Source organism: Erpetoichthys calabaricus, chromosome 13 (assembly GCF_900747795.2).
Source record: "Erpetoichthys calabaricus chromosome 13, fErpCal1.3, whole genome shotgun sequence".
Classification (NCBI taxonomy): domain Eukaryota; kingdom Metazoa; phylum Chordata; class Cladistia; order Polypteriformes; family Polypteridae; genus Erpetoichthys; species Erpetoichthys calabaricus.
Window position 1 is genome coordinate 41,933,260 of NC_041406.2, and position 144,179 is coordinate 42,077,438.

Here is a 144,179-nt window from a genome sequence, read left to right on the forward strand (position 1 = left end):
ATCATGAATGTAAGTGATTTGTAAGCACAAACAAAATGATTCAGTTGAGCTCAACGGGAGTGCTAAAGTGCATGTGAATTTCCCATTGGGATTAATAAAGTATCTATCTATCTATCTATGAACGTTCTGTGTGATGTCATCAACATCTTTAGTTTCACAGACACTCTAAGTGTTTAAAGCGCATTACAAAAACCACCTGAATCCGAAGTCCTGACTTATTTGATTCGTGAACAAGTTACTACCCGAGACTCAGTCTAATGATTCTCACTACTTTGATTTGCAAACTTATTACGAGTTGCACACGCTCATTAATTTCTGATTCTGTAACAAAACGTCTTATGTTAATTATACATCTTAAATGTGTTATGCTTTGTGCCTGAAAACAGGTCACTGGCCAATGACATGTTAAATATGTAATTATTACAAACGCCCCATATATGCCTGACTCAAAATGAATCAATCAAATGAATCCATTCACTTAAACGGGTAGCTGGAATTAATCCAATCTGCAAAGTGAATCAAAATGGTCATCACTACTATAAAATAATGCTAATGTGCGTTGGATGTTCACATAGTAACTAAGACAAAAAGTGCAACCATCGCAAACAAATGTTTTATTGGAAAGTGAAATATACAAGCAATACACTTAACGATAGCGGTGCAGCTGTAGGGTATTGCGTCTTCTCCAGGCTGCACGGCGGGATCCACCAATTGTAAGGTGGAACCTGTGACCCTTGCCAAGACCACGGCTCTTCCGGCCTGCAGAGGTAAGACCACGCATCTCTCTGTGCTTGTGAACAGGTTTTGTAATCCATTGGGTATCGGGATTGCGTCTGATTGCCTTGTGGAATGGGTCAACGAGAATCACTTCAAAAAATTTGTATGTAGAATCTTCACCCACCCAGTAGGAGTTCAGTACCCTCAGGGCTCCACAATGACGACCAGCACGCCCCTAAATAAACAAAAATAAAGTATAATATTTAACTATCTGCAGGAAGATATACAGGGGCATAAGTACATTTTCTAAAACATCAAGAGAATTATATAATCACAAAGGCACCTTTTAGATATTTTAAATGAAAGGCTATTCAAACACCCTAGTTAGTTGAATGTGAAATATTTGTAGGCACATCTATGAGCCTATTATAAAAGAGTACATTATACCAGAATAAACTGTTGAAGTATTTGGAGGAATCAGTTTTGCTGTTATGTTAAAATTATTGGAAAAATTGCAAGCTCATCGAAACATTGCACATCTAACAAATCTCTGCATGAAAGGGAAAGATGATTGCGACAGTCCTAAAGGTAATGTCATTGTGTATGGACACAGTGCACCCATTAATCATTATTACATTTATTTATTTATTAAAATACTAGGGGGCTTCACTTGCCCACGGCTGCGCTATGCACCGTTGTGAAGAGGGGTCTGAACGCACTGCAAGGAGACGCGGTTGCTCCTCTGAAACCCCTCTTAAACGGTGATACAATGGGAAACACACTTTTTTTTTTTTTTTTAAACCTCCTTTTTGCTTGTTCAGCTGCTGCCGCCATGCCGCGTGATCTGCATCTCGTGCGGCGCTTCAAACGTTTATTGTCTCACTGCCTTGTCTCTCTTCTCCCCCAGACATCCTCAAAACACTATTCAATCTCTTTTCACTATTCTGTTATTTCACCGAGTAATATTTTCCGTTTGTTTGCGCTGTGATCTTTATCACTTTTTTGAGACTTTCGAACTTTCCTACTTCCATTATCTCTAATCTGCTGTGCATGTGCATCGTGCCAATGTTTTTGAGTTCTTTACAACTTTCTTCTTTATCATCTACTGTACATCTATTTCCTTTGTCTTTTTCCGGTCCCGGGTGTGGTTAAATCTCTTGGCACCAAGTACAGTCTCATGGGACATAAAAGTGTCTTTCGTCTTTCTGAGAAGGTCACGTATCTCATCTTCCTGAACAGGTCTCAAGTGTTTTTTTTGTATAGTAGAGAGACATTTCAGCCTGAAACAGTATACATAAATGTATTATACAGATGATATTTATTGAATCTGGCAGAATTTTTAATTGAACTGTAATTAAAAGATTTTTGATCATATCACCAAGTCCTAAAACTTTATACTCCCAAAATGGGAGTGGAAATAGTTTACGTTTTGTCAATATCTGAATGTTTTGCATGTTGCCTAGAGCTGCAAAGGGGACGTGTTTCACCAGATGCAGTTCTCGATTTCAATTGGGATACTTTTCAGGCCTCAAATGGGCATCTTGTAGAGGTATTTATTTATTCAGTTTAATAAGCCATTTTTATTCACTTCAGAGTTGGGGGGAGCTGGTGCCCATTATAGTCATTATGTACACAAAGGAAGGAACCAACATTTTATACCACCAGTACATTACAAGACTGCCACACTCATACAGGGCAAAGAATCTCTCCAAACAAAATACACACATCTTTAGAATGCTGGAAGAAAACAAACTAGTCTGTAGACCAAAACCACAAACGCCTGACAGACAGGAGTTGAACCCAAGATTATGAAGCTGTGGGGAAGCAAAAATAAATTTTCAGCTATGTGATCCACTTTGCATTCTAGAATAGTTGCCTTGAAATCATTCTCTTTGGCAAAGTATGTCTTAAGAAATTCTTAAAAGATACTTTTGGTAAATGTTACTATCAGGAGCCTGAACTAAATCACTTTCCATTATCTTAAATGGTTAAAACTTAAGAATTGATACATTTTGCCTAAACTAACTTCATATTCAGGGGTGTTAAAATGTGTTGTATTGAACCAGTTACTGCACAACTCCCATTAAACAGAAAGCTGTATTACTTTAAATATAAAATGAAACATTTATCTTGCTTACCAATCCAGCTGCTTTACAAATCTTTAATAGTAGGAGTAAAAGAAAACCAACCATCCAATCCATTATGCACAGATTTATTTATATTTCATTTAAAAATACTTTGTTAAAACCTTTAGAATTCCAGTAAGTATTTATACCAAAATATTGCAAACAGTGACTTTGAAAATTTATTTTGTGCTGGTCACTGGAGCTGGTGTCCATTTTACTGTCTTAGTTACATGTTTTCAGTATTCAGATATAACGTGTGCTTTAAACATGCAAAATAATAAAAAGGTATCCAGGTGTGGTGATTGGACAATATCCTAACATATTAATGAGGACATTTAACCAGGACCAAGCAAAACTGTGGCAGACAAGCAACATTTAATATTTAGACTTTTGTGATCTGTCAAAATACAATAAATACTATAACTAGTTAAAACTTCAAAATGTAAATATCAGCATCTTCATTTTAAAGGGAGCCTATACCAGATGAATGGCACACACTGGAAAAATTAAACCAAAAAGGCTGATGTTTGTATTCTAAACTGTAAACAGGATCATGCTTCATGTAAAAGCATAACCTGGTTTAATTATAAAATGACACCCATATACACTTGTAATTCTACAGTCAAAATATTGATCTTCTACAGAGACATTTCAAGCTAAGGATCATATTAGTAAAGTAGAGCTGAATGATAGGATTATTACTTGTCTGACCAACATGCAACTTTTTATCACCCTCCAACACCATGATTAGTAAATATTAACAGTCAAATATGAACCAGTTAGAAACCCATAATATGGGTTTAGAGGAGAAAGTAAAACCAATGGCCTCAAAATTAGTATGAAAGTAAATATTACATAACAAAACACTGAACAACATTAAACAATCATTTAACCTAAATTCTAAGTATAACCTATCACATTTTAAATTTGGCAACTGAACCATCACTTTCATAAAAATTTATCAGGGTTTGCTTATGACTAAGATCTGCAGGATTTAGAAACAATAGGAACATAAAAAGCAAGAGAGTATAGAATTGGTTTGCAATGAAATAAATTCCAAATAATACTTGCCTCTGCCACAGACTGCAAACTGCGGGCAAATTTGATCTGATTTACACCATGATGCACAGGCTTGCCATAAGTAGCACCCTTGGGTACAGGACGCTTGCGGCCACCACGGCGAACACGAATACGGTAGATGACATAACCTGTGAAAACAAGCAGAGATGTCACAAAACATTGAAAACTGTGGGTGATGTTTACACTAATATAAATACAGTAAATCTAAAAGAGGTGTGACTATCCTTTGCCTTCAAACCGGCATCAATTCTTATAGGTACACTTGCACAAAGTCAGGGATTTTGAAGGATTATAGTCAGGTGCAAGATTCACCAATTATACCAAACAGGTTCTAATTATCATTTTCATTTGTAGGTTGAAACACATTAACCGAAACAGAAAGAGCTGTGTAGGTGGTTAAAACTAGGTGAGGAACAGACAAGCTCTGCTACCAAGGTGAGGTTATGGAAGAGTTTCATGTCACAGGTTATACACCATGGCGGGACTGAGCACAGCAACAAGACACAAGGTAGTTATACTAAATCAGCAAGGTCTCTAGCCAGAGCAATCAGCTCAGAACTGGCAGCAACCTGTGAGACCCAGGTACATAACATCTACCGTCCAGAAAAGTCTGGTCACAAGGTCTTCATGGAAGATGTGGAGCCAAACCATACCTCCGATGTGGAAACAAGGCCAAGCGACTCAACTATGCACATAAACACAAGAACGGCAGTGCAGAAAAATGGCAGCAGGTGCACTGGACTGACAAGTCTAAATTTAAAATATCTGGCTGTAGAAGGCGGCAGTTTGTTCACCAAAGGGTTAGAGAGCGGTACAATAATGAGTGTCTCCAGGCAGCAGTGAAACATGGTGGAGGTTACTTGCAAGTTTGGGGCTGCACTTCTGCAAATGGAGTTGGGGATTTCATCAGGATTAATGGGGTCCTCAATGCTAAGAAATACAAGCAGATACTTATCCATCATGCAATACCACCTGGTGTCTGATTGGCCCCAAATTTACTCTGCAGTAAGACACTGATCCCAAACGTATAGCCAATGTCTTTAAGAACTATATTCAGTGTAAAGAAGAACAAGACATCTTGGAAGTAATGGTATGGCTCGCACAGAGCCCTGACCTTATCGAGTGTGCCTGGGATTACAAGACGTGAAAGAAGCATTTGAGGCAGCCTACATCCAAAAGAAGATTCGCAGTTAGTTCTCCAAGATATATGGAACAACCTACCTGCAGAGTTCCTTCAAAAACTGTGTGCAAGTGTACCTAGAAGAACTGATGCTGTTTTGAAGGCAAAGGATCACCACACCAAATATTGATTTGACTTAGATTTCTCTTCTGCTCATTCACTTTGCATTGTTAATTGATAAAATAAACTTAACTCTTCCATTTGTGTAAGCACTGTAAGGGCTCGTTTATACTTCACACTCGGAACACACGCATCACGGCTGCTACGCGTTCCCAGTGTTCATGTTGATGACTCCTCTGAGCACGTCCTCTTAGTTTACAGCATTTTTTCACACCTGCCTATACCTTTTGCACAGGACTATAAATCCCAGGTTTCACTTGGAACTTTAAAGCAATGGGAAACAAGTCTAATTTTAAGTTTTCTTTTAGACCGAGAGTTTCACTGGAATCATTGCCATTGCACTTAACTTTCCTGAGAAAAACAAATACAGGGTTGTTGAAGAACTTTACTTTGCAGAGCATAACGTTTTGATTCAGTTCATATTTAAATTTACTTGTGCGCTTAAAGCCCTTGCCTGAAAAATTACATCTATTATGAGAACATACAAGATAAAATGCATTTAAATGTATAAGACCCTGCTGAATAACAATGTGCAATTTATTTTGGTATGTTTACCAACACTTTTTCAATAATGCAGCACTTTTCATCAACTAAGCAAGGTGACAGAACGCGCTTCCTTGTTCTACTGCCCAGTACATAAAGCTGTTGTAGAAGTCAGAAAGGGAGGTCACATAGATTTTCCTGTTCAGATGTCATGTCATCAAGCTAAACACACAGGTCTGATGATAAAAACTTTTTTAGGCCAGCCTACCATAAGCTATTATAATGCTCTACCTATTCATTAGCAGACACTGTTGGCATAGAACCACAGAGTTAAACCAATAATGGTCCAGAACCCAAACATTCGGAGAAACAAAAGATGTCAGAATCTGCAAAGGATCTCACTTCATTTAGAGATTCTCACATATTTTTTTAAATTTAAAAAGTGGTAAAGTAAAACAGATGTTACTATATGTATATAATTACATAACAAAAGCCTCATATTTCAGGCATTAACAACAGTCACCAATTTAAAAGCCAAACCCTCAATCATTCTTTTAAGTCTCGGTAGAAATCAAAAACTGAAATGTACACCATACAGCCAAATGTATGCAGATACCTAACCATACCATTTATATATGAGCTTGTTGGACATTATTTCCAAAGTATGGGAATTAATATGGATCTCCTCACCCACTTTTGCAGCTACAATAGCCTCCACTCTCCTGGAAAGACCTTCAAGATTTCAAAATACATGGGGGCATTTGTGAGGTCAGGTAATACTACTGGATAATCTGGCTCATAACTGGCATTCCAATTTATCCCAAATGTATTCAGTTGGGTTGAGGTTAGGGCTCTGTGCAGACCTCTCAAGTTCCTCCATACCAAACTCATGAAAACTGTTTTCATGGCCCTGGCTTTGTGTACAGGGGCACAAGTCATAAGGAACAGAGAAAAAAAAGCCTTTCCCAAACTTCTGCCACAGAACTGGAAGTGCACAACTGTCTTTTAATGGTGTTGAATTAATTGCATGTTTCATTTGTGCCAGGGAGACGAGCACAAACTCAGAAAAACAGTCACTGAACACAATCCCTCCTCCAAACTTTACAGTAGGCACTATGAAGTCTGTAAGGTAGGTCGAATGACAGCAGCTTTACACCACTCTAACCAACACTTTGCTCTTGGACATAGTTATCTTAGGCTTGTGGGCAGTGGCTTGGCCATAGAAACGTTACATTAAGCTCCTGATGCCCAGTTCTTGTGCAGATGTTGCTTCAATAGGCAGTCTGGAAATCTGTTGTGAGTGATAACCAGAGATAATAGGCAATTTTTACATACTATAAAATTCAGCAGTCGGAAGCCCCACTCAGAGTTTGCACAGTTTACCACTTTGTGGTTAGGCTGCTGTTCTGCACGGACGCTTTCACTTCACAGTAATAAAAACTCTGATTGGGACAGATCTAGCAGAGCAAAAATTTCACTACTGACTTCTGGCAAAGGTGGCATCCAATGGTTAGTACCAAGTTTGATGTCACTGAGCTCCTCAGCGCGATCCATTCTATTACAAATATTTGTCAAAGAAACTTGCGTGGCTATATGCTTGATTTAGTACGCCACTTTAACAATGGGCATGGAAGAAACACCTTAACTCAATTTTGGATGGGTGTCCACATACTTTTGCCAATATGGTGTACTTTAGTCAAAGTCCAGAGTAACAGAAGCACCTTTTAACAGTACATGTTCCATGTGGCTGGTTGCATTTCTTGCAGTTTTCTCAATGTGAAATTCCTAGAGATGACTTGCTATATACTGCACAGGTAAAATGCTAAACACTGATATAAACAAACCTAACCACCTATAAACAAGCTTCTAATACAGTAACTGTGGTGCAGGATATTAGTTATAGATAACCTTGGACCTAGGGTGTGATAATTTTGGATGTTTGCTTCTGATTAAGGAAGTGGTTGGAATGAAAACAACTGCCGTTAATGAAGCAAGTCACTGACTAATGCATTCAGCAGGGTTTTGTTCTTCTATCAGTATAAGATCAACTCAATGCTCAACTTTATATTAATACTTTATTACAATACTAGTCAACGCCTGCCATAGCATACGGCGGTGTAAGAATAGGAACGGAAACGGTGAGAAAGCAATTCAGAAATCAAGAAGAAATAAATACTTCTTGAAAGACGCAGTGTGCATATAGAATTTCCGGACAAGGATTACATGTGAAAGTGATAAGTAAATCAGGCTTTCCGAATTTACGTACTATGGCAATGGCATCCTGATAGTTTTGTTGCATGTATCTTGGACTTCCTGGAAATGTGGATGGTAATATGATCATTTTGCCTACACGAACATTGTTATTTTCAGCGTTTGCTTGCAGTGCATCTGATAGTTCGATTCGCACATCTTGTTGATGTAATCTGAGATAGTTGAGACGCGCGCCCTGTTTTAACAAACGCATCTACAACTTACTGTTGGAATAGTTTGCCACTGGAGTGCAAAATACTAAATGTACTCCTCATTGCTAACCTGTACGCGTAAAATTGGCATTGAGTAAGCCTTATTCGCTTAGCGGTTCTTTTATTGGGAAGATGTTGTAAATCTCTGTGCCAGCCAATGTCTCCGTAAGGGAATAAAAGTGGGTACACCATAGGATCGCAATTCATATTGAGCGTGGAAATCTGTTTACAAGAGTTGCCTATGGGATAGATGCAAATGTCCCTTTCGGCAGGTGTTTCACTATCTTCTCCGACGAAAATCGCTGCAACATCGGTGTGACATGTCGGGGCATTGTATCGTCGTAAATCCTGCCTAGGGGTTTCCTTGAAACCCATTCGTACAGATGCTGTTGGATTGGACTAAGTGATTTCATGCATGTGGTTGTATGATTTAGCGAAGGGGTGATGGTTCTGAGCATGGAATCTAGCTGGAGAAGTACATTTTTGCTGCATGCAGAATTTGCTTTATTTTGTAAGCGTACTTTAGTAGCTTGCGCTGTGTCAAAAACATAACTGTCCATATTTTGGAGAGGTAGAAGTGTTAACATATAGTGGAGAGATTTGGTGATAAATTTGCCCGTGTATTTTAAAACAGTATGGTCTGTGGCCAGGAGGTTGAGTTATCTGTGCACTCATGGAAGCAAACGCTAGAGAAGAGTTGTATTCTCGAATGTGTTCACGATAAGTTTTAGCTACTGATGTTTGCTGTGTAAGAAGCTGTTGAAAAGACACAGGTGGCTCCTGCAAGGGTGGTAAAACTACTTTACCGTTGTGGCAGCACCTTGAGTACTTGTTGGATGTATTACACTCAGCAGGCCAGTGTAGTGCATGACATGGAAGACGACGAATAGGAATCGAGAGATGCCGTGTCAGCTGCATGTGGGCGGGACCGGTTTTGAAGTGGAAGTAGGACGAATCAGAAGAGAAATATATACATAGGAGATATTCAAGATACAGTTGTGTAAAAGGAATTTCAACCTCCTCAAATGGTGGAACGTTAAGGAAATAAAATGAACAGACTCCTGTGCACTAAAAGACGTGGGGTAAGCAAGCTCCCTTCAGAACGGGATGAGAGTATTTAGATTGAGAGTTGGGTCAAGCTGTCAAACTCAATCATTTTAATTAACAGCAAGCACTGGTCTAAAATTACAAAAACTAATTTGAAATAATAATAATAAAACATGCTACTATGAAACTATGGAATTGGCACTTCCAATTTATCCTTTGTTTCTTACACTAGACAACGTCACTCTGTGTGTGGAGTTTCCACAGCCTGTGTTTGTTTAGGATCCCATTCCCCAGTACTCCTAGGTCTACCTCCTACATTCAAAGATACACACATTCCCACATACATGTGGGAGCATTTTGTATTGTGCCCTGTGATGATTTGGCAGCCCCCTACAGGATTAAGTTCTTGCATTTATTTTCCTGTAATCGTAACTCACCAAAAACATGAAAGGAAATTCAATTTTGGAGCATATTATAAACTGAAGGAAATTTTGCTATGGCACAAAATTAAAATTAATGCATCTTAAGCAAGCTGAATGTGTAAAGAATTCAGTTGGCACAGTGCCTATAGTAAAATCACCATACCCCTTCAGAATCCATGCGTTTTGTGATATTAAACAATGGAAATAAACAATGTAAATACATATAACTAGCTCCAACTATATTTACACATTATATAGCCCACAACATCCAAGTCAAAACATTTTAAAATTGAACAATTGTTAGAATTTTACTAAAATACCACGTTTGGACAAATAAGCCCTTTAATGTAAGCATTATCAAATTATTCAGGTACAACCAATCACCTTCATATCAGGCTAATTAGCCAACATCTCACAACAACTGCAGCAGTCCTGACTAATTCAGCAAGCTAGGGATCTGCACCCACAATCGGAAAGGTTGTCGGATCAAATCCTGTAAAAGTGACTAATCCGTTGGGCCCTTGAGCAAGGCCCTTAACCTGCAATTGCTTTGTGCTGGGTATGATGTTAATCCGCATCCGGCTCTGCAAGCAGGTCCTCTAACTTACAGGGAAGACTTGGGGGTTGGTGGCAGGATCAGCACTCCAGTCACCATAAAAAACCTCACCATTCCAGTGTGGTCCTGAGGTGTCACCTTCTGCACCCGGGTCCCAATCCAGGTGGTTCATTGTATGGTGGGTGCGGCAACACAATATCAGTGTATGCTCCTAACTTCCTGATTACTTCAGAATAAATCCGGCTGTTCCTAACGGATTCCACTGCAAATAGTGCATGGCAATACAAAGCTCCGTGATAAACTTGTGGAAAGGCAAAACTTTGGAGGATACAAAAAGATTTCAATAACTTTACTATTCGTCTGAGTATCATTCAGAAAATTAAGAAGTGGAAAGCAGGAGACACCAAGCACCAACACCTTGCCTACAATTGGGCCATTCCTCCAAAGTACATGACAGAGAGGAAGATATTGTTTGGGGAAACTGCCAAGAGGCGAATGGGAACTTTGAAGGACTTGCATGTGTTCATGCTGAAACTGGTCAATCTGTGAATAGACCACATTCTCACAAGCTTTACATAAAGTTGGCCTGTATGGCAGGGTGGCAAGAAGCAGGACAGGTTATTCAAATTTCATCAAAACAATGACCCTAAACTAACCAAAAAAAAAAAGAGGAAAGTACATATTCTTGAGGCCAAGTCAGCCCTGACTTAAATTGTAAAGAAAATTTGTGGATAAACATGTATAGGGCAGTTTATTGCCTCTCAACCTTCAAATGTGAAGGTGCAAGAAAAAATGGGCAAACATTCCTCACTCTACGTGCACAAACCTTGAAGACACTTGTACAAAAAGACTGACGACCATCATTAAAGCAAAATGTTACTCTACAAATTATTAAGTCACTTTATCTACCCTTTTATTCTACTTTTTCATTGATTTTCAGAACTGCTTTTTACATTACTTGAACGTTCTAAGTAAAAAATGTGTAAATAAAGCAGGAAAATGATTAATGAAATTTGATTTCAGGAAGCAAGGCAAAAAAGTTACTATTTCAAAAGGTGTATATTTTGTACAGGTGGCGCATATTCTCTGGTTACTAGTGACTTTCTGCATACATTACAAAGATTTTCATATACTGTCAAATGATGGCTCTTAACTGGTGTAGGATGTCTGCAAGGTTGACATGATGGGCTGGTCTTGTCTCCTTCAGGCAACCCTAAAGAATTACGTGGGTTCAATTCATAATTGACAGGGGAAATGCCTTTATCATACTTTTTAAGTATGCAGACATCCATTTATTGTTTGTAGTCACTTTATGTATTCCAACTGATCAAAGACAATTTTAAAAGATCGACTATGTGGCAAGAGATGCAAATTACATTTTAAAAAGTCACTTAGAACAGATTATGCTTAAGAGGGCATTTGTGAAAATGATACCAGACACTAAAGATAGGTATTTGTTAGTTGTGGCCTTCAGTTCACATCCGACTACTTTGACATTTGATTTAAACCCATCGCCTAACATTTTAACCGTTTACATAGTAATAAAACTGCAATACTGAGAATGGTTGATCACAACAGCTTAAAAAAAGTAAATGTTACTCCAAGAATAAATAACACGCACAGCTAACCTGTATGTTAAAATAAAAAATGCTCACCTTGCTTTGCCTTGTACCCCAGCCTGCGGGCCTTGTCGGGTCTGGTGGGCCTAGGAGCTCGGTGGAGTGCAGACAGCTGTCGGTACTGCCAACAGCGCACGCGAAGCAAAAATCGCATCACGTCCGACTGCTTCTTCCTCCATAACTCCTGCATGTACTTGTAGGCTCCCATCCTTGGTTATCTGAAGAAAATGTGTGACAAACCAAATTTTAACACTTTGTTGACAGACTCCATCACTGACCAAATAAAAATTAAGCACCAAAAACTACACGTTCACACAGCAAACTCAATGACAACTTATTCAAACTAAGTGGAGGAACGTACAATTTGAATAGACATACATGAGGCATTACGATATGTAATGCGAACAGACAAATTGGTAAATATGCTAGAACTGAATGCTGATACTACACGATTTGAGTAGACGAGTCAAAGGAAACTGGCGCCTGCATTGAAGCTTTGTATGCTGACAATCAACTCGGTAAAGCGCTCGTGCTTGCCTCTTAGGACTGACGTTCTTCTCGATTGCAGCAAACATGGCCTAAAGTAAAACACGCCGACACCAGGCGACCAAGTCGGAAGACTAAAAATGAACCAATACCAAGCCAAAATTATTTATTCAGTCAACAAGAAAATGTCAATCCTCTTGCAACTTCGACAATATTTACTGAAATATACTACCTTCTACTTTCTATCTTATCTTTACAGTGAGCCACTTGCCCACCACTCGTTACTACTACGGCAGCGATTTTTTTCACACGAATACACACAAAATTAAATATAAAGAGTCTATTTAAATCTTTAGCACTTCATCGTCCCGAATATGCGTGATAAATCAACAGATGGTCATTTTTTACGAAGATTTTATAACGATTATTATTGTGATACAAATCAAACAAATCCTTACATGATGGCGTACGAGCCGGAAAGGAAGAGAAACTTCTCCCAGAATGCTTTACTCAAATTGGCCGAGTTACTTCCGGGATTGGCGAACGGTCATATGGGAAATGTAGTCAAATAATGCATTGTATCTTTAAATTTGAAAGCCTGTGCAACATGGACACGGCAGGGTTTTTATTTTATTTTCAAATAAATTTAACATAAGTTTGTAATTTAAGAAATCCACTAAGACTTGCAAGGATAATATTTTTATGTATAGAAAACAATTGATTAGTTTGAAATTGATTCTCAGGCTGTTCGTGAATTGAATGAATATTAAGACAGTATGGTGAATTAAAATAAATGCTAAATAAAATACCTAGCTTTTCCTATAATATTTCAACACTCTACATTGCATATTTATAACCTGCTTTTTCTCAAGACCTTCTCAGAGAGTGGTCCCTTCTCCTCTCCTCGGGAAATGTACTTTCATAACTAACTTTAATCTGCACATGTACAGGAATGTGGCATTCCCAAATATGATGGGCGCCTAAAGTCTCAAAACAGAGTGGTGAAAATGGATAATAGTTTAATCCAAATAAATCTAACTCGTATGCCTGGCTCCCACAAGGTTTTTCCATGCATGTGCAGAAAGACCGACTGAATGACTACAGCCATTCAAGTAACAGCAAACTTCAACAGCCTGGGCACATCAAAGTACATATCTCATGGTACTTTGGTGCAGTTGTAGAGGAGCACTCAACCACTTTGATAAGATCTGGTTCTAGATGTATTTCATATTAAAGTAAGCTTTTTTTGCACTTCTGCAGAAACCAGTCTTCCACTACAATTGAAGCACCACTGTAATGGTGGCTGAGCGTTTTCCCCAACAGTTATTGCTCAGAAAATGGCAAATGGGGAGTAGAAGCTCCTAAAGGAGGCAACAGCACTTTAACTTGCAGTAATGTATTGAAGGTGAATACAAATGGTGACATATAATTATTGGATCTTAATACTGGTGCAGTAAGGAGAGTTCTGATTTAAGCTACAGCTTGAAAAAGTGCACACATTTGAATGCCAGTTAATAATGGCTTTTTTGTTGGCAACAAAGTGAAATACTTACATCATCGACATACAAAATAGCTAGTGGCCAGAATGTATTAGTTTGTTTTGCAAAAATTTTACCTATTAACACATTTATTGGTGACTGAACTTTGGGGTCATAGAATCCACCCTGGACACAATTCATACCCAATTAAACCAATAATAAAAGTTTATTTTGAAATCAGGATAATTTAAACAGTGTCACAGCACCTACAAAAAGCAGGGTGAGTCGTAAAGCTGCAGCACTGGGCACAACTCAACAAACAGACACACTGACGTACATCTAAACTCACTGGGCCAATTTATGGTTACCAATGACTGAAACTGAATCACAAGGGTCACTTCAATATCTGGAAACTGGTGATGCAAAAAATATTACACAACTGATAAGGCAGCAGCCCTAAGCCACTTCTAGCAGGGTCTTTATGATTGGGATAAAGAGTATGGCAACAGATTATGTTTATTTCAGAAACTCAGCATCAGTCCAGGTTATCTCTTCTGGAGGAGAAAGACAGATAGTTGATATAATGAAGTATTTTCCATATAGTGAGTGAAGAAAGCAATACATTTTATTGGACGGTGACCAAGACATACTGTAAATCCTGCCAGATCAGAATGTGATCACTGCAACAGAAACATTAGGAAACAGCGTGTTCCTTAGCTTGGGGGCATCCTAGAAAGGACAGAGTGACATAGAGAAAAATTTTAAGACACAGGTATTCACTCAGGTATGTGTGTGGAAAGTACAGACTACACTATTGAATCCAACGACTGATGGATCAATGTAACACTCTAACCACATAGTCCACATTCAGTTGGCTATCTTCATGTCCAGAGGCCAACACAATTAAGACAGTAAATGCCTGCTCCTGGTTCTGTGAGGGTACTGGACAACAGTACAGGAATCAATAAACTTCACACCTATTGTAATTCTTTTAGGCAAATAAATTATTGTCCCAGTGGCCTTGTTGTTAAAACATTCCCAGGTCCAAGAGTAAAAGTCTTCACAGGTCCTGACTACAGAATACAGTATGTGTGTGCTTAGGCAAGAACAGATTAGGCACATACCTTCACCACAAGTGTTAGGATAAACCAGGAAAGTCATTAAGCCATTGTCAGTAGCAGTCAGGTAAAAATCCAGGGGACTGTGTGTAAATGTAAACAGAAATGCGGCCCCTCAATTAGATTTCAAGCTGTAAGAGAACGAAGGACTACATGAGGTGACAGACACATGGTGGTGGTATACTATCTCATTTACCTCTACAAGATGAATGAATGAATGGTGCTGTCATACTCTATTGCTTTTAAAAAAGATTAATAGAAACACTCCAATCAGTAGACACTGTACATATTTTGGTAGAGGGAGTTATGCTCCAGTTCAGGAGGATGAGCAGGCCAGTTATTGACTAGACAGCAGATGATGATAAACCTCCAGGCAAGCAAGAGAATGGTGAAGGCATGGCCTGGTTATCTAAAAATCGCTGGACAACTAAGCATTGGATTGGAAGAACTATAGCTTAGAATAAATCCTGAGGCACTGTGGTTGGTTCTTCCCTGGAACCTATGCTAAACTGGGAATATCTTGCTAGGTCCATGGTAATGTCATGGTAACTGCCTGGTTTCAACAATGTTCACCATACTGATGACAGGTCTAGGGCAGCCAATCATCCTCATTTTCCCAGACATGTCCTCATTATTAACATGCCATGGACTGTCTAGGAGGAATTTATAAAATTTTGAAAATGTCCGGAATTTTGGCTCTTAAAACTTGAAAATGTCCATATCCTTATCATTGGTAAAAACTGAAAGACGTATATCAATCAGCATTTGCGGAAGTAGTGCGCACACTTTTTTCCCAGAAGCTTCACTTCCATTCCGGTAGTAAACAACACAGTTATTGACGAGAATAGTTGATATTTGTCCAACTTGGCTTTTTCACTTCATCTTTTGAATTCAGCTTTATCTTCCTGGCAAGTCGACAGTTCATTATAAATGTTGCTCCTTTCCTTAATTATTTGCAATCCTGCTTCACCATAACTAAGTGAATTTATTCAAAAATCAAAATTACAATATCACATTTTCTATGCGAGATATTATTTTCAATTCTTCTTTAGGCAGGTTGGTTAAACAAGGAATTTCATACATCCAGATACAGTCCGTCATATTTAAGTGCGAGTAAGTACTGCATTGTAATATTTTAAAGGAAAATATTATTACTACCCGTTGTCCCAAAATGAATTTATAATTGTAAATGAATGAGTCAACTATTAAAGTTTCAGTTAATTAAAAAAAATCACACATTTATTCTGTCATATAAATGCAATATCTTTTTAGTTATCAGTTGATCAAGTAATAAGTCACTTCTTAAAGTAATTTAATAATATTTTTATAATTCTTTCATTTACATAAATTCAGGAATACCCATTATGCTAAAAAGAAAGTGCAAGTTCACAGACTGCTTGAACAACAAATATCCTTGTTTTCGAAAGGACAGAACAGATTCAATTGAGGGGCTAATGCTCACAAGATTCAATTTCAGTAGCATGTTATGTAAAGATTTCTATTCATATTTATCCAAGAACACAGATTTACTGAGAAAAATAGCTTCAGTGGAAAAATATAAAAGAATGTAGATAAATGCAAATAAACTAAATTGAAAAGAGTAAAATTATTTTTATTTTACTAGAAATGAATTTACCATGTGTATAGTTTTTTATAGGTTTACAACCATTAAGTTATCCAAATAAGAATGAAAGGAATGAAGTCTGTTAATTTAAGAAACTTGACATATTCAAAATATTTAATGGGTTATTAGATTGCCAGTGATTGTGGCCATCATATCATAATTATAGTGATAAACTGCTACTAAAGGTTTATATCATTTTAAAAAAGCATAAGACAGTATAAAGGGCGTATTATGGCATCATATGGAAAGGTGTCCTCAAAAGTCCTAATTTTTCGACCCAAATGTCCTCATTTCCAGAAAAAGAGAGTTGGCAGCCCTAGACAGGTCTGTCTAAACCTGAAGCTTCATTGCTCCCTGCACCACTATTAAACACTCCTTTTGTTTTTAATTATTTATTTGTACAAGAGTCATGGTGGAGTGTTGCATTTTGATTAACACATATAAGTCAGAATTTCACTGTGCTCTGTACATGTGCCAATATTGACCCTGCTGTTTACAGAAATTTAGCAGCAGCATCTGGCGGTGCCTGGGTATGTCATTTAAGGCTGAACAAACTTAAATTTTGTAGCAGAAAACACTTTGCTAATTGCAGTCCTTTGAAAAAAATGGTTTGTTTCACAGACCGCAATTATGCGTGACAAATGAATTATTTCAGGGGTCAAAATCATGGAAAAAGCGCTTTCCTTAAAACTCACTTAAGTTAAAAGGCACACCCTAAACTCCCGTTCATATTTTAGGTTCCAAAGTGGTTCATTGTCTCGTCCTTACCAAATGGCATGTGTGTGCAAACAAACTCGCACACTCACATCAAGCTTTTCACATGAGATGGGAGTATCTGAGTATAATGAACCATCGGTAGGGGCCGGCCTCCACCGATTAACAAAAACTTATAAAAATGACCTTCTATAAACCACGGGTCGTCAGAACTGGTGTTACCTGCATTGGCCCGGTACAGTCACGGCGCCGAAACAAGCTCGCTTCTCAAACTCTTACAACTGCAACTTAACTACCGTATGTTTATGCTATCGGAGCAACTTCAGTTATTATAGATACACATACATAATTTCATATTTGGCAAAGATGTGTTGTATCATCATGATTATCACGACGCAAACATCAAGTTAGAACGTTTGCTAAGCTAACGCTTCTTCCTACTCCACGAGACGTGCCATCCACTCGACACCGCGACAAAAACGCGACTGCCTACGGTAAGTGAGCGCCAGCGTCCCCTCATATTTACGCATGCGCACAGAACGCTCGCGCTAGGTCCGTCTGCTTCACAGGTGATGCCGTGTTAACTTACGTTTAGTGTTTGCTTGGACAGCCTCCCGACAAGGCGTGAATACATGTTGGGGACCTTATTTTGTTTACGCTTCCTGAGTAGTGGTTCGGGATTATTCGGTTATATCCCAGCGTCTTTCCAACTAAACCAGGGAACTTCCTCCGATTAATTTATCTGTCTAAGTCCCGAGAGGAATCAAACGCACGCTCGATAAGAGAGAGAATGGGGAAGGGTTGGAAAGTTGTCATATGCGGCCTGGCGTCAGTTGGGAAGACAGCTATACTGGAACAGCTGCTCTACGCTAACCATCAAGTAGGTGGGTGTACTGTACCTGTCGTATTCTCGAGGACTTCTCAGTGTGGATTTAAAGATGCAAAAGAATCCAAATGGGAAATGCAGAGTCAAAAGTGGCTGGAAAATACTGCCCTTTGGAAATGCAACAGCAGAGCCAGCTTTAATTTTGTTTCGATGCTTATCTTAGAGACTCACTTTATCCCTCAAAGGACTACCTGGATCTTGCGTCCTTTTTTTTTTTGTAGCTCCTTGTCTTGTAGAACCTCACTGGAGTTTCAGCAAAACTCACATCAAAATTCAGATCGATTTCGTATGTCACGCACAAAGAAAGTTTTTTTTTTAAAAAAAAATGTCAATTACTAATAAGTAGACATAGGTGCGTATTTAATTAACTGCTATTTGCTGTCACATCATTGGAAATTGCAATATAACTGTTTAGAATGTAATACATTTACAGCTAATTTGGTCTAATTTTCTGGAACAGAGCAGTTATTTAAAAATAAATGGGTGAACAGCGAATGAAGGAAAAGTTAATTTACAACTGATAATTAGTTAACAATTAATAGAGTGTCGGCAAGAAACCTTGCAACCTGCCCTTTCTATTACGATTGAACAGACTTGCTTTGTTTTCATTGTTACATAGCATTTTGAGGGTGCCTGGAAGCACTGTTTGAAGACTTACATGTTTAAAAACGACTCTCTATCTTAAAGTTTTTCTATTTCTATCGCAAAGTGATAAATAATACAATAATAATATACTGTAGAACAAAGAAAGAAAAAATTACTTGACTCAGTCTTATCACCCCCCCCCCCATTTTTTTCCTGATATTGGCATTTGTCCCTTAATCCTCTTGATGTGTGGACAGTCACAAGAAATAGTTAACTCTCGTGGAGTTGTCACAGCAGCAAGCTCTGTTGGTTAATGGCACATCATATGACTGGATCTCTTCATTATGCTGCATCTGCCTGATCCATTTTACAAACACCTCTCATTAGAAATTGGGATTAATTGTACCACCCTGTGTTCAGTGATTCATTCTAACTGCATTACTTAAAAGAGTGACTGTGTAGGTGTTTAACAAAAGAAACTTGATTGGAATATTCAGTAACATAATTCAAAGTGACATTTGATCTAAACAATATTGAGTAATTTTTCAGTTCCTAGTCAAAAGGGAAATTCAATATTCTTTTTTTATACATTACATTCTTCCTTATGTTATGCTCTTTCATAGCAGTACTGGTTTACTAATTTCTGCTTTTGTAACTTCTGCTCGAATGAAGCAAGTGTAGCATTATATCAGCAAAGGGAAAATGTGTATTACTTGGTAATTGACGATTACTGTCTAAAAAGAGAAAGCATTAACTAAAATTGAAGGAAGTTGTTTTTAACATGTGGCTTAAGATATACTGTAAAAGGTAAATTTACACAGTACCTGGTAGGTAAAGTGAAATGTGCCTCAATTCCAGCTATTTTGCTATATAAGAATTATTTGATAAGAATTCAAAGCAAATCACCATATATTTTGGGTTTCCATGTAATTCCAGTGTTCATGTGGGTTTTCTTTGGGAGTTTTAGTTTCCATTAACATTCCAAAAGCATACTGTAGGGTTGACGGATGTCACTGAATTGGTCCAGTATTGGTGAGTGTGTTTGACTGTCAGTGCTGGTATCCTAAATTCTAGTTACCTGCCCACCCTGCACTGTGTAGAACAGTCTGAGAAAATGTTATTATGAATAAACTGTAAGCACAAATAAGGTGACAAAACACAAAAAAAATAAATGAGGAATCTGACTTCTTGTACTTAATAGCTAAAACTCTTATTAAGCTTTTGCACAAGAGATTTTACTTGACTAAATGTGATAAACTAAAGCATTTAACTGAGAATTTTTGATGTTCAAATGTAAACAAGTCACCACAATTAAAGTTTCATTTAAGTGTGACCTATTTGTCTTATGTTAAACAAATCTAGCTCAGAAGTTTTCAAGGTGTAAACACTGACATGAAACAGCTTAAATGGTGTTAATTTAAAATATATATAACTAGGGGGCTCTGCCCCCTGCTCGCTTCGCTCGCCAACCCCTGGCGTTGGGACATGAGAAAGAGTCAGATGTATGAATTAGATATAGAATAGTGTGCAGCTTTGGATGATGCCCATAGAAATAACAAATAGAGTGTTTGTCATATATTAATGTTTTATTGGAATATTTCTTTGTATACAACATTAGTAGTAAAGATGGTGTCTTGTCCTTGAATGAGTCTTCCTTGGCATGGATTATTTATAATTTTAACTTTAACGTCAGATGAACGGCGAACACGTGAGAAGGCAACATAAAGTTGTCCATGTCCAAAAACGGGTTCAGAGAGGTAGATGCCAACCTTGTCCATGGTTTGTCCTTGTGATTTGTTGATGGTCATGGCAAATGCAGGTTTAATGGGGAAATGTCGGAGTTTCAATGCAAAAGGTAATTCTAGCTCAGAACTTGTAAGGTCAATTCTAGGAATGAGAACAGTATTGTTAGCATGTGATCCTGTAAGAACTGTTACTTGAATAACATTGCGTGTCATGGTGTTGACGACTAACCGTGTGCCATTGCATAAACCCTGTTTTGTGTTAAGGTTTCTTAATAGCATGATTATTGTTCCGTTTCTAAGGGTAAGGTTGTGTTGTGGTAATCCGGCAGGGTTAATAGTGTTCAAATATTCTAAGGGGAAATTTATATGTTCATTGTCATCAGAGTCAACTTTGTCTGAGCTTAGAAAGATCTGTGTCTCTCCAGGAAGTAATGAAATGACTTGGTTATTAATGTGATTAACATTAATATTTTTTGGACATAATATAGTGCGTTGTGTTAACAGGGGTATTTGGTCTAATGTGATTGCTGTTCCAAATATCTCTTTTACTAAGTCGTCTGAGATAAAGGATTGTGGAATGGAAATAATATCTGGGTGAAGTCCATCTGTATTTGTGAGTGTACCATTTCCCAGTTGTATTAGCCAACTGTTATATTCTGGATCTGGACATCGCATGTTTTGTACCAACTGTATTGTTTTAAAGCAATGCCAATTGTCTGCGTGTTTTAAGGTGGACTGAACAATAGCTGAGCGCACGGCATGTGGAACAATAGCTAAGCATTGTCTAAAATCTCCTCCTAATAAAAGAACTTTTCCTCCAAAGGGAATATTATTATTCATCAACGTTTGTAGAAGTTTATCAATGGTGTTGAGTAAGTGACTGGATGCCATTGTACATTCATCAATAATTATCAGTTTTGCAAGACGGATGTCTCGGGCATTGCTACTGTGAATGTTCATAGTGGATACTGATGTCTCTGTGATTGGGACCGGTATTTTGAATATTGAGTGACATGTACGACCATTTATTAACAGATTTGCTGCCACTCCGGTTGTAGCAGATGCGATAATCATCTGTTGTCTTGCAGCAAAGAAATGTATAAGTGTTTCATAAAGGTATGTTTTTCCGCTTCCTCCAGGGCCGTCAAGAAAGAAGCATTTGGGTATAGGGCTGTTGTCCTCCGTGGCATGAATAATTTGTTGAAAAGCATCAGATTGTAATTCATTTAAAGAGGAAAGCATAGTTTGTGCAATTCGTTCTTCTTGTTGTAGATCAATAGGTGTGTAATTTATATCCGGTAAGGAATCTGGAACATTTGGTAAATGGAAGTTTTCCAATGTATACCCAAGGAGCATAAGAGCCAATCCTTCCTGTCCAGTTGGAAATAATATGGGGTATGTTAAAGTATCAAGAAGCGGAAAGCAAATGTCTATGCGTTTGAATGTAGGTGTGTTGTTTTTATCAGGACGTAAATGTAGAACAATATCTCTGTGAAATGGAGGCTCACCATCTTTACTTTGAAAGACAATTGCCACTTCATTAACGACGGGCAGATTGTATCGTCTTGGATCTTGTTCTTTGTCCTTTATCAAGACCAAAGCAATTGTAGTTGCTGCTATACCTTCTGCATTTGCTTTTGTATTTGCCTCCTTTTCAACTTCATGTAGCATTTTTATAGACTTAGCTAATGGGTGATTGTTTATGACATGAGTGACGTTTCTCATTATAAGCTCTGTGCATTGTTTGTTTTCAGGAAGGTTCATGCGTTGATAGATCGCCTCATCCGGATCTAGGATGTAGATTTGTGCATATTTGCGTTGTTGATTTGTTTCAGGGTGCACTGTTCCAATGCGATGCAATATTTGTCCACATATGCGAAAGCAGTATGGGCCATTGCCTTTTGGTGGCCTGATATTTACTCCGGTAGATGCAAAAGCAAATGAACTATTGTAGGATCTAATACAGTTCATAAAGTTTTTACTTTCAGGCACATCGTTAGTTAGAAGCTTCTTTAGATATTCAGGATATGAATGTAAAGGAGGCAGTCTAATGTGACCTTTTTGACAACAACGTGTAAATTCATTATTTGTATTGCCAGTTGTTTCTTCTGTGAAGTTAAGTGAATGACAATGATTGCAAATGACATTCATTAATCCCAATGAATTTTCCTCAATAGTGGATTCCTTATTGAAGGCGTTTTCAGCCAATTGTCGTAAGCGTTTAACAGGTGCGTGGCGTTGATGACCGCGACGGGCATGTTTTGCTTTTTGCGGTTGCTTGCCTTTTTGTTGCATGTCCATTATTTGTGACGCGCTATTTTTTTCTTTTTTTTTTATTCGCCTCGGCTTTGCGCAAAGTCCGTTTCAGTCTACGCCGTGCATTGTTTGTATCGAGCCTTGTCCGTTTTTGTATGTCGGTCATTTGAGCTTTGCGCTTTTCGCGTCTTGCTTTTTTTTTTTCTGTCAGTTCATTTGCGCGTTGTTCACGTCTCCGTTCCTTGTAGGGTCTGTGGGGTGGTTTTGTGTTCTTTTTTTTGGTCTTCCATGGGCTTGTTGAATCCCCCTCTTGGTGCGTGTCCCGTCCCGTCCCGTGCCTGTAGGGTGGGGGGGGGGGGGGGTATGGTCGTGCCTTGCTATTGTGCGCTCGTCTGTTCTTTTTTTTTGGTGTGTTTAGTTTTGTGTGCAATGTGTTTCGTGCTTTCCCCTCGTTTGAGTACTCTTTTATGTGCCTTTTCCTTATTTTGGTGCTTGTTGAGCCTCATTTTTGTGACTCCTTTCTGTATGTGCTCACTCCTGTTTTCTGTGCTCTTGTCGGACTCTTTTTGCGCCTGCGTCTCTCGCGGCCCCTCATCCGCCTCTCTCCCCCTCTTTGTGTGTGTCCCGTCCCTTGCTTGTAGGGTCTGTGGGGTGGTTTTGTGTTCTTTTTTTTGGTCTTCCATGGGCTTGTTGAATCCCCCTCTTGGTGTGTGTCCCGTCCCGTCCCGTGCCTGTAGGGTGGCGGGGGTATGGTCGTGCCTTGCTATTGTGCGCTCGTCTGTTCTTTTTTTTTGTGGTGTGTTTAGTTTCGTGTGCAATGTGTTTCGTGCTTTCCCCTCGTTTGAGTACTCTTTAATGTTTTTTTTCCTTATTTTGGTGCTTGTTGAGCCTCATTTTTGTGACTCCTTTCTGTATGTGCTCACTCCTGTTTTCTGTGCTCCTGTCGGACTCTTTTTGCGCCTGCGTCTCTCGCGGACCCTCATCCGCCTCTGTCGCCCTCTTTTGTCCGCCTTTCTCGGGTCCTCAGCCGACTCTCGCGGACTGTTTGTTGCGCCGGCGCAGTACGTCTTTTTGCAGCTACGGCCCATGGCCGGATGTGCCTGCGTCCATCATCCGGTTTAGCATTCTCGGTTAGTAATATGGGTTTATAAAGTCACTGCTTTGAAACCATTTGAAGTTCAACTTAAAATGAATTTCTTCAGTAGACTGAAATGCACTAATGTGTTGGTTTTCAGCTACAGCTACATGCCCAGTCATCTTACTGTGACAAACATTTCTCACATAGACTGATAAGGATAATCATGTTGTTCTACCTTCTGGTTATTGCAAAAGGGAAAAAATCTTAAAACCAATAACTTAAAAGATACAGTATCTGCTTGCTGAAAGGTTAAATCAGACATTATATACATATTCAAAGATCTGGATGTCGCATTGCAGTGATTTCAAAGTCATTTTCAATTTTCATTAACAAAGAAGGCTTACTCTCTAATGTATAAAACTCAAACTCTGTGTGTGTATATACTGCACACATACAGGGTGGTCCAGATCTAATTATGCAATTATTGCATGGTATTAAAAGTTGCATAGTTAGATCTGGACCACCCTATCTGTGTGTCTGGTATACAAATCCACACTGTTGGACCAATCTGCCAAAATGTGCACACCTCCCACATTTGATCAGAGGAAGACCGTACAATATGTCCAGGCCCAGAATATGAATACTGTAGAATATGTTCAGGGACCCTGTTTTTAATTCATTTAGTACAATTTGAATGACAGTGCCACTTGGTGGCTCCGAGCAAGTGAAACACCAGAACAGACTGAAGCCAGACTAACAGACAAAAGGACCAGAGCTTAAAATAGCTTACTTATGCAACGTCTGGTGCTGCTTCTAGTTTGAAGGGAAAAAAAAGTTTACAGTTATTTCTCGCTATTATAAAAAAAATCCTGGAGAGAAACAGAAGGGCGTCGAGACGTGATCTTCACGTTAAGATCATGGAAGACAGTTAAAAGACCCGCGAGGACCTTAAACACGAGACATTGTGCCAAGAGATTGACCCAGGACTGTCTTTGCGATGACGTAGAACATGAGATTCTTGCAAGACACGCCCTACTTACGATCAGTATCAAATAAAACAACGGGGCAGCAAAACATTCAGTCTTGTGAAGGATTTGAGCACACACAGATCCAGGGACTCAGTGCATATAAAGTGTATAAGGACAATATGTTATAAATGAAAGTCAACGACTAAGCGAAAGAAGAAAGCAACGCAGAGAAAAGAGACTCAAAAGCGTTAGAGAGAAAAAAGAGCAAAAAAGAAAAAATAATCTAGGTGCAAATTCAGAAAATAATGAAAGTAATTATCAGCCCGTAACAAGTGAAACTGAAACAAAGCACGTCCAGTCGGGCTCAGAATTAAAAAGAGTAAAAGACAAAGTAGAACTTCATAAACACGGTCATAAATGTTGGCGCTATACACATGCAGAGCAGGTTAGAGATTATGAAAGCAGTGGAATATGAAAGGCAGGCTCAAAAAAAAAAATGTATGCGCTAATACAAATGTGGAGAAAGGTAAAGAATATGAAAGTAGGAAAATTAGAAACTATAAAAAAAGAAAGTAAAGATCGCAGTAGCGCAAACAAACGGAAATTATTACTCGAAAAAGGGAAAATAATCACCATGGACCGGGTGTCATTGAAAAAAAGCAGGACAAAGCGAGGTCAGAAATAAAAGACAGAGTAGAAAACAAAGTAAAATGTCATAAAGAGGTTACAAAACAAAGGGGCCAAACACATGCAGAGCAGGTTAGAGATAATGAAAACTGGAATTCAAAAGACTCAAAAAAAATGTAGGCGCAAAACACATGCAGAGCTAGATACAGAATATGAAAGCAGAAAAAAACGACAGTGTCAAAAAAAGAAAGTAAACGTCGCATTAGCGCAAAAAAAGAGAAATTATTACTCGGAGAAATAACTAAAAGGTGAATAAAGATCGAATATATGGACACAGGTGATATGTCAGAAGTATGTAAATATTGTAAGGCTTTGAAGTTTAAATCAGAGAATTTCAAAAACGGGGTGTACCTCACATACATTTATTGGTTACTTTGCAAAAAAAATTATTAACTGCTGATGATGTAGATCGTTTTGTCTGTGCTGAAATTCCAAACAGAGAAAGCTATACTGAATTATGGTACAAAGTCATTAAACACATCTCACAGACCTCATTTAAAAGATTCAGCATATTGGGACTCGAAAGATTCCAAATATTGTTTTTACATAAGTTCTGAAATAAAAGTGAAACTAATTAAATAGCAACAATTCAAAGAACAAAAAAATCTTAAAAGTGTGTATCCAGAAAACCAAACATGGGGGTTGGCGAACGAAGCGAGCAGGGGGTGAAGCCCCCTAGTCCTTCTAAATAGAAAGAAGGCAAGAGATGCAACTTTTTTTTTTATATAAAAAAAAACAAAACTTTGTACTGTGGAAATTCTGAAGACCTTAAACCCTAAAGGTTTATCTTTTACATAATTTAACTTCCTGTATTTCTTTCTTGTCCTCTGTTGTCACTTGGCCATAGCCATTGTAAAAAAATGATAAAGTAATAACTTTCACATTATCACATAGAACAAATATGTAATGGTTTTAGCAACTTGTAATTTATGTGTAAAATTTTTTTTTTAAATTTTGTTCTTATTGTTATTAAAATTTTATTTCATTAGCTATTTTTGGTATCAATTTATATATAAAAAAATTGGTGCATATATTTTAAGGTAAACTATTGTATTTTTTTTGGTGAAACACTTTCTGCTGTGGTCAATAATACTTATAAAGAACATCTAATACATTTTACTTAAATTGCGCCACCACCATCTACTCAAAGCACCGTGCTGTTCCAACAGTGATGGATTAAAAGCCAGAAGTCTGCATGACCATCATCATCAAGTCCTTCCGTGAGAACCCTAAATACAAAGAGGACTATTTCATTTATGCTAGGTAGAATGCCCAGAGGGGACTGGGTGGTCTCATGGTCTGGAACCCCTGCAGATTTTATTTTTTTCTCCAGCTGTCTGGAGTTTTTTTTTGTTTTTTCTGTCCACCCTGCATTAATTAATGTAAATTTTCACACAAATACTGACTCATTAAAACAAATGAAGGAGTTATGCATAGTGAGTGTTATGGCTGTGTTTACACTGAAACCTTGTCATCTAGGAATACATTATTTATTATTCTTTGCAATATGCATACCAAGAGGTTTCTAATGACAGTAGAAACAGATTGCGCAAGGAGACGGATATTCCTTGTGTCATGTTTATGAAAGAGCCATGTCCGTTCCACATTAGTTGTACTTCCTTATTTGAATGTTATAATAATGTGTATGAAACTCATTTCATTCTACGGGTAGCTCACTGTAAATCAGAACAGTAGTGATATGGACAGCCACTATTACACCACAAACATGCAGCCAATATCAATATTATTTTCATTTAATTTACAGGAAGGGGAGTGCTTGCTTAGAACTACTTTCATGCAAATGGATTATTCTAACAGACAGGAATTGCTTCAATTTGGCCACCAAACCAACAAACTAGTCTGTAGCTTATTGGCACATGACACTGACAAAATGTTAAATTCATCATTAACGGTGTGAATCTATAGAAGTCCTAAACTGCCAAAAGAGGTGGTAAAGTGAAGACAAACAAGACATGGGACATATGGCTTTTCTGTGTGTGTGTGTGACAGATTTGAGTAATTCCAAAACTGAAAGGAAAAACCATCTCACAATTTTAGAGCCTATTTTTAATTATAGGATTGTAGGGAAACTGTAGCCTATTTTAGCAGAACTGAATCTAAGACTCAAACCAATTTTTGACAGGATTAAAGTCTATCATAGAAGGATATTGTGTCACGTTTTCTTCTATTTATTTCATAATCATCCATTTCAGTGTCACAAGGAGCCTGTGTATTTCCTTTGAGCAATAGGTGAAAGACTAGAACCAACCCTGTCCAGGACAGCAGACACTCATTCATATAGCGAAAATTAGCAATTACTAGTCAATCTGCCATAAACACCTTTGGGATGTGGAATTGAGAAAATCCATTTAAACATGAACATGGAACTTGAAAACTCGACAGTGCAGTAATCGGACCAGGATTTGAACAGAAGTCTCAGCTGTAGCAACAATACATACAAGTCAGTAAATAACATTAATAATTAAAGCAATACAAAGGAACACACAAAGCTTAATTCTTCAATTAACTCAAATAATATACATTCTTTATATACAGGAGAGTGTAGAAACAAGGATTTGTAGATTTTTTTTTTCTTTTTGTAAAGGAAAGCTATTACTTATCACTCCTGTGAAGATTGCAGGTTTTGCTTGTATAGTATTTTGTGTTTTTGTTACCCTCTTATATTTATGCTGTTTTGTGTTTTTCCCTCTTATATTTATACTTTGCAGGGTCAGAATCTAATGAAACACTTGAAGATGTGTATTTGGCATCAGTGGAAACTGACAAAGGAGTAAAGGAGCAGCTTCGACTTTATGACACTAAAGGACTTCAAGATGACTTAGAGCTACCAAAGCATTACTTCTCCCTTGCCGATGGCTTTGTGCTTGTCTACAGTGTGGATAGCATGGAATCGTTCAAGAAAGTCGATGCACTGAAAAAAGACATTGACAAGTTCAGAGATAAAAAAGAGGTAAATGTAAAAGAAAAATGTTTGTCTCTATATGTAGAAAAGTGTTAGACAAATCAGTGTAAATATAACTGAAAAATACAAAGTGGTAATGCTGGGGGTATCCAGATATGTCACATAGAAAGTGCCCTTTCAGGTCAGATTGAGCTTGGTTTTTCAGAGTACCTTGTCCAAAGGATTGTGTGTGTTTTGTCATGAGTTCTGATGATACACAGCTATAGCTGTGAAATATTCTGACACATCCCTTTTATGACATGGAGGTGGTGATACGTGTAGTAATATTTTCTTGTAAAATCAGGGTGGTGATATTTTTATTTCTCAAAGAAATTGATGGAATAATTCATAAAGATATCTACAATAACCTTCCACTACATGAAATGAGCACTTTTACTCTTTAATGTGTTAATTGCAAATATGATTCACTGTAATCATTTCAAACTATTGCTTTCAAAGTTTATCTTGAAGTGACTGAGGCACCCTCCAAAAAACCATAGCTTAGGGGAAATGCAAAAGTGGGCATTGATGGGCTGTCTAGGATACTGTGGAACATGGTGGCATTATCACTGGTAATCACGGCACTTATCTTTAAGGTGGTTCATAGAACCAGAAGTGCTTTTCCTTAGTTTAGCTATGGCCGTCTCAGTACCAGGAAGGAAGGTTGCCTATCACTAAATTACAAAAAACATCTTTTCCCCTTTGAAACTTGTTTTCTAGGTTACAATGATCGTTTTGGGAAACAAAAGTGATTTACAAGAACAAAGACAGGTAGACCTTGAACTGGCACAGCAGTGGGCTAAGGAAGAAAGGGTGAAGCTATGGGAAGTCACTGTATCAGAGCGCAAAACTCTAATCGAGCCTTTCACTGTGCTGACCAGTCGCATGACACAACATCAGAGCAAATCAGCCTTTCCGCTACCAGGCAGGAAGAACAAAGGGGCTCCGTCATCTGACTTGTGACTACAGACCGCATTAGTCAAAAAAACACTGCACTGCCTTTCAAGTCTGATTTTCAATTCCACTGGTAAAAATAACCTGGTACTCAATTCTGTAATTAAGATGTCTTACATGTACTTTTAACAATAAAAACAATGACTAGCAAGTCAGTCTAATTTTACTATTTAAGGTCAAGTTTTGCCTTCTGTCTAACCAGGGATGTGGAATTTTTATTGTTGTTTGTTCACTTAATAACTGTGAAAATAAGGGGGAGTAAATAAAAAGAGAGAGCAGTAGTACTACAAAACACAAATCTGTGGTGCACAATGAAAGAGATGTATTTGAAATTCCCAGAGTCAAAAGGATCCATGAGTTCTGGGTGTTTATGACTTGTAGCCCTTAACTGTAATATTGTTTTCAAAACCTGGAATATTGGGCTAAATTATTGGAATGAGGCCAGCTTGGTGTAAAAGTGGGTAACGTTGCTTCTGCTCAATTACTGTTGGTGCAGAGCTGCACGTTTTTGTGGTGCTGGTTATGCCGTTTTTTTGTTTTTTTTAAACCTGGGTTTTCGGTCTTCTTCTCAGATAATTGGTATCTTTAAATCAATCTAATTGTGACTGGGTGTTGATGTGTGCACGACTACTTTCACAGATGGACTGTTCCATTAAAGGGTGGTTCTTGTCTTGTGCCGAATGTCACAAATGGAAAATTAACTAGATCAGATACCCATTTAGAATTGAAAAGTTTGTATGTATAATGATGTATAGTCGAGTAAACACACAGCATAACAGCTACAGAACACAAAAATTGTAACGTTTCTTCATCAATCAAGAAAAAACAACCAAACAGATTTTCATAAAGTTTTGCATGTGCTTGTTATTGGTGAGAGGGGTTATAGTCAAGGGGGACATTTCAAAAACCAGCATTGACACAGGGATTACAATTTGCATTAGACAGCAGGAGATCACTGCTCAACAGGCACACCTTTCTCAATAGACTGTCTCATTCAGAGGTCTTTTGGTGGCCTCCCTCTCATCTTCTTCTTGCACAATCACTCAGTTTTTGCAGACTACCTTCACTAGGCAGATTTCTAGCTGTTCCATACTTTCCATTTCCTCAACCAATTTAACGGGGCTCCAAGGGATATTTGGTGACTTGGATATTTCCTTGTCTAAATCCCCTGACTTGTGACTTTTCAGTGACATATTCAGTGTTATTTTGTGTTCATTGTCCAAATGATGGACTTTCCAGTCATTTATATGACAAGTAATGGACTACAGCCAAGTTGTCTCCATTGAACTAACTATGGGATTTCTAAAACCAATTGGCTGTACCAGTGATTTAGGGGTGAACACTTGTGCTATCAATTATCCACTGGTTTTATATTTGTAAATAATTTAGACCACTTTGCAGAGATCTGTTTTCACTGACATTGAAGCCTTTTTCTTTTGATCAGCGTCAATAAACCAAATTACATCCACTGAGATTCAATGTTGCATAAAAATAAAATCTGAAAACTTTCAAGAGGGTGAATACCTTGCAGTCACAGTATGGAGATTTTAAACATTTGATAAACAAAAGAATGACATTTTTCCTACATTTCTGAACACTACAGTTGTGAATCCGTGTAGGCAATCACAAAATGGTCTATATGTTTCATTTTTCAAGTAAAAATGGCATTCACCCACTGAAGTGAAAGTTAGAAAGCAAACTTAAAAGAGATGATGTTGTGTGTGGCAAACTAATTCACACCTACTCAGTATCAAATTAGAATTCTGCTAATAAAGTGAACATCTGGGAATAATGCATGTAGATTTAAGGTGAAATCACACAAGAAATCATTCATTGTGGTCTTTTGCTTTCCTAATGTACAGTTCTAATGCAGTTAAAGAAAAATAACCATATACCAGAACATTTAGGGTATGCAAACTTAAGATTCCCCAATAAATTAAGCTATAACCATTGAAACTGCTTTTTTGTAACATAATGGGTATTTTTATTCATCACTGAGGCATTCTTAAGCATCACTTTACAATGACATACTCTACAGCATTTTTAATGTTGGAAATAGCTTAACTATCTTAAGCATTCCTTTCAATTTACAGTTTAAAGTAATGATTGTCCGAGAGATGCAGTGGCAGCAGGCCTTTCTACCAACTGATTTTTCAATTAAATGGAAATCTTGTTAACTGGCTTCCTCATTTAATCAGACCATTTGCTCTGCCTTTTAGCCTGTCGTCTCAGAAAATAATGTGACATTTACTCCTTTTGAAATAGGTGTACTGATGTCATGCTTTCTTTACTGGAGTCTTGGTTTTTCTTTTAATTTGTTTTTCAAGAATGTTAACGTCTTTGTTTTTGTTATCTGGAAAGCCATACTTTACAAACATGGGAGGCAGCAAATAATTGCCTATATTTTTGTCATTTTCATCTCTCTCTATGTATGTCCATCATTAACTGGGTGCTTTGGGGAGAAAAAAAATAAAATAAATGCATCATGAACCAAGGGAGGGTTTAAAGGGTCTTTACCCCAGGCTTTTTAAAATTTTGACAAAAAAAAAAAAAAAACATAATTTAGGCCAGAAGGAACTGCTGACAGCAGCGCAACACCAGATAGCGATAAAAATATCCAATTAAATGGTGTGTTTCATAAGCTACCCGAATTGGTCTTTGCTTTAATAAAAGCCTGCAGTCATTGCAGCTGTCCATTGACTGTCCAACACAGCTAAAGGTCCCCTTCTGCAACTTTCTCTAATCTAGCTTCCTTGGCCTTGAAATGCTCCTGCCTTGTCACATGCAAGTTTTTAATTCTGGAATTATTTTGTCATTCCTAGGCACTGCGTTCCTTAAACACCAATCAGACTATTGTTCAGGTCTTTGGTTTTTTTATTGAAAATATTTTTTAAACGGTACTGTATGCCACATATCATAAGTATGTATATATAGTCATAGCCACAAGTTTTGAGAATGACACAAATATTAATTTTCACAAAGTTTGCTGCCTTAGTTTTTATGATGGCAATTTGCATGTACTCCAGAATGTCATGAAGAGTGATCCGATGAATTGCAATTATTTGTAAAGTCCCTCTTCGCCACGAAAATGAACTTAATCCCAAAAACCCATTTCCACTGCATTTCAGCCCTGCCACAAAAGGCCCTGCCGCCATCATTTCAGTAATCCTTTCGTTAACATAGATGAGATTTTGGATGAGAACAAGGCTGGAGATCACTCTGTCATGCTGACTGAGTTAGAATAGAGAGGTTCAAGTGTTGTGAAAAAGGCTTCAGAGCGTCCAAGAAAGTCCAGCAAGTGCCAGGACCATCTCCTAAAGTAGATTCAGTTGCAGGATTGTGGCACCACCAGTGCACAGCTTGCACAGGAATAGCAGCAGGCAGGTGTGAATGCATCTACACACACAGTGATACAAGACATTTGGAGAATGGCCTGGTGTCAAGAGGGGCAGCAAAGAAGCCACTTCTCTCCAAGAAAAACATCAGGGACAGACTGATATTCTGCAAAAGGTACAGGGATTGAACTTTCTCTGAAGAATCCCCTTTCTGATTGTTTGGGGCATCCAGAAAAAAAATTGTCTGGAGAAGAAAAGGTGGGCGCTACCATCAGTCCTGTGTCATGCCAACAGTAAAGCATCCTGAGACCATTCATGTGTGGGGTTGCTTCTCAGCCAAGGCAGTGGGCTCACTCAATTTTGCCTAAGAACACAGCCATGAATAAATAATGGTACCAAAAAGTCCTCCGAGAGCAACTTCTCCCAACCATCCAAGAACAGTTTAGTGATGAACAATGTCTTTTCCAGCATGATGGAGCATCGTGCCAGAAGGCAAAATAACCAAGTGGTTCAGGAAACAAAGCGTCGAAATTTTGGGTCCATGGCAAGGAAACTCCCCAGACCTTAATCCCATTGAGTACTTGTACTCGATCCTCAAGAGACGGGTGGACAAACAGTCAGTCAGTCATCGTCCAACCCGGTATATTCTAACACCGGGTCATGGGGGTCTGCTGGAGTCAATCCCAGCCAGCACAGGGCACAAGGCAGGAACAAACCCCGGCAGGGCGCCAGCCCACTGCAGGGGTGGACAAACAAAAACCCACAAATTCTGATAAACTCCTAGCATTGATTTTGCTAGAATGGGCTGCCATCAGTCAGGATGTGGCCCAGAAGTTGATTGACAGCATGCCAGGGCAAATTGCAGAGGTCTTGAAAAAGAAAGGCCAACACTGCAAATATTGACTCTTTGCATAAACACCATTGAAACTTATGAAATGCTTGTAATTATACTTCAGTATACCTTAGAAACATCTGACAAAAAGATCTAAAAACACAGATTGTGAAAACCAATACTTATGTCACTCTCAAAACTTTTGGCCACGGCTGTATGATATTACCATTGTGATCCTTGAGCTTTCCTGAAACTGCAGAAATCTGGCACAATTAGCTACATACAGGGCAGAATGGTGGCCTAAAAATTTTTAGGCTCACACATTTAATATCTAGATACTGTATGCAAAATTACCATAAGTAGTACTACCAGGAAACTAACTATGTTGGTAATATTAAAAATACTGGTTAAAAAAGTTGGATGTGATCATTATCAGCTGAAGCAGACACAGTTAAGCAAGTGATGATGCTACCTCTACGATTCAAATACGGACAAATTTGATTAGGCCACTGTATGTCAAAACTCAAAAAAAGTTTACAGAGTTTACAAACCTCTATTCCAAGAAAATACACTTCGTTTGTCATACAAATAAAAAGCTAAAATAAAATTAATTTAAAACATTGCAAAGATATTTATTGTCAAGAGACTTTATTATATCACACTGAAAACTGTTCACTTAGTGAGGGTAAACATGCTGTTTTAGGTTTTACAAGCAGTCAAACTGTAAAATATTTTATTTACTTTATAGCACAAATTAGCTAATATTGCAAAACAAAAAAAACATTTTTCTAACAATTTTACTTAGAGATGTTTATTGCCATTTCATAGATCTAATTGTACCTTAACATACAACAGCCAAACAAAACCAAAAAAAAAAAAAAAAAACAAACAAAAAAAAAAAAACAAAACAAAAAAATCTCAGGAAATAAAGACTGAATAAAATCTGTAGCAGAATTGCTCACTCAGTCCATCAAACACCCACCCATTCCCTCCCTACCTCCCTCCCTCCCAGACCTAGACCCTCCCCAACCTATCCATAATCAGCTCTTTGCACCATTAACAAGTAGTACATGAAGAGATTTAAATTATGTGGCATATCTCTTGGTCCACTGTCTGGCTATTCTGTCATGCTCTGCTCTGTTGGTCATGTATTGTGTAGCAATGCTTCCGACAAGAGGATCAGCTGCAAAAGATGAAAAGGTCCTGGTCAAATCTTACAAAATGAACATTACAACAAATTTGACATGTAGTAAATATTAACATAAAAAATAACACAGAAATACAGCTCAATAGCCTTTTTAATCCAATGATTCCACATAGATTTTCTTATACAGTGCCTATAAAAAGTATTCAACCCAGCAAAGTTTTCACATTTTCTTGTTATACAACATAAAATCATAGTGCAGGGGATCTTAAAGTTTTTTTTAATTTGAGGACCCAAATAAGGAAATCACACCACACTGGAACCCAAGAGGAGAATTAGTACCATAATGACAGCAAAGTCATACAAGTAACAATGGCCATATATTAAAAATAGTTTTTATTTCTCACATGAGTATTACTAAAATAGAAAAATGGAAAGCAGGCATATTGTTAACAAACAATTATTTAATTAAACAGGTATAGATTCCTGAGGTGTATTACTGCCAGAGTAAATGTTTAGTGTAAGGTTTAGTTAAGATGAAAGAAATACATTTTGGTTTATAATGGGTGCAGCACCTGGCTGTGATGATTTCTGAAAGCACAGTATGACTGGTCACTTAACTTGCCCACGTGACTCATTGGGGGACTGTACTTTCTCCGGTCCTGTTCAGCCTATATACATCGGACTTCCAATACAACTCAGAGTCCTGCCACGTGCAAAAGTTTGCTGATGACACTGCTATCGTGGGCTGCATCAGGAGTGGGCAGGAGGAGGAGTATAGGGACCTAATCAAGGACTTTGTTAAATGGTGCAACTCAAACCACCTACACCTGAACACCAGCAAAACCAAGGAGCTGGTGGTGGATGTTAGGAGGCCCAGGCCCCTCATGGACCCCGTGATCATCAGAGGTGACTGTGTGCAGAGGGTGCAGACCTATAAATACTTGGGAGTGCAGCTGGATGATAAATTGGACTGGACTGCCAATACTGATGCTCTGTGTAAGAAAGGACAGAGCCAACTATACTTCCTTAGAAGGCTGGTGTCCTTCAACATCTGCAATAAGATGCTGCAGATGTTCTATCAGACGGTTGTGGCGAGCGCCCTCTTCTACGCGGTGGTGTGCTGGGGAGGCAGCATAAAGAAGAGGGACACCTCACGCCTGGACAAACTGGTGAGGAAGACAGGCTCTATTGTAGAGCTGGACAGTTTGACATCCGTGGCAGAGTGACGGGCGCTCAGAAGGCTCCTGTCAATCATGGAGAATCCACTGCATCCACTAAACAGTGTCATCTCCAGACAGAGGAGCAGCTTCAGCGACAGACTGCTGTCACTTTCTTGCTCCACTGACAGACTGAGGAGATCGCTCCTCCCCCACACTATGCGACTCTTCAGTTCCACCCGGGGGGGTAAACGTTAACATTATTCAAAGTTACTGTCTGTCTGTATACCTACATTGTTATCACTCTTTAATATTTTCTTTATCAGTATGCTGCTGCCGGAGTATGTGAATTTCCCCTTGGGATTAATAAAGTATCTATCTATCTATCTATCTCTATCTATCTAACAGCAATCACACACTGAGCAGTTGCACACAACCACTGCCACTGCATTTCACATACAACACTGCCATGGCACTATATAATATATAAAAATATTCCCACCATACTATCTTACCCTCCACTGCACCTCAAAATCACCACATCTATATGCCCAGTGTTGGGTGATTTGCGAGCGATTCATTCTTTTTGAACAACTCTTTTAGTGAATCATACCACCACAAACACATCAATTCAGTAGAGTTCACTGGGAGTAATTTGCACCTCACTAGTTCTTTTTGTTTTGACATTTCAAACTAGTGCAATGGTCCCTTCACCAGTCACCTCACAGGCTTTTGTGAGTCATTCTAGCCTCTCTACCCCCTTCTTATATGTGTCTTTGCTTGTCAGGTATCTCAGTTTGACCTTTTCACAGGTTAGTGTCATTAGAAATATATTTTTGTACTACTGAAATGAAAAACTCTTTGTGAGGCGTTAACAGTGTTGTTTACAAGGAATTTCTCAGATCACATACAGTATTGCTGCAATGAACAACAAGCTAAATTGAGGGTGGTATGTCAATCGCCAAAGAAATGGACGGACTTGGCTAATTTTGCTATATATGGCGACCTTTCTCAAACATGTCTGCTACCCAGTAGTTTATGAAACACTGTCATGGTGGATTTAATTTGGCTTTTTGACACAGATCAACAGGAAAAGACTAAGTGAAAAACACCCCTGCAAAGGGGTCTAAATTAATTACAATATAAAACACAAAATATTTGGATGCATTAAGTATTCATTCCTTCAAGTCAGTATTCAGAAGATGCACCTCAAATCTGTGTGCAGAGGTCTTTATAAGCTTTGAACATCTGGACACTGTAATGTCTAACCTATTTATCTTTGCAAAACTACTTGAGCTCCGTCGGGGTGTATGGAGATTGTGAATGAATAGCTTTTTTCATGTAGAACCACAAATTCTTAGTTGCAGTGAGATCTGAACTCTCACTTGGCCACTCCAGGACATTAACACTTGTTTTAAGCCATTCCCAAGTAGCTTTGGGCTTATGCATGGGGTTGTCATCATGCTACAAAACAAATCTCCCAAAGTGCATCTTTCTTGCAGACTGCATCAGGTTTTCCTCCAGGATTTTCCTGTATTTTGCTGCATTAATTTTATCCTCTACTCTCAAAAATCTTCTAGGGTTTGCTGCAGAAAAGCATCCTCACAGCTAGATGCTGCCACCACCACGCTTCTTGGTAGGGATGGTGTTTTTTCGATAATGAGCAGTTTGGCTTACACCAAACATGGTGTTTAGTCTGATGGCCAAAAACATCTATTTTGGTGTAGCCAGACCATAGAACTTTCTGAAGTTGACTTCAGTCTCCCACATACCTTCTGGCAAACTTTAGCTGGGATGTATCATGCATGTTTTTTGTACAGTGGCTTTTTCTTTGGCACTCTCCCATAAGGCTGTAACTGGTGAAGCACCGGGGCAATTAGCTGTTGTCTCCACAGATTCTACAAACTCAGACAATGTAGCTCGTTACTCCTTCAGAGTTCCCATAGGTCTCTTCATGGCCTCCCTTACTAGTCGTCAGATTTACAACGCGGCCATACAATTTCCTTTTCTTAATAACTGATCAAATTTGACTCCAAAGGATATTCAGTGACTTGGATATTTATTTTTTTTTTAACTCCATCACCTGACTTGTGCTTTTCAATCATCTCTTCACAGAGTTGCTTGGAGTGTTCTTTTGTCTTCATTGTGTTAGACCACCATAATGACTCACTTACAAGTTGGCCCTTGTAGATTCAGGTACATTTATACTACAGTCAGTTGAAACTCCGTACAGGTGACCTCCATTAAACTAACCATGCGACTTCTAAAATCAAATGGCGACACCAATGATGATTCAGGTCACTTCGCAGAGATCTGTTTTCACTTTGGCATTAAAGAGTCTTTCTGTTGATTAGTGTCAAAAATGCCAAAATTATTCCACTGTGATTAAACATTGTGTGAACACTTTTATAGGCATTGTACACTGCCTTGCTTTCTCTTAAAATTTGAAATACTTGATTACAAAATTTTAATGGCAAATTATCTGCTGAAAAATCATTTTGTCTTTAAATTTTTAACTGTATTGTTAAATAACAAAAAGGCAGACTGAGACAGGACAATGATTTATAATTTGTCAACAAAGCTTTTAAGCTGTTTGAACACTTATACAAAACATTATTATTGAATTAATTTATGTCCTGCATTTTGCACTTAAAATGCAATGTTGTAATTAAAAAACACCTTTGAAATAATTGCAGAAATATCTAAGCAGGACACTATCAGTTTCAGTGGAGTAAATGAGTCCAGGTTCTAATGTACCAGCTTGCCTTCACTCAAGATTCAGCACAGATTTCCAATTATTGAAAACAGAAAAACTTTTGGTTATATAATTAATTTATATTAATTTAAAACAACTTTACATGTTTATGTTGGTGATGTAAAAATACTTGGCAGAACAGCTTTGTAACGTATTTAGCATTCCTGTCTAGAATTAGTTTCAGTACAAGCAAATATCAATAAGCAAGCAAAGTAATGTGGCATCAGGGTAGGAGACACTATTGTAACTGAAAATCATTTACAGCTAACTGAATCCTTATGCAAACTACCCAAGAGATCCATGCACATCTCCTCATAAGCATTATGGTGTCATTAACGCAACTGATATTGCCTAATTACCACCAACAACTGACATGTAAATCCATTTGAAGATAATTAAAAAGCAATTTAGAACTTCACATTTCAATAAATCTATGGTTAAGGACCGATTTGAAACTGAAAACTATAAGGCACAGTTAGGACAAGGTCAAAAAATACATGCATGAATGTGGTAAGACCTTACAAGAGAGATAGTGTTGTGTGCAATGCTTACCAGGATTACAGTCTGTAAGGAGAGAGCAGATTGAAAGGAGGACCTTGGAGATGGTCAGTGCTGGACTCCAGTTGTCCTTTAGGATATCCAGGCAGATAACACCCTGACTGTTAATATTACAGTGATAGATGCGAGTCCGGAAAGTCACCTGCCAAGAATAAATCATAGTAAGTGCCTAGGAAAGTAAAGTGTTACACTACAGGTTATTAGAATCCTCTCTTCTGGAGTAGTTAAGGCTTGTCCTAGGGGAGAAATACCTGGATGGACCTACAGAAGAATAACAAAGTTCATAATTCTCAGACAATTTTGAAAGCTAGAAGTTCATGAAATGTTTAAGTGTGCTAAACACAATAATTAACAAATGCTAAAATAAAGTATTATTTAATGAAACCTAATCACATCGACAATATAAACATTATAAAAAGCAAACTATTGTCCTAGATAATTACTTTTACTTTGGCACCTGCTGTTAGGAACACATTGCAGCCATTTAAAAGTGGCAATGACAAAGCATTCAACAGCAAATAAAAATGGCCAATCCATCCATTTACCAAACCCACTCTACTTGAGTTGTGAGGAAACTGGAGTCTACCCCAGCAACCATTAGGTGCAATGACAGAAACAAGTCCTGGACAGGGAATCAAGCATTCACAGGGTGAACAAACTCCCATACAAACACACACTATGCCCAATTTAGCATCACCAGTTAACCTAACCTGCTTGTCTTTGGACTGAGAAAACTGGACCACCCAGGAAAAACCCACACAAATACTGGGACAACAAGCAAACTCTACAGCCAGCACCCGGGATGCAAAATCTGTTCTCTCCTTGTTGTGAGGCAGCATGCTACCAATGAGCCACCTGATAGTGATTTAGCCTATTGCTAAACTCTAACCAAAAAAGTAATGACTTCAATTTACAATAAACTTAAGAGATTCAAAGATCACCAGGACAAATTATTTATAAATGCTAATGTAAAATGAATGTGTTAATATGGAATATCCACAGCTATTGTAAATTATAAAGCCCAAATCACTTGCTAAACAAAAAATACAAATTCAAAATGAAAATAAAATGATCTGTAATGCAGTTTACCACATACATGATACAAACACTTAATTCACACACAATACCAAAAAAATGCAAGCATTCACCAATTTTGATGTGAATTACTGATTAGTATAGTTACCTGACCACTGGCATATACAAGTATTTTGAGGGCACAAAGTAAGTGGGCAAAATTGTATTTTGCATTAGGCAAGTCACTGCAGTGGTTATGTCCTTCCACTTGCCGCTTGTCTACTCATGTTATGCAACAGAGCAGCAGATGTTTCATGGAACTTTGCTTAGCAGAAACACAGTATAGAAGAAACCCATGCATAGACAGCCTTTTCATATGTAGCAACATCTTATCTTTACTTGCACTGTCATCCTGCATAAAACCAAAGTATTTCCAAATAGAATAGCTAACACTCCTCTGCCTGTTCTAAACTCTCCCTCTTCTGATCCATGTTCCATTGTTTTGTTTTTTTCACCCTCACACTCATCACCATCAGCAGGCAATATGAGCAAAATCCACAAAGACGTTGTGGTTTGTTTTTTTTTGTTTTTTTTTAAACTGTTAGAAGACATTGTAAAAAATCAAAAACACTCAATATCTTGATATTCTCTTTTGTATACAGATTTTTCTAAAATATCAAATAGAAAATTAAATATATTATCCAGCCTTAAATCAAGTTTTATTTATTTATTTTTTCTTACGACTTCAACGGAGTGTGTCACTTTTTTTACTCTAGACTGGAAGTTATAATAAATTTCAAAGTTAACCATGGTTAAGTGTAATAGGCTGAGGTGATTACAATTTGCTTTGATTTGTGGCTATACATTTGGTATAGGTTAAAGCACCCAGATCTGATCTCCAAGCATAAGCTGTCAATATATTACTTTAAATAAATGTTATATACAAAATGAAATGCAATTTTAAAAAGTATTAGGTTTATAATGGCTATATTTCTTCATCACCTGAAAATATGATATCACAAAAAATGCATAAACCATTTTGGGCCAAGGTAATAAATATTTGAAAAGGTTGAAACTTCATACACTATAATTTTGCAGTTAAACTTTTGGAGGGTGTAGGTAAAAGCAAATTTTGTTCGTAATCTCACTACAAATAGACAACTTCTACTATGTCAAGAACTGATAGCCCAATTATAAATTTTTATTTAATTTTACTCATTTTAATTTATTTTAAATTAAGTCTTTCAGATCATAAAATCAACTGCAACATTTCTGTAATCATTTTGTATGCCTTCCTTTGTACAGAAGTAAGCTACACACTACCCTGAGGATCCACCTATACACACACTGATAACTCCGCTGTACAGCCTCCAGTCAGCTGTAACTTTAGTCTACCAGATGAAACCGACATTGAAGACCAAACGAAAATATGCAAACACCATGCCGTACATACTCAAACTGGGAACTTAACTGGGATTCAAGTTCTATTAAGTAATAACAGTACTTCCTCCACCACAATATTCAGTCACTAAAATCATATAACATATCATAAAGAAAGTAGTTTTATGATGAAAATGACTCCAGTATGTAAACTTTATAAAAATCATCATTGCAATGAGAGTAGCCAAAAGTCAAGGTCTTTGACACTTTAATCTTCTCAGAATGATCTTTAAATCCAAAGTACTAGGATTGAGCTGATGGTCTATGATATCATCCATCGCTGTTTGGCTGGACACATTGTTGATATAAATAAACATTGTTGACTCATTCATTCATTCACTGAAACATTGGTGGAAATTTCCTCAAGGTGCCAAACTACAGTTTTTTTTGTTTTTTTTTTAATTTTGCACCCCTCTTAAGGAATCTGTTAGGCACTTGCATTCACACTCAGGAGACATTTGAGATTCCTGTGCATCATTCTTTTAGCAAAGTTTAAATAGGAGAGCTGCTGTGATGCTTGCAAACTCTGAGTGCTTGAAGTGGGCCAGTGCCAGTGTCTCCTGAAGCTTCAAGGGAACCCCCTCTACTCACTTCAACAATGTGAACTTTAAAAGACATTGCACAGCCCTACAAAAGTACTTTTTTTTTTTTTTATGTATATTTTTGGTAGGTCATTTTATGAAATTATCCGGCTGTCAAAATCTTCTTACCTTGGGTGGTTTGAAAGGGTAGTCTGGTGTAAACATAATGTCTAGAAAGAAGACACCTCCTTCATACACTGAGCCAGGGGGACCAAGGATTGTAGACCTCCATTCGTAAATGTTATCTCCTTTAGGGCCAGCACTAAAATGAAAGAAATTATTTGCAGAAAAATAAGTAGAAATAATATCAAACCAACCCAACAAGTTTCTAGACAGCTTTAGATTTCTCAAATTAAAAAAGTACTTAATGATTGCAGATACATAAAGAATTCATTTTAAATGAGAAGAATGAAAACTACTACTAGGACCAAGGTCAATTAACCACTTAATTTTAAAATGCAAAAGCTACTCAAAATATACTTACCTTTACAGTATACAATTTAAGATGTATACAACACTTCATTATTACTATAACAATAGGATATGGATTTTTACATATAAACAGGTAACACAGTATTCTTAAACCATATCAGGGTTGCAAACAGCCAGAGCCTACCCTGGCCACACTGGATGCAAGGCAATATAAATAGGTGGAGGCGTAACTGTCCATGTCAGTCAGTCATATTTATTTATAAAAGCACATTTAAAACAACAGGTGTACAAAGGGGCATTAAAATAAACACAGTACAATCATACAGAAACAGATCAATAAAAACAACCAATTTAAAGCCATCCCCCATGACCCATTATACACTGTAGAAGGAGGAAAAAAACAAGCAGGTCTTAAGCGGAGTTTTAAAAACCTTGATAGAAGATGAAGACTTGATGTGGAAAGGCAGGTCATTCCAAAGCCTAGGAGCAACAAGTGAAAAAGCTTCAGCCGAGATCATGGAACTACGAGGAGTAGTTGTCCAAGTGATCTCAATGCTCTCAGTGCCGAGTAGGGATGAAGGAGGTTGCACATGTATTTTGGAGTAAAACCATGCAATGCATGGAGTAAATCAAAGCCACTCTTGTAACACTGCTGCCAAACAGGGATTTTTGGGGTTTATATCTGAGAAAAACATTACTGATACTAGTGATTAAACAACCTGCAATTAAATCACTCCATTTTAAGATGGGCATATTATTAATAACATATACAAATCTTACATTTTTAATATTAATTGTACTCTTATTAAAAATTACTATTGTTGGGTTGTGAAATTACATTTATAGAAACATGTAAAAACTTAATTTCTCGAGTTACTATTTGCCTTCCTCAGTTATGGTTTGTCATCATTTCCATTATTTACTAATAATAGCAGAAAGTAATGGAAATGTGTTATTTAAACCTTTTTGTTGTACTAAAATACAATACAATTCTAATACAATTGTATAACATCTAGCCAGACAATAATTTGCTTGCAAAATCTTCAGTACATAAGTCATGGCTTGGTTTGCTGCTTTCAACTGCTCTTAGCTGCAAAGCTTGAAAATAAGGTGGACATCAGAAAGGAACAGGGCTGCCACTCAGTCTCAGGAAATGGAGTGCATTCTTAGCTTGTGGACAGCTTCCTGTCAAATTTGCTGAAATGTATACTTTTGAGAGAAAAATAAGAAAAAATAGTAGGTGGTTCAGAAAAATGGATGGATAAATTTCTGAATTGTGGAGCAATACTACAGCAATATACAGTTATTTTGCGTGCTGAAAAAAATTTAATGTGCTTTCAAATGAAATAAATTCAATACACAAATATACAGTGGGTGAGTGTACAGTATAAGCAGATTCAGAATATGCAGGGATTTTTCAGTCTTCAAATTGCTGTTTCCAAAAACTACTTTTGTAATACTGCAGCACCACCTAGAGGTTTTAAATAAAATGCTGGTTTAAATAACAGTCATTTCAGGCCTGAAGTCTTCATCTTAGAAATCATTCCAGTCAACTTAAAAAAATTAGAGGGTGGTGCGGGGGTGGGTGGTGTGGTTTGGAGAGAGAGATCGACAAAAGATAAACAGGTGTAATGTCCTGCACAGGCTCCTTTGCTCTCTGTGTTGTTGTTTTCATTTTTGAATGTGGCAGGTTTGAGTTGTGGTATGGGGCTGTAGTGTGGAGGGAGGGTGCAGAGTAATGGGTTATTTTAATTCTACTTATTCTTAAAAATGTTGGCTTTTGCATTTCAGTATTAATTTCATATTTTAATAATTATACAGGTTTTGTTTGTACCATACCTCAAAACAGTCTTTATTACCAATATGTGCAATAAAATTGTTTTTATTCAAACCCTTGCATTTTAAGTACTGAACAGAGATACACATTTTTTTCACTGTTAAAAATGAAAAATAGAGGAAATGCAAAATTCTGTCAATCAGCTTATAAATGAAGGTTTTGACGATAATTGAGAATGGCCTAAAAGCAAATGTTTTTGACGGACACCTCGGGAGAAGTTTTGTCATAGAGTAGTAGCATGTCAATGAGCAGAAAGTTAAACAAGAAGCTGCAAGTCTGCCCTAAGCCCCCACCCACTTGCAACACAAAGTATTAGCAGGTTTTTTTCCTTTTTTCTATGGAAGTTTTTCCAAATTGTTTGCCACAGTACAGAACTGGTGACCACACAGTTCAGTTATGTGATAAACATTTTTCTCTGCATTCTGCATGAAAACATGATTTTTTTTTTTCCCTGGCCACCACTACAAAATGCCTGGTAAACAAACATTTTCATCATCAAACATTTTTGAGTAGAATATTCCTTTAAGGAATGCACATTATACCAAATTATTACTTTTATTATTATTATAGTGACCTCTGGCATAAACTGAATGCAAGAAAACTGTTCTTCATTGGCACACTGGGCAACACTGGAAACCAAACATCTATGATTAAATTTAGTGTACGCACATTTTAAGTTATCTACAATGATCATGCCATTCTTTTTTTCAAAAAAACTTGCTCTAACTTTCACAAGGTTTAAAATTATCTCCTTTTTATTTACAGAACAAAAATAAATATTTTGTTTTTCAGCACACAAGAGAACATAAACATTGGGTCCAGAATTCCTCATATATCCATAATTTCTCTGCATCCTTGTTTTTTCTAAACCATCAAATTCATTGTTTTTTAAATATACTTTGCTAAGGAAAAATTCAGCAACAGTTAAGGTATAGAAACACCTTAGACCTTAGATATGCCAGTTAACAGCAGGGCACACTACTATGCACACAGCCAATTAAAACTTTCAAATTAACTTAATTGCATGCAGGTTAGTCTGTAGCAAACCAGAGTACTCTTGAGGGGGAGCAAAGAAAACATGGTAGATCACGCAACCTCTACAAAGAATCAACCCCAGAAATCATGATTCTAGCTTAGACAGGCAGCAACACTATCTGCTATACCTCAATGCCAATCTCGGCAAATCAATGTTGATGTAAATCTATTATTCCCAAGCACAAAGATAACACTACCTTTTAAACACTGTGGCTAGGCTACCAAAACAGAATAACTGGTCAAGCTTGTTATTAACTTGCTAAAAGGCCAAGTTTTAATAAACAGATCTTATTGCCAGTAAGTGTGTCACTCTATTTTATTTTTAACAGTGGTAGAAAAACAAAGCTAAAATAAAAGTAGACTGATTAAGTAAAGTGACGTATTAGCACATTTCTTTCACTGAATATAGTTATGAAACCCACTGATGTCATATTTTCACCTCTGTCATTGTGAATGGAGTACTACAACGCAGACAAATGCTGACACTGCATAGAGTGGAAAAATGAGCACATCAGCTATAGTCACTGTAAACAATGAAAAAGGCAACACTGTGAGTAAGTAGACTAAAAACTGATTACAGTTCACCTGTCTTTTGTGGGAACACAACTAAAAACGTACAAAATGTTGCATTTACATTTAAACATGTGTACAACTCTTCAGATATTATCAAAACTCATTCATGAATATTTAAAAGGATATGAAAAAGTCTTGGCCATTAATCACCTTCATGCAAATGACACATTTCCACTGTAAAGGGCAAATGTATTTTACAGAGTCTAGTATGGCGATTTGTCTGCATGCAACAAAAACTACACATCTGAAATTGAAACATATAGGCAAATCATAACTAGACCTTGAATTTTATTCAGTTAGGGAGTTACAGGTAGTCTCATTGGTAAAAGTGGTAGGGATGGATTAAAATTATAAATTATGTGAGAAATGCTGATTGTGTCCACCAAAAATTCTAAATGCAAAAAACGTTTGTTAAATAAATACAGTAGTATGCCCATAGTGATTTCTATTGACACTTGTGCAGTTGTGCACGTCACAGCCAGTCTCTCTTTACTATAACAATATTGAGAGTTTTTACAAATCATATACACCATAAAACTGAATAAAATTAAGCATTGTGTTGTGAAGATCTGTGTGTATGATGTTTAGCACTACCTACATATATGCAGAACCAGAGATGTGATTGCACAATAATTTCTATGTGGACTGTCCCAAGGGACTCTGGTATCTTCCCAAACCCTCAAGATTTAGATCTTACTTTTGAACGAAAAAAATCAAAAAAAGTGTCCTTGATCAGGAGAGTAGATATAAGCACAACAGGGTCCTGCATTGGACTAGCCAATGCAGAGGTGATGTCTGCCTTGCAAGCAAGCCTTCCATGATAGGCTATGGACACACAATGACCTAATGTTGGAATAAGCAGGTTTAGAAATTGAAGAATAACGTATTATCATAATCACCATCTTCCTCATTTTAGAACTTCCTGGTGTTTCCTTCCAAGTTGAAAAACACTGCTTTGTTACAATGTCAGAGGAAGAATTTCCAGTCAATGCCTCACAAACATAAGCTCTTTTACAAGTTCAAGCTTTGCCTTCAGCACCACAAATGCACGCCATCATTCGAAGTACATACACAACACACGTTTTTACTCAACATAAACATACAATCTAGTGCAGCTGCTAACACTTACCAGTGTACACACGACCAAATTCATCTCATATTTCTGACTCACCTATTGAACTCCAGTTGGACTACATATGCAACAGTGATCATTAGGCTTAAATCAATTTGGTTCCAAATTCCTAAAAGCTAACCCTTTCCCTTGGATGGTTGGTATTCCTAAGGCCAAAATTTTACTTAAAGTGCAGCAGTTTTAAACACAATGTGAAATGAGAAACTTGCATACCTATTTTGCCTGCAAAAATTTAAAGGTTTAAAGGGAAATATTCTCTGTGAAATAGCCCCATAGGCCACAATATCAATTAATGAGTCTCTGCAAATTTAGCAGAGAAAAGAAAATTACATGAATTGTTCATTTATTTTAATTAAAATGAAAAGAATATATTATTTTACAGATGGTGTGTGTCTGTACCGATGTTAATCAAATTATTAAACCTTTGGTAGCAGGATAGACAATCAATATCTAACTCATTAATCAATACCTATTTCTACATATGCCATCTTTTCTAGAGCATATCGTCACAGGGATAAAGCAATAACAGATAGCTGAAAGCAACAAGTTATCAAGGGAAACCAAACATGATTAAAAAAATTGCAATAATGAACACAGAGAAGCACAGATGGGACCTGGTTATTTGGTTTACTTGTTGTGTGCATCAGTTTAGTCAGCAGCTGATCATGTTTTTGCATTCATTCTTTAAGTGTAAAAGAAGTACTCAAAGTTCTTAATGAGTAAAAGCAACCAAATAATTGATAAATATAGGTGCCCTATTGCTGGCCTTCACAAAATGAACTGTAACTACTCCACTATTGATCTGGGTTTAATTTTTTTCCAGATTTTTTTAACCTGTCATCAAATTCTAAAGCACTATTTAAGAAAACAACAACTTCACCTTGGACAAAATTACCTTGATTATCTTTTACATTCCTGGCACTGTTCCATTTTTTTTGTTTGATGCAACAGAATGTAATGCTCAGCTGTGCAGCTCTGAGTAAAGCCACAATCTTCCACAGTCTAATTTGATAGTTTATCAAAATGCAGTGTATGCCTTTCATCTAGACTTCAGCAAGTGAGCTGTACCTTTAAATTTTTGCATCCTGTTCTCAGTATGACATATTACTTGTCATATTAGCACTAATTATCATCAAGGTGAAATTCTGATTACACTAAAACTCTGAAAAAGAATCAGACTCTGATGATGCAACTGCATTACTATCATTACTTCAGTTGGTAACACTTTAATATAAGAAAACAAACTGATAATCATTACAAACTGTGCATTAAATTAAACCTCAATTAAGAATTTGAAAGCAAGGCATTGTATCATTTTATGCAGTTTTAATGCATCTTGAGCAGTAATCTCTTTAGCACCTTAGATGACTACTTATTTGCTTTATTGCAATTTACACTGCTCCTGCCGTAGGGTTAAACTCTCAAAGGAGAAATAAAAATACAGCGCATTAGCCCTTTAAATAGGTTCACTCCACAAGGTGCAAATGCCGTGAGACATACCAACACCAGCATTATTCATAACACACACACACAGCTTTACTACGCAATTCCCAATATTACAAGTGTAGTAATGTGGGTACATATATAAGTGGGCTTTGCAATAGACTGGTGCCACATACTGCCTTGTACCTGATGCTACTGGGATAGGCTCCACCTAAAGCTGTGTTAGGCAGAATTTGAGCATTTTGTATTAAGTAGTGTTAAGACAAGAGTAATTTAAAACAAGTTTATCCTGACTACAGACAGCCAGAAATACTGTGTAGCAGCTTTGTATAATCTGTAGCTGCTTGAGCGCCCCCCATTCCCAAGAAACCAGAGGCAAAAGTTACATTATGGATCTTGGCTAGTGTGGAGGATTCCATTCCAAGTCAAACAGCATGTGAACCAACTGACCTGTGGCCAAGCTTTTATTTATTTATTTTTTTACGATAGATTATGCTAAAATGACACAGGAATCGGCCTTCTCTGATGTGAATTTTGATTTCTTATTCACAATACAGAAAGAGGGAACAAAAACAACTTTCAAACTAGAAACTTTTACACCATGCTCAAGAAATAAACCAATAAAAAATTGTTTTATATATACAGTGGATTCAGGCAGTATTTGTATGCCTCCACTTTCTGCATACTTTATTGTCTTGTAGATTTAATTTTGAAGCATTTCTTGCCCTATTAGTCAGTCCTGGTGTGTCCAAACCTCTTTTATTTCACAATTTTTGCAGGCACTGTCCTCCTGGGAACACTCAAAGCTTTAGATATGTTTTTATACCCTTACCCTGATCTGTGCCTTACCACAATTTGATCTCCGAGGTTTACAGACACTTTGTTGGACATCACAGCTTATTTTTTGTCCTGACACGCAGTGTAGTGTGAATTGTGACACCTTGCATACACAGGTGTGTGCCTTCCTAAATAATGTCCAATCAATTCAATGTGAAACAAGTGGCCTCCAATCAAATTCTAGACATATCTCAGGGATAATTAAAGCAATCAGGATGCACCTGACCACAGTCTGGAGTGACACAGCCAAGGGTCTGAATTCTTATATGAATGAGAGATTTCAGTTTTTCATTATTAATAAATTTGCAAACGTTTCTGAAACATGTTTTCATTTTGTCATAATGGATTATTGTGTGTAGATTAATGTGCAAAAATGGCAAATTTATCTGTTTATAGCCAAAAGTGTAAGAGTCTGAATATTTTCTGAATCCACTGCATATGCATATATTTAAAAAAAAACAAAAACAAAAAAACAAACATGAATCAGACAAGCATAACTTAGAAGCCACCAAATGAAAACCTATATATCTGGAAAAGGTGAAGAAGTTATTGAAAAAACACCAAGTTTAAATGCTAAAAAAAAGAAAGCAAAAAAAAAAAAAAACCTTGTTTAAAGATATACTTGTCAAATGAAAACATCCATCCATCCATTTTCCAACCCGCTGAATCCGAACACAGGGTCACGGGGGTCTGCTGGAGCCAATCCCAGCCAACACAGGGCACAAGGCAGGGAACCAATCACGGGCAGGGTGCCAACCCACCGCAGCAAATGAAAACAAGATCACTAATATTTGTGTATAATATATATATTATATATTTTTTTTTTTTTTAAGCAGCAGTGCCTTGGCTGTCTTCACATGTCAACAATTGACTTCCCAATGTATTAGCTCCAAACTAAAAATAGCCTGGAAACACCACAGGGAAAATTTATATCCAAACAGTGCTTAGTGACTCAGTATATACCCCTTGGACTTTGTTCAAAAATCTGGTTAATATAACAACAATTGAAACAATTCTAAGTATGTATTTTGTTTGATTACAATTAAATAAAACAAGATTTAACATGTGTAAACAAAACAATGGCAAATTCTCAAATGTGCTGTACTTTTGAGCTAAATTTGGCAGTTATGTCTTCTGTTTTAATGGTAGCAGCATGTTATTGCCATGTATAAGCCATAATCCCTTTGGATTTTTTCTTACCCAGCAGCCAAATGATGTGTCATATAATCAGGAATTCACAGCATTCTGAATCAAGGAGACTCTGTAGTCCAAAGTGTAGACATTTGCATTCAAAGGAAAGAACACACACCCCAATAAATAATCTGGACAATAAAAACCAGTAGGGGTATTAGCACGCTGTATGCCATGGACACCCTTGAAATGGATCTCCCGAGTATCCCTTCAAAAGGCTTAATCTTTCTGGAAGTTTCCCCATACCTACAAGTGGAGGAAAACCTTGAATATTTTCCCCAGAAAATACAATATATGGGGTATTACTGGCATACTAGTAAGATAATTAAGCGAAATGTGCTGGGTTCATAATTGAATATATGAGCCTGGGGATACATTCTAGAACAAAACCACTATGATAACCAAACATCTTGGAGCAGCTTCCGTAGCATTATAAAAATTTTAAGTTCTATAACCTCTGAGGGACAGGTAAGCCAAAGGCAACATAACTGTAAAGGCTCTTGAGGCTACGGGGAAAGAAAGGGGAGAGAGGCACTTCAAATCACACGTCTACTATTTAGGACGTCATTCAAGTCTCTGCATTTATGTTCCATTTCCAAAATGCTGGCCATCCATGTGCAAAAACAAATCCCTAGTTTTATATTTCTCTGAATGTCGCACACATAAAATATATGTAGCAATGTTAAAATTAGACAAAATTTGAATATTCAAATTTAAATTTAACAGTACTGTATATATTCATATCTTAAAAATTCTGGGTGCCACATGTACATACTATATGTACTGCCTTCGCTTTTTGCATATTTTTTTTTTTTGTTTTACTTTTTGTTTGCAGTGCATCTGTAAAGCATGTACTGTTTATGACTCTTGCACTGTGGCTTTAAAATTTGTGAGTTTTGTGTTATGTACTTTAACAAAGTACAAATGTACTTTAAACGGTGCGTATGCACAGAAATGTTGCGTAAGAACGTTTCCACGTTCAAATCGCGATGTGTAAAACCTAAACTTGGCATAAAGCCATGCACATTTCCACGGTACCTCATACCCTGTCATATGCAAGTTTTCCGCTCGGTTTTGACAGACTGGCGGCACCCAGCGTCAAAGCAGTGCTACTGTTCCTGTGTGGTTTATCATTCTTTTTCAGATCCACATCCCTGACGTGGCTTTACAAATACACTAAAATTAACCGCATATTGTTGATTAGTTTAATGCATCCGATTGTAATTAACCAGTAACAATATAATGGTCCACGGAATGGTCAAACTATTCCAAATACCATAACTGCTTTAACGTTGTTACTCTCACTGCATCATCTTCTTCTTTCAGCTGCTCCCGTTAGGGGTTGCCACAGCAGATCATCTTTTTCCATATTACAGTAATCCCTCCTCCATCGCGGGGGTTGCGTTCCAGAGCCACCCGCGAAATAAGAAAATCCGCGAAGTAGAAACCATATGTTTATATGGTTATTTTTATATTGTCATGCTTGGGTCACAGATTTGCGCAGAAACACAGGAGGTTGTAGAGAGACAGGAACGTTATTCAAACACTGCAAACAAACATTTGTCTCTTTTTCAAAAGTTTAAACTGTGCTCCATGACAAGACAGAGATGACAGTTCTGTCTCACAATTAAAAGAATGCAAACATATCTGACAGACTGTCAGAAAGACAGAGGAAAGCAAACAAATCAATAGGGCTGTTTGGCTTTTAAGTATGCGAAGCACTGCCGGTACAAAGCTGTTGAAGGCGGCAGCTCACACCCCCTCCGTCAGGAGCAGGGAGGGAGAGAGAGAGAGAGAGAGAGAAAAACAATCAACCAAAAAGCAATACGTGCCCTTCGAGCTTTTAAGTATGCGAAGCACCGTGCAGCATGTCGCTTCAGGAAGCAGCTGCACAGAAGATAGCAACGTGAAGATAATCTTTCAGCATTTTTAGACGAGCGTCCGTATCGTCTAGGTGTGCGAACAGCCCCCCTGCTCACACCCCCTACGTCAGGATCAGAGAAAGTCAGCACAGGAGAGAGACAGAGAAAAGTAAGTTGGGTAGCTTCTCAGCTATCTGCTAATAGCGTCCCTTGTATGAAATCAACTGGGCAAACCAACTGAGGAAGCATGTACCAGAAATTAAAAGACCCATTGTCCTCAGAAATCCGCGAACCAGCAAAAAATCCGCGATATATATTTAAACTAGCAAAATACCCGCGCTTCGCAGCGGAGAAGTAGTGTGTTAAAGAGGTTATGAAAAAGTAAAGGAAACATTTTAAAAATAACGTAACATGATTGTCAATGTAATTGTGTTGTCATTGTTATGAGTGTTGCTGTCATATATATATATATACATATACACATATACACACACATATACACACATATACAGATATATTATATATACATATACACATATATTTTTTATATATATATTTTGTATATATATATATATATATATATATATATATATATATATATATATATATATATATATATATATATATTTGCAGTTGGAGATCCACAAAGGGAGAAAAAACGAATCACGTATCATAAAATAGTTTTATTCCTGAGCTTTCAACCCCTATCAGGGGTCTTCATCAGAGGATAATGCTTAGACTTACAAGAATCAAAGGCAATATATAGCAGCACATTCGGGGGGTGGAGGTGCATTGGTGGCTTGAATCGTAGGCATCTCGGAGTTACATTGTGCCTGATGCAACTGTGGAGGAAAAAGAGTTTTTCATAGCTGTGCCCTTCACGGATTGCCGAAGTTTCCCATCGTCTAATGCATTGGAGGGCTTCGTGCCCGAAGGTTGTACTAATGGAAGAGAAGATCTGTGATACGGTTTGCATATTTTGCAGTTGGAGATCCACAAAGGGGAGAAAAAAAAAACGAATCACGTATCATAAAATAGTTTTATTCCTGAGCTTTCAACCCCTATCAGGGGTCTTCATCAGAGGATAATGCTTAGACTTACAAGAATCAAAGGCAATATATAGCAGCACATTCGGGGGGGGGGGGGGGCGGGGGTTTGGGTGGAGGTGCGTTGGTGGCTTGAATCGTAGGCATCTCGGAGTTACATCGTGCCTGATGCAACTGTGGAGGAAAAAGAGTTTTTCATAGCTGTGCCCTTCACGGATTAATCCGTGAAGGGCACAGCTATGAAAAACTCTTTTTCCTCCACAGTTGCATCAGGCACGATGTAACTCCGAGATGCCTACGATTCAAGCCACCAACGCACCTCCACCCCACCCCCCTGAATGTGCTGCTATATATTGCCTTTGATTCTTGTAAGTCTAAGCATTATCCTCTGATGAAGACCCCTGATAGGGGTTGAAAGCTCAGGAATAAAACTATTTTATGATACGTGATTCGTTTTTTCTCCCTTTGTGGATCTCCAACTGCAAATATGCAAACCGTATCACAGACCTTCTCTTCCATTCGTACAACCTTCGGGCACGAAGCCCTCCAATGCATTAGACGATGGGAAACTTCGGCAATCCGTGAAGGGCACAGCTATGAAAAACTCTTTTTCCTCCACAGTTGCATCAGGCACGATGTAACTCCGAGATGCCTACGATTCAAGCCACCAACGCACCTCCACCCACCCCCTGAATGTGCTGCTATATATTGCCTTTGATTCTTGTAAGTCTAAGCATTATCCTCTGATGAAGACCCCTGATAGGGGTTGAAAGCTCAGGAATAAAACTATTTTATGATACGTGATTCGTTTTTTCTCCCTTTGTGGATCTCCAACTGCAAATATGCAAACCGTATCACAGACCTTCTCTTCCATATATATATATATATACACATGCATACATACATACATATACACACATAGATGCACTTACAATAACATAGAAATCAATATAAACAACATTAACATCATTATCATATGAGAATATGAAGTAATATATAAGAAGCACATTTCATATAAATATAAATTATTAAACAGTAAAATCTTCTTCTATAATTTGCTACCGTGGCTTTTCGTTGGTCTGTCCAGGATTTTAAATCACCTGTAGCTTGGAAACCATTTCACCTATTGACTTGAAATCTGGTACACATATAATACGTCACGTCTGCTATCCGCTTTATGGGTGATGATTGTATTACTCTTTTTATGTTTATTTTATTTTAGAATCAACTCCTATCTGCGCACACCAGGGCGGCCGTGGGCAGATGCGTATGGTGTATTCACTCCATGTTATCGTGCATTGCGCTGTCACTGGTATTTTGATAAAAGAATTTGAACAATATATAAGAAGCGTATAAATTATTAAACAGTAAAACATTAACATTTAAGAAGTAAAGTTACATTGAGTACTACTGCAGTGCCTTCGGGTATACCTCATTTTTTGTTTGCCCATTACATGCTTAAATGTATAAATTTTTTGGTGTACCTACCCGAGAACACGCGACATATAACCGACCGTGGGAGAAGCATGGATTTTAAACACGCGTTGAGTTCATCTGCTGGTCTACCTCATGGAATAACTGGTAATGTTTGACTAAAATCTACAGCGAGTAAAACGACATTACCTCGTTTTTTTTTTTTACGATCTCTGAGATCTTGCTTTTTTCGGTTCAAGGCTTCATAAGCTCTTTTATGTTCCATGGTGTACTTAATAAGTAGTAATTATCCCAAACCATCATCTTTGAATGTTGCAAGACTTTCGCCTTGTATGTAGATCGGGGTAATTACATTCATTGCATTCCTAGTCTGAATCACAATCTGATTGTATGGGTGGTTACCTGGCACTGTAGGGTTGCCACCCGTCCTTTAAAATACGGAATCGTGCCGCGTTTGAGAATGAAATTGCGCGTCCCGTTTTGAATCAATACTGGACGGGATTTATCCCGTATTTTTTTTATCATTTTTTTTTTAAAGCAGCGTCTCATGCAAATCATCCCACACGCATTTTATGAAGATGCCTCCTTTCCTACTTTTGATTGGGTAATACTTGATGTCATCGTTAGTTTGATTGGTGTTTTTAACTGTCCAGTGAGGAGGGCGTGTCTTTTAAGTACAGTCTGCAAAGTGTTGGCACTGAGATGTGGCGTCAGCGCCATAGTTGAAGCCCCTAACGTTGCGGTCAGCAAGTCAGCTAACATCCGCCATGTGCCGTCTTTCAGTTGCGAGAAGCAGATCATAGAATGGTTGAAACTGTTGCCCCTAACGTTGCGCCACGGCGTGTGGTTCGTTTATACCTCGTGTGTTCTCATTAAACTTTTATCTCGCGAATATGTTATTGCAATCCACAGCGGGAGCGTTTCTATAAACTTAATTTAAACTTACGTTTTACACCGTGCTTTCTTTCCCTTATGAACATGCTTGTATGCTTCACTCGCTCCGTTCTCAATTGTTTAATTAATTTTTTGCTCTTAGCTGTTCGCGGCTCTTCCTCCATTTCCCCCTACTTCGTTCTTTTATCTCGCGAATATGTTATTGCAATCCTTAACAGGAGCGTTTCAATAAACTGATTGAAAATAGTTTTGCATTTACCTTTTTAGTAAAAGGCGAGCTTTTAAGCCTGAGAAATCACCCCGTAAATGCACACGTTTAATTGCACATGTGTTAATATGTATGCTTACACAGTATTAAAAGACAGTCAAAAATTAACGTCATTTACCTTCGTTCCCGCGTGTGACTCATGCTGTAAATCTCTTCCTTGTTTTTAGTTCACGTGATTAGGTAGGAGGCGTGATGACACGATACGTGACTCCGCCTCCTCCATTACAGTGTATGGACAAAAAATATGTTCCAGTCATGACCATTACGCTTTGAATTTCGAAATGAAACCTGCCTAACTTTTGTAAGTAAGCTGTAAGGAATGAGCCTGCCAAATTTCAGCCTTCCACCTACACGGGAAGTTGGAGAATTAGTGATGAGTGAGTCAGTCAGTCAGTGAGTCAGTCAGTCAGTCAGTGAGGGCTTTGCCTTTTATTATTATAGATATGCTTACATATAAAATCCGCAATAGAGTGAAGCCGCGAAAGGCGAAGCGCGATATAGCGAGGGATCACTGTACTCTCACTGCACCACTCGGAGCAGCTGATCAGAAAGAGAATTATCGGTATACAGCATCAAGCACACGCTGCCTCAGCCATGCTTCCTATTTGAACTGCTTCTCACACGGCAAACGCTTCAAACCTTTCCTGTACGGACCTCGCGGTTCAGAAAGAGTTTCATCCCAAGAGCTCTAAACGAACTCAATCAGTCCATCAACTGCTCCTTGTAGAACTGTTTGGACTTATAAGTACAATCACCTCACTGTAAACTTGCACTACAGTTATAATATTCCACAACCTGAGCCACTTTATAAAGCGCGTATTTACATATGATGATGATGATGATATCATTTTTAAGATGAAATGCAGCAAAATATGTTTATTATATTATACAGATAAAAGCACTGTATGCTTCACTGGGACAGGCGTGAACGATAGAATAATTAAACATGTACTACGAAGATATTTCAAATTTTCCTTAAAAGTTTTGAAGAATCGGCATTATAAGCTTACAGATGGCTTAACGTCTATTACAGAGCTGATTGTGTGGCGATCGGTTACTTGGAGAAAGAAAAGTAAGGACAGGAATTGGAGGTTAGTATGTTTGAAAGAGACAGTACTGCAGGAGCGGCTTTAGGCATGTGCAAACTGTGCACCTGCACAGGGCCGCCAAGCCAATATATACTGAATATAAAACAGAGAAAATAACGACACAGCTAAAAACGCAGCAGCAAATTTCGGCAAAAGTTAAACGCTTGTGTCATGAGCAAGAGGCGGCTATGCAGTGTCCGCAACGGACGTGGCCGTCCACCATGCATAAGATACCATATTGACATTGGCGGGCGAAGGGGCCACCGGACAGAATGTAAACAAACATTACACACATTGCATTTACACTAGAAATCTGAATTGTATCTATAGCGGACAGATACAAATTGGATTACATTTTTCCTTGCAAAATGCAAATTAGAAATCTGACAACTCCCTCTGTTGTGGGGCTCAACAAAGAGGGTGTACCTGAGTTTTGTATGCTGTATGCACTCTTGCTGATAATTAAGGCTCATGGATGCCATCTGCAGCAAATTACTAAGAGTGAATGAGAGGCATAGGATGTTCCATTACGCTGCAAAATGAAAGCTCTAGCCAAAGCCACAAGTGTACTGCAGTCAGTCTGGACACATGAACTGAGTCAAGACTGGTGGGATAAAATCCTGTTTATATCATTCATTGGCGGTCAAGTCTTTGTATGCGTTGCCTCAGATTTTTGCATATTTGTGAAAGGCTACAGCCTCTATTGAGAAGAAAAGACACTCAATTTCGAAAGTATGTATCTGTCAAAAGGCATATCACAGTGGCGTTATCTTGCCAGTGGTGCTGGCTTTAACACCTTAACCAACCTTTGCTCAGAATACCAAAAAAAAAAAAAAAATATCAATAAGCCAGTGTGTTTAAGTGTTCTGTGATCACCTGATGTACATGAGTCTCCCACATGGAAAACAACTCCGTAAAATTGTGAGTGGCTTTATAAGGAGCTGGGGGTATCCTAAGCGCAAATCGATAGGTTACACATTCACATCAATGTCCAAAAAGAACTTGACATGGACTAATGCTACTGAAAGGGAAATCACATAATTTTACTTCAGGTAATAATCACATACAACAAACAGTAAATGCGCCATATGGGATGAGTTAAAAGCAGTCTTTTTGCTAGGCTTCAGGCTCGTTCCATTTTAATTCAACAGATCTTCAATTTTGAACAAACTTGTGAATTACACTTACTGTACCTTTCAAAGCTCAACAATATTTTTTGTTCCCCTTGAAAAATTGGTACGTTTCTTCATGGCAGGCAAGGAGTTTTTTTTTTTTAAAATAAAACAAAACATGCTTCTAAGCCTTGGAGGGCAAGTGTAATTAATAGAAGCAAGTAAGCGGGAGACAATGGATGGATGGATGAAGTTTAAAGAACATCTTAAAAATGATGATGCAAAGGCCATTTGTTAAATTAAAATGGAATGACCCCATAAACAACATAAATGTGAGTAACATGGCTGTGATGTGTGTGCTCATGTTGCATGCTTCTAAACCTAGAAACACCAACAATTAATAGCTGGCGAGACAAGCCTCCCTGCACCACTGGTAAACTTGTATTCCACTGGATGGTGTAACCACAAATGACAATGCAAGTTCATTGTGAATCTTTTGTCAACTACCACCTTCTGCTTAATTAACAAATAACTTTGGACAATCTTTTGGTTCATAACGTTCAAATGCTTGCAAGTTTGAAAGGTTTATGTCTGCATCCATCTGTGCTTTTGTATATTAAACTTCAGTTAGGTCCATTAAATATTTGGACAGGACCATTTTTATAATTTTGTCTCTTTACGCCACAATAATGAATTTGAAATGAAGACACAATTATATGATTTAAGTGTAGGCTTTTAGCATTAATTAAAAAGGTTTATCAGAAATAAAATGTGTGAGCCATTTAGGAATAATAGCCATTTTTATATATGGTCATTCATTCCCTTTTCAGGGGCTCAGAAGTATTAGAACAATTGACTGACAAGCTGTTCCGCAGCCAGGTGTTAGCAAGTCCGTCATTATGTTATTAAGTATTAAGCCGTCATTATGTCATTAAGTATTAAGCCGGTATAAGGTGTAGAGTTGATTTCAAGGGTGGAATTTGCATTTGGAGGCTATCACTGTGAACTCTCAATATGAGGTCTAAAAAGCTGTCCATACCCAAGTAAAAACAGGCTATCATTAGACAGAGAAAAAAAATTATCTATCTGAGAGATAGCTGGAACACCAGGAATAGTCAAATCAACCATTTGATACATTCTTAAAGAGAAGGAACTCACTAATGAGCTCAACAATACCAGAAGGCCAGGACAACCATGGAAGACAATCGTGCTGTTAGATGATCACAGAATTCTTTCTTTGGTGAAGAAAAAATGATACACAAAATTTAACCAAACCAAGAACACTCTCTGGGAAAGAGGCCAAAGTCTACAATCAAGAGAAAACTTCATGTAAATACAGAGGGTTTACCTCAAGGTGCAATCCAATGGTAATCTGCAAGCATAGGTAGGACACATTAGACTTTGCCCAACCTCTGCCAATAATTGGTGTTGTTCAAGGGGACGAATGATCGACCCAAGAATTTTACGCATCACCCAGCTCTGTTTTACAATAAAAATAAATCACTATTTTTTTTGTTAAAAAATAAATTTAAAATTAACCACAACATTACCTTACCTCACAACTGCAGATAAAGTAGTTATCAGCAGTATTTTTTTCATTTAATTGAACTAAATAAATGGCTTACTGCCACACCTCTACTTACTACTACTGTTATTATTACTACAGTGTGCATAAATGCTGATTAGGCTGGTTCAAGTGCTTACAGAAAATATTAACTCCACAGAACATATCACAGCATTTCAATGGGTTGTTCTAACATCTAAAAGCATTCATGAAGATTGCTCAGTTTGGTAAATTTGGTAGAATACAAGCATTTAAAAAAACACTCTCCAATTCATATATAATGAAGATGCTCAATTAGTGCGTATTAAAAAGTGTAAATAAAATAAATTTCAACCTGCATATTTAGATTTGCTTAAAAAGTAACATTAAAAGGCCAGTAGAGAAAGATAAAATATCTCAACTGGAAGAATTGATTTTAAAGTGTAGGCTATTACCATTAATTGCTTAAGTCCCCTAAGGCTCCAGTCTTTGATATACTGAATAACTGAAGCCATCAATTAGATTACACAATGGGTACCATATCAGTGGGAGTCTGAAATCAAAACAAGGGCCATGTCATTTTTCTGCACTATCACTGACATAAGATACTAATAATCTTTGTGCACTTATACATTATGTTATATCTGTTTATTGAGTAAGAACATATTTGTATCCTAACAAGCAAAAACAGTGTGGTATTCCTGAGTAAACCTTAAACACTCTTAGAGCTCTCTTTGAAACTGAAATAAGTTAGATTTACCTCTTTTTATTGGGCAAACACAGCAATGGACTATGGTGCATGGCAACTTAGGACTAGGCAGACATACCACATGTAATTTTCCTACTCTTTTTTTATGTCCAAGCAACCTAGCATAACTTACAGTGGGGCAAAAAAGTATTTAGTCAGCCACCAATTGTGCAAGTTCTCCCACTTAAAAAGATGAGAGAGGCCTGTAATTTTCATCATAGGTATACCTCAACTATGAGAGACAAAATGAGAAAAAAAAATCCAGAAAATCACATTGTCTGATTTTTGAAGAATTTATTTGCAAATTATGGTGGAAAAAAAAGTATTTGGTCAATAACAAAAGTTCATCTCAATACTTTGTTATATACCCTTTGTTGGCAATGACAGAGGTCAAACGTTTTCTGTAAGTCTTCACAAGGTTTTCACACACTGTTGCTGGTATTTTGGCCCATTCCTCCATGCAGATCTCCTCTAGAGCAGTGATGTTTTTGGGCAGTCGCTGGGCAACACGGACTTTCAACTCCCTCCAAAGATTTTCTATGGGGTTGAGATCTGGAGACTGGCTAGGCAACTCCAGGACCTTGAAATGCTTCTTACGAAGCCACTCCTTTGTTACCCGGGCGGTGTGTTTGGGATCATTGTCATGCTGAAAGACCCAGCCACGTTTCATCTTTAATGCCCTTGCTGATGGAAGGAGGTTTTCACTCAAAATCTGACGATACATGGCCCCATTCATTCTTTCCTTTACACGGATCAGTCGTCCTGGTCCCTTTGCAGAAAAACAGCCCCAAAGCATGATGTTTCCACCCCCATGCTTTACAGTAGGTATGGTGTTCTTTGGATGCAACTTAACATTCTTTCTCCTCCAAACACAACAAGTAGAGTTTTTACCAAAAAATTCTATTTTGGTTTCATCTGACCATATGACATTCTCCCAATCCTCTTCTGGATCATCCAAACGCTCTCTAGCAAACTTCAGACGGGCCTGCATATGTACTGGCTTAAGCAGGGGGACACGTCTGGCACTGCAGGATTTGAGTCCCTGGCGGCGTAGTGTGTTACTGATGGTAGCCTTTGTTACTTTGGTCCCAGCTCTCTGCAGGTCATTCACTAGGTCCCCCACCCCCCCGTGTGGTTCTGGGATTTTTGCTCACCATTCTTGTGATCATTTTGACCCCACAGGGTGAGATCTTGCGTGGAGCCCCAGATCGAGGGAGATTTATCAGTGGTCTTGTATGTCTTCCATTTTCTAATAATTGCTCCCACAGTTGATTTCTTCACACCAAGCTGCTTACCTATTGCAGATTCAGTCTTCCCAGCCTGGTGCAGGTCTACAATTTTGTTTCTGGTGTCCTTTGACAGCTCTTTGGACTTGGCCATAGTGGAGTTTGGAGTGTGACTGTTTGAGGTTGTGGACAGGTGTCTTTTATATTGATAACGAGTTCAAACAGGTGCCATTAATACAGGTAACGAGTGGAGGACAGAGGAGCCTCTTACAGAAGAAGTTACAGGTCTGTGAGAGCCAGAAATCTTGCTTGTTTGTAGGTGACCAAATACTTATTTTCCATCATAATTTGTAAATAAATTCTTTAAAAATCAGACAATGTGATTTTCTGGATTTTTTTTTTCTCATTTTGTCTCTCATAGTTGAGGTATACCTGTGATGAAAATGACAGGCCTCTCTCATCTTTTTAAGTGGGAGAACTTGCACAATTGGTGGCTGACTAAATACTTTTTTGCCCCACTGTATGTGTGAAACTGCTGTTTATTCACTGAACCATTAAATAACATCAGACTGTTTATCTGAACATTACAGACTATAATTTAAGATTTCTGAAATATTTATCAACACATTTAACACACAAAAAATGAAATCTTACTTTGTTCCTACTATTCTCTGCCAAAAAATAGGAAAGCTGGAAATTGCTAACTGGAAAAAAACAGCATCCAGAGATGCTGATATATGTTGTACGCAATGAAGAGAGCGAAGATATAGTCCGTCAGTAAAATAACAACTGCCTTCATGTATATGCCTGCAAAATAAAGACTTGTTCACCTTAATTAAAGTATAACTGTCTGTGTGCCCATCAGGTTCCTATTTCTCTGTCACACAAACAGATGGAGTATCACAAACATTAACACTGCTTTTAAGAATCCCAAACTAAATGGAATACACAAGACATTATCATTGCATTTTACATTCCAACAGTTGGCACATCACAAACATGTATTAATGTGTTTTAACAATCACAGGTGGTTTTATACTGCATGCACTTGCAGTGAAGGGCTGCATTATCAAGTGTTGCACTAGCGTTTCTTTCTACCCATGTATCTTTAAAGAATACTGAATAAGTCATAAGCAGTGTAGTAACAAAAAACTATATATCACCTAGAATATTTTTACTACGATATAAAGACATGTTGCCTTCCATAATGTAATTTTTATTCAAAAGCTTTGTTGCAATAAGGTTTTGTAAATGGAGTTTTCCAAACTTATGTGGGAAAAAAACATAACGTTTTCATATTTTTCTGTCAAATCCTGACTTGTCTGCAAGAAACAATTCAGCTCCCACTGGATCTCTTTTCTGAGTTATGAGATGTAGTTTGCTCTTTTTACAGTTAGGTCCATACACTTTTGGACAGTGATACAATTTTCATAATTATGGATCTGTGTGTGATTACACTGGATTTGAAATGAAGCAGTTAAGCTGCGACTGAAGTGTAGACTTAGTTTTAATTCAAAGGGTTTTAACAAAAACTATGAGCCATTTAGAAAAGAGAGCCGTTTTTATACATGGCCCCCCAATTTTCAGGGGCTCAAAAGTATTTGGATAAACTAACAATCATGAATATAAAGATTGTGGCTGGGGGTGGTACCTAGCCAGGACGACCGGAAGTGGGAATACGCCTCATCCGGACCATGAGAGGGCAGCTGCCCTGGATGGTATGGGGACCATGGGAACAGAGCTTAGAAGCTCAACCCTATAGGGGCGTACCAATGCCTGTGGAGCCCTGGCTCTCAGCACTTCCACCACACCTGGAAGTGCTGGGGGGAAGAAGACACCTGGAGTGCTTCTGGGTGCGCAGCCAGTACTTCCGCCACACCAGGAAGGGCTGGCAGAGGCTAATCAGCACCTGGAGCACATCCGGGTGAGCTTAAAAGGGGCCGCCTCCCTCCATTCGATGGCTGGAGTCGGGAGTAGGACAGAGCTCAGAGGAGAGGAGTGGAGGGGGACCGGAGGAAAAGGCATTGTGAAAGAAGGCCTGGACTTTGGGGTGAAGTGGGGAATGTGTGTGTCATCGTTGTATATAGTATTGTAAAATAAATGTGTTGTGGTGCTTTAAAACAATGTCTACCTGTCTGTGTCTGGGCTGTTCCCCACAAGATCTTTTTCAATATTTGGTTGAATGTCCTTTCAAGTCATCGTCTGCCTGAAGGAGATGACCAATAGTTCTAGAAAAGTGCTGGATTTCTACTCTACTGTTGCTTTGTCAGGGCTTTACTGCAGCTGTCTTCACATGCAGCTTGTTCATTGGACTTTCTGACATACATTTTGTCTTCAGCAAGTGAAATGCATGTCCAGATGGTTCATGGTCAGCTGACTGATTTGTCCATTGAAGAATATTTCACTTCTTTGCCTTGAAAAGCACTTGGTTTCTTGTCACAGTATGTTTTGGCACATTGTCCACGTGTACCATGGAGCGTCGTCTCTCAGTTTTGCAGCATTTGTGTGAATCTGACCAGATAGCATAGCCCTATACACTTCAGAAATCACCCTGCTATTTTTGTCAGCATTATCAATAAACACTAGTGACCCACTTCCATTGGTAGTCACACATGCCTTTACCATAACACTGCCTCTACCATGTCTCACAGATCATATAGTATGCTTAATGATCATGCTCGACTCTTCAACAATGAGGATCCTATGAGCCACATCAGCCTCGGGGAATTGTCACACCACACGGCCATAGTGCTGACACTGATGCTCCTTCGAAAGGCACGTAATGTATAAAATGGCATGTATTATAAATGTACAATACTGTACAACTTCAAATAAAAGAACATTTCAAAAAGAAGAGGGAAAGAAAGAAACATAAATGAGGTTTATGACGGCCGACTTAGGCACCAAGCTCTGTTCTGTTGGCATATACAAGTGCTTGTGTGTATACTGCCAATCGCTTGTTGCTGTAGTATAAAAGTACAACTGTCCACTTACAGTACATAGTTGTGAATGTGCAAGTTTCATGTCCACCAGGCTGTGTGGTAGCTATGGCCTAATAATTAGCAGCTTTGACTACTCAATCTCAGAGTGTATATTATACTATATATACTGTATCAAAATTCATTTTTTGAGAAGTGTTAACTATAAACAGAATAACCTTTTTAATCTCTGTATTACTTCCATTACATCAAACAGTATTTTTTAAACTTTTGCACTATAGGTAAGCATGTTATATATGCAGTACACAGGTAACATGGTTAGTTGCTTTTTACTGTCAAAAGGAGAAAAGAAATGATTTGTAGTAAGGCAGTGTGGCGCAGTGGTTAAAGATTTGGACTTCAAAACCTGACGTTGTGGGTTCAAATCCCACCACTGACACTGTGTGACCCTGTGCAAGTCGCTTCACCACCTGTGCTCCAATTGGGAAAACAAAAGAAATGTAAACCTCTGTATCTCAAATGTTGTAAGTCTCTTTGGATAAAGGCAGAGACCAAATAAATGTAAATGTAACTGCTTTTTGTGCCAAATGAGCAGGAAATCAACATGGACTTCACTTTTCTCCTGAAACACTGGCCAAGGTTTTGGGTTTTTATTTTGGTAAACTGAACCATACTACCACTTTCAAGCATGGTTACGAATACAAAAAGAAATGTTCATAATTAAATTATACATATAATTTTAAGCATACATAGTTTAATTGTTATCATCTGGAGTTTTACGGTATTTAGTCTTACTATAAGAAAAGCATTTTGTTATATAAATATATAACGCACAAAATACAGTAAAGCTGCAGGTAAGAAACAGTGGTTAATACTGGCCAGATGACAACTCCAACTAAGATGCCATATCTACATGGATTTTTGTACTTTTATCCTATATATCTGCATGAGCTCTCTCTGGATATGCATTGCCTTAAACTTCATCCTGTCTAGTTCTGGTTTCTATACCCAATGCTAACTGTGGCTGGAGCATTAAAAAAAACAAAAAAAAAACAAACAAAAAAAAAAAACTATACTACGTGGGTTTGAAAATTGCATCGTATGCCTCAGACAATGACAGTACCACTTCAATTTGTGAATATATTAAAACACACAACATTCATTTCTTTACACTTTTCTTTTGGTCAACATGGACACTGATTTGCCAAGGCCTATCTAGATTATGCAATACCAATCAGTCATTCTGATCAAACAAACCGAGTTCAGTTTATATTTAAAAAAACAAAAAACAAAAAACAGTGATTCTTAAACTCGGTCCTAGGGATGCACTGTGGTGGCAGGTTTTTGTTCCAACCAGATTCACAAGCAGGGATAATAATTGATAATGTTTGATGGTATTTAATTAGCAGATCTTTTTTCTGTTCTTTAATGCTACATTCAGAAAAGCACAGCAGTACAATTTTTACATTTGTAAGACATTCAGAAGTATTTCTATTTTTGCTATAGCTCCAAGTCCTTAACTCTTTTTTGTTCTTTTCCTATTATTTTTCTGTGTTCATTATATTATCCGTTATATAAAAAAAATCCTGCGACGAGACAAGACTTTTTTGAAAGATTTTTTCAAGTCCCGCGAGACGAGACTTTTGACACGAGATTGTTTCAAGTCACGCCCTCCTCTCAACCACATTCAAACACACACACGGTCCACTCACATCTCATTCGTGTGAATGCTTTTGACAGACACATTTCCTGCTTTCTCAGCTCCTATAAATTTTTACGTTTTCCTCACTTTAAGTTCCCAATTAAAGACGACGTATTATGTCTAAATCATATTGCTGAATGAGTACACGGGCAATCCTAGCACTGAGAAATGATGAAGTCAAACAAATTAACGCGAAAATTGTTGATCGGTTACACCGTAAATTGGTTAAATGCGTATCAATAGTCTATGCTGAAACAGTTGGTGGTGATCATGCGGAAGATGAAAACATCAATTTACAATATCCCAAAGAATAACTACAACCTTTAACACCATCCGGTTTTCCACTGCCCGAATTACTGTTGAAAGAAGGATATATCCAAGAAAGGTAATGTAGTACATCTTCCCCCTGATAACATTAGACAACAAAGGAGATCTTGATATGCCATTTGTATTAAAACGTTATCCGTTTCCCATTAGAAGAGATTTTGCAAAGACAATTAACAAATCACAGAGACAAACATTCTAAAAAGTTGGTTTATTTATTAAAGAGAAAGAAACGAAATTCTCTCGTGTTGCAGTTATACATTGCATTGTCACAATGCAAGTCCAGAATCAAAATTCAATGTGATATTGATGAAAAATTTTAAAAATTGTTTTTACTGAAGTTTTACAGTAAAAGTGTAAGTTTAAAAAATAATTGCATGTTAATTTAAAGCCAAACAGAACAAAATCATATAACGCAATGAAAAACTCTAACGCCACATGAAACATAATTTACTTTCAAAATATTACATTTTACTATTTTTTAATATGGTTAATTACTGTAAAATAGTTATGCATATATAACAATTCCCATGAAAATAACAACCTGTTTAAATTGTACATCCGCATCCCCATACGCGAGCAGCACAACTGCAAAGTGGCTAGTGCATAGCGACGGCCCGGGGGTTGATGAGCAAAGCGAGCAAATCCCCCTAGTAACAATTATGATTAAAAACAAGCTAAACAGACACCAGAGCAAATAGCACTGAACGATGAAAGGTTGCAGCTACTTCAGTGTTAGACCCACTAAATAGAAGATAAAGGATTAAATAATTAGAAGATCTGGAAAAGCAGAATGAAAATATTGTTAAAAAGACAAAAAAAGTACAATTTCCCTATAAAAGTGATTACCACATTTTAAAATGACCAAACTCTTTTATAATTTCTACATTGATCCCAAAACATACAAACTGGGAAATAACAGCTCACTTAATTAGGCCAAATTAGGAACAGTTTGGAACAAAAACCTGCAGCCACATTTGGTTCCCAGAGGAGAGTTTGGGAACCACTGCAATATGATTCTTAATAATCATGCAATTCACATCAATATAAATATTACATTGTGAACAAATTTAACCATCAATACATTTAATAAAAACGCCAAAAAAAAAATGGAAACATCTCCAAACAAAACACACCTGAAAATGAAACATATCGATTTTTACTAGCTTTTCAAAACTACCACTGAAAGCACAGTGTCAGAAACAATCTAGAAAATACAATTCTTTTTTTTTTTTTAATATTTATTTTATTAATTTTCATTTTAATCATTCCATACAAACAGATCAATTTATAACCCAACAAATTTGAAAACAAATCAAACCCCACCCCTGAGAAGGAGAGCTTAGCTAAAGGAAAATTTCTTTAAGCTTTTTAATAAGGCAACATTAGACAAAAGAAGGGGAGAAGTAAATATCTATATAAATAAGAGATGGAGAAGGGAGTTAAATGCAATAATAGTTATTTCTCTTATTCTAAAATAATATTAATTAAATCCTGCCATGTTTTGAAAAAATTTTGTACAGATCCTCTAACTGAAAATTTGATTTTTTCCAATTTCAAATAATATAAAACAACGGTTTCCCACTGACTTATAAGAGGAGAATTAGGATTCTTCCAATTTAACAAAATAAGTCTACGTGCCAAGAGTGTAGTGAATGCAATCACCGTTTGCTTGTCCTTCTCCAATTCCAGTCCATCTGGAAGAACACCGAACACAGCTGTTAGTGGGTTAGGAGGGATTGTGATACCAAGGCTGTCTGAGAGGCACTTAAAAATTTTTGTCCAAAATGATGTTAGTTTGGTGCAGGCCCAGAACATGTGACCCAGTGAGGCAGGAGCTTGGTTGCAGCGCTCGCAGGTTGGATCCTGGCCTGGAAACATTTTGGACAGTTTTAAGCGAGACAGATGAGCTCGATATATAATTTTTAGTTGAATAATTCTATGCTTTGCGCATATAGAACTCGAGTGAATTCTCTGCTTTGCTACCTTCCACTCCTTTTCTGATATATTGATTAAGAGATCTTCTTCCCAATATACAATTCTTAAGTAATTTAATTGTACCCATGCAATAAGTAACTAAAAATTCTACTATATCCACAGTAGATGATTCGCAAGGTGAAGCATGTAGCCGGTCTCCTTTTAAAATGTTTGAATCTCAATAAAAAATGTTCTACGTGACATGTACGTGCTGTTTTGTAATATGTGTGCAAACTCAAGATGCAGATTAATACACAATACCATACTCAACTTGAAAAATGGACATATTCAATAAGTTTTAAAGCTTTTATTTTCAGTGTGGACTCTAGCACCTTCACCTCCATTTTAAAATGTAAGAACAGGTTAGGTATCGCTTGAAACCTATAATTGTTGAACAAATATCTCTGAATTGAAAGATACCAAACTTATCCTTTAAGAAAATACAACTATGGACATTAAGAACCAAATAAGAAAAATATTTTTTTTTCTCCATAGTATTTATTTCAAAGTAAATGGTTGTATCTATTAAATAATTATTTGTTTTTGAGTACCATGTCATTGTAATGTTCAAATTTTTGAAGAAGAAGAAAAAAAAACATTTCAGTGCCATCTAAAGATCAAATAATGTGCTTTAATGTAAGACAAGGGGCCTCACGTATAACGCCGTGCGTAGAACTCACACTCTAACATGGCGTAAGCACAAAAGAGGGATTGTGCGTACACACAGAAAAATCCAGATGCAGGAATCTGTGCGCACGCAAACTTTCACGTTCTTCCACTAAATAAATCCCGATCAGCGTGAAAAGTAACACACGTGCACGCGCCTTCTGTCCCGCCCCAACTCCTCCCAGAATTAGGCCTCTTTGAATATGCAAATCAATATAAATAGCCTTCTGTGAAAAGACAATGGGAAAAGCACAGGGGAAAATATAAGAATTTCAGCAAATACCAAGTGGTGGCAAAGGAAAAACGTACTATTTGTTGGTTTAAACAATGGTATAATCAACAAAAGAAAGTTGATCGAGTGTCGGAGAAACTCGAAAGATCAAGTTCACAAAGTCACACAGTGCCCGAAATAAAAAAAGAAATCACATATCAAAGTCGCCTTAATAAGGCAAGTCGTAGCCCACCGTCTGAGTGTCATATGAAAGCTTATTAGGGGTACAGACAAAAAAAATAGGCACACAGTGGGAAAAAAGCACGAAATGTCAACTTTAATCTCGAAATTTCCACTTTAATCACGTAGTTTATTTTGCCATTAAAGTAGAACATCATAAACTTCATCTTAAAATCGTTTATTTTACTAGTTTCTCAAGTAGCACGTTAAATGCTTTGTTCTGTATTTGATCTTCTACGTGCTCTGTGTGTGAATCACTACGTGCTTACGTTCTTTCTCTTTCTCTGACAGGACACAGAATCCATTACATTCGTGATATTACAGCTCTCTGAATAATTAAAATACTGAGATGTATACGTGATATCATTTTCATGATGATAGGAATGAAAGCATGTTATTAAACATGGGAACACGGTGGCGCAGTGATTGTTCATATCTCACGCAAGAGGCTTGCTGCGCCATGTGCAACCTTCGATGAAATAATTTATTACAGAAGTACTGTGTCTTTCAAACGTACTAACCTCCAATTCCTGTCCTTACTTTTCTTTCTCCAAAAACCCAATCGCCACACAATCAGCTCTGTAATAGACGTTAAGCCATCTGTAAGCTTAGAACGCTGATTGTTCAAAACTTTTAAGGAACATTGAAATATCTTCGTAGTACATGTTTAATTATTCTATCCGTTTATCCTTCCAGTGTCGCGTCAGCACCAGCAATAACACAGCGCAAGGCAGGAGCTATCCGTGAACTAGCTAGTGCTGCGGCACCGTGTCCTCACATGTTTAATTATTAACAATACAGATTATTTAAATGAAGTTAAAGTTTTATCTGTATACTATAAGCAACATATTTTGCTGCATTTCATCTTAAAAATGATATTGTCATCATACGTGCTTTATAAAGTGGCGCAGGTTGTGCAATATTATAACTGTAGTGTAAGTTTACAGTGAGGTAATTGTACTTATAAGTACAAACAGTTCTACAAGGAGCACTTGATGGACTGATTGAGTGTGTTTCTAGTTCTTGGGATGAAACTGTTACTGAAACGCGAGGTCCGTACAGGAAAGGTTTTGACGCTTTTTGCCGTGGTTGAGGTAGTGTGTACTTGAAACTGTATACCGATAATTCTCTTTCCGATCAGCTGCTGCTGTGATTCACACTCAGATACAGTGATATAAATACTCTGAGTGGTGCAGTGAGAGTAATATGGAAAAAGATGACCCGCAGTGGCAACCCTTAATGGGAGCAGCTGAAAGAAGAAGAAGATGCAGTGAGCGTAACAACGCTAAAGCAGTTATGGTATTTGGAATACTATGGCTATTCCCTGGACCATTATATTGCTACAGGTTAATTACAATCAGATGCATTACACTAATAAACAATATGCAGTTAATTTCAGTGTATTTATAAAGCTGCGTCAGGAACGTGGGTCTAAGAAAGAAAGGGTGATCACACAGGAACAGTAGCACTGCTTTGACTCTGGGTGCCGCCAGTCTGCAAAACCGAGCGGAGAAATTGCGTACGCCAAGGTATGAGTTACCGTGGAAATGTGCATGGCTTTATGCCAAGTTTAGGTTTTATACATTGCGATTTGAGCGTGGAAATGTTCGTACGCAACATTTCTGTGCGTACGCACCGTTTATACATGAGGCCCAAGGTCTTTATGACTGGTTGAAAATGTATAGGAGGGTTAATCGATAAAGAACAATATAACTACAGCAACCCAGAGACCAACTAGAATGTTTCTCACCACCTTCTCCAATAAAAGAAGACAGCTCTGACAGCATTAGAGACTCAAAAACAGTGCTGGGAAATGCTACAAAGAATCACAAACTAAAATACATTGAGAAGGACAGAAACTTATTTTGCAAACCAGTGTTCCTGGCGAAGATTCTCAGATTCTTTTAATGGAAAGGCAGCAAGATGTCTAACAAAGGAAAAATAATGGCAATCATAAAATTTCAATATTTTTATTCTATGGACACTGCTGGGCTATTTTTTTTTCTTTTTATTGAAAATTTACTATCTATCTCTCTCTCTCTCTCTCTTATATATACATATATATATATATATCACACTTACTGACGGGGTATTTGGCTTACTGGTAAGTAGCAGTAGACATTTCATCTGTGTTAATCAATTACACTTGTCTGCATTTGTTCTGGAGACCATGAAGGTGTATTACTTGCATAAATATTTTTGACTGGGTCCAGATCTACTGAATAAAAAGTCTGACTACTTGCTATCTGCACTGGCAATCGGAAGGTTGCTGGTTCAAATCCCGTAAATGCCAAAAAGGGACTCTGCTCTGTTGGGCCCTTAAGTAAGGCCCTTAACCTGCAATTGCTGAGCGCTTTGAGTAGTAAGTAAAGCGCTATATAAATGCAAAGAATTATTATTATTATTCATACAACTTTAAAACAATAGCCAATAACATGATACAGCTCCCTGCAGTGCACAGAACATACAGTATGTTAACTTGCTACTTGAAAAAAAAAAAAAAAAATACATCAAGCACATGGAAGTATTTTGGGGATGAAAGACTTACTAGCTGCTGGACTTACAGGTGTTACTAGAAACTAAAAATATTATCAAATCAAACATTTTAGTGTTAATTATCACACATTGATTGAAGTCTAAATCTGTGTATCCTTAGACAGGCAACATGAGAGAAATAAACCATCACAAATGTACAGCCTACTCTGAACAATTATACAGTCTTGAGAAGTCAGATCTGTTAACATTACAAATGGCAATTGTCATATTACAAAGATAAGAGCAAAGAACAAAGGAGATGAGCTTTACCAGTTCCTACACATTTCAAATAAACATTTATCACCAGAAATGTGGCTTCATACATATTTCACAAGAATGTAATCTACTTTATAGATACTCTTAAAAATTACACATGTATTGCAAAAACTGAAAATGCTGCCACCATCACAGATACAGTTGCTTAAACAAATATACTAAGCAATGATTTCTTGCTCATTTCTTTGTAATTAAAAAAAATATACAATTTTAACATTGTAACAGCAGCAATCTTATTCATTGAACAGACGGCAAGTGCCTTTAATGAGATGGCTATTACTCTGAACAGCAAATGCTGCTTTGTTTATTGTGGCAATCCTGCAAGCCTTACATTCCAAGTGGGCATTATCACATTTAAACTGAAAAATCTAAGAAAAAAGTAGTGACATGCCATTATAGACATACAAATAATAGAAGTGACACTTTTAAACATCTGATATGTTGAGCAATTTTAAGCCATTAGAAATGTGACACCTTGTTCTTTTAAAATTCTTGCACCTAGAACATTTAAATGTTTAACAGTAAACTGCTATTTTCACAACACATTTAGCAACACTTATTTTAATTGAGAGGTTCAACAAAACAAGTACACAATGCAAGAAAACAGTAAGCAATGGCACTCAGAGTAAACATGGTCCCTTTATTTATAAGGCATATATTAAAGCATGACACAGACTGGCTTATTTCAATAAGGACCTGTAACAGTGCGGACCAGCTCCACGCTTCTGGTTCCTTCTTGGAGCCTTTTGAACACGCCACCACTGAAAACTTTTCCGAGGAATGAGTCGAGCAAAACAGGACACCACAAAAAGCAAGGGCAAGGTGCAAAAAAGGTGCCAAGTGCTTTTAGTACAATAAAATCAAACAAAAAAAAAGGTTTTCAAGAAAAGTATAGTGCTCAAAAATCTTCATCAAATAAATAATCCATAAAAAAAATCTGTGACGGTGGAGGTTAAATTTAATCCAAATAAATATACATAAAAACAAAGTTAAAAACAACAGGAAGCAGTCTTCTAAAACACCCAAGCCCAGGTGCATCGTTTTATAGCAGACGTCTCTCTGGCTTATCTAATTCGGACCTAACAGTACGAAGAGAACTCAACCAACAGGCACAGACATCCCTGCCCATTCCATGGTGATCCACGGGGCACCGCCAAGCCTCCACTCCCCTCAGTCTCTCTCTGCCATCCATGGCCTTGTGGGGGAGTCCATCTGGAAGACTCATGTTGCTCCTGCTGTCAAGCTCAGCGGGAGCAACCTTAACCCCCTCGAGCACCAGCCCATGCTCCACCCCTGGGGCTCACATGCCCATCCACCGGCTTCTTCCCTTTTTGCACCTGCGCACACTCTCGCTCCTGCCCTTCTCTCCAGCTTTTAACCTCTACTCCTGTTCTCTTTCCTCTGTCCTCTCCCATCTCCCCCTTTGTTCCAGAGCCGGCAACTTTTAACTTTACTACCTAATTGGGTGCAGGTGCGAGGAACTGTCCTAACTGATCAGCCTTACGCCCCACTTAACCGCAGAGCAAAGCACACTCTCATACACCTGCACCCGATTAGAGACCTGCACCTTCTGGAGTGTGATTTATTTAAAATCAGCACAGTGCCACAGTGCCATTATAGTTTAAGCCTTAAAATACCCCTCCCACACGATTTAAACAAACACACTTTGTAAACACATATGATATGTGGATGTCGGGCTAAGGATATGAGTAATATCTCTCTATTATATATATATATATATATATATATATATATATATATATATATAAAAAAAAAAAAAAAATCTTGGCAGGGAGACGAGGCATCATCTTCTCAGAAGATGATTTGACATCCCGCAAGACAAGGCAGTGTGACAGAAGGGCAGCTGCTGTACATGCTTTTAAATGATCGACGCGCAGAGCGACAAGCAGAACAGGCATCTTGGCAGAAGCAGCACAAAGCCAGTAGCTGATCCGTCCACTTCTGCTTCACGTCTCTCCCACTCGCTTTGTGAAACACTACGTGGCAGGAGTGTAGCGCGCCTCTGGGGGGGTTGAGTGAAGCGATCGAGACCAGATCATCTCACAGAGACACTTTGACGACATGCAAGACTAGACATTACAACATTAGGAAGCAAAACCCATGAGACGGTGACCTTTGCATGTCATGCCCTACTTACAAACAATTTAAAACAAGTTCACTGACATCTAACCTAGCATTTGTTGGAATGCTTTTGGCAGACACATTTCAGGTGCTCCCAGCTCTTAAAACAATGACAAGCAGAACATGCAGCTTGCCAGCAGCAGCAAGCCAGCAGATGATTTGAGCACTTCTCCTTAGCGTGCGTTCAGCCCTCACACACACAGCCCCAACCCCAAACCCCCTCCCACCGCTTCTGAACGCTAGCGGCAGAAAGACAAAGTGGCAAAAGGACAGCTGCTGTACAGGCTTTTAAGTGATTGACGCAAAGCGCGACAAGCACAACACACAGCTGGCCAGCAACAAGACACCCCCCTTCACAACATGAGCAGCGTTATACGTCCTGTGAGAAAGAGATTTAACCATGCCCGGGGCAGGAAATAAAGGACAAATACTGTTTTTACAAAAGTTTTAAAGTAAAAATGAAAATAATGCATATGTAACAATTCCCATGAACATAACAATATCTTTAAATAGTTTATCTCAGTAAACCAAACCCGGGAGTAGGTGAGCGAAGCGAGCAGGGGGCAGAGCCCCCTAGTAATAATAATAGTATTAATAAATCCACAATGTAGCGGGGGCGCGATAGCTGAACCGCAATATAGCAGGGAACACTGTATAAAGTTTTAAACTCCCTCTTCTAATCTGTAAAAGTAAAAAAAGGCCAGTAACTTCCCCTGGGAAAGGAACTGACATTTCAAACGTAGTATCACCCACTCAGCTGTGGTTTTACCTCTACAAGAAGAATCATCATCACAGGCAAAAAATAGTACAAGACTCCCAATGCTGCACCTGCGCAGAAATGTTTAATCAGCTTCAAACACCATGATTATCACTACCTTAACCTAGGTAGTAATTTCTATTTATTCAGCCAGGAACTGTGTTTTGTTTCACTAATTTTGTTAATAAACTAAAAGCATGAGCACAGGAATAACAACAAATGAACATCAGATTTTCCAAGCAAGTACAAGTCATTAAGAAGGGCAGTTATTCTTATGCCTTTTTTGTCATGTCATATGAACTCCAACACAATTCTCCTCTTTCCTACCCACATTGCAAAAATGAGTCAATTTCACAGTACCCACAATGGAAAAAGATGGGTTACAACCTAAACTGGTACACTAATGAAAAAAAAAAACAGTTAAAAGACATCAGAAGGAAGAGACATCAAGAGAAAGCTATTTCTGTAATGTTTCCCTGACCTATTCCTATTGAATATGCTGACATTTATCCAACCTGTTGGATTCACTGGCTAGAGCCACACTGATAGGAGGTATTTAACTTTCCACAACACAATTTACAAGCAATTAATATTCAAAAAGAGTGAATATTCTCATTGTCATATGAGGAGACCATTCTAATTACTTTGTAATATTATTTGAAGCTTATGCTTTAATACTTAAAAGCAGTAAAGTTTTAATCTGTTGTCAAAAAGTGAATCAATTTTAAACAATTTAACAAATTTAATCAGCTAAGACAAGATTTAAAAAAAAAAAAAAAAAAAAAGGGAAAAAAACTCACAAACTGGAAAATATATTTTTTGAGTTACAGTAAGTGGAATGGAATCACTAACATGGCCTGCTTGTCCAGATTAATATGAATGACAAATCTTTGATATGAGCCATTTAGTCTTGGAAGGCTAAGAAATGGCACATACAACTAAATGAAGCTGCAGAAGTCCTATTTCGTTACAGAAAAAACAAAATTTATTGAAACATGCACATGTCTCCTCACAAGCTTTTAAGTTTGTGGTATACTGTAACTATAATGCTGGTTTTGTAAAAAGGCAAACATTAGCTCCTATGTACTAAAATGTTTCAATTAAAAGTTTTTAAAATTTATGGTTTAGTCATGTTTGTTGTTTCATAACCAAGTCAACATGGATGCCAAAAAACCCAGATGACTGACTGAAATGAAGCACTGCCACATCCATGTTCCAAGGAGAATCTTGAGCTAGTGAATTTGGAGAGAAATGTAAGATGCATTTCATAAATTGAGATAAAAACTTAAGTTATCACTCTATAAGGGTCTAAACAACTTATGAAACAAACAAAAGCATGTTGATTCTGTGAAATCAAAGTTCACATGCTAGTTTAAATTGTCCACACAATTTTTTATATTGTAGCAAATTACCGGAGAGAGGATTGTTTAAAAGGTTCTTGTTTTGAATAAATATCCTTTATTTTACCACATCAACGTGTGCCGTATTGCTGTGTCTTGTGGTCACAATAGAAATAAAAATACAATATCAGTTACTCATGGTAAACAATGAAAAGACTATAATCCTGGAGGAAAAAAAATTAATAGTGAAAAAGATATACATTCTGCAGAAAAACCTATTTTAACACAATTGTAAGAAAACCATTTTTTACCTATGAATTAAACAAAGGAGTTTTTTTTATATCAAGAGGTTAAAATAAATTACAATAATTGTTTTATTTGAAACCTTGCACTTAGAAATACTTTGAGTCCACAGCCACATCTCTCTGACTCAGGGTTATTCACAATGTAAGGCATATTCATGGCTATTGCCCATTATAATTCTAAATCTAAAAAAACAGACTATCAAGACAATGTAGTGCAAAGCAAGCTTTGCATAAACTACTATAATTCATAATATTTAGAATATTAGGCTCATTCTGGAAGGCAGGATTTAGTAACTTAAATATAGACAGAACTATAAATATTTGCTTCAAAAATCTATTTTTATCACTATAGTTCCTTTAACAGGAAGTTACAGTTAATAACTGAGTAATTTAAAAAGAATGACATTTGTTCAGCTTTCCAAAATTACAATGCAATTGTATTAAGGTCTAACATTTCCACATGAACACTAAAAAAAAAAAAATCAAATTAGGTTTGGGGTTATATATATATATAAAAAAAAAAAAAAAAAAAAAAAAGCCACACACATCCCAAATCATATATTTAACTTATAGTGGGTTATATGAGGTAGCAGGGTGTACTTGTCTTAGACTATGCACCAAGTCTCAAAGTGGTATCCACATACATACTGTCAATTATTTTGTGAATTTTATTTAAGGAGACATCTTCCAAACGTTATTTTAATCCAGATGAAATTAAAGATTACCATGAAATTTTAAGATGGATGTAATTAAAAAATAAAAATAAAATAAAACTGGCAGAACTAGCCAAAACTGGATTAGAAAATGTCACAGGGAGAAAAAAAAAAAATCTATACCATCTGCTTTTCCAGGAAAGCAATAAATGTGGCTGAGAGGTCAACACTGAAGTACCTTAAGTGGATCAATGAAACTTGCTTTTAACTAACAGAATTGGGATTTAATGTAAATGAGGCTACGGCACCTATTTTGGAAAAGTATTTCATAGCACTCAGTGCTAAAATAAGAAATATACACATACATAAACACCCATCAGGATTCAAGACTGGCCAAAAATAAATGAGCTGCTGTTTAGGAGAATCCACAATCAGGAAAAAGGCTGTCCACGGATCACCCAATACTGAAACTTTTCCTATTGACCAATGCTGAAATATACTACAGTACTACTTTTTAAATAAGCTTTTCAGCAACAACTAACATTTCCTAATGCAGTACTGTTTCATACTACCACTGAAGATGTAGATATTCAAATTTACAGTAACTAACCCCTGGTAATAACACCTATGTATCCTACCATTTTATAACCACTTGTGGTTTGCCTAGTGTGACTTACTCATCAGGATCTGGACACCGGTATTTCCTTCCTTATGGAACATGACAAGCGCACATTAAATCACACTTGGGGACTGGGGGGAGACTCCCTTACAATGGGGTTGGGAAAGTTTGTTATGGATGACTGACCATAGACAGGCTACCCAACTCAACTATCAGATGTTTAATCCAAGTCCGAGAGAACCCTAACAAGAATGCTGGTGCCAAGAAGTCTATGGATAGGACTGGTCATCAGGCACAACTACATTCCACACAATCTCCACTGTATGCACACAAACCAATTTGTACATTAACTTGGATCAACCCACACTGCTTAGTTAGTTAAATTAAATTAGGGTTAGCTCTCTTCTAACACATGTTTACACTTTCATACTCATCCAGATTGTAACACTGTATATAAAAAAGTAATTGTACTAAAACCTTGAGTTAGAAATCTAGAGTGAATGAGGCTTGAATTAGTCAAAAATGCAACATGGCACTCAATACTTAATCTTGGTAGATTTCTATTTAATCTACAGAAGGTCATGAGCCTTCTGATGTACCAATCTTGTACTTTTACTGCATGAACCAGAAAATGGCTTTCAAAGTTACTGCTGCCTAAAACTAGAAAAAAAAAACCACATGTATGTGTATTATATATATATATATATATATATATATATATATATATATATATGATATTTACATAGAGTATATAAGTAAGGCAAGAATACACAATATTTGCTACCTATGCCTCAAAGAAAGTTATCATAGAAGCTTAGGAAAGCTCTAAGACAGATAAGAATTATATCAAAAGGGAGGAATGTAATCTACTGAAACTAATGATTAGCAAACAGTAGCTCATGTTGACTTTAGTGGATTTATTCAACATTCTAAAAGTTCAAACACTATTCATCTTCAAACACAACTATGAAAATAATTAAAACATGGATGATGGTACTTTACATTACTTAACAGCTTAATGAACACAGTAGCTCAAAAAAATTAAAATCTTTTATATATATATATATATATATATATATATATATATATATATATATATATATATATATATATATAAACAGATACCTTATTCCAATAGGTAAAGAAATTTAGCTGTATGCTCAGTTGAAATATCAAAATTTGAACTATACTTGGACCATGATCGTTTTCATGATGAAAGTGACTAATTAACACAAGTAACACTTAGAGCACACTGGTGTGCCTATCCCTTTTACTTAGCCAGGGGTGTCCAAACTTTTTGCAAAGACGGCCAGATTTGGCGAGGTGAAAATGTGTGGGGGCTGACCATTCAGCCTGACATTCTTTGAACCATTAACATTAAATGCAAATGAACTACTGTATTTTATGAAATTTTTATTGCAAATGGCATACTTTTCTTCACACAACACAAATCTAAACAAGTTTTTACCAAAATCACTCTGCCTTTCATATTTGAAGACCATATAAAATGAAGAAAAAGTCTGTCTGGGAAAAATCTGGAAGATTAAACATATCTAGGTTCATTTGAAACATTACATATTATTCACTATTAAATGCTCACTGTAAACTTCTACATTCAAACCATGTGAACAGGAAAATAACACTAACAGTTATCTTATTTAGAAGTACAAAACATTGAGGGCCATATGAATCCGTGTATCACTCGTTCTTTCGTTTTTCAATTGACCGTCAAAAATCAAAAATGTTATTTGATTTTGAATCGGATATCAAAAATGAAAAAGGCCATGTTTTTCATTATTTCAATTTTAGACCCGAATCAAAAATATGAAATGGGAAAATGGGCTGCCAGACTGAATTTGACTTTAATATTTAATTTGTCGGGTTTATGAGACCCGGTTTGATTTGTCAATTGAAAAACAAAAGAACAAATGATACACAGATTCATATGGCATTGTAGGCCCTTACTTTTTTGAGAAGGGGGAAGCAACGGTCACCATCATTTCAGAATGTTACATTGAAATGATAAAGAACTTTTTGAGGCTCCCAACTGGAAGAGATGGATGCGGTGGATGCCTGGTTTTAACAGGATGGAGCAACAGCTTATACACCGTGGAGATCCATGCAAGTTTTGTGGGAGAGGTTTCCAGGGAAGCTGAACTCCCTGCACAATGGTGTCGGGTGGACTTCACGTTCGCCTAATCTAGCTCTGTGCGATTTCTTCTTGTGGGGCTATCAAAGGTATACACACACCGACCTCAAAACCTTGAAGCCCTCTCAAGGACGCTATTGGTTACACAGTGCCAGTAGTGTAATCTGAACCAACAGCCTCAGGATTTGAAGCTCTAAGTCTTAAGCCTATATATATTAAAACTATATAAACTTTATACAGCACCACTATATTGCTCAAATCATTTTCATATAATCTCTTAAAAGTTCAGAGAACTAAAACTGACTTTTGTGCTTAACAGACCTACTTTTTTCAAAAATGTATATTGCCCAGATTATTATGAATTAAGCACATAAAAAGAAGACATCTAAACAACTTAGTTAAAACAAATTACATACTTAACTTACTCATTAACTAACAGTATTATCTTCATCACTGTCTTCAACTGTTTTCTTCAACTTTCCTAATTATTAGTGAATTTATTGAATAAGTAATAAGTATTAATCAAAGGACGCCAAATAAATGAAAATTAAAAACAAATGTGATTGGAAATAATCTGCCATGTAACAGTTAGCTTGCCTACTTAACAAGACTGGGAATTACACATGCCTCTAGACAAAACTGTTCCTTTTGTGCAATTTACACATTGTCCCTTTCTTTCCCCAAGAGCTTTCTCCCAAAGTTTGAAAGACTGGCTCACGGTTGGACTGGATACATTAAATAGCCCAAATAAGAATATTTTCCCCAAAATTAAACCATTATGACATCCAACCTGATGTTAACACTAAGAGTTACCCTTGAATATATTCCCTGATTTCATTTCATGAACAGGATGGCTAAACAAACTAAACATACATAAAGGAAAAATCACAAATATAAATAATGTACCAAAGTCTTACTGGCAACAAGAGATATCTACCTTCTTTTCTCCCTAATGAAAATTATGCCATGTTGATGCAAAAATAAAAGATCCAACAATCCACACTCTACAAATTAAAACAATACACAGAAAAAACACCACTTCAGCACATCCTTAATGCAACATAACATTCTTACTCCAAATTCCAAAAAAATTATGAAAAAATAAAAAAACTCTTATTCTGCAGTTCGTAACTATCAAAATTGCAGTCCAACAGGAAAGTCCACCAAGAAAACACAAAATTTCAAAAAAAAATTTTTTTTTTTTTTTTGCTGTCCAAGACTAACAAAATTTAAGACAGCAGTATTAAAAATAAATATGACTAATACTCAGATATGCTTTTTCACAAATAAAAGTAAACCGACTTTCAGGATAACTTTCAAAATGTTTCAGCTTTAACATGAAATGCTGCATTTTACATCTTTTTTAATTTTAAAAAAGTTTTTTTGAGTTCTAATATGATAGCAAAGACGGTGTTAAAACTGAACCGTACAGATTCTGAGACACAAGTGCTTCAAAAGATTGTGTCAAGGAATATTTCAACACTGTTGTAGGACTATCATATTCTTTGACAAGCTGTACAACCTATCAGAAACACATGACAGGTGTTTGCTCAGGTAATCTACTCCAAAGAAAGGCTAAAGCTGCACTCCATTGACTGACACAGGCAACATGTACAACATGAGAGTAATGAGGAGCTGAACATTTTATTTTGCCAAGATATTCACTTCGCTATAAGAAAAACACAAGCTGAACTTGCTAACCAAGCAAATAAGTTACATGTAAATTGGAGAAAAAAAAATAAACAGTTTGAATGCTAAGAACAAGAATTATACACATTTTTTCCTGGACAAACCTATTGTATGCAAACATTTAATTACACGAGCATTCATAATACCTGATCAAAATATCTTTAATTGCTGGGAAGTTTTTTTCTCCTTTTAATATTCATAATCAACAAATCTGAAAAAAATACAAAACCCCAGTTTCATTAATCGCACATAACATCATGTGATTACAGGCCCATCAAGATAATGTCTTACTGCAACCAGATTGCCTTTTTTCCTGCTTTTCATTTTAAACATTACACACATTAGTAACAAAACACACCACAGGGTTTCACCACATGCACAATCACGTCACATTAACTTTTCAGCTATAAACTGCTTCACTGATGTTTTGCAAACATTTCTATAGTGGGCTCCCAAATGTTACAGGTTTCAGAAACGGTATAAATAAAAAGATTATGCATGTACACCAAAGAGTTTTGCCTGGTGGCCCACACAATAAGAGGCAATGAGAATGTCATACATTAAATTCAAAAGCTTTCCATTTAACAGAATCAGACAGTCATAGCCCATTATAATTAGTGGCATAACTGACATAATATGGACTGATTAATTGGAAAAAACACAACCACTGCTATTGGCCTATATACATTGTACTGAAGTAATCTCTGGTCATATATTACCCTGCATTACATGGTAGCCCAAAAACACTAAGGTCAACCTACAAATTGAGTATTTATCCAATATATAAAGAGAAAAGATATGCTATAAAATTCCACTTTCCTAAACAACAATTGCAACATGTCAATCAAACCAGTAAATAAAAGTATTTTTAAAAATATATAGCCATTTTTTTCACCAATATAAGAAATGTAAAAAAATAGTAATACTAATATTAATACTAACAACAACATTTGGCCATTAACCCCCAATTTACAGTAAATACCTCCTAGTCAAAAAGCAGGTACCAATTTACAATACCAAAACCCTGCTGTGCAGTATTACCTTATCCTATGAAATGGCTTAAAAACTTCTCGTAGAATTGTGATTGTGTAAATGTTCAAGAGAAACTCTAGGCAGTTCATTTAAACACAAATCCACAGTAGCTTTGCCAAAATCTTAATCACATACACAAATGGATGCATAACCGCAAAGCAATATTGGTCTGTACAATTCAACTGTTGTAGCAGCTTGAAATAAATTACCTTTTAATATCCCATTAAGGGTAGACAGCAGCAGAGAGGCGGATGTGATGGCAGACTCTAAGCAATTAAGTGCAGAATTGCTAGTCTTAAGCCATTAAAAAAAACTTAAAGCACTATATAACTAGATGCTAGAATAGGAGTACTTAAATTTGTCCTGGAGGTCTGCATTCTCTGTATATTTTCACTAGGACTAATACTGTAATCATACACTAATTTATGTTTTGCACTGACCACCTTGCTTAATTATATTTTAGTCATGTCTTAGTTTTGGATGGATTTGGTACAAGCTACAGACATTATGCAACTTTTACACTTGACATCCATTTGTGTTACATTTTAAAAATAAAAGTCACAACATAATTCATAGTAATATTTCCAATGTTAGCTAGGGAGTATTCTATAGCATGGCATGTACATTTACATTCAGATGAAATTAAGGTAAATCAAAAGTACACTAAAAGCAGGGGAAAAAATAGTTCTCAAAATTCATTTTATGAATATGGAGTCACAAGCTAGAGCAATTTTAAAACTCACCAAATTATTAAAGATAATACTAGTCTGCCTAAAAGAAGAAAATTAGCTCCCCCACACTTTTTTTAAAAAATAGATTTTGGGGTATCGAATCCAAAACTGACAAAGGAATTGCTCTCACAAATCCGATTTTTGAGAGATGAAGATTTAAAATGCTAATGTAGTTTTGAAAAGTAATTATTTAGACCTGAAAAACATTATAAAATTACACACAATTGTTTTAAATATATATTTATTACTTGCAAAAATAGTCACTTGGTAAAGGTGTTTCACAGTGGAATGACCAACATAGTCTCACCTCACTTCCCACTATAAAGGTCTCTTCCATTTGAGCAATGCTTTGGTGGAACCTCTCCCCTAGGTAATCAGTGACCACTCCCTTGTTCTTAGAGGAAAAAATCTAAATGAGTGTAGGAAATGGATTTTTAAAGATATGTTGCCCCCAAGTGTTACAAGTAGGTAGGAAAAGAGAATCTCCTCAAGTAGATCCTAATAGTTTTCTGCCTTTTTATTTCCAAACAAATTGTGGCACACACTTTTTTTTTTCTCTCTCCAATAAAGGACAGGTGTGTATTCTTTTATTGTTTGCTTACCTTGCACATCCCTGTAAAAAAAATTAATTTAAAAAACAACTTTCTCTCTTCTGCAGAAATTAAAAGGGCACCTTTCTAACATTCTAAATATACATTTCTGGCTATTCTGAAGAAATAAGAGGGGCGGAGGAATACAGTTCCAGAGCAAATGTGTAGCAAATACCTGAATTTGGTTTATTTACCTGCTAAAATTAAGACTACTACTATTCAGCTCAAAACATATTTCAGATAATATTCACAGCATGTAAAATACTTATGCCATAACACAAACTTTTCTTTCTTTAAATACTGTATAACTTTTTTCAAAACTGCAATTTTCACTGAATCCAATATCTTGGTTTTTGGTAGAGAAATTCCAATTTCACAAATAGATTCAACACACCTATATCTGTAAAGAATTCCAGTGTTTTTGCGCAGGAGTATTTTGGTGCAGGCCAGTGTAATTACTACCTCACAAGAGCAGCTTGTACTGTGATCTTTGCTTATATTTTTTTAACAATTACTACAGCAGATAATAATGTATAGTTAAAAATGCTGCCAATCAACAAAAATGTATAAGTGTCAGGAACAATTTATTTTTGTTTAACATTTGACAATGTGAGCAGTTCAGGAGTATCCATCTTTCAATGGTAATTTTAGAAACAGATGTAAGCTAAATACAGATAACAAATCTGTGTGTTATCCTGGGGTTATGATTGTCAAGTATTTCTCATTATTTATCGACTACGATTTGAAATTTTTGACTATACACTTGCAGGCTGCAACCCTCAGACACATACAGTCTATTTAATACTAAAGTGCACAATGCTCTAGTTTCTTAACTGCCATTATTACAGTACCAATGGCAAATGTAATTCTGCCCACAAAGTACTTTATCTTTACGCAAGCATTGGGTATTTAAATGCTCCTCCTCACACCAGGTATTGGCTCAAATGTAATAGATACATTGCCAGTTAAAATTGCATAACAGTTCTGGCATGTTAATTAAAACAATTTGAAAGCAACCTATGTAAAACAAAGTTATGCTGAAGAACTTCAGTAGACAGGATGGTATATTGTGTATTTAGTGCACTTGCTAACAGCTCTAACACAAAATACTTTAAAGGAAATCAAAATTACAGCTGGAGGAAAAAAAAATACTCCACACCCCAACACACATTTTTTTTTTAATCACATTAACTTATTTTTTTATTGCAGATTCCCTGTTATAACCTACCTAGAACAAGAGAGCAAATTAGACTAGTTCAATAGATAATGCCACCTTATGAAACAAATGCCATTGTTTATTCCCACCTTGTATCCAATTCTGCCATGTTACACATCAGCTATACATGCGAGAATCGGATTTAATCGGAATGGATGCATGACATAAATTCTATACTAACAGAATTAATCAAAAGATAAAAAGAAATACATGCAGTTTAATTTTCTCATGGGTTCAACAACAAAGCTTAAATTTCTCCTTTGTTAGATTAAAGGACTGCTTTCAATGAAAATTTCAATAACCAGAGTAAGTAACCGGAGTAAGAAAAAAGGAATTATATATAAATTTTCAATAATGAGTTTTAAAAACACATTTACTTTAAGTGAAACATATCTCTTCATTAAAAAAGTATCTTAAAACATGCATGTATGTAGTATTAAAGTTTTTCAAATGATAAACGCATAATACAGATTTACACATATTGTCATGGATCCACATAAAAACTAGAGATGAGAATTGATAAAAAATAATCGCATCATATTATGTAATTAATCATGGTTAATCGCATCTAACATTAAAATATGTAATCATAAAATAAGTACTTAAATCATAAAGTAAATACACACTAAATCACAAAAATAATATAGAATCAACACAAAGGGATTTAAAGAAATGTAATGGCATAGCTTAAACTTAAACAATGACCTTAAACCTGAACTTTTACAAAAATACTACTTGACAAAGTACAACCTGAATTTGAATGTCTTCCTAAAAAGCAAGATGAAAAGAAAAATAAGAAAACAAGGCCAATGTAAGCACCAACAAAAATAACAAATAAATTGTGTTAATTCTCAAACCGGCATAGTATATAAAACACAGAAGTGTCAAAGTAAAACTATCAAACAACTGTAGATTGAGTGCACTGCTAAAGACGGATTTAACTTCAAGTATAAGCATCTCCTAAATGGGCACACATTCAAATTGTGTTAAAACTGTGCAAATATCATCATCAATAGTGCTGTGTCTCCAAACTGATTTTTAGATGCATTACCGGTAGTTAAGACCCTTTGGACAGTTTAGCACATTATGACATTTAATGTTTTTGTAGTTGGTACAATTGTGGTGTGCCTTGGGATTTTTTGGGTTACAAAGTGTGCCACCACAGAAAAAAGGTTGTAAAACATTGCTGTACACATTTGCTTCTGGCATGCAAAAAGTTCTCTGTAGCAGCTATCTTACCTAAAAACTGACAATGTGCATTATTTGGGTGGTTATGCTGCGTTCTTAGCATACATTAGCGAAGATATTACAAACTGTAATAATGGGTAGGAATAATCATTACACTCCTGTTTCATCATTATATTAGGGCAGTTGGCACTGTAAGCTACATGACAAATTAGCGAGTTAAATACAAAGGCACTAGAAACTTATTTTGCACTTAGGTTTTATGACATTGATTCAACCTTCTTATACAAATGTTAAATGGAGGGAGGGAAAAAAAAAAAAAAAACACAAATCTGGAACTTTTCTCTAGTTATTGCACCAGGACTGCTATAAACACCCCCCCCTGCCTCCCCCCTTTCTTCCCACTTCCCTGCATCTATGTCGGTATATATATATCAAGAAAATGGACCCCAGTATGAGACGATCGCCTTGTTGCCTTCCCTGGATGCGAAAATATTTTTAATGTGTTAAACTGGCCACATTAAATCGTGTTAAGAGTGAACTTTCTCAGGCCTAGTATAAATATAAACTAGTGAATTCCAATATTACAACCCACAGCCAAGATACACTGTTAATTATGTTCTTAACAAAAGCTTTATGATGAAAAAGGTGTCAGATCAGAGCAAGAAAAGAGAACAACCTTACAGTTACTCAAATACATATTTAAAGGAATCATCCTTAACTGCAGGAAAAGATGTCTCTTCAGAATGTCTCCCGACATCTTTTGATGTCATTATTATTGTTATTAAAGATAAACACAAAGTTTTGTTGGTTCAAACTCTTATATGTGAGGTTTGGCTGAATAATAATCTAAACATAACATGAGTGATGCCGAACCCACTATGGAATATCCCTTGACAGAATGTAGAAAAACAAAATGGCATAAATGACTAAAACAAAACGAACAAAACAATACGGGGTCAATAGTAAGGAAAAAATACTTCAGCTTGGAAATATGTTTGTCTTTTATTCTCACTTGTTGATCCAAACAAAGAATGAGATTTGTTGTTTTATTTTTTCTCTTTTTCTTTTTGATTCAATACTAAAAATAAGGAGCCTAAATTATTGATCCAAATAAAGCTGTTTAATCTGGAGCATAGCAAAACATTACACATGCTAGATACACAATTTTCCCTGGGTGAATTTTTATGATAGAGACTTCAGTTCTATTGTACACATTATGAACACCACTGCAAAGCACTTTACAAACACAGCGCAATATAGTTCTTTACATATATTTTTAGCCCAGTGTCACTCAGTAGAGGGAATGGTACAAATAAATAACTCTAAGGTCTCCAGTCCAGCACCTTTCAAACACTAAGCAGTGCTACCACTGCTAACTAATTCAGTCTTTCACTTTTTCCAGTAGCTTATCCTGGTATTATTCATAATATCCGATGGATGGGCTACTAAAATTTTGCATTGCCCAATCATGAACACACCAACCCTCACTAATAAAATGATAAAGTTGCCAATTAACCTAATTCACAACCCTTTGGAATATAGAGGAATCAGATTACCCTGAGAAGCCCTATTTGAGAAACTCCAATAAGGTAGTGAATGGGCCAGAACTTATACCCAGCACTTTGGAACTAGGTTGCAGTAATAATGCTTCATTCATCGTACAGCAGAGCTGGGAAGTCACAATTTCATCATTTGAATGTTTGCAATACTGAGTGGGAAGTAAACACAGATGACCCCATAAAAGCAGATGTTTGGCTGGTGTTCCAGCAAAAAACACTAATAATTCTATAGTCCTGATCAAAGAAGAAACAGAAGAGCAGGACAGGTGCAAAATGGAAGTTGTCATGTCTAGAAAAGAGTTTTATTCTCTTGGTAGCAGTAAACAATACTATTTCGGCTTAGAAGCTGAAATTTCAAAAACTGCACAAAGCAACCATTCAGTAGCGTGTATCAGGTGAACTTCCGTTAGTCCATTACTGTTCCTTTTAGTAATATTAATGTTTACCTTCTCAATGTTCAGTATTATGGACTGAGGCAATTCATTTAAAGTAAATTCTTTTAATAAGCAAGTTAAGCCTATAAAGCATTACTGTACTTACTGCTAATGGTGTACATCATCGTTCTGTTGGACAAACGCAGACTTGAGTGACAAGGCTTGAGTTTGCAAGTAGGAATTCTGAGTTTGTGGCAAGTCAGAAATTACAAATTGCGAGTTTTCGTTGAATGCAGCATAACCACTGTGCCACCTTGGCCATTATCAATAAAATAAAATAAAAAAAATCACTACAACAGTGTATATCATTGGCTATCTTTGAAGTGCCACAAATATATCAAGGTATTCTCCCATTATTACTGTCCCTTTCATGTAATTTAGGCATCATGATATTGTTCTGAAAGAGCTGGGCTTTAAACCATAACTCTACAGGTTCAAATCATATTCCAAATCATTCTGTTAACAACTTTGCTATGTCTTCAAAGCATCAGAACACAAGAAACATTTTGTCAAGAACAAACCATATAACCCAACAATGCTTACCATTTCTGTTAACTTATCTCCTCCAAAATAACATCCAGTAGAGGTTTTGAATATACTTCTGCCACTGTCTATTTATTCCTAGGATTCTAGTTTTATTTATTTACTTATTTATATTCATTTATTTATTGCGTGTTTCTTGTCTGTGTTTACTGTCTGCAGGGGCACATGCAAGCAAGCATTTCACTGTACATGGTACTTGTACTTGTACTTGTACACATAACAAAGAATTGAATTGAATGACCTCAAGTCCTACCACACTACATGGCAACTTATTCCATGAGTCTGTGGATCTCTGAAATAAAAATTTCCTAGCAATTGTGCGAAATTTACCTTAACATGTTTCTAACGGTGCATCTGTGTTTATGTTTAACTCATTTTAAACTACAGCCTGGAGTTGGAGTTATCTGTGATTTGCTTCTGAATTGTTTTGGTATCAGTACAAAAGTCCACATGTTGGTATCAATATCAATGTCAACATTTTATTACCAATCTAACACTGCTAACACTCTTGAACTCCCACTTATTTTAGTTATATGTCAACACTTTCTTGTGGGACCTTATCAAATACTTGGAGATCAAGTGTGATCTTCAGAGCAGGAGTTGGGACTTATAGAATCAAGCATGATCATCGCATTGGGGGGTTTCAAGCACAATTATCGGAGCGGCAACCCACAACCTAAATAGTAGCAACTTGTGACCCGACCCAGTGGTTTAGAAACACTGCTATACAGCATTTTAATCCTTTATAGATAGATAGATAGATAGATAGATAGATAGATAGATAGATAGATAGATAGATAGATAGATAGATAGATAGATACTTTATTACAGCTGCTCTTGTAGACAGATAACTCCTCAATCAGCTACTTAAATGACCGCAAAGCCTGTAAAAACACCAGTGCAGCCATCTGGGCAAACCTCTAACATACACTGCACACACCATCATAACAAAATATTTAAAAAACAATGTCTCTTTGATGAAATAAACAAAAAAATTAAAAATGCCCAAACTTTCCATCAATCCTTCCATTTTCTAAACCCACTCCTCTATAGAGCAGGCACTCAGGAAAGCTGGAGTCTAACCTAAAAAGCTTTGGTCACAAGAGCAGGAAAAATCCCTCGACAGAATGCCAGCCCATCATAGGGCAAACATACACACACACCCCAGAGGCCAGGTTAGCATCGCCAACACACCTAAGCTGCATGTCTTTCAAAACAGTTAACCCAATCCCAGAACACCGGAATATTATACCAGACATACATTTTCTTACTTGTGTAAAAATAAAAAGCTGTTTTCCCAGAAGTATAATTTGCTGACCCAAAAAAAAAAAAAAGTTTTCTGTCACTTCAGTATCATTAACAGAATTTGTATGTTTTCATAATGTTCAAGTTTTAAACATGTTATTTAAAGTGAGATGTTATATTGTAACATTATATTATGAATAATATATGATATATGGATTGGGATACAATGTAAATATATACCAGTAAGTTCGTGCCCCTGTAAAAATGAAATTTATGTTTTATGGACCATCTACCCAATCCTGGATGTCAAAGTCTGCAGTCAGGAAAAAAGCATGATCAGGATTGGCTCTAATAAACTATGCCCCAATATGAGACAATTGGGCTCTAAAAAAGGATGGCTGGATGAATACATCTGAAGGAAGCCAAAATAAATAGGCGATTGACAAATCTGTCTAAAGTGTTAGACTTTCAAACAAATATTTAAAGTGGGGATTAACTGTATTGATTTAGTACCAGCTACATGGTGCACATAAAAAGGTAGGATGTAGAAGAACGAAAATAAAAAAGGGCACACATCCTGTACACGTCTTTACTGCTGCCATCCAAGACATGGCACTATAAGAGGCACTCCATGCCAGCCGAGGCCAGCGATACTCCTCTAACGGCACTCAATGGGTTAATTTCCCTCCGACAGTTTAGAGGCGGCGTTTCTTTTTTTAAATACCTGCAGTTGGGTGGCGGGTCCAGTGTAATATCTGCCAACTCCTTTTGAATTCTGGAAAAAGAAATACATCAACAAATAAATAAACATGCTGACATCTTTTGGGAGGTTCGATCTCACCCACTTCATCCTCCCAAATCACGTCCGATATCGGCAAACTACGTGCACACAGCTGCTGACCTCTGTTTCAAACAAACATGGCCGCTTCCAGCAGCACCTATTCACTCATTTTTTCAGACGCTCGTTTCCTTCGTCTGGAGCTACACTGCTCAACCTGCGGCATACCGTGACAAACCAAGGATCGTTAGGAAGAAGGGCGATGCAGAGTGGCGTCTGTGTGCCGCTCTGTATTTTGGTAATACACCGGTAAAGCTAATATGCAAATGAGCCCGCCCCATTGAAACAAAATATCATGGCTTGTTACGAGATTTCTTAAAGGAAACGGCCACCTATTTGGGGGGGGGGGGGGGGGGGGGGGGGGGGGGGGGGTATGGTTGTCACAGACTGTCTGAGGGGAACGCAACTGATCGGCGACGATCCAAACACAACATCGGCACACAAGCTTCAGGACACGCTCCCTACGAAAAGGTGGGCAACACACCGAACTTTAACAGTATGTGATCGCCCCTCCCCCTCGAAAAATTGTCTGGAAACATTTGCGGCCTTAATGATCTCTGACAGGCGTCAGACAAACGCAGTTAAACTCTCCGAAAAAAATAAATCTTTTAAAACCCAAACAGATCGACGCAGGCCTCGCCCCCCATTTCACAATTTACTGACCTTTTAGCGCTGGTGGACAGCAGCTTGGATGTTTTGCTCATACTGGCTTTACTTTCTTTCTTCTTGGTGGCAGTTTCTTTCTCCTTCTGTGGCTGATTGGATGATGAAGATGAGGAGCTGCTGGTGCTGGCCCTCGAATCGTCATCCGACATACCGACCACCAAAAAAAAAAAAAGAAAAAATAAATAGACCTGAAATCAAAAGAGGAGGGGGGAGATGGGTTGGGGAAGAAAACAATATAAGAAAATATTCGCCAAAAACTCGGGGAAACTGCTTTAACAACAAAAAGTAGCAGCGTCAGCGACCAGCGTCTATAGTATAAAAAAAAATAACGACGACTTTCCGAGTGTGTAGTGTGGCTTTAATGTGAACTTGTTTCATGAGATACTGAGGGTCACAAGCACGGACACCCGTGACCAGTTCTTTAAGCAATAACAATCAGCATCTGGAAATGACTTGCCAACGTTCACACTCCACAAGCACACAAAAGGCGACGATCGGAACAGGTCACCACCACATTTTTGAGCTTCTTGACCCAGTCTTGCTCGCGTGTCTTGTGTCGTGTTGCTTGTGTTTTGATCGGCACTTTAAACAGCTTCCAGTGTCTCCGATCCCTCGACCCCCCCTCCTTAAGTTTGAACGCCGTGAAGCCCGTCCACGCTTCCCCCACAATTTTCCCCACTTCTGGCCGCTTGGCTCACATCATTCCCGGTAACCCCCACCCCCTCCTCGACATTTTTTCATTTTGTCGCGTTCTAATTTGATAACTGCATTAACCCGCACTAGGAGTGCGCGTGTCTCGATGTCTGTGTTTCTATCCCTGCTCTGCCGAATCGCCTTTAACAACCAACCCTTTTTCGCCGGTTCCTGACAGTCCAAATACCCTCCTTAACCTTCCGAACCCCCCTTCCCCGACTCCTACGGCCACCGGAGATGTAGGAGATGTAATTTTAAGGCATTAAATGTCCATTTTGTCCTTTAAATAGTACCTCTCTTTGTGTGCGCGGCTCCGCCGTGTGGACTCGTGTCTCTCCCCTCTCGCGGAGCGGAAGTGCTGCTGCTGCTGCAGCAACTTATTAATCGCAATGGCTTCTATTCTCCGGCCAGAAAAGCACCCTCGCGAAGACAAGCACGGGAGAAATGGGAAAAGGGGGGGGGCTGGACTGGACCGCGGGGGGAAAAACGCATCTTAAAAAGAGAATCGCAAATAATAACACTTTAACCTACATGTTCTTTGTTTTTCTGTATATATGTCATTTGAAGTAAGCGTAAGCACACGTACGCCTGTCGGAACTACCGTATTACTTTATTGGATTTTTAAATGGAAATAGCCACAATATTGGCATTTAAAACACTTTTCAGTGTTAATAATGTAGAATACGACAGTGCCAGCACAGCCTCGTTCTGCTCCCAGCTCCGTTATTTAATGTTTTCATGTTTGTAGTTAATCTTGTTTTCTTTCTTAAGAGCCTTCATTTCTTCACCCTATCATTCTCAGATTCTCTACATTTCAATTCAGGAAGCCTATCCACACAGCTTTAGTTACAGTGCAGGAACCAAACCTGGATGGGTGCCAGGGCGCACACACACACACACATAAAACACAGTGATCAAAAGAGGACTAGCTGAAGAATTTTGATGTCATCATTTATTTATTTGGCTGATGCTTTTATCCAAGGTGACTTAAACATTGGAGATCCAACTGGTTACTTTTCTTTTTTTTCAGTTGGAGCACAGGCTGATGAAGTGACTTGCTCATGGTCACACAGTGTCAATTGCAGGATTCAATTCTAAAATGTCAAGGAATGACGTCCAAAGCCTTAGCTGCTACACTACACTTCCTGTAACAGGTAATTAAGGCCAGCAGAGCGCATCATTTTCAAAGAACAGTGAAGACCCCCTGTTCTTCTTCTAAAGCTTTTCCCACTTTCACGTGAGGTTGCTATATTGAATCAGCCTCCTCCCTTTTATCTGTTGTATACTTCCTCACCTGATGCCCCTTTCTCCCTTAGATCCCTGTTGCCACCTTCCATTCACTTTCTTTGGTTGTCCTCTTTTCCCCCACCCAGAAACGTCCATATCCATGCTTCTTCTCACCACATAGTTTACCACTCTTCACATTACATGCCCATACCACTTTAACATTCTTTCCTGTGTTTTCTTTGTGATTTCCCCAGCTTTAATTGTATTTCTGATTCTCTCATTCCTGACCCTATCAAACTTTGTAACTCCACCTGTCTATCTCAATATCTTTATTTCTGTAGCATCCAGTTTTCTTTCATACACCGTTTTAACTGACCTGGTTTTCAGTCCATATAACAGTGCTTACCTGACCACTGTTTTACACACTTTTGTCTTCACTCTTGCACCGATTCTTGATCCACATAACACTCCTGGTACCTTTGTCCAATGTATCCAACGTGATTGCATTCTTTGTTATTTTTTTCTAGATTTAGCTATTTTCTGTTATGGTTTATCCAAGATATTTGAATTTTTCCACCCTTTTCAGCCTTTCTTACTGAAGGTTTACTTCTCCATCTTGATCTTGTTCCTTAAATCTTAGATATTGTCTTTTTCCCAATATTAAAGTCTCTGTTCTCCATAGGACTTCTTCACTGCTCCAGTATCCTTTCCACAATAGTCTTAGTGGTGCCACATTGCACAATATCATCTGCAAATAGTATGCACCATGGGGCCTGATCTACTATTCCCCTAGCAATAACTACAGTAAAAAGGAGCTTAATGATAATATCCTTGGTGTAACCCAACCTTAACTGCAAATCCCTCTATTTGGATCCCCTACTATCTTCATGACTCATTTTAATAGCTGCTCTGCACCCAGTAGTGTTACTGTCAATGTAAATTCATCCTTATCCTCTTCTTTTCTGCTTATATAGTGTTCTCTCTAATGACCCCTGCTCCTTTAGTCACCCCCCCCCCCCTAGTTATTCAGTTAATTAGCTGTTATTTTCACTCACCTTCCAAACGCAATTTTCAAGTACACATTTAAAATAAAGGTGCCAGAGTGTTTCTTTGGAACAATGCCACAGGGGAACTATTTTTATTCCCATAACAGCCATCCACTTGAAGTTTCCAGAAAGAACCCTGTATCTTAGAACATAAGAAATCTTACAAACAAGAGACCATTCACTAAGCCGTTCTAGTACCTTATCCAGATGCTTCTTATAGGTTGTCACATCGTCTACTTCAATTGTACAGTATGTCTTGGTGGTATGCTCCAGATTCCCACAACTCTTTGCTCTTGGCTTTAGTCCTAAAAGCACTTCCCCTTAATTTCCATTGGTGTCCTCAAGTACATAAGTCACCGTTAAGATGAAGGAATTCTACTGGATCTACTTTATTAATTCCTCTGAGAAATTTCCTGACCTGGATTAGGTCCCCCTCAATAAGAAGCAATTTTAATTCTCTGTGTCTGTCAGAGTACAACATGTCCTTAAATCTGCAATAGGTTCCATAAATAAATAACCATGGATATATGATAACAGGATTGTGAAATACCAATGGGTTCATGATTTTAAAAGTACTCTTACTTCATAAAATAAAAGAGACTAAGTTCAGGTTTCTTGATTCATCGTTATTCTGCTAGGCTACTTAAAGAATTTATAATTGTACAGTATTTCACAAGCCATACCTGGCTATAATACACTGTCAGACTTGCATCTGTGAACACAATTCCATTTATGTTGGGTCTGTAGTAGTCAGTCAAACGCTCAATCAATCAATCCTTGTTTTATATTCATTTCTGTTTATTTTTGAGTGCAGGCTCAGAGTACTGTAACAATTTCACAAGTAAAATGCAATTATCACTTGGCAAATTACTAATGATATAATGCACACATATAAATATACAAGTTTCTTTAAACACCCTGTAATACAAAACAGTTCTAAACTGATTAACATAACAGGAACCTAACAATATCTAATAATTGAATTATTTAGTGCCATTAAAAGAATATACACATGACTTCATTAAACAAAAAGCCAGGTTAGAAAACACCACTGGGGCTTCTTTATACCAACAGCAAAACGCCTTTATAATGCCTCACTGTGACAGTGACTGCTCTTTTTATCTTTAGTCAAATCAGAAGTTTTCTTTCTTTTCAGTTTTCTTTCCTTGTAGTCATTAGTGTATTTCAAGAGTGTGGTTTGCTATAACATTTATCTATTTATGTATTCACCTTCATTAAAAAGCCAAATTTCCTCCTGGGGACAAACAAATTTCTATCTATCTATCTATCTATCTATCTATCTATCTATCTATCTATCTATCTATCTATCTATCTATCTATCTATCTATCTATCTATCTATCTATCTATCTATCTATCTATCTATAATAAATCCAGATTGAGGCCCATAAGTATTACTCCATTCATCTATTTCCAGAATCTGTTTATTATCTGGCAAGCTCATAGAAAGCTCAAGCATACCCTCGTAGCAAAGGATACAAATCAGATGTCACTTCTTGGGCAGGATACCAGTCCGCTGCAAAGTGCACTAACCCCTACACCCCTGCTCATTCAAACCAGGCCACCAGTCACTAATCATTCTGCTTTTCAAACATGTTATATCATCTTAAGGTTCTTTACAAACCAAACAAGACTTTGATACAACATCAGACTGAAGCTCTTGAACAGAAATCAATTCACTTTCATAATATGTGTAGTACACCCCTTTGGGAGCATTATTTTTATTGGTTTTCATCTAATTAGCTTGTGATCTACTGATTTCTTTTATTTAGTCATTTATGTAAGCCTTCCCTTTGAATAAAATCAGGCACAATGTTGGGTTGCATGACAAATTCCTAAGTTTCAACCCACTGCTGCCAAAAATAAGTAGTGAACAAATGAACCAGGGGCTTACCTTTGATTTTAACTCCTAATAAGCAATTGTGGTGAGTGTCATTAAGATTTTAGAGGAAAAGGATTGTCATTTTACGCAATATAGCACTTTCTATTCAGAGTGATGATTTATAAAAAGTGCAGAGGACAATATTTCTGCCAAACATGCCCATAGTATCCCAGATGTAAATTACAGCTATGGAATTAATAAATTCACAATGGCGCAGCATTTAGCACTGTTGCCTCACAGCCCCTGGAGATTAGGTTTAAATCTTAACCTGCTTCATGACTTTGTTGAGTAAGCATGTTTTCCCTGTGTCTGCAGGGACCTTTCTCCAGGTACTCTGATTTTCTTTCTACAACCATGAAAATGTGCATATTGGGTTGACCAGTGACTCTATTTTGGCCCAGTATGAGTGGCATCACATTCAAGGCTGGTTCTTGTCTTGCACCGAGGTGTTGTTAGAACAGCTCTGACTCCCTGTAACTTTATATTGGATTTAGTGGGTTAACTGAAATAATGAGCCTTCCCCATCCTCAGTCACCCTCATTCACATGTGGAAGTGTAGTATTGTGAGCAAACATTTCCTCTGTATATGTGCAAACACCCACTAATCATTTTAATACTTGATTTGCCCAGTAGAAGTTTGTGGACTGCCTATCATAGTGGTATGTGATACAAGGCAATAACCTACCAGACAGGTTACCATTCCATCATAGGGCACACTCTGTCATGCCCCTGTACTTCAGAGACTCAGGGTTGCCAAAGCCTATCCTGACAGCAACAGATGCAGAGCAGGAATTAAGTTTGAATGGGATGAGCTAACTTTCTTGATTTATTCCTCATGCAGACTCTTCCCACCCAACTAATACAACCAATGCACACTTCAAGTGATTGACCCCATTATTTATATAGCACGTTAATGTCTAGCTTCTAAACCAGTTTAAACCAACACATTTCCAGCTTCACAATATATAGAAAATAATGTGACATTCACTCTGTAATGTTCACGCTGGGGGCTTTATTATTGAAGCTTCATCAGAACTGGTGGGGAGATTAAACTTTTTACAGTGCCCTATGCCTGTTCTCAGTGAAGTGTGCTATACAATAATTCACTGAATTGAATTGAATTAAATGAAACAACAGAGAAGGTCATATGTGGCCAAATCTGTCCCATAATATTCTACAAACCAACTTTTGATCTTTCAAAAATAAATAATCTTAAAGAAACCAAATGTCACTCCTAGGCGTGGAAAACCAAGAGAAAACAGTTAGAGGGGTTTGTGCTCTAATGTCCATCTATGAATCCATTATGAAACTCATTCATTCCAGTCCAGGGTCACAAGCACAAGACAGACGGCTACACAGGATGTGTGTTTTTACAAAAAAAAATATGTATATTACATATAAACTCAATAAATAAATATATGTATGATTCAGAAGAAGAACTTTCTAACCCCTGTTCTAAGACATTCTCTGGAGTTTTCTACAGATTCTTTTGCATTTAACACCATTAATCAAATCTGTTGTGGCAGTTAGTCCAGCTGGTGAGTCCTTGTCAGTGAAAGAGCATCTGTAAGGTAAAGAAAGAAGAAACAAGATCATCAGGGCAGGGATAAAAGGTAAAGATTAAACCCTGGAATGATTGCATGATAACAGTCCCATTCCTTCTAAACTCTTGATGTCTAAGGCCCTGGAAAGCAGTCAATGATCAGTTCTGAGTAAATGTAGGACAAGGAACAATGGAGACGTTATTGATGTTGCATGTTATAAGACAGCTCATGGTTGCCCAGTTCCATTATTCAGGGAGACTAAATTTGCAAGATGGCCTGCAGCCAAAGTTTACCGAGAAGGAAGTGAGAAGCTGTTGTTTCTTGGGTATTTTAAAGCAGGCCAGCCATCCTACTCATATACACTAGGTAATCAATATATCTGAACCTGACCTATTAATAGTAAAAACAAACATCTTATTTTTCAACATAATCCCAGTGGGCATTAATATAACAACATTCATACAGGGTTATGTGTCACTCAATTAACATATCTTGTCTTCTTTTTGCAACCACTATTCTCTAGCTGATTGATGTCTCCAGCATTGGTGTAGCCTGTCCTACAGAGATAGTCTTTAGATTGGGGTGGTCAGTTGGGGTCAGGTCTCAAGAATAGGGTGGACCTTACAGTTCCACAGAGCAGCCTTTGCAACCCGTGCAGAGAAAGTGGTATTGTTCTGACACAGAAGAGGGATGGTTGATAGTCAGTCAGTCAGATTTATATATAAAAGCACATTTAAAACAATAGATGTTGTGCCAAAGTGCTGTACAAAGAAGCATTAAAATAGACACAGTACAAACAATCGTTCAGAAACAGATTAATAAAAAACAACTTATTAAGACCATTCCCCACGACCCATTATACACAGTGAAATTTGGAAGAAAATAGTGGGTCTTAAGATGAGTTTTAAAAACCTCGATAGAGGGTGAAAACCAGTTGTGGAAAGGCAGTTCATTCCAAATCCTATGAGCAACAACTGAGAAAGATCTGTCTCCCCTAGGTTTCAGCTGAGATCTTGGAACTATGAGGAGTAGTTGCCTAGATGACCTGAATGCTCTCGGTGCCGAGTAGGGGCAAAGGAGGTCGCAGATGTTTTTTGGAGCAAGACCATACAAGGCGTTAAAAACAAACAACAAAATTTTAAAATCAATGCAACATCTCACTGCTAGCAAGTGGAGAGAGGCTAATACAGGGTAGATATGATCATTTTTTCTAGGCCTAATTAAAAGTCTAGGTGCTGCATTTTGAACCAGCTGAAGGAGCGACAGAGCAGATTTTGGCAGTCCCACATACTGTATAAGAAATTACAATAATTTAGCCAAGATGCGATAAAGGCTTGGGGAACTGTTTCTGTGAGAGAAAAGACTTTAGTTTTGAAATTTGCCTCAGTTGGTGAAAACTGGACTTTACTACCAAAGAAATTTGTTTGTCAAAACTTGATGAGTGATGAGTCAAAGGTGATACCTAGGTTCCTGACATCATTATGAATAGTTGCTGACAAGGTGCCTAATTGAGTGCCAATTTCAATCGTGGATGTGGAAGAACCAAAAATAATGACCTTTGTTTTATTTTCATTTAATTGTAAGAAATACAAACCAATATTTCAAATTCTCAAAGCATTCCATCAGCTTTTTTTTATTGATGAAATGATATCAAGTCTAACTTTGAGGTACAGCTGCATATCATCAGATAACATTGGTAAGCAGCATCATGTTTTTGAAAGATGGTCTTCAAGTTGAGCAGTTATAGGGAAAATAAGAGAGAAGCCAAAATAGAACCTTATAGAACCTTGAGAGAAATTCCATTCTAAATTAACAGACAAAGATCTTCCTTTATGGAAGGACTCAAACCGTTTCAATGCACAGCCTTGAATGCCGACTGCATCCTCAAGCTGGTTTAACAGAACCCCATGGTCCACCGTGATAGATTTCTTCAATGATTTTCCCTGACTACCACAAATACTAAAGAAAATCAGTTTAATATTTACCGGTTTTGTGGGCTCATCTAAAATTGTTTACATCATCTTTCATTCACATGCTTGTAACCTGAATTTCTTTAGTGTTGGAGGATGGCTGTGCTTTGATTGTGTCAAGTGAACTGTGAATCATGTTTGTGTATACAAATTTCATACCTGGTTATAAATTAGTCTCCCAGTCCGAATTCATTGCAGGAAGTGACCCTTATGAGGTGCCACATCACTTTACTGCCTCAACAGCATGTCACGCTTCCGTAGCATTCAACAAGAAGTACACGGCTAAAATCTACAATAGCTAGGATGGCAACATTAGATACTCTGGATATGTGTTCATGCATTCAGGAGGATGGCAACTTGATAAGATAGAATAATGCACTTTGCAATTTAATAGAGCATAGCATCAGGCAGAATTGGAATGAATGAGGTGCACATAGTCACGGGACTTCATCAATCTTTTCATCCATGCACATCCAAGCCCCAGTAATTTAACTGAGGGTCCATCTGGTCAGCAAAAGATGGAAACATGGGACAACAGTTCATCCAGAAGCATAAACACTTTCACTGAAAATTTAAACTTGCCAATAAACCTAATGAGAACATTTTTGGGAGGTGGCTGGAAACTTGAGTATCATGTAGAAAAAAGCCCATGTAGACAGTAACTATTTCAAGAATTGAACCCAGATCCTGTGAGCTGTGAGACCACATTCCTGGACACCGCACTGATGAGTAACCATATTTCCATTATGTCACTGTTGTAATAATCTAAAGGGATTAATTTCCCTCCATTTTCTATACTACTCTTTACTCCCTCATTCTTGTAATAGATGTAATACATTTCCCACAAAGAAACTTCAGTAAAATAGCTTTAGATTGTATAGTACCTTGAACAATAAGATCTGACTACTGTACTTTGTTATCATAGGTTATGACAAACCAATATAAAGTCCTGTTTTTTTTTTTGCAGTGGTAGAGAGAGGTGGGAAAACCAAAGAAAGTCAGTTTTATAATGTAGTAGCAAAGGGGTGGATTTGAAGACCAGGACTGAAAAAGATTCATTATCGATAAAGAGACTGACAGGAGATAGCCTGTGGCCAAGTGTTATGTAGCTGAGCGAGTGATGCTAAAAGCAGCACAGCAAACCTTAATAAAAATAAAGGCTCTTTGAAGATGCCAAGATTGTCAGTAATCTGTAAGAATAAGTAGATGAACCCAGGGTGCAGTTCCTTCATGACAAATTAAGTGGTGGTTCATTAGGTCCAGTCAGAAAGATATACCAGAAATTGAAAAATGGGGATTATGGCTAGGCCCCTGGAAACTAAAGGCCTAAAGTCGCCATTTATATTCCCTTTATTATGTTAAACTTTGTAAATGTATTGCAATATGTAGTATTGTATTGCAATAGTTATGGGTGCAGCTGTGTTACATAAAAAAAGAAAAATGTAACAGTGCAATGCAGTCCAGAATGAAAAGACAAGGTGGAAATTAGCTTATGTTCAAAGCCATAAGGCAGCAGGCATCACCTGGGCACCCTGGCAGCACTGCATGAGCCGTCTTGCAGCAGGATTAGTGTTTACAAAGCAGATCTCCCACATTTAGCTGAGGGGGTCAGCATTATCTGTAACTAAACACCCAAACAGGACACTCTGCTGAATCCAGTCACATGAGGCCATGCCGGTGATGTAACCTGAGAAAGAAAGGAGTAGAAGCCAAAGGCCTGGGTGTGAGTTTCTGGAGGTGGGTGAGCTCTCTGTGTGCAAGCAGACCAAAACCTTCAATAATCTGGATAAATGGAGACATATATAGACTACAGAAATCCAGAAAAATCACATGGAGTGACTTTTTATGTTTGGTCTAAGTGCCCACTCCATGTTAATTTCTACACTGTTCTTCTTCCTTTAACAAGAGCACAAAATACAAAATGTAAGAGTTGGTAGATTGAGTCATGATAAACAAAAGCTAGACAGATGCAAGAACTGAGAACATTTATTCTATATGAATTGAGCTTCAGGCTTGGCACACTAACAAGAGCATGTGATAATAAATGTATTCTGATAAACATGCTCAGTGACAAATGTGTGTAGGAGAATGTACATATTGACAAGTGCATGCAACCAATGGTTTACTCTTTCTATCTCATGTATCACTTTGGGGAAAAAAGTAGGAAATTAATTTAATGCACACTTGCAAAAAAAAAACAACATAAAGGTTCAAGTGCACATTAAATGTGATAAGCTTCAGTTTTGTGTTTTGTGATTTTTGCAATGGAATCACAGCATGATTCACCCCAGGTCACACATTTTGCTATGTGGTAAGTGTCGGTGGTTCAACTGCAAACCTCTGACATCTGGATTATAAATTCCTTCGGAAGCAGCTCCTTTTCTGTACTCTGAATAATAAGAGAACTCCTATTCTCAGGTGTACAGCGGGTGCCTGTAAGCACTGCAAACAGAGCACTAGTTGGTGACATCAGCTGAGCTCTTTGTCTCACTCAGCCTCAACCTTCAGCACAGATCTGACACTACTTGTGATAAAGTGCCCACTGTTTTTGAAAAGCTTGTGAATACTTTCACTCCAGAGCTAGAGGTGTCCTAATCAAGATACTATATGTCCGACTTATTGACTTCTGCAACTGTGTTACTGACATATGGACTGGTGCTGCATGTAGACTTTTTGCAATTGATTGCCTATGATTGTACCGTACATAAAGAATGCAGAAGGATAAAAATCTTACATTTTCACTTTTAAATTAAGTAAGTTTTTTTCAGGGCGGCATGATAGCGCAGTGGTAGCACTGCTGCCTCACAGTTAGGAGACCTGGGTTTGCTTCCCGGGTCCTCGCTGCGTGGAGTTTGCATGTTCTCCCTGTGTCTGCGTGGGTTTACTCTGGGTGCTCCGGTTTCCTCCCACAGTCCAAAGACAAGCAGGTTAGGTGCATTGGCAATCCTAAATTGTCCCTAGTGTGTGCTTGGTGTGTGGGTGTGTGAGTGTGTATGCCCTGCGGTGGGCTGGCGTCCTGCCTGGGGTTTGTTCCTGCCTTGCGCCCTGTGTTGGCTGGGATTGGCTCCAGCAGACCCCCATGTTAGGATGTAGCGGGTTGGACACTGACTGACTGACATTTTTTTCTCTGTTTGTAGAAGATAGTGATTACAGGGACCAGGGTGCCATCAAAGTGACAAAACAAAAAGGGAAATTCCAACAAAAAGATTGAGCTGCCACCATCAAAGCTTAGCAGTTGCTGTCATTAGTAGGTTCGTCACTGAAGACAATTCACTAGGAACACCCTCAGGACTGATATGTTAGGGAACCATGGAAGGAAGCATGCAGTGTACTCTAAGAGTACTGAATGTTTTTGACCATCCAACCAGAAAGAGAAGTCAGGTGGGCTTAACAAGAGAAGAAGCTGCTCATTTAAAGTTTAAGCCGAAATGAACTAGCAGTAGACCAGTAATTAGCTTTCATGCCAGCAGCTGACAGTAGATGGTTCACAGTTAGAACAGAGGGAACTTTATAGTCCAAGACAAAAAGCGTCTGGTTTGAGACCTGGCCTGGAAACTGAGTTCCTCAAAAGACTACAGATTGTTTAGGAAGTCTGGGAGTGGCCAGAGTGAATTTCAGCATGGTGTGCCTGCAGACAAAGGAAGAGCCTAACCCCAGAACTGATTCAGGACCTTGGCAGATGTAAACCCTACCTTGGGCTTAAACATCATCTTGAGCCAGTGGACAATTAATCTTGCAGAATAATGAGAGCTGGAGCAAAAGCTCATTGGAAGGGAAAACAAGACACCACGGATACAAATATTGACCAAGTTGGGATAATTAAATGGAGAATTTTGGAGTGGAACACTTGGGTGGTAGGTAAGTATTTACATTCCAGGCTGGTTATGATCTGTGTGGATTTTTCACTGGATTTCCCATGTCTAAAAATATGCAGTTTTGACTTCCTAATGACTCTCATTGGTCCATTGTGATTAAGTGTGTAAAGAGATGTTCATGAACTGCTTAGATATAGTCAATGAAGTGTGTTAAGCTTTCTGCAACTACTGTTAACAGCATAATTCATCTGTCACTTCCATACAGCCAATATATGGCACAAAATGTGAAGCTGATCGCATAGCCTCACCTTAACTAATAATTTCTTCTGCATCAACCAATGTACAATTAACAAATGTGCCACCTTGTTGTGTTATAACAACAGCAAAAGTCTTCCAGTTTCTTTAAAATTTGTCCTTGTGCTGTTATTAACATTTTGGTGCAGGCTCTTGTGGTAGTCATGATTACTATATGACAGTTAAGCAAGCAAAATCATTTGCATACCGGACTATACTAATCTCTGTTCTCAGTTTTAATGTTAATGGAACCTGTGCCTCTCGGTGCAAGTATGGTACTTTTGTGTCATACTAATGTATATAATTATTACTGACAACTGGAATGACCTAAAATCTGACTTAACTGGTTTTTTTAAGTCTAAACAGCAAAATGCTATTTTTGTTCACCTTGTAAGAAAGACAAAAGTTTTGAGGTAGTTATCAATAATAATGCACTTCCTCACAGGTGGCACAGTGGTAGAGCTGCTGCTTTGCAGTAAGGAGACTGTGAAAGATTGTGGGTTCGCTTCCTCCCTGTGTGGATAGCGCTTTGAGTACTGAGAAAAGCGCTATATAAATGTAATGAATTATTACTTCAGATTGGCTATGTGTTTCATTTTAATTGGTACATGTAGTAAGTAATATTTCACAGTACTGTATATACATTAAAATAATCCATCCATCCATTATCCAACCCGCTATATCCTAACTACAGGGTCACGGGGGTCTGCTGGAGCCAATCCCAGCCAACACAGGGCGCAAGGCAGGAAATAAACCCTGGGCAGGGCGCTAGCCCACCGCAGCATTAAAATAATGACCTTAATAAACCTTTAAATGTTAATGAAAATGTATCAAAATGAAAAGAAACTTTGTTCACTCTAAAACCTACATAAAAATTGTGCCACATTCCTAAACAGGTTATCATTAGATGGCAACAGAGGGACCAATGAGGCCCGGTTCTGTACATTATCTCAGCTGTGAAAAGCTTAATAGTGTTTTATATTCCAGGCCAGAGCACATATGCAACTGGAGACTCTCGTGCAGTGTGGGTAGTTGCTTGACCAAGATTTCTTAAAATCACACAGTATATGCTTGGCATAAAAGATCAAAAGATTCAATACAAAGTATTTTCATAACAACAACAACAACATTTATTTATATAGCACATTTTCATACAAAAAATAGCTCAAAGCGCTTTACATAATGAAGAAAAGAAAAATAAAAGACAAAATAAGAAATTAAAATAAGACAACTTTAGGTAACATAGAAAAGGAGTAAGGTCCGATGGCCAGGGTGGACAGAAAAAACAAAAAAAAAAACTCCAGAAAGCTGGAGAAAAAAATAAAATCTGTAGGGGTTCCAGGCCATGAGACCACCCAGTCCCCTCTGGGCATTCTACCTAACATAAATGAAATAGTCCTCTTTGTAGTTAGGGTTCTCACGGAGTCACTTGATGCTGATGGTCATACAGACTTCGGGCTTTTAATCCATCCATCATTGTTGGAACATTATGGTGCTTTGAGTAGATGGTTCATAGGAACGTTTAGGCATATTGCTAAGGCACACATTATAAATTATGCTCTTCTAATAGGTATTGACAGACAACAGGATAAAAGGTGTGAAGTTTGAGAAGACAGTGTGTCAATGATTGGGGCCGTGTTGGAGGTCAAGATAATACCTGACGCCAGTGATTCTCAATCAGTGCAGCAGCCCACTACCAGGTTATATTAAATTTCCAGGGGAATTGAAAATAACTGAAAATAATTATAAAATAGCAGCAAAATACTTAAATCACTAAAAATCAAGCTACAGCAGGGGTGTCAAATGTAAGCCTGGATCCAGGCCTAGAATCTTTTTAAAGTGGCCTGATTCATCAATATTTAAAATAAGTTACATGTGGTCCACAATAGCTGTTAGTTGTTTTAAAGACCCCCTTTAAAGTGTGTTTCATATATAGACTGTGTCTATATATATTTTAGCTGGATTACATTTACATCTGCCATTAAAATGCACCACCAGTGTCTGCATCATGTCTAGATAGAGATCAGATGGACTCCCCACATATGTACACCAATTTGGAGTTTAGTTATCTCTTGCGTTAGTAGCTGTAATGCAGTACAATGCATTGCAGCTACCAACCTATACAGTAGTTAGAATGGGAACGGGCTGCTCATAATGACCCAACAAGAAAAAGTGAGAAAAAGGTGACATGACCCACTGTCATAAAGAGCTATAGTGTTTTAGCATAATGCCAAAGAAGTGAAAGTCACATTAAGGAAATGATAGCTCAACTTCAGATATACAGCTGCTACCACTCTACTCACTTTTTAAAGCTTCAAACGTGTCAAGGCTGGCCACCATTCCTTAGCTTACCTCACTGCTACCACTACCCTACATAATGATTTTGTCTTTTCTTCTGACTTGATTGTTGTATTTGGATAAAAAAAACACTTGTATGTCCACTCGTGTTAAATGTGCTCTTTCTCTGATAGAAATATTCAGGGCTAAATCCAGAGGAAAACAAAGTAGCTTCTCTAATTATGGTGTGAAAAAAATCACTACAGTGACTAATTCTGTGTTTAAAAAACTACTTTTGATATTTCTTATTTTCAGAAATACTTAATCATTTTATGCTTAATTAAAAAAATAAAACTTAAGCTTAATGAATAGTTAGCATCTTTTTTGATATCAAAAATATAAGCAATGACAAATTCCGTATTTTGTTAAAAACTCGTTGATATCTATCCCTAAATGCTTACTTATTTTTACATTATGAATAAAAAATTCAGACAATAGTAAAAATAACTTTTTATACAGGATGTTTTTGCAAGGGTCTATTAATTTTGCATTATAATTTAAAACCACAGGCAATGTAATAGTACTAGCTTTTGTTAATAAATGTAAGTTCAGAAACAAGAATATTTATCCAGATTGCAGCAAAAGTACAAAAGGAAAATATCATGGCCTGTGTGGGAAACCTTGGAGGAATAAAGGTTGAGAACCACTGCCAGACACCATGCACATCTTTCTGCTGTCATGCAAATGTTACTGTAAGTCTGCTCCCTGCTTTCCTTCCTTGTAATTTCAAAGTCATAAATAGAATTACAAATAGAATTAGAATTATTACCTGAAGACAACTGTAAATAAATTTGGCTTAAATATGGACTGGAGCAATCAGAAGGTTCACAGAGTGTGACATTTGTAAACCAATCCAACACCTCATGAAGACGGAGCTCAGATTAGGGGTGGTGATTTAAACATTTAGACATGGTGCTTTAGTCAACGTTGTCCAACTAATAGCAAGTCTGTGGTTATGTATAATGGAAAAATCATGTATAGCTAAAAAGTCTCCCAGAATAACACCCCTCTTAAAATATAAACGTGTGTATATGTTAAGATTACACATAACCTGTTGCAAAGAAAAAAAACATTCTGCAAAATCATTTTATATTTTGACATTCAAAGGCATTACTGTACTAGGGGCAAGTCGCTCACTAGATGTGGTCTCCTTCACTCACATTTATGACAATACAGCAAAAGTAAATGTAAGGTTCAAAGAATTGATAGCTATATCGTGAAGAAATTGACTGTAGAATGTACTAGAAGGTGGTGAAAGGAACTCCCATTAAGAGAGGTCTTTTTGGTGTTGGCAGCAAACAGCCACAGCCAAAGCATTCAAAACAGTAAATGTACATAAAGACAATGACACCACTCCAGAAAAACCACGGAACATGGTTTATTATCCATCCATCCATCCACAATCCAACCCGCTATATCCTAACTGCAGAGTCACGGGGGTCTGTTGGAGCCAATCCTAGCCAACACAGGGCACAAGGCAGGAAACAAACCCCGGTCAGGGCACCAGCCCACCGCAGGGCGCACACACACACCAAGCACACACTAGGGACAATTTAGGATCGCCAATGCACCTAATCTGCATGTCTTTGGACTTTGGGAGGAAACCGGAGCGCCCGGAGGAAACCCACGCAGACACGGGGAGAACATGAAAACTCCACGCAGGGAGGTCCAGGGAAGCGAACCCGGGTCTCCTAACTGCGAGGCAGCAGCGCTACCCATTGCACCACCGTGATGGTTTATTAAGTTAAAATAATTTTAATAAATGTAATAATTGTATTTAAATAAATAATTGCATAATTGTAAATGACAAATATGCCATACCAAAATCTATACAAATAACATAATACTGAGGTGAACATTATTCTTAAGACACCCATTTTGTAATATTAACATTAATAGTGCCTTAATGGGAGGAAATTCAGTTGGTCTTTAAGAAAGAACCCCTGTGGGCAAAGCCTTTTCAGTGGCTGATTTTGCCACTATCCACTACCAAATCGTTAACAAGTTGTTCCCAAGCATGTATTCTTGTTCTGAGAACCATGAGTGACCCTGTGAAGCTACTCAGAAAGAGGCAATAATACACTGACGGCAGATATCACTGAAACCCTGACACTGAAAGACACACTGAGCCCAGGCCTCAGCTAACCAAAATGGAGATACTGCACCTTAATAATTTTTCCCTGGCATGAGAATAATACAATAGGGTGCACCTTAGCTACCAGGTGACTACCCCTTTCCTTGTTCCTTGGACATGTCATTTGACAAGAAAGTTGCACTGTGGATTCCAACTGCTCCTCCTGAGCATGAAAATCCTTAAGATAGTAGAAAGTTCATGTAGAAAAAAGACAATAAAATAAAAGATTTTCTGTCTAGTGACATTTCCTAGTCCCACAGATCAGGTCCTTTTTAATAGCATATAGCAAGTAGTAACTTATCCAGTTTCAATACCACGGAATTCTTGCTGCATAATTTATCTTTCTATAAAGTGAAGTGATGAGTAATTGTCACATCATCGTTGGCGTTCACCATTGTGTATTCACATTTATAAAGTATGGTATCAGGTTACAGTAATGTCATTACCACGTGTGTGCACTTATGAAGAAGTGAAAACAGCCGTTTCATTGGTATGGAATTATCAGCAGAAATTAGAGCCATCCCTCCACGTTTAAAGTGCTGGTAAAATCTGTGAATGAATGTTACTCACTAAGACTAGAAAGTGAAATACGTGGGCTGTCTAAAGTGCAGTGCGTCTGCTTAGTGGAACGCATGATGAGCAAGGACTAACTCCACAGACTCATACTGGAGAACATTCCTATTACTACATGGAGCTACACTTAAAGTGTGAGTCCCACTTAAAGTGTGTGGGACAGTGGGGTGCCAGCAGTGGGCATCAAAACATCCATCAAATTTTAAATCTGCTTATTCAGCAGAGTAGGGTACAAAGAAGGGATCAACCCTGATCACAGAAAATCAGCAATTTGGAAGTGACTAAGGGAGGTTCTAAGTTTTGGGCATATGTGCTAAGTGACTGGCATGAGGATGTTGTCAATCCCTCTTTTTTACAGTCAGGGACATATAAGGGAATGCAATGGGGTCATACAGTGGCTACGAAAAGTATCCCCCCCCCCCCCATGGAATTTTTCACATTTTGTTATTATACAACATTGAATCAGAGTAGATGTTATTTGTCTTTTTTGACAGTGATCAAAAGAAAGGGACTCTTAAATGTGAACCCAAATCTCTGTAAAGTGGTCTAAATTACAAATATAAAACACAAAATAATTGACTGCATAAGTATTTAGGAGATGCACCTTTGGCAGCCATTAAAATCTTGAGTCTATCTGCACAGGGTCTCTCTTTCTCTTCATTGGCTTTGCACATTTGAAGACTGCAGTTTTTCTGTATTCTTCTTTATAAAACTGCTCAAGCTCTGTCACATTGCATGAAGATCGTGAGTGAACAGCCTTTTTTAAGTCCAACCACAAATTCTCAGTTGAATTCAGGTATGGACTCCGACTTGGTCAGTCCAGCACATTGACATTGTTGTTTTTAAGCTATTTCTTTGGCTTTATGTTTGGTGTCATTGGGAAACAAATCTTCTCCTAATGTGCAGGTTTCTTGTAGACTGCATCTAGGATTTCCCTATATTTTGCTTCATTAATTTTCCACTATGACCTCACAAGCCTCCCAGAGCCTATTGTAGAAAAGCATCTCCACAGAAAGATGCTTCCACTGCCACGCTTCACAGTGGGGAAGGTGTATTTTTGATAATGTGTAGAGTTTGGTTTACGCCAAACATGCCATTTATTGTGACAGCTACAAGTGATTTACAGCTGTGCCATACTATTTCCATTTCTTAATAATTGAATTAAAGATATTTTTTCTGTTGATCAGCATAAGAATAAAATGTGAAAATCTCAAAGGGGGTAAATACTTTTTAAAGGCACTTTACATAAAGGCCAGACTAAAGAAATTACATCTTGCATGACTATTCTTAACACTGATTTAATGCTTGCAGCCAACAGTGGGCACAAATTCTTAGTAGTATAATCCACTGTCCTGAATCACTAACAATACAATGAAATGAAGCTCAGTGCACCAATGGACATCTGGGCTGGAGGCCAGAATGGCGAACAGGAAGGATAGTAAGAGGAGAAGAATAGATAAAGGTGACAGTGAACACAGAGCTTTTGGGAAACCAGAAAAAATTGAAGAGCCAGTTAGAGCTGCGGATGTGGCTAAGTTTCATTACAGCCCAGTATTAAGAATACTTGGACACTGTCCTTTTTCCATCTTAGGCACAGTTCTAGGACTAGACCATTCATTACATAGCAAATGCTAACAAACTGATCCAAGTGTTTATTACTAGCAGGCTTTGTTGCTGTAATGGAGGCACTGAGGTCCAAAACTGCTCCATAAATATCAGGTGGTCCAGAGCCCTGCAGCTACAATCATGAAGCATCTTACATCTAAATCACCTTAAAAGATATAATTTGTAAGATTGTGCTTCTTATTTATATGACACTAAATAGCCTTGTTGTTTCCTACATTTTTGATCTTCTGCAGCCATACATGTCTGGTAGGCAGGCTAGGTCGTCATCTGCGGCCAACATACTGGACAGATGCAGTAGGGTGGCATCTTTTACAGCAGGAGTTCCTGGGTCTGAAGCTCCCCATCTCCTGGCTTCCTTCACTTCCACACTAAAGGTATTTCTGTCTAGTTTCACATATAATTCAAACTTCTTGCTTCTGACAAACTTCACTCTGTGAGCTGTACTTTCTTCTTTATCTCTAAATGTTACTGCCATTTTAAGGGTGCCTTATGTATATACAGCTTTTATTATGGCTGATTGTCTTGTGGATGGAATTGTGGCACACTAGTTATTGCTGATGCATCACGGCTCCACTGACCTATGTTCCACTTACTAGCTAAATACAGTACTGTGTAGATTTTGCATGCTCTCAGTATGTTAGTATAGTTTTTCTACAAGTTGTGAAGCATTTATCTCACTGGAGTGCACATGAAGTTCATTAGTGTCTCTAAACTGTACTAGTATGCCTGAGCTTGCACTGTGAAGGATTGGAATTCTGTCCAGGGTTGATTCCTGCCTTATGTCTAATGCTGCTGTGATAGGCTCTGATTCCATGCAATCATGAGTTTATAAAAATTAGATATTTTTATTTGTTTTATGTTTTTCAAAAGCCCTCTTCAGAAATGTAACTGATGAAGGACAGGCAGATTTTTTGTTTTGAATGGTTTTGTTCCATGCACATCTTGTGTCTTTTCAATAAAATATACAGTATGTATAAATATATGTGCACTGGTCCAAGTAGTACCAAGCATTATTGAATATTCAACTGTTCAAAAAGTTTAAAAAGTAAGACAGAAAGAAGGCTCACAGTAAAATGACTTCATGTCAGCAGCTGGTCATACTTGCCAACAGAAAAACTCCCCAAACAGCAGTCACCAATTTAATTTAAAACAAAAAGTGTTAAAAGCAAAATAAAAATGCTTCTTGTCATTATGTTGCACCTTAACCACAGAACAGCAACCAACAGGCACTCTCTACTGAAATGAAAAAAAAAAACAATAAACAGTAGAGACTTTACATATGCCACCCTCTAAAGAGGAAAAGAACACATATTAATAGCCCAAAGGAGAAACCACAATGGATTATAAAATAGCAGTTCGCGTTTAGAGAGAAACTGTGCCTAGCTCACCTCCTCGCAGAAGAAAATAGAACATTTCATTTTGTCAGCTCCACCACCTAGAATGTGAATGTGTTTTGGACTTTGTTTTTCATCTGGTTTGCATGCCTCTAGGGAGGGTTTGTGTGGGTTTTCTTTGCTCAACATCTCTTTAAAGTAGCTTGCTTATTTTCTTTACTCATTTATTTTTGCCTGTTACTTTATGTTGGATTAAGTGGGTTTTGTACAGTAAATGGGTGGCTGGATGGATAAATGGGTGAAAAATGTGGGATGTCAATCTACTGCAATGAAAAGCGAATGAATGCACACATGACTGAATGAATGAAAGAATGACTATATCAGATAATAAATCAATCAATAAATAAAAGGGTAGTGTAGTAGCACATTGAAACTGCCTTACAGATGTGGTGTCATGGGTTTGATTCCCGTGCACATTCATTGTCCATGTGGACTAGGCATATTCTGCTTGTGTCTGCATGGGTTTTCGCCCCATATCTCCAAAGATGTGCAGGTCATGTTAATCAGGGTTTGTATCACAGTCTGGCAACCTTCCAGTGTTGCTTTCTGCCTTGCACCCAGTATTGCTGTGATACAGTCCTCCATGGCTTTGAATTCATTTAAATAATTTTGAGAGTTATGACAGTCACAAATTGTAAAAACAGCTTGACAGGACAACTGCACAGTTTTTCTCTACATGCTCTTTTAGTTCCAGCTGTCCCTTTTGTATTGTTTGATGGCACAGCAAAGATGTTAAAACCAATGGTGAGGTGTGCGTGTTTTTGAGAAACTGGAACAAAAACAATTTCCTAAAATAATGAAGTACTGTAGTCAAAGCAAAATTCACAGGGCTAAACCATAAACTAAGTCAAAACCAGTATTGCCAGAAGTTGTTACCACAAATTACAAGAATATCACAAGAAACAAAATGCTAGGACTATGAACAGAATCTGGAACTAAGAAGCTATCAGTCAACAATTAAAATGCCTAACACTAAGACATTGTGGTGTGATGCTGTTATAAACTAGAGAGTTCCAAAGAGCACAAAGTCCAGAAAACACTCAAAAATGCCCACTAGAAGAGGAAATGCCATCAAAACTTGACTAGTTACACAAGACAGCAATGAAGAATCTTTATAAATAAATGTTTTTATTTTTAACAAAAAACTCTATTAAACAAAGACAACCTCCAAGGTGCACAAAGGCACAGAAAGCAATGCCTTTAAAAGAGACAAACCACAGGCAAGTAATGTCTGAGAACACAATCCAGAAGATCAAAACAAAAAACAGTTCAAGGGTTAAAAATATCCAGAATTCACAAAATGGCATAGAAGAAACTCAAAAGAACTCACCACACCACAGGTGCTTTCAAAATGAACGACAAGGGACTTTGGATTTTCCTCAGCCTTTATAGGACGTAGGGGAATCCCTTGATGGTGGTGGGCAGGTGGCTCCGTGTATACATAGATACATAGAAACTAAATGCCCAACAATATTAACATAAGCAAAGGAATAAAAAATGAACAGGAAAGAAATAAAAATGAATCCCACCTGACAATACAATGACCATGGCTAAAAATACAACAGACACAAGTGCCTGTTGGGAGTTATTTCTTAGCAATGATGCTGTGCATTTAGGTACTCTTCGACAAAATGCTGAGACTCTAAAAAGCCAGTTTGATGCACTTAAAATTAAATAATTGTGTGAATTCATCTGGTATTGTCTACAACTTGAACATTTTTTATATTGTTATAATGCCTTTGTTTTGAAAGCTGCTGTTGGCACCATTGCATGGATAACTAGTGTGATTGGATAAAAAGTCGGCTGGAGGTTCCATTCATTTTCCGAACTGATGATGCAAAACTGATAAATAAAAAAAAATAAATAAATAAAATAAACCTTTTGTTATTGTGCTTCTTGTAAGTTTCATTTACTTTGACCTCTTTGCCTGTTGGTTTGACTTTGATAGTTGTTTCTTGTTAGGCTTTGGTAGCTAGGCTCATTTATATTTGATTTGGGTTAATTTTTTACATGCTTCTCCTGGTTTGGCTCAGTATATAAATCACTTGTCTGTTTCTTGGCAGGACATATGGTAATGTTCCCTAAAAACGAAGTTTTAAGAATGTTCACAACAAATAAACAGAAAAAAACTTATCTAAGACAAAAAATCTTTTTGAAGATGTCCAAGGTTCACCAATTCTTAATACTAAGAGTATTAAGTTATGTTATGAGTAAATCATCACCATTCCTTGCCTTCTGAAAGCACTTTTTTGTTGCTGAAGTGATCCAAGCTAAAGTAAGTTGCAAAGTTTTCAACATAATCTATGATTGTTGCCTTCAGTTTTCCCTTTTTAATTCACTGCAATGTTCTTGTTACGTTATCTATCCATATACAGTATTTTATGAAGCTATCCATTTCTGTATAAGGTGGAGGAGAATTTCAGGAACCATAACTAGTCAAAACACCAACCCTATCAGTTTATAATTACAGATGCACAGTACATTTTTGATGTGAAGGGATATAGTAGTACAGGTAGGAGTCTTGTCACGTGTGCAGAGTACAGTGAAATTGACACTCCCTGATGCTGTGATAAGAGTGTTGTGCAAACATTATACAATTTTCCCAGCAATTTACAATTGCAGATATTATATTCTTACCAGCTGTGTAGTCTACAACTCATTGCAACTAGACTGTGTCCTGACCTATAGCTAAATCATACAGAACTGATTTTGCCTCAAGTCGATGTGTGCAAGAGGGGAGAACTAATGAGTCTTCACACAGAATTAAAATGCATATATTTCAGCTACAAAGAATAAGGAATTTGGGTGTTTTGGACCTCATAAACAGAAGAGAGGCTTGTCTGTCTGATGTCTCTTGTTCTGTGTACCACAGCAGAGTTGAAAAAATAAAAAAGGGCAGAGATTACTGTATCTGTATTGCATCCTTGCAGCACTAGCTGTGTCATGCAGCACGTTATTGGTGAGTTTGTGATACTTTGAAAATGTAAATATGTGCTGAAAATGTTGTCACAAGACATAGGCCATATTAGAATTATGTTGTCTAAAATATTAACTCATGAATTGAATGAAAACCTCCATAGCTATTTAGGTTATCATTAAAACCTCAAAAGAAAAACAGCAGAGCCAAACAAGTTAACCACCAAATTAGCACATACTCTACAATGGCTTTTTAAATATCTGGAATCAAAACTGAGAGCAAGAAACAAATCACTCAATGATCTACAATAATGATAGGAGATGGAAAATTAGGCTTGAATTACAAAGTTGTGTCAAACTGTTAATGGTGACTGATAAACCACACACAAAAGTGCAGAGATACAAAAAAGATAAGTAAGGTGGAAGCTGCAATTCTAAAAACTGGGGTCAAAACACAGAAGTTGAACAGTGAAACTAAAAACAAGAACCAAGTGAATTTAAGGTTTAACTCAATGAACAAGTGAGGACAATTGAAAGAAGCCTGCCGAAATTCTGAGAGTCAGGTAACTGCAGTGTTATTTTTGTTGCTTAGCAACAGCAACTGAAGCCATAAATAGGAAGAAAAAGCATTTGGAGGGCGTGGCCACACCCACTGGATGAAGATGCAGCCTTCACATGGAAGGTATCCCAGCAATTAGGGGCTATGAAGTTTAAGGGCAGGGAGGCCATAAATATGTCTAATGCGCGGTTCTCGTGTTGTACATTATAGATACTGAATGCTAGTAAGCTGTGAGTATGAGTCAGCCCTTGTGCTCTTTCCATTTCTGGTATTTTTCTGGCATTTGTCATTAAGAGTTTTTCTAAAATTCTTAATTAAAGTACATTACCTATTCAGGGTTTAAAACAAGTTTCATATAATGCTATTTATTTTGCTTTATATCATACATATCTGCCATTTCTATGGAATTATTAGAATTTGACAAAATAAAATATGCTTCTTAGGCAATAGAAGGCATGACAACTTTAAAATAAGGTAAAAAGTAGATTAAAATTTCAGGTGCCATCTGTGTTTCAGGGCAGGGTGGTGATGCAGTGGTTAGTATGGCTGCTTTGCTGCTCCAAGACACCAGCCTGAATTCTATAATGGTTGCTTTCTGAATGGAGTTTGGGTATTCCCCCAGTGTCTTTGTGATTTTCTTCCCACATCTTAAAGACACACATTAATGAATCTGAATTGTTCCAATAAGGACGCAGCAGATTTGGGTGCCATACAGTATCGGTGCCTGAAGTTGATGGGATGGGTTTGGGCTACCATTAAAATTGGATCAAGCCAATTTAGTACATACATAGAAAGAACTCTGCTTCAAATATTTCACAGTACTCACCTTACTTGTACTGCTAAAAAAAAGTTTCAGCTGCAGCAAACTTCCTGCTGCCTGAGATGCTGGCATTAGCAGACTGTGGTAACACCTGCAGAAACATAATGAAAATTTGACAGTAGCAAAGGAATTACACATATGCTATGATCCATTTAAACATAGACATTCTAATGCATGGCAAATTACTTAATAGGATAAGTAAGCTGCTCTCTTTGTAGAAGCAACAGCATGGCCTTTTTGGCTTGCTGGCATCAGAAGAACTGAGAACAAAACTAAGGAGGCCATGTAGGAAATTGTTCATGTTTTTAAGTATAACATGAATTTCATTATGTGTCAATAATAAGCTGATCCTCTTACATTATGATTATCAAAAATGTATCAACTTGTACTCAAGTTAAACGCAGGCTAGAATTGTGACAGAAGTTGTAAGTCTGTTAATAAAATATTCCTCTGAATTTGTGCAAGGTTGTCAAGTCAATTGCCAAACAAGATATTTGCATGAGAATGGAAATTCCCTCACTGCATTTGAAATTTAAAACAAGCAGAATGTTTGAAAGTGGAAGGTGGGTATTCTTGAAACTGTTTTCACTATAATGTGGTTGCCTAATCTTTATATTATAAATACATATACATATATATGTATATCCTTCAATCCATTTTCTAATCCCTCTTATCTAGAGCGGGGTTATAAAACTAATAGTTGACATTTAGAGTGCTTGTCTAAACTACTCAAACCACTTTACAAAGACAGTGGGGAACCACTGCAACCACCTCCAATTTGTAGCATTCACCTGGTTGATGTGATGGAAGCCATTCTTGCACCAGTGTGCTCACTGCACATTAGCAATTAGGTGGTGAAGCTGTGAGAGAGATAGCTAGCCAATAAGGGACAGGGGATGAATAGGGGGTCAGAATGATCAGGCCATGGTGGGTAATTTAGGCTGGACAACCAGAAACATCTCACAGATTTTGAGAGATGCAGAGGGATCTTTTATGACCACAGAAAGTAGGGACTTTATGTCTCATCCGAAGGATGGCACCAATTTTTACAGCCTAGTGTCCCAATCACTGCCCTTGGGCATTTTGGTCCTCATGCAGACCACAGAGTAAGCACCCCCTGATAGCCTCAATAGCATCTCTTCAAGTGGCAACATAAATGGTTTCCCATCCAAGTGCTGACCAGGCCCAAACATGCTCAGCTTCAATTGTATTACCTGTTCTTATGTGCAGGGCGTATGGTTGCTACAGGGTTGTGGGAAAGCTGGAGCCTATCCAAGAAAGCACTGGACACAAGACAGGAACAGTCCATGGACATTATGCCTATCATTATTCATCCAAGGTTATTACTGGTTTGGGTTTATTCTTGTATAGTTAATGTTTTTGTTGATTTAAGGGCCTTCATCTTTTGTTACTAATTCTGATTTTTTGTTTTGATTTTATATACAATAAATGTAGTTTTTTTTTTAAATACTGTTTTATTTAACTGTTTCATTCAAGTATTACGCATTTTGCTTGCATTCCTTATGTTTTGTGGGTATAAGTCCAAGAGGTACAGCCACTCTGATGTCACGGCTGAAGTACCTTCAGAAAGTATTCAGACCCCTTCACTTCTTTCATTTTGATATGTTGCAGTTTTGTGCTAAAATCATTTATATGTATTTTTTCCCCACATCAGGCAACACTTAATACCCCAGAATGAAAAAAAGACAAAAACAGGATTTTATAAAATTTTGCACCTGCAGCAACTCATTTCTATTAATTAATTGAGTTTTATTCCAGCATTACTCCACACCAGATTTTGTTATCAGCAGTGCCTGGACAAAAATAGCCAGCTGTTCGAACACCTGTGATAACTGAAAATGATCCTGAATTATTCTTTATTAATTTGAATTATAAAACATAGCTGTATCTTAATAAACACTGAATTTATTATTATTCAAAATAATGTATACTTTTTTGGGACACCTTGTTAGTATGTGTATGTGTGTGTGTATATATATATTGTGGCAGACGCCCAGGAATCCTGCCCTGCCGGGACACCTGGAGGAAGGACGAACCAGAAGAGAGGCACTATTCTTCCCTGCGTGCCTGGAGGGTCCTAGAGCCCTGGAGGACAGTGCTTCTATCACATCAGGAAGTGCTGCTGGATCAGGGATGGTGTACGACAGGAGTGCTTCCGGGTGCAAGGGAGTGCTGCCGGAAGTTCGTCATCAGACACCTGAAGCACATCCGCTGCGTTATAAAGAGAGCCGGAATCGGGTGGAAGAGGACGGAGCTTGCGAGGAGTGGAGTGGAGGCGGTTGAAAGGACCAAGAACTGAGCAAACATGTAAATACTGTAAATAGTGTGGAATAAACGTGTGTGTTGTGGACATTATGGTGTTGTGTCTGTCTGTGGCCGGGCTATCTTTTAAAATACAGTGATCCCTCGCTATATCGCGCTTCGCCTTTCGTGGCTTCACTCTATCGCGGATTTTATATGTAAGCATATTTAAATATATATTGCGGATTTTTTGCTGGTTCGTGGATTTCTGAGGACAATGGGTCTTTTAATTTCAGGTACATGCTTCCTCAGTTGGTTTGCCCAGTTGATTTCATACAAGGGACGCTATTGGCAGATGGCTGAGAAGCTACCCAGCTTACTTTTCTCTTTCTCTCTCTTGCGCTGTCTCTGATCCTGACGTAGGGGGTGTGAGCAGGGGGGCTGTTCGCACACCTAGACGATACGGACGCTCGTCTAAAAATGCTGAAAGATTATCTTCACGTTGCTACCTTCTGTGCAGCTGCTTAGTGAAGCGACATGCTGCACGGTGTTTCGCATACTTAAAAGCTCGAAGGGCACGTATTGATTTTTGCATGTTTGTTTTTCTGTCTCTCTCTATCTCTCTCTCTCTCCCTGCTCCTGACGGAGGGGGTGTGAGCTGCCGCCTTCAACAGCTTTGTGCCGCGGTGCTTCGCATACTTAAAAGCCAAACAGCCCTATTGATTTGTTTGCATTCTCTGTCTTTATGACAGTCTCTGCTCCTGACGCACACTCCTTTGAAGAGGAAGATATGTTTGCATTCTTTTAATTGTGAGACAGAACTGTCATCTCTGTCTTGTCATGGAGCACAGTTTAAACTTTTGAAAAAGAGACAAATGTTTGTTCGCAGTGTTTGAATAACGTTCCTGTCTCTCTACAACCTCCTGTGTTTCTGCGCAAATCTGTGACCCAAGCATGACAATATAAAAATAACCATATAAACGTATGGTTTCTACTTCGCGGATTTTCTTATTTCGCGGGTGGCTCTGGAACACAACCCCCGCGATGGAGGAGGGATTACTGTATACATATATATATATATATATATATATATATATATATATATATATATACAGTGGAACCTCTAGATACGAATTTAATTCGTTCCAGCACTGAGCTTGTATAGCGAATTTCTCGTATCTAGAACAAACTTCCCCATTGAAAATAATGGAAATCCAGTTAATCCGTTCCGCACCCCAAAAATATTAACATAAAAATCAATTTTCCTAACAAATAACACTGATAAATAATATATACTGTAGTCTACCTTTAATAAATAACACTGGTAAATAATATAACTGATTATTAAAAGAATCAAAACAGGTGTCCAAAGTGCAGTAGAGCATTCAATAAATCTTTAAATAAATAATCCTTAAAACAGTTGTGAAGTGGAGGTTTAAAATACACAAGAATAACAATCCTTTAACACGAGGTTAAAACGTCAACAGGAAGCAGTCTTTAAAAAACAGATGACAATCCCCGGTGCTTCTTCTCTGTTAGCTTCAGCATCTCATCTGCTTCTCCCATGCAGGCTCTGCAACAGGCGAGACACTCTTAATGCAGCTGACCTTCTCTATACCGTCCTGCTTCAGCTGTTTGGCTCGCCTGTTCAGCTCACTGTTCAGCTACATGCGAGCCTGCACTCGCTCGCTCTCCCGCACCGACTTCCTACTGCTGCTGCTGCTACTGTTGCTGCTGCTGCTTCCTGCCTCCTCCTGCAACCTCCGTTCTCTCTCCTCTCTTTTCTTTTACTTCTTCTCCCCCTTAACCGGCTCGCGCTTCTCTATATATGCGGGGAGGACATGGCAGCTGCAGCCCATCAGCCACAGGAACAATCATGGATGTGGGCAGTTTCCCACCTGTGCACTTAGGTGAGAAACGCAGACACCGCAGATCGCCCTGCGGCTCGCTACTGCTACCACGCCCCCTCGCTAAGCCGCGAGCTATACCCACAGCCTGGCTCGTTACGCGAGCCAGTGCTCGTATTTAGATCTGAATTTTTCACTCATACTTTCCTCCTATCTTGAATTTCTCATATACAGAGGTGATCGTTCCACTGTATATATATATATATATATATATGTATATATATATTGAGGACCACTGACTTACATTGTCACAGGACACATCTCTTCTCTGACATTCCTAATTATTAAAAGTATCAGTCTCCAGATTCCTTTCAGTGACAAAAACATTTAAAAAATGGCAATTATCATAAATATCTCGGGTACTCCACCACTTCTTTTTTTTTCTTTTTTGGATGAGAAGCAACTGCAAGAACACTGTGGCTAACAGCTTTCTTCCTCATTCTTAGAACCTCATTCATTAGCTTACAAAAATACATCTTGTCAAACTTTGCACCGCTCCCACCTAAACAAAATATTCACAATGGTGTTCAAACAAAATGTATTACCTGTAAGAAAGTCATTGAGGTGGTGGTGGTTTGTAGTCCAGGTTTCTCTTAAAGATGACTGCATACTGTGTAATGCACTTGATACCATAAAAATGAATTCACCAAGAACAACTACCCTTCTGGTAGCTGGCTGTGACTTCTGTAAAAATACTCAAGCCAGACTTCCTATAGTCACCCTGGTATGACAATATCTCCAGTGCAGAGAGCCACATAGTGCACTGCAGCTTGGCAAATCAACAATTTCTGTGTGCACCAGATCACTAAAATCAGGGGCTCAACAGGCAGAATATCTACTGTGAGGAGCAAGATGGTGGCACCTCCAACCACCTAGGTTTGATTACTGCTCTAGTCACAGTCTGTTTATAAAGTTTTCACATTCTCAATGTCTCCATCTGTGTTCTCCAGAAACTTCAGTTTCTTATTGCCCCAAAAGATGGGCATATTAGAATAATTAGTGAATCGAAAGTGGAAGTGAGGGTAAACATTTACTTGGGGTCCTGCCTTCTGCTTGAAATTACTGTGATAGACTCGGGCTCTGTGGGACCGTGTAGTGCCAAAACTAGTCAAGGAAGACACAAGAATGGATATACAGTCACAACAGGATGCAATGTGTCAACTTCCTCTCCAATGTCACAAAATGTATCTGTGCAAATTAAATGGGTCTAAACTCCAAAAAATGTCAATGAAATTTACTTTACTGGCCTAACCAAGAATGTGATTTTATAAGAGTTCTGGCCTTGTGGAGAAAGCAAAATGCAAGAAGACCTCAAAGTTACCCACAGCTCACCAGCATTCATTTCATTAATTTGTCAAAGATGGTTATCTCTCAAGTTTCTCATTGTCTTGCACTGTTTCTCAAAACATTTAGAACTGTATTTCCTGCTGGAGGAGTGTTAGACTGTATGACATACAGTAGTTTCAAATTATATCTATTGTCCTTCGAGTTATTTTGAGGTACTTTTATGTCTCTGAAGTTTCTGAATGTGAAAATTTCTTAACAGTTTCTTCCAGAAAAATGTATTTACTGTAGTTGAATTATTTTTGCATCATTTTGACTGCATATTTATTTATTGTTGGCGCCATTTTAGCAGTTGCTACAGCGTTGCTAAGCAAAAGATCTGGAAGTGTGCAGTTACTGATGCTACTGTCTGGATGGTATTAAGATAATGCTGTGCACTTCCTAACAATCCAAGTTTATGGGGACAAAATTAATTTCTGTGCAAGTTTATTTTGATAGTGTTCCTGGAATAAGATTTGAACATAATTTTTTCTGACTTATTTTTTGATTCTAACAAAAGATTGGTTTGACTTCCAATAAAGAACTTGGCATGAAACGTGACTTATGTTTATTTCCTGGTCCTCCCTCATTAAAATTCTATCTCCCATCTTCAAAATTGTACAGTAGGAAGGCTGTTGAGACTTTAAGGTTGGGGTCAGGTTTAGGGTCATGGTCAGTAAGTATTCCACTGTCTGTGTTGACACTGACGGACAATAGTTCAAGAACCATTGCCAGCATTAGTCAACTACTTCATGGCAAAAACAAGAATTCTGTGATTAGTTGTACATACCGTAAAACATTTTACTAAGCTATTAATTTATTACATAAAATGGATGTCAGCTAAAATACTGATTTAATCATAACTGAAATAAAATGCAAAAGCCAAAAAGGTGCTGGTGTCCAGGAATATTTTACAGTGATTTTCATTACAAACACCATTAATGAGTTTTACCCACAAGATACTATTACAGTTCAAAATAAATGTAACAACCATATGATATAAATCCAGGTTTATTTGATAGAGTATAGGACCCAGGCATCAATTTCTTGAACCCAAGTAAAACAGGTTTAAACTGTGGTAGTGATTACAAAACTGCTATACAGTCACAGACATCCAAGCTCATTTCAGTGTATTTTCAACAGCACAGGTGACAAAAAAAAACTCAGACTGAAGACACGAAAGCTTTATTTGCTAAGATCTGAGGCAGAGCAGCCATTCAGACATAAATTGCTCCTTTGTGTGAGCCTTAAAGGATATGAGGCAGACAGGTCAAATCATTGTAGCGACTGATGAAAAGGGATCATCTCATTCTCGGCTAAGTGAATAAAAAAGTAGAATGGGTCTTGAAATAAAAAAATCAAAAAACAATTCCAAAGTGCTTACAAAAGCAAGTACATTAGCATTTTAGCATGATTGTTGCAGCCTGAGGAAAATTGTTTACACATACATTCAGTAATATAATATAATATAATATAATATAATATAATATAATATAATATAATATAATATAATATAATATAATATAATATAATATAAAAATCTCAAACCTGCCTAATTCAGTTGAACATTTTGTGTGGCAAAAGCCTTTCTCCTTATGGCAGTATCATTATCAGTAGCAGAAACCAACTTGACAGCATGCAAGTCCAACAGTGTAATATAATGTAATGTAAAATGATAAAACAGTGATATGGTGGCGCAGTGGGAGTGCTGCTGCTTTGAAACAAGGAGATCAAGATTCATGGTTCTCCCTATGTCTGTATGGGATTCCCCCAATTGCTCCAGTTTCCTCCCACAGTTCACAGACATACAGATTTGGTGTATTGGTGTTACTGAATCGGCTCCAGTGTGTGTGTGTGTGTTTGTCTGTTTTCATCCTGTGATGAGCTCCTGTGTTGTCCCTGGTGCTTACTGGGCCAGGCTCCAATGTCCCTGTGTCCCTGCTCTGGATAAGTGGGTACAGAAAATGGACAGATGGATAATATAATACATCCAGAGACTTACATACATGTTAGGTAAAGTACCAGCTCTTAATTTCCCTGTTTGAGTGTATGCATGTCTCAGTAACCTCTGAGATAGACTGGTGTCTGGTCCAGGACTGGTTTCTGCCTTGCACAAGTTGTTGCTGGGATTTATTCTAGTGTACACCGAGATGGACTGGCACTCTTTCAATGGTTGTTTTCTGCTTTGTGCTGCTGGAGATAAGCTCTGACTCCTCCATGTCCTTAAGATGGATTTAATAGATTGGAATATACAGTATAATATGGGTGTCACTATGACACATTGGTTAATATAATATAATTAACAATATAATTTGCTTAATTTCTGGCATTTTCTTGTATTTCAGGGTCTAGGTAACTTTCCTGTGACTAGACAGGTGTGTCTCCCAGGGTCGTGAACTGCAGATAATTGCAGTTAATAAGTCACCCAATTCACTGTGCTGATAAAAGACCTTGCTTCATGCCTTTCTAAAGAAAAGTTGCTTTTTAATCTCTAGTTTTCTAATTTTAACTGCATTCATAGACTCTCTTTCACTTCTTGTTTAAGTTTTTGTGCTTCAGTTTTCTCGATCTATCGGTTCTGACTCTTTTTCTCTCTTTCATCTATTTTAGCGGTCACTTTTTTAAAAGGAGTTGGCTTGCTGACATAACAGGCTTATATATAGTTAACTAGTTGGCTTGTTGACATAAAGATAATATAGTAGTAGTATTAACATTAGTATCAATACTAATACTAATGTGTACAAAGAACAGCGAAACTCTTACTCGCATGTCTCACCAACATGCATCATGTGACTACTCTCCGGTGCCATGATAACAAAGAATGTTTTCAAATACATAAGTCCATTGTTTTTAACAAATACCACAAATTAGTTTACTTGATGTACCCTGTATACATGTTTCTGCACATAAGCCATAATGAATAATCTCAACAAAGCCCAACAATCCCACAGCCTTCAGTCCAGTTCCAAAAGCTGTGCAGTGATGCATATTTCCTATGTAGAGTGTCAATGCAAGGTTCACTCTACTCTACAACTCCCTGTAGTAATCCAGGATGTTCTCAGGAGGAACTTAGAAGTTGATAACCATTTAGACTGGTGACATGTGTTCTAGAACATTTGCTACAGCCCAACCACTACTTCAAGGATGATATGGATGGCACAGTAGTTTAGGTGCTACTGCTTCATACTTCCCAAATTCTGGGTTCAAATCCTGTCAAATCCAGTTCACTGTCAGCATGAAATGTACACCTTTTTTGTGTTTACAAGGGTTTTCTCCCACAGCCGAAAGATTAGTTGGTGACATTTATCAGAGAGTGGGAAAGTGTGCATGACAATTGACCACCATCACACCCATTGGCTAAAAGGAAACAGTAATGACACACTTCCTAACATGTAATAATTCATTAATAACTAATTCATTAATAAAGAGTTCTGCCGTGGTGTATAATATAATTATCTTTATGGTCAGGGGTAAAGTCAATACTTTTGACATAAAGAATTTTAAATTGTAGTGTGAAGGAAGAAAAAAAGTTACTGTTGACCTCAGAATAACAAGCTGAGTCGCCTGTATGTAGCTGCACTCCTTAGGTGCTTGCTGATATGTTGGTCCAGTTTTGTAGATTTCAGCTACATTTGTGCACAAAAGCTGCTGTTTATATACAAGATGGTGATTGAAGGTGTAGGACAGGTCTTATTAGAACAGCATGTAAGAAGGCACACTCAGTAACATGCCATGCATTGTGAGTGTTGGGGTCACAGGGCAAACTGTATTATTTTTTCTTGTTGGCGGCATACAGTACTCCTAGAACTAGTGCCGGTGCTAGGTTATTTTGTGCCCTAGGCTGAGCTTATTAGTGCACCAACTGACTGTTCGGCAGCTAACCCATGCAGCTGGGCCCCCCCACTTATTATCTGCACCCTAGATGAATGCCTAATTTGGCTTAATGGTGGCGCCGGCCCTGCCTAGAAACCAATTTGTGCATTTTCACATGTGAAAAAGTGTGCCATTGGACTAACCAAACACATAGTGACTGGAAGACTGTGTCTGTCTCAGAGGCCTGCCTATTCTGACGTCAGTTTATTTTCATGCTCTTTTTAAACAATGTATAAAAGTAGATGGTTTCGGTGAAGAAAATGCCCAATATCTTTGTCCAGAAAGTGCTTGTCATTATAAAGAGAGACGTTCCACTTGTGTTTGTTAAAGAATGGGCAAGTGAGTGAGGGATAGTGAGTGAGGTGGAGTTAAAAGAGAGAGTCCTTTGTGGTACTTGAGAGTGACAAGATAGGGATATGCATTGGGAAAGGACACTGAGTAGAGGAAGTACAGTGTTTGCTATGGGTACCAATGTTGGCTCATTATTACACTATACCTGTAATCATCCTTCTGTGTTTCTAGGGAATAAGACGCCATACTTTAGACAAAACCTCAGTCTGTAGGTCATTATTATGTGTAAGAGCCATTTCCTAGATTTATGAATGTTTTACTAGATGACAATGCATAATCTATGGGAGGTATCTAAAACCCCCATAAGCTGAGTAAAATTGGTATATTCTAGCTATTTTCATCTGCTTTGACTAAACATTATTCTTCAGTTAGTGACCAGCCTTGCCATGTGTAAGGTGTAGAGGGCAAAAGGTTTTAAACTGTACCCGTGCCTACAGCCCTATGGACTTTTTAAGTGTGTGAAGTAACTCTAAGAAAACAGCGTTTATTTAAGTGCTGTGCTGTACGTTTAAAGCATACAGAAGAAGAAGCTAAAAATCTTTAAGTATATAAAAAGAAGTAAAGAAATTTTAAGTACAGAAATAACTAAAGTTTCTCAAGAAAAGCTAAGTTTAAAGAAGATACATTTTTCCTTTTTTTTGCCTTTTATTCTACGTGTGTAACTACTTTTTTCTTTATACTTGTGTGAATTATTTGCTTTTAACTTTCACTAAATATTTTTAAAACGAATTTTTGGACTGAGAGATTTCTTTCGGCACACGTTTTTCCTGTGCTTGATCTCACCTTATACTTCGGCGGCTAAATTCTGAGTTTGTATTTTTACAGAGCACACTAAGTGTGCAAGTGAACACTAGTGTGTAAAATACAAAATGTACACATGTAACAATTTCAGTTATGAACATCAATATTGATTTTCCACATTACAAAGTCAGTAATAATACACAGCTACCATTAATAATAATAATAATAATAATTCTTTACATTTATATAGAGCTTTGGTATACAACTTAAATTGGAGTAACTACTGTATAAGCACACTGGACCTTACGTCTGATTTAAAGTGTTACCTTCCCAGCAGGCCATGAGCTCCTCTGGCACTGAACCTGTCTTTGGCTTCCTTGTATCTCCTGCTCCAATGCTGCTGCTGTGGTGCTTTAAATAGATTCACTTCAGCTGTTTTCTAAAAATGGTACATTATTTCAGCATTAGTGCATCACTTTAAACTTGAACTTTAGTGTTGAACTGAGTATTCAGATGTAGAAAGGTACATATCTGATACCATAAATGTGTAGATCATGGGGCCTATCTGACAAATCTCCACACAAAAAAGAGTTTAAAACAAAGCATTGTGTACTGCTTGAAATAACACTTCAATTATTAGCAAAACACCGCATGCTCTCTGAATAATTTACTTGAATACCTTTTTATTTTTGTTGATATGCAACCTCAAAATAGTACATTATGTACACAAATCGATTTAACAACAAACAAATACAAGAACAGCAATTGAGTTCAATGACTACTTTGACTGTGAAATAAAAAGTTCAACAATCAATTGAGCAGCTGTGAGGAGGACTAGGATGGCAATAAATTGCAGTTGACACGAGAGGGGGATCAAATGGTAAAATGTACCAGTACTTTTTCTTCCACTATAGCAGTGGTTCTCAAGTTTATTCATGGCAGTGTAGGTCAGACTGGAAATACCCACTTTGCTATGGCACACAAGTCTTTTGCTAAACTTCAGTTCAAGTGTCAGTTCTCTCCCCTAAGGGCATCTTTGGAATGCAGTTTCTGGGTCTCATTTGATGTGCACCCAAGTAACCAATGACAAATGGTTATATCCATCCATTATAACCATTCCCAACACTAGAGCTGTGCTCTCTATCTTGGCCTGACCATAACTCTTCTCTAGCAGGAACCCTGTTGCCTAGGATGTGGTTGTAACTCCGGCTAGAATGATCTCTTTTACTCCGTAGAGCAACCTGGTGCTGGACGGGAAAAGTGGACAACTGTCTATAAAGGAATTTGGTGACAGTGCCACAAGTACAAACCTAGCTAAATGTAAATATCACACTACTACACTTCACTTTAGCAGAATGAGACAAAAATATAAAAAACTAGACAATCTAGTTTAGCAAGAAGATCAATTTGAGGTAAAATGACTCACTGATTGTAAAACTGATGGGAACAAAAACCTGCAGACATAATGGGCCCTCAGAACTGAATTTGGGAACCACTTCACTGTAGGACTACTGTGATTTTCTGACCCTTTAAAGCCAAACCTTTGTTGGGAATTACAGCAACTCCAACAGCCAGTAGTAGGACATTTAGCCTGGTGTGTTTGGTCCAAACGGAAGCCAGGCCTTGGAGTCAGAAGGAGTGTCGGACAAGGGTTATTTTACCAAAAAGATCTGAGGCCAGGAAGAGTGAATAAGGTTGTGAAGGTGACAAGGAAATATGCTTTAGTGTGTTAGAGGTGGTTGGGGGTATCTGGGATAGAAGCCATTAAGAACCTGTTTAAAGAGGCTAACAGAGCCAGCAGGTTTACTTTTTTGACTTTTGTTTAATACTTTGAGTTTTCCCTAATTCTCCATTACTTGCATTTATTATGTACAGAATAAAATATCTTTCCTTAACCTAGTCTGGGTCTCTTTGGGGTTACTCTGGGTTCAGGGATGGCTCAAGAGCACCTCTACAGGTCACAATGTGAAATAACATATCCTGTCTTTAACAATAGATTTAACAACTGAAAAATGCCATTACAAATTGGGATACTCTGTAGAAAACATTTCCTTGTTTTAAACATTTTTGCTGCTTTGTTGTGGGTTTTTGGAAGCTTCACTTGCCAAAAAATTGTTTCATGTTAATAATTTAATTACAATCTAATATTATGATATTATCATTTAAGTGCTTCACATCATCGTTTTGTAGCCTCATCAATTTTTTTACCATTATTAGGGGCTGCCCATCAGAAGGCGCTACTATAAGTGCCATGTCATGGAAATCCATCTTTATAATCCACAGAGATTACAAATTCATCCCTTAAACAACTTCAGTCTAGTGCTCAATGTATTTCCTGATTCAGTTAACACCGTTCTTGCAGTTGCTCATATCTACTTTGCCAAGAGGCAATTCAGGGAGGCCAAATGGAACTAAAAAAGCAGGTGCATTTTGTCTATGCTGCAATCCAGCAAATCCTCTTTTTATATTCACACCTGGCATCACAAATATTGCTGTAACAGTTTGTTATGATTATGTTTTTAGGCAATTTTTTTGCACACTTATTTAAGCCTTTTTTCGTGATGATTATTTCCCATTATGGATTTATGGAAGCACTGAATCTGATTTTTGCATTTATTTTCACTACAGAATTTGTTTTCAGTTAGAAAATATTTGTTGTCGTTTTTGCTGCCATTATGTTTTTCCCAGGGCACCAACATTTTGTGTCACCATCGTGAGTTACTATGTAACATGACCTACATGGTTGATATCATCAAAGCTCTGCTATATGAATTTACGCATCGAATGCATCATTGTCCAAATTTGTGGATATTCTAAGAAAAAACCTTTGTGTGGATGTTAGTTATTGCTCTTTAGATTTCCTGGTTATTGACTTGTGCTTTTGAATTCTGTGCTATGATTGTTTGGTTTTGATTGTGTATAGACAAGTGATAGGACTGTTGTGTCTCTCTATTATTTTATGTTTTTCTTCAAACTAGTAGCTTGTCCTCATGTGAGACTTACACAGTTGACTGTGTAGCGATCCTTAAAGTAGTAACAAATAATTGCTGGTACTCTCTTTTTTTCTTTGGTCCCCTTTGGAGTTTCGATTGCCCTGATTTATGTGTTATATCAAAGAGTGGTGGTGGTGTATTTTTCTCCTTAGAGTTCGAGAGCAGTGATAAGCAAAGATTATGTCGAACGGAGTCAGGGTCAGAGCAGGAGGTGCTGGTATGCAGCCATTTACTGCCAATATGCTACTGCAGAAAAGGAATAAAGCCACTACACCAGACTGGTCATACCAACCCACTTCAAGCTCTGCTGTGTCATACAATATGAGTACAGTAGTCAATTTAACAGTAGCATAATAAAATACAATAGGTAATTCAATGGAAAATAATCTATACTAATAAAAGGCAAAGCCCTCACTGACTCACTCATCACTAATTCTACAACTTCCCGTGTAGGTAGAAGGCTGAAATTTGGCAGGCTCATTCCTTACAGCTTACTTACAAAAGTTAAGCAGGTTTCATTTCGAAATTTTACGCGCAACAGTCATAACGGTCGACAACATCCGCCATGTTAAACTTTCGTATTTATGGCCCTATCTTCACGAAATTTGGTAGGCGGCTTCCCTGCGCTACCTGAAACCGATGTACGTACTTATTTCGGAAGCTGTGAGAAAACAGTAAAAAGGAGGCGTGTCAGACATTGTCGTACATTTTCTGATGTAGCTAGACGGAAACATCTTTGTGACACTGTCGCTAAATACTCGCAGAAAAACCCACAAGTTCATAGAGACGCTGTCGATAAATACTCGCAGGCAAATCCACAAGTTAATAGAACTTCTGTTTCTAGGTACGATCCCAATAATGAAAAGCGGCTCATACGAAAACAACAAAACAGTACACACTGGATCCATGGATGTTGACTGTGAGTATTGTCAAGCTCATAGGTGGAAATGCGCGTCTCCTGGTTTGTGCTGTAACGGTTGTAAAGTCTCCCTCACTCCTTTACATAAGCTTCCTGACCTTCTTGAGGGCCTGTTAAATCTCGAACATCCTCAAAGTGAGCATTTCTTGAACAACAGTCGAAAGTACAACAGCGCATTTCAAATGACGTCATTTGGTGCTAACCAAATCGTTGAGGGAAATTTTATGCCTTCATTTAAAGTCCAGGGACAAGTGTATCACTTGATTGGCAGTCTTTTACCTATGCCGACTGAGGAACACAAATTTTTGCAACTTTATTTCGTCCGGGATGATGAAAAGGAAGCACAAATGCGGTGCACTAATAGACCGTCCGTCGCTCCGGTCTCTTCATTCCCTTCCTTGCTTCGCCACGGTATTCACGTCACCCTGCTGATAACTACACTTCGCAGTGGTGAAGTACTGCTTTAAAATTTTTATTAAGAAGAAAAGTAAACCTTTTTAAACTGAGGGAAAATATACCAATAATTATTTGTTAAGGATCTCTTTGTATACCACGTTGTCAGTTCGGCCCTCCAGTTGTAATATGACCAAGCTGTGCGCTGAGCTTACTCTTGAGCATGCAACGTTTAGTTGGCCATGTGAAAAGCAATCTTGCCTCAAATCAATGCCAACCTTTTGTAGGGTCTGTCCCTGAGACTTATTAATTGTCATTGCGAAGCAGAGCCTTACTGGAAATTGGAGGCGTTTGAATTGAAATGGGTTTCATTGATAACTTCGCATCCAGCCGTTGAGAGTTTAAACATTCATAAACATCAAAGTGTCCACTATTCAAATCGTCACCTGTGAATCTAAGATGTTTAAGATGCATTGGCGGTTGTCCAAAGGTGTAAAATATTTGGCCATTTCGGTAAACTTGAAAGCGACAACCGAACAATTCAGCGGCAGCCATCAACTCACATGCAGAACCATAGGTGAAGGGCTTAAGCATTTCACTCTTATAGTGCTCCTGTGTAGTATAATTATCTCCTGTACCGTCACACCTCGCAATTGGCCAATATAGTCACAAATAACGAGCTGCTGCTAAATAGTGACCAAAAGACAGTTTATGAGCAAGTCATGAGGAGCATTTTCTCGGCCACTGGCATGGTATTTTTCCTTGATGCTCCAGAAGGAACTGGTAAGACATTCCTCATAAACCTTCTCCTTGCGAAAATCTGAGCGGAAGGTAACATTGCCATAACTATGGCTTCTTCTGGCATTGCTGCAGCTCTTCTTGAGGGTGGCAGAACTGCTCATTCAGCTTTCAAGCTGCCTCTGAACCTCAGCCATACTGAATCCCCCATGTGTAACATATCAAACCAGAGCAACATGGCTAAAGTGCTACGATATTGTCTGGGATGAATGCACTATGGCACACAGAGGAGGTGTTGAGGCTTTAGACAGGACTCTCCAAGACATCCGAAAGACCAACAAACGTATGGGAGGCTTGACAGTATTGCTGGCTGGAGACTTCCGGCAAACCCTACCAGTCGTGCCCAGAGGAACACGCGTTGATGAAGTTAAAGCATGTCTGAAGTCTTCATACCTCTGGCCACAAATCAATGTTGTTACCTTAAGAATAAACATGAGGGTTCATTTGAAAGGCGACAAAAAAGCCGGGGAGTTTTCTGCTCTTCTGATGAGTATAGGTGATGGCATCTTCATTCAAGAAAATTGTAAAATAAATATTCCTACAAATCTCTGTCTCCTCGTGAATACCTTACAAAGCCTTCTTCAAAATGTTTACTCCAATCTACGAAATCTCCACGAAAACGACATGTCATGGTTGAGGGAGAGAGCTATCCTGACACCAAGAAATGACATGACTACGACTATCAACCACATTTTACTTCAAGAACTACCTTCACAACCGAAAACATATCAGTCTGTGGATTCAGTTGTAGAAGTGGAAGACGCGGTGCACTATCCAGTAGAGTTTCTCCACACTCTGAATCCTCCAGGCACTCCTGAGCATAATCTAATTTTGAAGGTTGGGGCACCAATAATGTTACTGAGAAACTTACAGCCACCGAAACTTTGTAACGGCACGAGACTTCAGGTCACATGTCTGCAAAACAACCTAATTGAGGTAACTATTTTTACTGGCAGTGGCTCAGGGGAGAGATTTTTTATTCCTTGCATCCCTATTATACCCTCTGATCTCCCATTTCAATTCAAACGCCTCCAATTTCCAGTAAGGCTCTGCTTTGCAATGACAATTAATAAGTCTTAGGGACAGATCCTACAAAAGGTTGGCATTGATTTGAGGCAAGATTGCTTTTCATATGGCCAACTTTACGTTGCATGCTCAAGAGTGAGCTCAGCACACAGCTTGGTCATATTACAACCGGAGGGCCGAACTGACAACGTGGTATACAAAGAGATCCTTAACAAATAATTATTTGTATATTTTCCCTCAGTTTAAAAAGGTTTACTTTTCTTCTTAATAAAAATTTTAAGGCAGTACTTCACCGCTGCGAAGCGCGGGTATTTTGCTAGTACAGCATAAGTACAACTGTTACAATATTAATAAATACAACAGTTAATTTAAAAGTGAAGTAATTCAACATAAGTACAGTAATCAATATAAAACTTAATAAAAGTACAACAAGTACTTTACAATATGCCTACAACAGTCAATTTAGGAACAAAGAAACACAAAATCTGAGACTGATATAAATACCAAGACTGATTTAACAGGAAAATCATACAATATCAGTACAACAACTGGCTTAATGACAAAGTAATGATTCACAGCAAAATACATTATTTGTACAAGCACTGATGTAGCAGTGAAGTAATGAAATTATTAGATTTAACAGCACCATGTACATGCATGTACAGAAACTGATCTGAATGCCAACTTCTGCTATATGTGTGGGCATGAAAATGTAGCTGTTCACTCATATTTCTGCTCACTTCATACATATTTCTATAAGTTCTTCTTGCTCCATCTTAACCTTTTCAAGACTTGGTTATTCCTAAACAACGTGATGAGATGTGTTATACTGTATATTATATTACACCTAACCCTGTACAGCCCCCCCCAGCATAAAGGGTCCATCCCTGTAATGTTAAACCAATATGTGTTTTCTAATTAAAGATGTGCGAAGGTTTAAAATGCTGAGTTTACAAGTCATACCAGGCTCCTCTAAGGTCCACCAGCAGATTAAACCTTATGAAGCTATCCAAATATTTGAATATTGTAAGGTTTGAGAGTAACAGTTGTACTGAAAGAGAAAGTAAGAGTTTTATCACTTGTGCTGTAACATGACAAGGGGGTTTTTACCCTAGTCGGCAGTCAGTTACTGTTCTGGCTTCTGACTTCAGAGATTTCAGATATTTGTGGTAGAGTTCAACACTGTACCTCGCTAACCACAAGCACAGTGATTCAGAGACTTTTTCTCAAACTTTTCTTTCAAACCATCCTGGGGATGCTAACTATTAAAGACAGGATACAATTCTGCTAGATTAGCAATCAGAAGTCTTGACAATTTTCTGTAAGATTACTCCTGAACATTAAATGATTGAAGGAGCAATCTGAGAATCACTAATGTGGCTTTGTTGATGCTTGTTCTTCTAATATGATTAAACCAGACTTAAGCAGGCTCCCACTTTGACCTGCTCCTGCTTTACTGCCAGCTCTAGCCTCCTCGTCTGTCTGTCTCATACTCTTCAAAAGCAGAACGATGAAAGCAAAGGCTTTGCTTCCTAATGAGATGTAATTCTCTTTGCACACATTAGTACAGTGTGAGATGTCTTCTATAACATTACTATATATGTGATAACTCATCAGGGTTCCCCACACTAGGATTACCCTAATTATTTAAGTGGTAAGTGTTTATGTATTTTGTGACAACTGTAAATACCTGACTGCATCACCACATGTTAAAGAAAAGGGATCTCCCCTGCATGTATTCAGTGGAACTATGAAATGGGAGAGAAAAGAATGGAATAATGGCCACATCTAACATAATAATAATAATAATAATAATAATTTTTTGCATTTATATAGCGCTTTTCTCACTACTCAAAGAGCTCAGCAATTGCAGGTTAAGGGCCTTGCTTAAGGGCCCAACAGAGCAGAGTCCCTTTTGGCATTTACGGGATTCGAACCAGCAACCTTCCGATTGTCAGTGCAGATCCCTAGTCAGTAATGAAACATGAGCTAATAGAGCTAATAGAGTCCTGGCTAGTGCTCCTTCAACAACCACACACAGTAGACTTTTAAATTTTGAAATATCCTCATTTGTAATCTACTCGGTGGCAGATAAACACTTACCCAAAATGTAGCAAGCCCTTCAGGGCTTGTGGAAGGGGAGGATTATGGGGATGGGAGGATACAGGGGAAACTCGGAAGGTCCACCACTGCGACCAGAGCTCAAGACAAATCTTTGATCGGTTAAACTGACTATGCTGTTAAAGAAGTTGAAGGAGAGGCTCATTCTGCTCCTCTTCTGTGGCACTTATGGCATGCTAGAAACAATGGCGATAGTTACACCAAGTGTAAATACTTAGTACTAGCCAACCCGCGGCGTAGCATACGCTGCATAATTATTTATTGATGGGTGAACACTTCCTGAACGACACAGTTGTCCAAATGGGGTAGGTTTGAGTATACGACTGTGAGTGAATGAAAAGATGGAACTCTGGAAAGAGCAACATACAATTGTCCGTGACTGAAAACTGGGTTTGGCAGATACAGGCATATCGTTTTGAAAGTTTGTCCCTGTGCCTTATTAGATAGATAGATAGATAGATAGATAGATAGATAGATAGATAGATAGATAGATAGATAGATAGATAGATAGATAGATAGATAGATAGATAGATAGATAGATAGATAGATAGATAGATAGATAGATCCCAAGGGGAAATTCACAAAGGCCATTGCAAAGGCCAATCTAACAGGAAATTGTCTGCGTGTAAAAGTAAAAGGCAAAACTGAATCTGATGGAGTCAGGGATATCCGGGGAATAAGTACAGTTTGTGAGGTAGGAGCTGCGATAGGTTTACACTCCAGTACATTGCGGTGAATGCTGGTAACAGTCCGTCTAGTGCCATCACAGAGACTTCTTGCTGGCATGAGGTTTCTGATAAGCATGACGACTGAACCTATTTTAATTTTGAGTTTATGTGGAGGCATGCCAGTGGGAGTAAGACTATTAAGAAATTCTTTGGGGAATGAAACTTGATCTGCGGGATCGTCTGTGATGATGGAGGCAATGCTGGTGAAAGTTACTTCGTCGGTAGGGATAAGTTTCAGTACTTGTTTATTAAGGTGTAGCGAGTCTTCATTGGTGACGCTTAATATAGCTCGCGTACTGAGTTGTTCCGGAATCACAGTTGAGAAACACTTTTTTAATGAGTTTTAAGCACAGGGAAAAAAATGAACATTTGAAACATCCGTAATGTAATAAACCATCAAGAAAAGTAACATTGCAACAGTGCATGCTATGAACCGATCGCTGTAAACAGAAGTGAAAACAAAATCAAGCCCGGTGCATTCTTTAACTGCCTTCTCTGCCTTATGCGTCCAGCCCCCTCTCTCTCGTGTGTGTGTGTGTCTCTCTCTCTTGTGCACCTGTGTGTGTGTCTCTCTCGTGTGTGTGTGTCTCTCTATCTCTCGCCTGCATGTGTGTGTGTGTGTCTCTCGCGCGCGCCTGTGTGTGTGTGTCTCTCTCGCACACCTTGGTGTGTGTGTGTGTGTGTGTGTCTCTCTCTCTCTCTCGCGCGCTCGTGTGTGTGTGTGTGTGTGTGTGTGTGTGTGTGTCTCTCTCTCGCGCGCCTCTGTGTGTGTGTGTGTGTGTGTCTCTCTCTCGTGCTCGTGTGTGTGTGTGTGTGTCTCTCTCTCGTGCGCCTCTGTGTGTGTGTGTCTCTCTCTTGCACGCCTGTGTGTGCCGCGCTCTCTCTCTCTCTCTGGCTCTCTGGCTTGCTCGCTGCACAGGGAATGCACAAAAAGAGACTAAACACATGTGGAAATCATTGGCGTGCATGGCTGCTTAGTGAATTATTGTTGGTGGGCGGGGCTCTGTGAGTTGGTGGGCGTGGCTCTGTCTTGCGTGCATCTTGCTTGCCATGGACGGTTTCTGAGAAGCATGACGACTGAACCTATTTTAATTTTGAGTTTATGCGGAGGCATGCCAGTGGGAGTAAGACTGTTAAGAAATTCTTCGGGGAATGAAACTTGATCTGTGGGATCGTCTGTGACGATGGAGGCCACGCTGGTGAAAGTTACTTTGTCGGTAGGGATAAGTTTCAGTACTTGTTCATTACGGTGTAGCGAGTCTTCCTTGGTGATGCTTAATAGAGCTCGCGTACTGAGTTGTTCCGGAGTCACAGTTGAGAAGTCGATGTCACCATATAGTTGTTGAATGGGATCAGAAATAAAAGGAAAACAATGTGAAGGTAATGGACGTGGGAGGAGTGTTAGAGTTGGTAAGCGGGGCTCTGTCGTGCATGCCATGGTCAGCTGCTTAGTGAATTGTTGGTGGGTGGGGGCTCTGTGAGTTGGCCGGCGTGGCTGAGTCTTGCGTCTTGCCTGCCATGGTCGGCTGCCTTAGTGAATTATATATATAGATTTGCATACATAGGGAGGAAATTACTGCAAAGTTAAATTGCTCTTTACACTGTTTATTTATACTTTTGTGTTTCTTTACTTTTTTTTTTGTCATCACCCTCCACAATATCTGCTTCGTTCACATTTACTTACATGATTTTTATATTATAGATCAAAGTTAAGTTGAACAGCATCTTCAGCCCAGACTGAAATAAATGTTTACGCTTTGTCTGTGATCTGCTGTATTAGTGTCTCCATTTTGCACAAAAAAAAATGTTTATTACACAAAGAAAACCACAGTATAAACTAACCAAAGGAAATGTTAAAAATGATGCCCAGAGCAACAATGCAGTCTTATCATTCCACATGGGCCTATACCAGGGGTAGGCAACGTCGGTCCTGGTGAGCCGCAGTATGTGCAGGTTTTTGTTCCAACCCAGTTCCTTAACGAGAACTCAATTATTGCTGATGAAGCACATATTGCTTAAGTGACATTTTGATGCTTCATTTTAGTGGTCTCGCTTGTTAAGGTTCTCCAACCTTAATTGCTTATTTCAATCTTAAACTGCTGCATTCAGTGTTTTAATTGCTCCTTATTAGCAATAAGATGTAAAAGACAAAGCAGCCAGCAGTTCTCCAGCTAGCTTTTTTCCAATTACATCTGTGTGTGTTCATCATGCACGGTTTGATTTAATAAAACACTTAATAGAAAAATGTGACAGACTGAAAATGATCTGTTTTAGGCTTCATGTCATTTGGATGATATCCTTGGAAAGGAAAAAAATCTACGATATAAGAGCCTTACATTGCACAGACTAACAAGCCATAAAATTAAATAAGGTCTGAGATTGGCAATGATTGGTTTCTAATTAAGCAATTGGGTTGGAATGAAAACCTGTAGCCACTGCGGCTCACCAGGACCGACGTTGCCTACCCCTGGATACCAAACAGTAACAATGGCATCACTGCAGCTTGGCTGACTAAATGTCTTTTTTCTTGTGTTGTATGAACAGAGCTAACAAGTTGTAGATTTTCCCACTTGCTACCAATAAATTTTGAAAAAAGGAAGCAGAAACAAAACAGGATTCAGGCCTAACCTGGTTCAGTGAAAAGGTGATATAAACACATTGTATGATGGAATAATGAGAACATCACTTACTGTAATAAAGATACAGTGGCAAGCCAGCCTGCTTCTGAGAAAAGTAGCAAAGCACACTATATTTCCTTTTGGTCAGAATAATTCTGGAAATATGAAAAAATGCTTTAGTGACTCACAGCTCAATCAACTTAATCCAAGTACAGCTTGTCCCTGCTATACAACACTAAAATAGACCAAAAATGTGTGATTGGTAGTGAAGTAATGAGTTGTGAGGATATTTTTCCAAGAAATATTGGAAAATGGTTTTAAATGTAGTATTCCCCGTAATACACCTTAATAACTTAAAAATCTAAAGTAATACAGTACAAATCAAGAATAAGTCAATAAACTTGAAAAATAAATGGCAACAATGTCTTGTTTGTACCAGCTGGAGGCTAAGAGGTGAATTGTATTTTAAGTGGAAGAGGTTCAGGAGAAGAGGAGATTTGCATCGTCTCTTCCTGAAAAAAAAAACTTGAAATATTTTGTGGAGATTTATCGACAGCCAACAAGCAGGACTGAACCAACATGGTTGGGCTTGAAGCCTCACCACACAGCCTCTGGTTGTTTCACATTGTTTTTGTTCACTTGTTTTAATTTATGGCATAGAACTGTGCAAACTCTTATCACATTTTCTCCTGTTCCAGATATGTGTTAATTAAGCCCCGTGTTACTATAATATCCTCCTCTAAACTTGCCTATTTAATATTATTAAATGCATTTAGGGAGTTTATAACTCACTTCTAATATGAAGCCTTGATCTCTCTTGATCAGTCTAATTGAATCCAAACATCCTGACTAAGCTATAGTTCATTATCAAATGGAAGAAACCTTGCATTTAAATTCTGTTTAACATAAATGACGACTTCTCTACCTTTTTGGTTCTGCCTCTCATTCCTAAATAATGTACATCAGTCTATGTTATACTCATGCCCATCTCTTGTTATTTAGTCAGGTTTCTGTTTTTCCTATTATATGAAGGTTATGGGCAGCTTCATATAATTCCAACTGATTAACTTTTCATGTATTACTTATTTTACTTAGGTGCTTTAACTTTGGGCTAGAATTAAGTTTACTATGCAAATTTCTATTTACAGTACTCTGTTCATGTGCAGTTCTAGATTTGGCCTGTCCTAAACTCCCAGCCCCCATTCTCTATTTCAAACAATTGTCAACTAACCTACTCATAAGCCCCCCCAATATGTCAGGGCCCCTTTTTTCAATTGTAACCTGGCATGGTGGAATAGGTCCCATCTGTTCTAGAAGGAGCCCCAATACCCCATAAACCTATGTCCCTTTACCACTGAAACCTATTATAGTACTTGTTCCCTGGAAAAGGGCCTTTTTTTTTACTTAACTCTGAAAATACATTATTTCTTAGTTGTTGGTAACCTTAACGTTTTTTAAAACTTTGGCAGCTTCCTACTTACCTTTGTAACATGTTAAGTTATTCTCTGGAGTTGAACCACTTAAATACAATTAAAAAAAATGGAAAAATGGGGCTATTCCAAAACTTTTGACCAAAAGTGTATGTTAAATACATGCTTAAAAAATATATTGCTACCAAAATCAATTTATTTAAAATATGTTACAATAAACTTCAAACATACATATAATATGTTGTAGTATAGCAAAATATATTGTGTAAATGACTGCCTTTTAGTATATTGCAATATATTTTCCAAAATATAAACACGTATTCCTCAAAACACAGTATTTTAAAAACTACAAATAATATAGTGTAGGACACATTTAAAATATATTGTAATATATTTTGTAAAATATACTACAAATAATAGGTATAATGTGCTATAAAATATATTTTTAAGTACATGGTTATCAATATACTTAAATATATATTTGCCACTTTTGGATATTAAAATTTTAAAAAATATTAACTTGACATAGAAAATATTCCTTAGGTACCTATAAGGTGTTTCTTATATTAATGTCTATCTAGGACCAGACTGCAAAAATTGTAAATCCAGCATTAACATAAGACAAGTAAGTCGTACAGTTGTAACCAGCAATGTTTTGTCATCAGTACAGTACAGTACTTGATTTGTAAATGTTAATTAAAAGTAGGTAATTTAAAATATTCTTTAAAAATGTGTTAATATTTTTTTTCATTTTCATACAGCTTATTGTTTTGTATTTTGAGATGCTACACGCAAATCTTCAACTTTCCACAAACAGAAAATTTGTCAACAGGTCCTCAAAAATCCAAGACCCATTTTTACTTAAAATTGTTACCCTGACAGTTCAACAAACACTAAATTCATATGAATTTAAGAAATTGCTATAGAAATGAAACCTTTTTTATTTTAACTTGTCCTTGAAAAGTAAAAAAACATCCACTCTTACAGTATGTTTCTGCATTGAGTACATGGTAACCCACAAATGCTGACATATCTATCTATATACTTGAACAACTTGTGAGTTACAGGTGGTTCAAAATAAACTGATATTATGGGAAATATTTCATTATATTTTTCATATAATCAAAATTACCGTAAACATTTTAACTTCTTATTTTACGTTATATTTGAAAGACATGTCCAAATATTTTTTGGTAATGCTGCAGTATATGCTGAAATATCTTATTCTTATACGGGTGAGTAGAGCTGCTGACTTTAACCTGTGCGGTACGCGGGTAGCTGGCATGTGGATGATACGTAAAGGAAAGCAAAAACAAACAAACAAATGCATACATAAATGGACAAATAGAGAAAACGTGGCCCTTAAAAGGGTCGTTTATTACCGATCGGCTGAACTCGACGATCCATGCTGGTCGGCGATTGAATTCCACCGCGCCGTCTCTGTGCTTCTGCTACAAGACTCACTCCCGCCGGCGCCAATTCGGCGTCTCCCTTTAGTCACGTGGGACCCCCTCGTCCTCATCAGTCTGAGGCGATCCGTACCTGCATCGAAACTGCTCAGGAGTAAGAGCATCGGATTTTTTTTGTAAAAGAATGTCTTATTAATAGGTGAGTGCTGATTTTCTCACGCCCTCATTGATAAGCGTCTCTCTGTCAGGTACAGTCCACTGAAACATTTTTGGTAAACGTTTTAGAACAGTTTTAGAAATTGTCAGACTGATGCAGAAGAATACACAGTACACTGAGGAACAAGGATGCATGTTGACAGTTATTAATAATAAAATACATATATCTAAAATTTACTTTTAGTGTTTTTGCGATTATTTAACAAAGATAGGCAACCTTCGTTATTCCTTAAAAATAAAGAGAAGAACAGGCTGAACACATATTAATAGGATGCCAGCTCAGTCTTCATATTGACTTGAGGTTATTTTCCTCTTTTTTGTCCTTAACGTCTGTACGTTATTTTCCAGATTCCTTTGCTCTGATATCATCCAGCCATCCATTTTCCAACCCGCTGAATCCGAACACAGGGTCACGGGGGTCTGCTGGAGCCAATCCCAGCCAACACAGGGCACAAGGCAGGAATTAATCCCGGGCAGGGTGCCAACCCACCGCAGGACACACACAAACACCAAGCACACACTAGGGCCAATTTAGAATCACCAATCCACCTAACCTGCATGTCTTTGGATTGTGGGAGGAAACAGGAGCGCCCAGAGGAAACCCACGCAGACACAGGGAGAACATGCAAAGTCCACGCAGGGAGGACCCGGGAAGCAAACCCAGGTCTCCTAACTGACAGGCAGCAGCGCTACCACTGCACCACCGTGCCGCCCTGCTCTGATATCATATGTAATATAACTGTATATTGCTGGACAAAGAGGCCCTTGTACAGGGATGTACTCCAGAACTCTGGGCCCTTCTTCTCGAAAACAAACCTTTCACTCCAGGCTTTGATCCCCCAAAAAAGCCACCAGTGGGCCCTGGGTAATTATTACCCTTTCTCCCCCTACTACGATGCCCATGCCCAGCCTAAAGTTACTTGATTATGTTTACCTCTTTTGTAAATCGCTTTGAATAAAATTATATGCCCAGCAAGTAAATGTAAATGTTGTCAATTAAAAATATGAACATTTTACTTTTAGTTGTGCCTAGTAAGAGTTCAGTACTTAACAATTTAAAAGCAAAAAAATATGGTGATACTTAAGAACATTTTAGTTCCTGAAGGGGGTTTGCCAAGAAAAAAGGTTGAGAACACCAGACCTAGAGATGCCACACAACATTTGACAACACGTGTCAGTAGCCTGCTGTAGTTAAGCATTTGCTTTGATTAGGGTCTGGTCATGGGAGGGACACACTGATTATATGCCCATGGACTGCCCAATGGGGCAGGATTACCTGGAAAAATGGGCTATAAAGCAGCTAGTAACAAGTGGATGGATTGATAGGGGGGAGGGTGGGGGTGTATTGCAGTCACAGCACTGAACACTTTGGATGTGTCTCCTGACTGCTAGAATCCATCGGGCCAATTCCATTGCCGCAGGCGAGCCACAGATTTGGACCCTGGCCTTGGGTCAGCCCATAGAGAGCCAGGACAATAATGTGGCATATGGGTTGTATCTGACACTGTGAGTGGAGTGTGGCGGAGATGGGTGGCTTGTATGAGCAGGCAAAGGGACAAAATGCATGTCACCGCTGACTCCATGAGTGAAATGTGTAATTGGCATCGAAGAAGTCAATGATTCTTTTAAGGATCACTCACTTGCAATCGGCATAAAGTGGTTAATTTCATTCCTACATCTCCCTTAACCCAGGTCATTACATAATTATACAAAATGATGCAGTGTGACTACTTGTTAGCATTATTGAAGATCCAAGAACATACTCTGCTTCTCAGTATTAGTT

General features: G+C 37.7%; 3 protein-coding genes across 5 annotated transcripts; 1 reads left to right on the forward strand and 2 right to left on the reverse strand.

Moving 5' to 3' along the window:
* Positions 1-594: 594 nt before the first annotated feature.
* rpl15 (ribosomal protein L15) lies at positions 595-12,826 on the reverse strand. Its single transcript, XM_028818168.2, has 4 exons — positions 12,757-12,826; positions 11,849-12,030; positions 3,915-4,051; positions 595-952 (listed from the first exon to the last, which is right to left on the reverse strand). Exons 2-4 carry the CDS (start codon positions 12,018-12,020, stop codon positions 647-649), a joined length of 615 nt encoding a protein of 204 aa, XP_028674001.1. The 5' UTR covers positions 12,021-12,030; positions 12,757-12,826; the 3' UTR covers positions 595-646.
* A 4,929-nt stretch (positions 12,827-17,755) lies between these two features.
* nkiras1 (NFKB inhibitor interacting Ras-like 1) lies at positions 17,756-29,508 on the forward strand. 2 transcript variants are annotated; one of them, XM_028818170.1, is made up of 3 exons: positions 17,756-18,116; positions 28,167-28,408; positions 29,120-29,508. In XM_028818170.1, the coding sequence occupies exons 1-3, from the start codon at positions 18,023-18,025 to the stop codon at positions 29,360-29,362; spliced, it is 579 nt and encodes a 192-aa protein (XP_028674003.1). In that variant the 5' UTR covers positions 17,756-18,022; the 3' UTR covers positions 29,363-29,508. The 2 variants fall into 2 exon arrangements, with proteins under 2 accessions (XP_028674003.1, XP_051791500.1); XM_051935540.1 differs by having other exon boundaries at positions 28,167-28,441; positions 28,621-29,259.
* A 4,619-nt stretch (positions 29,509-34,127) lies between these two features.
* On the reverse strand, positions 34,128-93,553 carry ube2e1 (ubiquitin-conjugating enzyme E2E 1). Of its 2 annotated transcripts, none has more exons than XM_028818173.2 (6): positions 93,426-93,553; positions 92,437-92,627; positions 91,660-91,710; positions 42,302-42,434; positions 39,132-39,279; positions 34,128-34,703 (listed from the first exon to the last, which is right to left on the reverse strand). In XM_028818173.2, exons 2-6 carry the CDS (start codon positions 92,586-92,588, stop codon positions 34,606-34,608), a joined length of 582 nt encoding a protein of 193 aa, XP_028674006.1. In that variant the 5' UTR covers positions 92,589-92,627; positions 93,426-93,553; the 3' UTR covers positions 34,128-34,605. The 2 variants fall into 2 exon arrangements, with proteins under 2 accessions (XP_028674006.1, XP_051791502.1); XM_051935542.1 differs by having other exon boundaries at positions 92,437-92,595; positions 93,424-93,537.
* Positions 93,554-144,179: the final 50,626 nt, after the last annotated feature.

Coding starts and splice junctions, on each gene's coding strand:
- nkiras1 (XM_028818170.1), top strand. CDS start 18,023: ATGGGGAAGGGTTGGAAAGTTGTCATATGCGGCCTGGCGTCAGTTGGG. Junction 18,117..28,166: donor CTACGCTAACCATCAAGTAG/GTGGGTGTACTG, acceptor TATACTTTGCAG/GGTCAGAATCTAATGAAACA. Junction 28,409..29,119: donor AGTTCAGAGATAAAAAAGAG/GTAAATGTAAAA, acceptor CTTGTTTTCTAG/GTTACAATGATCGTTTTGGG.
- ube2e1 (XM_028818173.2), bottom strand. CDS start 92,588: ATGTCGGATGACGATTCGAGGGCCAGCACCAGCAGCTCCTCATCTTCA. Junction 42,435..91,659: donor GACCCGCCACCCAACTGCAG/GTATTTAAAAAA, acceptor CTTTCATTTTAG/TGCTGGCCCTAAAGGAGATA. Junction 39,280..42,301: donor ACCCTTTCAAACCACCCAAG/GTAAGAAGATTT, acceptor TATTCTTGGCAG/GTGACTTTCCGGACTCGCAT.
- rpl15 (XM_028818168.2), bottom strand. CDS start 12,020: ATGGGAGCCTACAAGTACATGCAGGAGTTATGGAGGAAGAAGCAGTCG. Junction 4,052..11,848: donor GGGGTACAAGGCAAAGCAAG/GTGAGCATTTTT, acceptor TTGTTTTCACAG/GTTATGTCATCTACCGTATT. Junction 953..3,914: donor GTTTGCAGTCTGTGGCAGAG/GCAAGTATTATT, acceptor TTGTTTATTTAG/GGGCGTGCTGGTCGTCATTG.